This window comes from Xyrauchen texanus, chromosome 32 (genome assembly GCF_025860055.1).
Source record: "Xyrauchen texanus isolate HMW12.3.18 chromosome 32, RBS_HiC_50CHRs, whole genome shotgun sequence".
In the NCBI taxonomy this organism is placed as follows: domain Eukaryota; kingdom Metazoa; phylum Chordata; class Actinopteri; order Cypriniformes; family Catostomidae; genus Xyrauchen; species Xyrauchen texanus.
This window is the reverse complement of record NC_068307.1, coordinates 31,671,813-31,796,262: the sequence shown is the minus strand read 5'-3', so window position 1 is coordinate 31,796,262 and position 124,450 is coordinate 31,671,813. Positions and strand designations below refer to the sequence as shown.

General features: G+C 37.6%; 2 protein-coding genes across 7 annotated transcripts; one reads left to right on the top strand and one right to left on the bottom strand.

Annotated features, from left to right (window-relative positions):
• Nucleotides 1-3,244: 3,244 nt before the first annotated feature.
• On the bottom strand, nucleotides 3,245-93,653 carry slmapa (sarcolemma associated protein a). 6 transcript variants are annotated; one of them, XM_052101418.1, is made up of 24 exons: nucleotides 92,252-93,653; nucleotides 66,980-67,127; nucleotides 64,308-64,380; nucleotides 51,192-51,228; nucleotides 48,999-49,061; nucleotides 48,718-48,813; nucleotides 47,799-47,870; nucleotides 47,586-47,726; nucleotides 46,147-46,284; nucleotides 41,847-42,015; nucleotides 41,647-41,697; nucleotides 35,273-35,335; nucleotides 31,298-31,357; nucleotides 29,265-29,339; nucleotides 24,744-24,824; nucleotides 24,242-24,301; nucleotides 18,301-18,420; nucleotides 18,124-18,198; nucleotides 15,828-16,133; nucleotides 12,686-12,803; nucleotides 11,444-11,615; nucleotides 11,110-11,244; nucleotides 6,727-6,814; nucleotides 3,245-4,828 (listed from the first exon to the last, which is right to left on the bottom strand). In XM_052101418.1, the coding sequence occupies exons 1-23, from the start codon at nucleotides 92,447-92,449 to the stop codon at nucleotides 6,731-6,733; spliced, it is 2,535 nt and encodes an 844-aa protein (XP_051957378.1). In that variant the 5' UTR covers nucleotides 92,450-93,653; the 3' UTR covers nucleotides 3,245-4,828; nucleotides 6,727-6,730. The 6 variants fall into 6 exon arrangements, with proteins under 6 accessions (XP_051957378.1, XP_051957384.1, XP_051957379.1 ...); XM_052101424.1 differs by lacking the exon at nucleotides 6,727-6,814; XM_052101419.1 differs by lacking the exon at nucleotides 35,273-35,335.
• Nucleotides 93,654-95,687: 2,034 nt separating this feature from the next.
• dennd6aa (DENN/MADD domain containing 6Aa) lies at nucleotides 95,688-123,120 on the top strand. The gene is made up of 19 exons (XM_052101766.1): nucleotides 95,688-95,983; nucleotides 96,942-96,980; nucleotides 97,072-97,114; nucleotides 106,660-106,772; nucleotides 108,269-108,349; nucleotides 109,784-109,889; nucleotides 112,188-112,267; nucleotides 112,376-112,435; nucleotides 112,539-112,594; nucleotides 112,795-112,917; nucleotides 114,264-114,359; nucleotides 115,303-115,397; nucleotides 115,588-115,653; nucleotides 116,532-116,596; nucleotides 116,680-116,769; nucleotides 117,184-117,237; nucleotides 117,369-117,478; nucleotides 117,713-117,890; nucleotides 122,531-123,120. The coding sequence occupies exons 1-19, from the start codon at nucleotides 95,774-95,776 to the stop codon at nucleotides 122,660-122,662; spliced, it is 1,797 nt and encodes a 598-aa protein (XP_051957726.1). The 5' UTR covers nucleotides 95,688-95,773; the 3' UTR covers nucleotides 122,663-123,120.
• The last annotated feature ends 1,330 nt before the right edge of the window (nucleotides 123,121-124,450 follow it).

Here is a 124,450-nt window from a genome sequence, read left to right as displayed (position 1 = left end):
TCCTTGCCAGCGCTGAGAAGAGTAACAGGTACCACGTGACACCACCGTCTACGCTAGAAGGGGATTGTGCGACACCAATTGAGCGATACCAACTCCTACAATGGAGACATCCGTTTTGTCTGATTGTGAAAGACTCGGTCACGCAATAGCAAAGGTATCTCAAACAAAATTATTTTCAGCATTGATAAAAAATTATAATTATGGACAAATGCAGGATTGGGCGGTACAAATCACCCCTTCACAGCATTGGCGGGCAATTCTACACCAATGGTATCCACCACCTTTTGATCAGAGTGCATTTCCATGCACTGTCTATATTTAAGCAGCGAAACATTGGAAAAAAAGTTAAATCAATACATTAAATGAAAAAATATGACAACACTCAAACATACTGCAGAAAAATAATTATTTTTAATATGTAACTGGCAAAAATGTAAAAATCGGCATTGGTTGTTTTTCTTATAGGTTCATGATCTTAAATCCTGATAAAGGAAACCCGTTTAAGGAGCTTACATGATCACACACGTTGTCGGTTTATTAAGCATACTTGTGCAAACCAATCCAGAAATCCGACATGAGCGTAAATTAACAGATCATTTGTGCATATTGTCTATGTAGCTACACATTTAATTAATTAAATAATTTTATTTTGTTTTGTTTTTGTAGTGTTTTGAAACTGATGTTGCATATATGTACAAGTACATGACTTTTTATATAAGTGAAAACACCTTTATTGTCATATTTTTGTATCGGAAGATCGTGCATGTAAACATGCTCATTGAAACTCTGAATTACTTTTCAAGTTGCTTATGATTTTTGGATAACGCATTTTATAAATAATTGTATAGACATTGCACACCAAAGGAACATATTTTGTAATGAAATCGTTAACAGCAGACCACAATTACATCTTAAATTCCTGTTAATTTCCAGCCTGTGATGGTGATGGCGAATGATGGTAATTATATTTATGTAGCTAAAATACAGGCAACTCCAATCCAAATGTTTAAATGTCATGATTGTTACCATCTATTTGCATTAATTTATAGCCAGCTGCTCACGTATATGCATGCGTTAGCCAGCGAAGTTGAATATTTAAATGCTTTGTCAGGAAGTTTTGTAAATGGAAATGTGTCTCGAGATCCTCGTGTTCAGTTCCAGTCTGTTTGAACAGCCCCTGACCTGTGCTCATAGTCTGAGCCGCTTCACCACCAAGTTCAGCCAAATATCACTGCTATCTGTGAATATTGCAACTCTACATACAACTGTACTGAATAAAAACTATGTGGCATTTCACTGTTATTATGGATCTTGAGCCTGGAGTAGTAGTACACTGCGGCATTAGCTCAAGTGTAACACCATGTGAACTGTCTACACCCTTTTTATACACTATTTTACTTTGAGTGTTATTTTTTTTTTCATTCAGCATTAATCGATTATTGGTATTTAGACCAGAATCATCCGAATCTTTCTTGGCAGTCAGTTGAGACAGCTGGAATTCTCTCAGCATGCCACAAAGATTTCATGAGTATGTGACTCAATCCACCACAGGAACCTACAATTTACAGGTCTGTCCAGACTTGAACACAAAAGAACAATTCCAAGTGGAACTCAAGAGAATTTATCCACTCTTGAGAGAAAAAGAAAAATTTCCTTTGGACAGTGAACACTTTACAGTCTTGTCAACATAACAGAACAACAAGTTCCATAAGTTAAAGATATATAATGCATAACCAGAAACATGTTGTGCAAGAGCTGCCATCTTGTGTTCATGGCTACAAACATCATATCATAATTTAAAGGGATAGTTCACCCATAAATGCAACTACTCTCATCATTTACTCCCCCTCAATAAATCCCAGATGTGTATGACTTTATTTCTTCTGCACAACACAAATGCATGGTTCGACAAAAAAGACTTGACTGAAACATTAAGGAGCCAAATGGCCGTTTTTAGTCGCCAAATCATATTATTGCTCGATTTAGACAAGATAAAAAGTAGAAAAACAGGATGACAGCTGATAACCCAGTAATCGAAGGTTTAATATACAGTTGAGAAGTTTGCATTCCCTTTTGTCTCAGATAAAAATAACCTCTGATAAATGTTCACACCCCTTTCATAATCTGATCCAACTGGTCCCAGACTTGCTCAATGGGATTGAGATCGCTGGCCATGGCAGAACACAGACCTTCCTGTCTTGCAGGAAATCATGCACAGAACGAGCAGTATGGCTGGTGGCATTGTCTTGCTGGAGGGTCATGTCAGGATGAGCCTGCAGGAAGGGTACCAAATGGAGGAGGATGTCTTCCCTGTAATGCAGATTGTCTGCAATGACAACAATCTCCCAGACCATGATGGACCCTCCACCTCTGAATCGATCCTGCTCCAAAGTACACGCCTCGGTGTGTCACCGTGTAACGCTCATTCCTTCAATGATAAACACTAGTCCGACCATCACCCCTGGTGAGACAAAACCACGACTCGTAGGTGAAGAGCACTTTTTGCCAGTCCTGTGAAGGTGGGTTTGTGCACATAGGTGCCGTTGTTGCCAGTGATGTCTGGTAAGGACCTGCCTTACAACAGGCCTACAAGCCCTCAGTCCAGCCTCTCTCAGCCTATTGCGGACAGTCTGAGCACTGATGGAGGGATTGTGCGTTCCTGGTGTAACTCAGGCATCCTGTTCCGGTCCCGCAGGAGTGATATTTGGATGTACCGATCCTGTGCAGGTGTTGATACACATGGTCTGCCACTGCAAGACTTCCTGTCTCCCTCTATAAAACTATATATATATAGTTTTACAATATTCACCTTAAGACCTTATTCACGGTAACGCCATCCTTGAATGACAACAAGGCTGTGAGGGATAGACTTACCATCTCTTCAATAGGCTGTACTGCAGACAAAACATTGTATACTGAATAGTCTTGGACAGATATTTTATCAAAGAACACCAGACAACATGAGTTGTGGATAATCAGATGTGATTTAGGAGCTTTATACAACTTTACACTGTTGGTGCCATTGATGAGACTGTACGTCTATCCCTCACAGCCTCGATGTCACAGCCTAAGTGTTGAATAAAAAAAAGAAAACTGTATATTAATAAATTACAGGCCAAAGAAAAAAGTACATTCTCAGCAGGTTGTTAAAAATGCATAAATTTCAGCAAACTAGATTAGAAAATAAATAAATAGGACAACATATCTGATCCTTAAAATTGGCTCCAGTAGCAAACTAGATGTAAACAACTATTTATATCCAATTTTTATTTTGTGACTATAACATATTTACACACAAACATTAATTGATACATATTTACAAACAGCCGATGAGCATTTTTTCCAAATGTGCATTTTGTCCTGTAAAGAAAGATGTTGCAATTGTGTGTTAAGTTTAAAAAATAACCAAAATAAAGTCCATCATGCCATTTTTAAGAAAGTCTATGAACAATGTGGTCATATTTTAAAGCTCTCATTTCTGTGCTACAAGCTTTGCTTTTTTGCATTCATGGTAAAAATCCATTCTGGATTTTTGTTGGAGTACGTCTTTCCAGTAAAAGATGAAAAAGATGCAAAAAAAAAAAAACATAAAAAAAAAAAATTGTGAACAGCTGGACGACTGTTTATTTACAACACAGCAGACAAATGTGAAGCACACAGCAAACATATCATTGGTTAATAATTCTCGCACCAGTCTAAAAACAACCCACACATCCAAATGTAAACTCATCCACTTTTCATCACCAAAATAATTCACTCACACCCATTTCTGTGCTTCATAAGTGTTGATTTTTGACACTTCCACCCATTTTTTTATTATTATACTTTTTTCACTTGTTTTTTCACTTGTTTGAAGTGCCTTTGCATTCTATTTCATACTGTGAGGAGAGAAAACATGTAAGGCCGCAAAATCCCAGAGCCTTTTTCAGGAGGTACTGTAGAAGGTAATTTTAGCACACAAATGATGGGCCGTAGCCGTGAAATGAAAGTGCCCCGTCTGAAGTGTGTTGATAAAATGCTACAACGTTTGTTTTCAAGTCAATGTTCCATTCCGTTTGACATTGACCACAATCTTACATGTCAAGAAAATGTAATTTCAAAATCACCTAGATACTTGTAGTGTCTTTGACATGAACGTTTGCTTAGAATACACGATACAAGAGAAAACAGCCATAGAGTACAACGACATCACTGTGCAAGAAGCATGTTGGTTTGAACACACAATAACAGCACAGACAATCGTGAAATTGACATTTTTTGTTTCAAATTGAATGAATGAGATGCTGCAAGAGTGGCACTTCAATGTGAACTATTTAAAAGTAGGCACTTCACCCCCTGGAGTTGTGCCCTAGAGTTTCTCATTTGGCTTTACATCTATTTGGAATACCACATTAACATCTAAAATGGCAAACCACAAGAATAGTTAACAAAAAAAAAATACTTAATAACAGAAAACATGGTACCCCTATCCAAGAAAAAGTCAGGCCTAGTTTAGGCCATCTTAATAATCTGAAATTCCCAACCGAGTGTCAAAAATGCAGATAGAGTATTTATTCTAAAATATGCGATACAACTTTATCCCCTCAGTCTTTTTATAGTATTTACATTTGCATTTACATAGACATTGTTGAGACCCAGGGGGCTGTAAATATGGAGGTACTATGTTCAGATTTAGACCTCGTCCTACAGACATACAGGAAGTGGTGGACACAAGTGTTGCAATTGGTTTGTGCTCTCAGGACGAGCTCTTAGTTAGGTTGGGATAAAACACCACTGCTGTCACTGCAACCACGGCGGCGACCACCGGCATCCAGGGCATCCATCCACTCTGAAACAATGAGGAGATGCAGAGAAAAACAGTAATGCCATTAATACAGTTTGTAAGAAAAACAACAGCACCAGCGCCACCAGGACAGAAGCACTGGAGACTGGAGCTAAAGAAATAGAGGCCTGACCTTAAGAAAAACAGATATACATGAAAATACAGAGAGAAAGATGGAGAAGACAGATAAATATTTAAGTAAAACTGGGAGAACCAGTTACCTCACAGGAGTTATAAAGCAAATAAAAACAGACAACCGTCTTTCTTCAAACTCAAAGAAAGAAAAGCTGTTAAAAAAGCATACACAGAAAGGCAAATTCTGTCATCTTTTACTCATACCCTCATACTGTATCATTCCAAACCACTCTGACTTTCTTTTTCTTATGTGGAACACAAAAGGAGAAGTTTAATTGAATGTGGTTGTCAAGCTCCAAAGATGAAATCATTTTTTTCAAATGAATGTTTTTGCAAAAGTAGCCCAATCAACTCTTGCCACTGTCCCCAAATCTCATTTGCACATCCACATATTCAAACTTTCATCATGTTCGGTCACAAGAGGACCAATGGAATTCTGTGTCTAAGCTTCACTTTTTTTAAGGGATATTATTTGCACCAGGTTTTGATTTTCAGGGGCATTTTTACCTTGAGGACATTTTTTTTCCTAGCCATTAATCAATTCATTAATACGAATTCTCAAAATTGAGAATTTATACTCTACCTCTTACCCTACAAATGCAGACAACATCAACTCATATTTATGTCATAAGTATAACTAGGACTATAATAGAATATTGAGAACTATAACAGATGAATTCACTACAAGGGCACTTTTTTGCCCCCATATTTTGAATATCTGGGGATTTTTTGCCCTGAACCCCCGTTAAATTCTGGAGTCAAAGTCAAAACTTGGTGCCCCTCCTGCTTCAAGTTTGAATATGAGTATGCATGAAAAAGTGATTTGAGAACTGTTGAAAAATTCTTAGGTGAAAAATTAGTTAATTTCAAGATCGACGCTACCGTTTGGCTTCAGAAGACTTACAGCACACAATCTCATATGGACTACTCTGACAGTGCTTTTTTGTCGTTTTTGAAGCATCAGGCCCCATTCACTTTTATTGTGTGTAAAAGAGCAGTATCAGCATTCTTCAAAAGAGCTCCTTTTGTGTTCCAAATTCCAAACTTCTCCGTGTGACGGTGCGTCTCACGCACAGAGCATGTGACATTCATTTTGGCCACATTAACAAATCTGTTTTCGTTTGAAAACGACATTTTCAGTCTCCAAACATAATCGTTTTCAAAAGTATGCGTTAATGGAGAGCGTTTTTGAAACATCCATTTTTGGAGGAAAATGCTGTTCTAGTGTGGATGAAGGCATAAAGGAGTAAAAATAATCTGTTTTGAAAGGAAACGTATTGGTGTGGATGTAGCCTTTGCCATCTGCACAGTACTGATCGCGTGCAGTCCAGCTTTTATAGAGATGCGGACAAAGTATACTTTGGTTTTCCACATGCCAGTACAGAGTCTGAAACTTAATGAGGGTCAGTAAATGACAGAATTTTCATTTCTATGTGAATTGTTACTTTAATTTAATCAAATAATAAAAACCAGCAAAAGACATCATGATGACAAAAAAAATAAACCAAAAATAAGAGAAGCATCCAAAATCCCCAAATTCAGAGATTTACGTAAACATTAGTGATCAAAGCAAAGACAGACAGTTAATGTGTGTAGATGATTATTTGTTAGGTGATTCTGGGTGGACCACATGATGCCAAGCACAAAAAGAGGTATTTAGGGTGAAGCGAGTGCAAAGATTTTGCCATGCACAGGTCGTATATACATGATATATACAGGAGGACATCATACAGGAGTAACACAGACAGACTACACAGGAGTGCATGTACCTTTCTACCACAACTGGCTGAAGCACCAATACAGCAAAGCCAGGAACAGACCGATGAAAATGGCTTGGACAGGCTGCAATATGGATGGCTAGAGGAGGGAAGGGATATTACAAATAAAATAACAAAATCAACATTTAACCTATTCAATGGAAATCGGGGTGGGGGAGGGAGTTGTACAACTACAAACTGTAAGCAAATGAAAAAGGGTCTCAGGTGCAGTGGGGGAGGAATAGGTAGACTGACGGGAAATCAACAACAAACATGTCACAAAAAATATAATCAAATTCCCCAGAGCCAGAAACACATTTCAACACAGGGCTCAATGCTAAGGATTTTTCTACTGGCTAGGTCGGGCTAGAGCTTCAGATTTTTACTAGCCCTGACAAAAGTTTCACTGGCCCCAATACAAAAATGATAAATAGCTGTTTTTACCAACACGGCTTTAAAAAGGTGTCTGAAGATATTTTGTACATATATTATGTTTGTAAGACAATGTCACACCAAACTGAATCACATTTATAATTTGCAAGATATGATTTATTATTTGTGCAGATGATGGGTTTTCGGTAACCCGTTTAGTCATGATGTCATGTAACTTTTGGCAATGTGTAGTATATTCACACACAGGGTCAAAGACTTAATCACAGAGTTAAAGATGTGATTATTGGCTGAAAGTAATAAACATATGAATCCCTGAGAAGAGACTTCCAAATCTGTTGTGATGTGTAATATACATTAGGGGGATATTAGGCCTAATCTGCGAATTAAGAATGTGTATATAACATTAAATCAGACAACATAAAAGACCAGCACAGCCTGATTCACAAAGCACAAAAACAAAAATACCTGTATGGTCCAGAAATGAGACATTTAACAGGTGCTTTATGAGGATAATATGAAGTAGACTATTTTGAATATTTATCTTTACCCTGAAGCTGAACAGCTCTGATAATAATATCCTAATAACATATTGATCTTGCTTCTTTTCATATCAAACGCCATTATCATGACGAATTCATGTTTACGTTTTGAAACATTACATAATTAAATGTATACTTGCATATTGAGCAGCTCGTGGTTTATTACATCTCATTCGGCGCTTCATCTCTAAAGGCGAATTATTGAGAGAAAATGTGCTTTTCTTTTTACTGTGGGAATAAAACTAGAGCTCTGTCCCTTTATGAGGAAACATGCATGTTAAACAGACTACACTGCATGGAGATGATGATGAGACATATGCAAGGAGAGACATGGATTTTCAATCCTATAGAATTAAAATCTTGATTTGTTTGTGTTCCAATGTGTGGATTTACTCATTTTCACCAACATGTAAAAAGAAAAATGTGGGGATTTTGTGCACTGTGAACACTGAATGTGCGGGGATACTTAAAATGTTGCACAAGACGTTAAATTCTACAATGAAATTCATTAAGATATATCTAATATATATATATAAAAAAACACACAGTATCTCACAAAAGTGAGTTCACCCCTCACATTTTATATTTGATTATATCTTTTCATGTGACAACACTGAAGAAATGACACTTTGCTACAATGTAAAGTAGTGAGTGTACAGCTTGTATAACAGTGTAAATTTGCTGTCCCCTCAAAATAACTCAACACACAGCCATTAATGTCTAAACCGCTGGCAACAAAAGTGAGTACATCCCTAAGTGAAAATGTCCAAATTGGGCCCAAAGTGTCAATATTTTGTGTGGCCACCATTATTTTCCAGCACTGCTTTAACCCTAATGGGCATGGAGTTCACTAGAGCTTCACAGGTTGCCACTGGAGTCCTCTTCCACTCCTCCATGACGACATCACGCAGCTCGTGGATGTTAGAGACCTTGTGCTCCTCCACCTTCCATTTGAGGATGCCCCACAGATGCTCAATAGGGTTTAGGTCTGGAGACATGCTTGGCCAGTCCATCACCTTCACCCTCAGCTTCTTTAGCAAGGCAGTGGTCGTCTTGGAGGTGTGTTTGGGGTCATTATCATGCTGGAATACTGCCCTGCGGCCCAGTGTTCTGCTTCAGTATGTCACAGTACATGTTGGCATTCATGGTTCCCTCAATGAACTGTAGCTCCCCAGTGCCGGCAGCACTCATGCAGCCCCAGACCATGACACTCCCACCACCATGCTTGACTGTAGGCAAGACACACTTGTCTTTGTACTCCTCACCTGGTTTCCGCCACACACGCTTGACAACATCTGAACCAAATCTCATCAGACCACAGGACGTGGTTACAGTAATCCATGTCCTTAGTCTGCATGTCTTCAGTAAACTGTTTGCGGGCTTTCTTGTGCATCATCTTTAGAAGAGGCTTCCTTCTGGGACGACAGCCATGCAGACCAATTTGATGCAGTGTGCAGTGCATGGTCGGAGCACTGACAGGCTGACCCCCCCACCCCTCAACCTCTGCAGCAATGCTGGCAGCACTCATCCGTCTCTTTCCCAAAGACAACCTCTGGATATGACGCTGAGCACATGCACTCAACTTCTTTGGTCGACCATGGTGAGGCCTGTTCTGAGTGGAACCTGTCCTGTTAAACCGCTGTAAGGTCTTGGCCACCGTGCGGCAGCTCAGTGTCAGGGTCTTGGCAATCTTCTTATAGCCTAGGTCATCTTTATGTAGAGCAACAATTCTTTTTTTCAGATCCTCAGAGAGTTTTTTGCCATGAGGTGCCATGTTGAACTTCCAGTGACCAGTATGAGGGAGTGTGAGAGCGATGAAACCTAATTTAACACACCTGGTCCCCTTCACACCTGAGACCTTGTAACACTAATGAGTCACATGACACCGGGGAGGGAAAATGGCTAATTGGGCCCAATTTGGACATTTTCACTTAGGGATGTATTCACTTTTGTTGTCAGCGGTTTAGACATTAATGGCTGTGTGTTGAGTTATTTTGAGGGGACAGCAAATTTACACTGTTATACAAGCTGTACACTCACTACTTTACATTGTAGCAAAGTGTCATTTCTTCAGTGTTGTCACATGAAAAGATATAATCAAATATAAAATGTGAGGGGTGTACTCACTTTTGTGAGATACTGTGTGTGTGTGTGTGTGTATATATATATATATATACACAATTTAAATTGTTTTAAAATATTGCCTTAGTCTTTCTTTACTGTTACCGGATGGCTCAGACACAGAGACTACAAGAGTGCAAATTGAATGACATCCCAGATGCAGTTTGTTGTGCTACTCCGATCCCAATCAATAATTACCAGAACAAAACATTTTGTACACACTACAGGACTTCTAATTAAAAAGAAGCCCGAAATACACATGGGACTCTTATTTTGAAATGTCTGTGCTCCCAGTTGTGAGATCACTGATAGCTGATCAGTGATATATTGTAATATTTTTTTAAATAACTGTCGCAATCAATTATTTTTGGTTGCATTTGCGACAATTTTAGTTGCAGTCTGGAGCCCTGTTTTTGCTTCCATTTTTATCAAGTAGAGACGAGTTGAAATTGTCTTTTGTGGTAATCAACATTATGCTTCCAATACTGCCGATTGAGCTTTTTTACTGAACCCGGAACACTCCGTGATAAACCACATCAAACGAAATCTTGGTTATTTACATTCACTGATGAACATGGCTACAATCGGTGTTGTGTCCAAATCAAAAACATAAGAAATGATTGTGTAGACTTAAATCAGCAGTGCGAAAGGGACTGGATTGTGTAAATTTCTACCTCCCCCCAAAAAACTAAAAAAATTCATTGTAGAAAAGTCATATAATCTCAGCAACAAATGGCAAAAGATGACAAAAATAGCTGGAAATACTCTTTTCTGAGATTCTAAGCAAGATTAAAAAAAAACTGGAATTTGCCAATTCTTGAGTCTATGATAGGTATAAAAAATATATATAAAATAAATAAATAAATAGCAATCTGAGATAAAAAATCTTTCAGTTCTCATGGGACGTGTCTCAAGGCCTAGTAATCTTTCTACATATGCATCATTTTTGGCCATTGTAAGAATGTTCCAGCATTTCAATGTGTGCACAAATGCCATCTATTTAGACAGCTCCCTGGGATTAGACATACAGCCATGGTGTTAAAAATGTTGGTGTTAGAACAGACTATTTGCTAACACGAGTTACAAAACTGTACCGTAAGCGTGTTCTGCTCTATTTTCGTGACCTGTGCAAAACATTGAAGTAAGATCTATGAATGGCTCGCTGACGAATGCATTAAATGGTGTAGCGAAGGTGACAGCTAATTAATTGAGGTAAAAATATCTCAATGCATACAATCAAAGTGCTGAAATGCAATGTGTTGAACAGTTCAGCACTCAAGGTTTATTTTCTCCTTATCTAAATCAAAGTGAACGTTAGAAATGTGCAGTTTGTGTGACTCACATTGCTGCCTTTATCTTGCAGGAGCTTCAGATTGACCTTGCACTGCTCCAGCTCATCATTGATGGAGTGTTTCTCTTGTTCGGTCTGTTCATACCGCTGCCTGAGATCTGACAGCAGATTCTGAGTGTCATCATACTGGAAAGAGAGAGAAAGATAAATCAGTCATGGTTTTTTGCACCATAAAAGTCATAATAGTTTTTCACCTTTTTAAACTTTGTAAATGTGGCTGCTCAGATAAGATATCTTTGTGATGCTTAAAGTTCTGAAAGATCTACAAAATCTACATTAGTACAAACTCTTCTTTCAACAGTTGTTTCCCATGATGTGACCGTACCTCCTTCTGTAGATCTCTGGTGCGGTTCTCGGCATGGACCAATTGTATCTTCAGTTTGCTGGCGTCCTCTTGGTGCTGGTCTTGAATGGTGCCCAGTTTATTTTCCAGGTCACCCTGTGATTTCTCCAGAGCATTTAAACTGCTGCTGAGTGTCACACTCTGCTCTCTGGAGCTGTGGTTAAGAAAAACAACATCAATACTTTAAGTGTGCCGAGCGTGCTTGTACTAGACAAAGCAGCACCATTCAAATTTACAGGCTTATATATATATAAAATTTAGTGTAGTTGTTAACAAAGTTAACAAAAAAGTGTCAGTGAAGAGCATGCTTGAGATGAAATATGAGAAGTGATGTTTTAAGAAAACATCTGAAAAATAGAAAATATTATTTTTTTAGCTGAATATTTTTTAAGCGTCATATCCAATCAAGCTGCCATTTTGTCAAATTATGCAGAAAATAAAAATAAAATCTATTTATTGTGTTTTTAGAATTTATAAAATGGTAGCTTTAAATTAAGCCTCCGTAAGACAAGAGAGTCTGTGATTTTATTTCAAAACATAATTAATTTTATTTCCATCACCTTCATTTCCAAACACAATACTAAATTGTGTTGAATTAATCTCACGTTATGCATGTACACACACTGTTGGACATTGTTAGCAGAAAAATTAATAAACAAGTGTGTACATTTTTTTTTTTATCAAGTGTTTTTTTAATGGTGCTAAAAGTGCATGAAGTTGAAGAAACACCAAGTGTACTTGCATAAAATCCACTATAATTAACCTACTAGTCAAAGATTTTGACACACTTAACTGAATTTTTGTTTTTTAGATTGTGTGTGTGTGTGTGTGTGTGTGTGTGTGTGTGTACTAGCTTTAGCTCTATAGCTCACAGCTATGAGTTATCAGACAATAACACAGCGCAGTGACACACTGCCTAGGATGTTGTTCAAGCACAGGAAAAAGGTATTTTCCTCCATTACAATGTCAACAGAGCTATTTAAAAAAAAGTGGTTACATTATAAAAGTCACTAATGTCTTCTGTAAATGGAAACAAACACAGATGTTTTGCCATGCAGTTAATGATTTGAAACATTCTCCATGTATGACAGCAGATGGGACAAAAAAACAAACAAACTTGAACACATTTGAAAACACTGGTGACTCTTTCGAAGTTAAATGGTCTAAATCACACTAAAAGCCAAAGTGGATCAGTTGTGTATCATCTGTGTGTATGTGTCTCACCTGTTGAGCTCGTCCTCCAGTCTGTGCAGTTTCTGCATAAGTGTGGTTTTCTCAGCACGCAAACTGTCACATTCATTATGAAGTCCAGAGCACTCGGTCTGAAGCTTCTCCATCTCACCTGAAAAGAGAGAGAGAACCGTTACACACGACACAGATGAATGCCAATTATTTGTCAAGGTTCCACATAAAAGCTGTTCCAAAACAAGTACGTCTTCCATCCATCCATCCATCCATCGTCAACCGCTTATCCTGTGTACAGGGTCGCGGACAAGTACGTCTTAATGTTTTTAATTTATTAGGTTTCAGAATGATTCTATATTAAGCAAAACAATTCTGACACCTAATATTTCATGCAACAGAGTTAAGATCTGAGGGGCTTTCAGTTGTCAATTAAATGCTTTCAGATATTTCTTTGTGAAAAACAAAACAAGGATCCCGTTATAGTGTCATCTGAACCAGTGCCAAAAGCAAAACTAATTTCAGCAAATTAAACTTCAGCATTCAATTTGTTTTATATCTGTATATAGTGTTTAATATAAAACTGTTATTACCGGTCCTCAAATCTGATTGGACGAGAGATGTTCCATGAGCACCGATGGACTGAGACCATCAGCACTTGGACGCTTCACTGTGTGTATCACTCCGCTAGTGTTTGTGCCATTCTAAACTAAAGTGTAAGTGCAGTGCAGATGTGTTAACAGCCATCTTTCTCTTTATATAAAACTTTGGGACATTACATATTTTAGCCAGCAGGTGGAGGCAAAAGACCATTTTTGTGTGTAATATGACCCAGTTAGGTGATGTGAAGAGAGTTAGCGTTATTCAGTGTTTATATTCAACAGCACTCCACGATCGCTCGTATTACTACTACACTACAAAAGCAAGGATATAGCTTTAAGTGCAAAATCCCAGCAGATCAGCAGTTACAGAAATACTCAAATCAGCCCATCTGGCACCAACAATCATTCATGTGATTATCTAATCAGCCAATCGTTTGGCAGCGGTGCATAAAATCATGCAGATACGGGTCAGGAGCTTCAGTTAATACTCACATCAACAATCGGAATGGGGACAGAAATTCTCTGATTTGGACCGTGGCATGATTGTTGGTGCCAATTGGGCTGGTTTGAGAATTTCTATAACTGCTGATCTCCTGGGATTTTAACACACAACAGTCTCTAGAATTTACTCAGAATGGTGCCAAAAACAAATAACATCCAGTGAGCGACAGTTCTGTGGATGGAAATGTCTTGTTAATAAGAGAGACAGAGAATGGCCAGACTGGTTCGAACTGACAAAGTCTACGGCAAGTCTGATAACCGCTCTGTACATTCGTGGTGAGAATATCATCTCTGCATGCTATTCTGAGATACAGGTTGGCGCAGTTTAGGCAGCACGAGGGGGACCTACACAATATTAGGCAGGTGGTTTTAATGTTGCGGCTGATCGATGTATATTGTGTGTACAATGGATATAAAAGGATCCAGATCTGTCAAATTGCGAGGGCATTTCCTGTGTATGGCCTCTTCAGGGCTCTGGCTGGGCCATTCCAAAATGTTTTGCTGAAGCCAAACCTTTGTTGATTTGAATGTGTGCTTTGGATCTTTGGCATGCTGAAAGGTGAAAGACTGCTTCATTTTCAGCTTTCTAGCAGATGCCAAAAAGTTCTGTGCCAAAATTGACTGGTACTTGGAACTATTCATGATTCCCTTTGCCTTCACTAAAGCCCCAGTTCAAGCTGAAGAAAAGCAGTCCCAAAGCATGATGATGCCACCACCATGCTTCACCGTGGGTATGGTGTTCATTTGCTGATGTGCTGCGTTGTTTTTGCGCCAAACATTCCTTTTACAATTTTGGGCAAAAAGTTCAATCTTGGTCTCATCAGACCATAACACATTTTTCCACATGGTTCTGGGAGAATGGATTAAGGATTTGGCAAAGTTTAGCCGGGCTTGGATGTTTTTTTTTTCCCGTCAGAAAAGGCTTGCGTTTTGCCACTCTGCCCAGACAGATGAATTATACGGGATATAGCTGTCACATGAAGGGAGCAACCGGTACTTGCCAGAAAGAGCTGCAGCTCCTTTAATGTTGCTGTAGGCAACCTGTTCTGTAATGCAATACAATAATGCAATTTTACCATATACCACAATAAAAGTAGGTGGTGCCGATTTACATACTCCAGTTTATTCTGGAATTGCAGTATGATAGAAAGAAAAAATTATTAATTTGATTTGTTCATCTGCATTGATTGATATACAAATTCTCATCTTCACATTGAAGTAAATGTGTATGCAAATTCTCTGCATTATGAACGTGGAACTTGTGGGAATGATTAAAATTGTGTGCAGTACTGTCATCGAATTTCAGGCCCTGATTATAACAATATGAAAATTTGAGAGGCACATGCCAAACCTGAATAAAAGAAAATGATTATTCACATGCTTTAATGTGACATAAAACCCATAAAAACCAAAAATAATAACCCTTTGCAAAAAATAGGAAACTTTTACAGAGTCAATGATCTTGTCATGGCTAGTGATCTATGCAATCCCAAAAAGAGTGAAGTCAAACTATTTTAATGAGGAGATATAAATGCTTCTAAACAGAAATCAAAGGCTACATGTAGCTATGAGGAGTGAGATTACAGAGCACCAGATATGAGATGAGCTCAGTCATTGTGTCTCTGAAGTCAACTTGATTTATGACATACAGAGACACAGACAATATTACAGGCCAAACATCACAGTAGGGAACACATCAGGTTTACCGCAGGAGCGACAATGACGACATGCTAAGCTGGTCTGACCGCTAAACTCTGTCACCACAAAACGGTCTCTGGGTGAACTGCGATTCTAATGTCCTGCCAGCCCAAACACTGAATAAATCTATTTTGGCTGAAGTCAAGCAGAACAAGACCACAATAACTGTCTGTATCAACTGACACGGTTGGTTTCATTCAGAAAAGTGCAAATGTTTCTTTAAAAACCATCATGAGCTACAGAACAATGGCAATTTATTTAGATATACCGTATACTGACTTCACTGTCTGAACTAAATGGATCATAATTTCACTAGCAAAAAGTGCAAACAGTCAGTCCTAAGGAACAGTTGAAAAACAAATCCAATTAGTGAGGAGGTTTACCTTGTAGTTGAATGGCTCTCTCTTGGTGCTGGCTCTGCATCTGAAAACTGCCCTGTAGATTGCCAATTTCCACTTCATACTTGGCGGCCGTCTGTCTCCATTTTTCCAGTTCGGCAGTGACGATGCTAAGGTCTCCCTGTAGGGCGGAGATATCGCGCTCCCGCTCGGCGGTGGCGGCCTCCATGGCGTGACGGAGCACCAGGATTTCCTCCTGAGCACTGTAGAGCTCCTCTCTGGTGCTGGTAATAGTGTTCTCCCTCTGTTCATGCAGAGCTTCCATGTCAGACTGAAGCTTTGATAGCTGAGCTGAAGATGGAGAGAGATATTACAGCAATAAGCCACAAGATGCAATCAGTAACTGTGATTTTTACCACAGTTAAGAGGTGTTGTTAGGCTTAAAACTCTTTCAGTGTTAAAATCACTGTAACACGACTTAAGTGGCTTATTGCTTTTATAAAATGGCAACAAAAACAATATGATAAAAGACAGGCCTAGCAACTTGGCACTTTAACAGGGAATCCAAATGATGTGTGGTCACAGGGATGCATATTCCACGTGGTCAAAGATTAAGTGTTAGGACCTCTTTAGCGTAATGTTCTTGTAAAAAAAACAAACCCATATGGGACTTACAAGTCGCATTCACACAACCCACTGGTCACATTACAGACAATTTGTATAAAAAGTATCATTACATGTCCGTGCTAAAAGCAAAACAACATGTTCTCTGCAAGCACATTTCATGTGGAGTTCAAAGCGACAAATCTTGTAAATGCAGCTTCTTAATTGCTGTAGCAAAGTGGATAGCCACTATTAAAGTTGTGGAGGATAAGGGTTTAATAGATTTAATCTTGTACGACCCAGTGTACTTCTGCATGGACATTGTGTTTTGGCTTCGCTATTCGCAACACATACTTTAATTTAAAATGACTAATCTCAGTTCAAAAGATTCTGGGCTGTCAGTAAGTGTTAAACTTTAGAGTCATGTGACAAAACAACATGGCGTCAATCATAGCACAGTTTGTCTTTGGGAGAGACACCAACAGAGTCTGTAGCTTCATCCAATATGCCATTTTAAAAATTGAGCGATTTAGTGTGAAACCGCACAGTGTTAAACACAATGACAACTATAGTAGACAATAGTTTTTATATAGAAATCGTATTTTACAGTGTATTTTTACATTGAGAAAACAAATTTTGCTTTCAGAGGCTTTACATGGAGTTAGGATGACAATAAGGTGCATTTTTGAACTGTTCTGAGACCAGTGCAGACAAACAGCACACTGGAGGTTAATTAATTCACTTAATAGGGAGCAATGTATTGCTCTCTATGTTAGTTAATTTACTCCTAAAATCTGACCAAAAGTTCAGTTTCAGTCTGAAACTGATTGGATGATGCTTTGAATCAGGATTATGCTAACTTCTGATGTTTAATGTTACTTGAATTGGTGCTATTTTAGTGCATTTCTATCTTTATACTGTGGAATACTTTGTTTGGAAAATGTCAATACAATTTTGTTACATATTCTTTTCATTTATAAGAAGGAATTAAATGCATTTTGACAGGAATAGTATATACAGTCAAATTTCAGCACTGTCAAAATCTGATTAATTGCGATTAATCACGATTAAAAAAATAATCAACTGAGAGCACTAATAAATACGTAATAAATGTAATAATATATTTAAAAAATTTTAAAAATTGGTAGATGTGTAAAGCATTGAGTTGAGAACAATTGGCTCTTTTGAAGTAGAAATATTTGGTTTATTTTATTTTGATATCATTGGCCATAAGCCTATAACTGGCCTACAGACCACATCCATTTTGCAAATGAGTACATCAATCTGTTCAATGCAGACTTAAGAGATGTTCACACAGGATGCGTTATTGCGCTATTGGAGCTGAGGTTTTACTGTGGTTGCATCACATTTCACTGGTTTTCAGTAAATGCATTGTTTAGGACGCTATGTCAAGTTAAATGCAGTTTGAGATTTGCATCTTAAGTTCTGCTGTCAGAATATACTCATTTTGTGCTGGCAAGTGTGTTTTTCCCCTGTACAACTGGAGTTGCGCTGACTGCCCTCTGCTGCCTGCGTCTGGTCCTTCAAGCTTCAATTGCTAAGATTGTAGGAATTCCTTTTACGGATTATTCAGGGGGCATGACTAAATGAATTATTGTGTGAAATCAACCTTTTCACAAAATAGCACTACCTTATAGCTTAAATAACACATACCCAAAGGTAAACCATTGAAGCCATTTCTTGTGTATTCTTGTGAATGGCTCTTTGTTTGACTCACTCTGTAAGAAGCGGATCTGTTTAGCAGATTCTTCCATCTGCTGTCTGTTTGTTCTCCTCTCCTCCTCCAGCAGAGCTGACAGAGGAAAAACACTTATAATGATTCACACTAAACTCAGTGCATCACCCTTCATTGTTAATGTTGAATTGTTATTAAATGAGCAATTATCTAAAGTACCTTGAAGCTCGAGGCATTTCTGTTTGCCGGTGTTGGCGAGCTCCTGCGCCTCCTGCAGCTCTCTGTGGAGGTGTGGAATAACCTGCTCCGTGTCTCCAGATTCCAGGTTCCTGTCCATCTCTACAAACACACATGAAGCAGAGGATACAGTGATGAGAAATATTAGGAAACAATTTGGCTGACCTGCTCAAGTGAAGACAAGATATTATATGACCAATCAAGTGAAATCGGATGGCTGTGATTAACACCTCGTCCCAAATATGTGCAACTCAATTGTCCAGCGTCTTCACTGAAAGTGGAATATTGAGCTAGGTGACAAAATCACAAAACAATTCAAAACACAGATTTCATGTTTCAGTGGCATACCCAAAATTAAGGCTTATAACAAAAAACAAAACAACAAGGAGGGTCAAGTGTTCGGTATCATTTTAAAGAAAAAAAATGTAAGATATAGATTGATAAATCCTGAGACTTTCAGCCTAAGAAATCATGGTCACCTGTAACAGTAAAATTTTGTGTGGAAAAAACAAAGCAATCAAAAGTTATAGTATTACAAATATAATTTAAATATAATCCAAGTGTCCAAAAGCCTCTCCAAACAAATAAAACATAATTGTACATGAGAACTAATTTCACATGCAAACACAAAAATGACTAAAAGGTTTGCATAGCATGCATAAATGATTTTAGTAGTGAGATTACACAGAATGAGTTTAATTCTGTGCCATTTGCCTAATCATCAAGACATGTCATGTACTTAGTGCCATCTCTTGGTGACTATTTGTAATTAGAGTGATTGATCCTGTGATCTTATGACTCTCTGCCCAAACATGGAAGACTATCACCACTGATTTGAGAAATCAGTACCCAACCCGATTGGTTTAGCATTCCATAAAGCTAAAGCCTTTCCGATGATGTAATTTGATCCAGGAAAGCTAACGTGTTTGTAACCAGATGCTGTGTGCACGTGGTAATGTCGCATAATGGTATGTGATATTTTACGTTCGGTTTATTTTATGTGAAGTTTTAAGTGAAAACACAGTATATGCGCAACACCTGTTCACATGAAACATGTATGTCAAAGACATATACTTGGCTATGACTTGCTATATTTTTGTCAGAGTAAAACAAATAGGCTGGTTGTATTGTACTCTGAGAGCTTTCCAGCGACATTGGCTATTTGATGAGCTTGATGTTTTTACAGATTACAATAATATGTTCAGTGCAAAATCTTTAATAAATGATCAAAACTTCTGATCTGATCATTAACAGCTCCTGGGTGATTTTAAAGTGAGATGTCCACTACATGTTGTTTTAACTCCCAAAGCAATCCAAAGAGGAGAAATTAAAATAAAAGAAAAATGCTGACTCAATTTAAAACTGCAGACATATCAAATCACACTTCTGTGCTTTCAAAGCTGCTCAGAGTGTGAGATCAATCAATAACAATGAGTCAAAACAATAACTTTACAAGCCACAAGAGACACATTATGTTCCACAGCGTCAAGCATAGAAACTCAATTAATTCAAACTCTGAGGGAAACCAACATTATAATGCTTGTTAAGAATTAAGTAATTCGTTATGTGAGGGGTCTTTCAAGGACAAGTGCTGGCCAAGTCGAGCTCATTCAGACAGCTTTACTGGAAAATCTACAAATGAGCGGTTGAGATGACCTGTACCCAGCCAAGCAAAGTTCTTTTGTGCTCTCACACAACTTCATACCAAGCAAACAAGCATTTGCGCCCCACCAGCATCTCGGAGGAGCAGCTATTTGGCCTCTCATGTGGTCTACTAAAGACAGGCTTTTAGAAAACCTCCTCTGACCATAAACCGATGAATGTCTCGCTCTCAGTGCACTCGACAGATGTTGATGAAGTCATGCGCTAATTTAAAGGCTGGTAATCCGTCATGATGTCAGACAATGGCCAAAAAGGGTGTCTACTGGGAGTAAGAGAGCTGCTTAGAGCTGCTTTCAAGCAAATATGATGCAACAAACTCATCCACTTAGCTATGTTTCTGAAGCTCTGCCATATGTTTAATGACAGAGGGAATAAAGTGGTGTGTAATCACATTCTTGTGCTCCTACAATAATTCCAGCAAGAGCATCAGTTGCACAAGACTTTATGGCTGAGACTGTGTACCAAAGCCATGCATTTGTTCAGATTAGTTAACGCCCAAGTTTAGATGAAATTAGGAGTGAATGAGAACTGTTCTCTCACATAATTTTTCAAAATACTTAGTTAATACCAATTTCTACACAATTATCAGGAGTGTTTGCAAAGGCAAACATCACCACACAAATTTTAAAATGAAAAGTAAAGGCAATTGGTAATTATGAAACAAAAATAATAAACAATAAAGAAACAATTCAAAAGTCAGCATAAATAAATGGTATCATAGACCAATGCTGGGTGCAATTAACTAAGTATGATACTCTGCACTAGGGATTCCATAATAATTCAACAGCGCCCTCTTGTGGCACATTTTCCAGTGTCAAATATAAACAGCTCTTGACATCCTGTGTAATTAATCAGTAGTGGGTGGAAATGGTCATGAAACAAGCTAAAATATGATGTTTTTGCTACAAGAGACTTTGACATTATAAGTGGACAAAAAAATTTATAGTATATAGACAAGGACTAAAGAGGCTATATTCTACTTGTGTAAAATCTCCTCCACTTAAATACACTTAGAAATGTTAGCCAAGGCTTCTTACAACAACAACAAAAATTCATAATTAAATTCTACATGATCATTTCACCCTCAGAATTAAATGGGCATTGTTGTTGTTGTTTTTTTTTGTTATTTGTTACTGCACCTTTATGACTTTATGTAAATGAGACCTGTTTGGCTGATCTTTGCATTAAGGCATAGTTCACAGTCGTTCATCAGGGCAAGTCAGGTTGCTGAATAAAGTGGCCAGTCATATGCTAATGAGCTCATGGTAGCGATGTCAATACCTCATTCTGCAGAGCATGACTCTTACAATGCAAACGACATGAGTTCAAATCCCAGGGAATGCACAGTGTTTAAATGCATACCTTGAAAGCACTTTATATAATTTATTATAAATGCAAATGGAGTTATCATAAATGTATGGGCTGATGTTTACATAGAACATAAAACTCTTATTTTCAAAAGAGGAAAATATTGGGTTTCTATATTTCCCCTTGAAACAGCCCCTCTGCTCTTGCAGGATAAATGCTGAGAACATACATGTGCCGTAATGGAAATGGTTGTGTGGATGTACTGCTGTCTGGAGTGACTCAGCAGGGTGAGAGTAGATGAACAATCGACATTTTCAGCATGAGTGGGTGCGAGTCACAACTGAGCTCATGACATTTGAGACAGAGGGGCTAAATGGTCTGACCCTTTCTGACAACTAGAAAACTAACTTGCATTAAAAGAGATTAGAGGCAGTTCAAATAAATGTCTTTGTAATGTTTCTTTAACACCATTAATTGAAGTAACTGGTGCTTAAACCCTTTTATTATCCACTATATTAATCCTGTTTTAATTATGTTGGCTTGGCAGGTCTGATGAGGTCTAATGTGGTCTAAAGTGGACTCTTTGGTCTGATGAGGTTTGATGTGATCTGATGAGGTTTCCAAAGGGGTTGATGAGGTTTAATCTGGTCTGATGAGGTCTCTTGGGTGTCTCATGAGGTCTAATGTGGTCTGACGTGGACTCTTGGGGTCTGATGAGGTTTGCTGGGATCTGATGTGGCTTCCAAGGGGTCTGATGAGATTGAATGTGGTCTGATGAGGTCTCTTGGGAGTCTCATGAGGCATAATGTTGTCTGCTGTGGACTCTTGTGGGTCTGATGAAGTCTAATGGAATCTGATATGGTCTCTTGGGGGTCTGAACGGGTCTGATGAGGTCTTATGCGGATTCTTGTGGTTCAGATGAAGTCAGGTGTGGTTCTGATGAAGTCTCGTGATGGGGTCTAATGAAGTTTTATGTGGACTCTCGTTGTTCTGATGAAGACTCTTAAAATGTATTACAAATAAAAAACTAAACAAATCACATGTACATAAGTATTCACAGCCTTTGCTCAATACTTTGTTGAAGCATCTTTGGCACCAATTACAGCCTCAAGTCTTTTTGTGGATGTTGTGAAAAATAGCATGGCACACCTATTTTTGGGCAGTTTCTCCCATTCTTCTTTGCAGGACCTCTCAAGCTCCATCAGGTTGGATGGGGAGAGTCGATGAACAGCCATTTTCAGATCTCTCCGGAGATGTTCAATCGGTTTCAAGTCTGGGCTCTGGCTGGGCCACAAGGACATTCACAGAGTTGTCCCATAGCCACTCCTTTGTTATTTTGGCTGTGTGCTTAGGGTCGTTGTCCTGTTGGAAGATGAACCTTCACCCCAGTCTGAGGTCCAGAGCACTCTGGAGCAGATTTTCATCAAGGATATCTCTGTACATTGCTGCATTCATCTTTCCCTCGCTCCTGACTAGTCTCCCAGTCCTTGCCGCTGAAAAACATCCCTACAGCAAGATGCTGCCACCACCATGCTTCACTGTAGGGATGGTACTGGCCAGGTGATGAGTGGTGCCAGGTTTCCTCCAGACATGACGCTTGCCATTCAGGCCAAAGAGTTCGATCTTTGTTTCATCAGACCAGTTAATTTTGTTTCTCATGGTCTTAGAGTCCTACAGGTGGGCTGTCATGTGCCATTTACTGAGGAGTGGCTTCCATCTGGCCACTCTACCATGCAGGCCTGATTGGTGGAGTGCTGCAGAGATGGTTGTTCTTCTGGAAAGTTCTCCTCTCTCCACAGAGAAATGCTGGAGCTCTGTCAGAGTGACCATCGGGTTCTTGGGTCACCTCCCTGATTAAGGCCCTTCTCCCCCGATCGCTCAGTTTTGCCAGGCGGCCAGCTCAAGGAAGAGTCCTGGTGGTTCCAAACTTCTTCCATTTACGGATAATGGAGGGCACTGTGCTCATTGGTACCTTCAATGCGGCAGACATTTTTCTGTACCATTCCCCAGATCTGTGCCTCGATACAATCCTGTCTCGGTGGTCTACAGACAATTCCTTGGACTTCAGTTGTTGAACTGAAACAGTGCTCTGACATGCACTTTTAACTGTGAGACCTTATATAGACAGGTGTGTGCCTTTCTAAATCATGTCCACTCAACTAAATTTACCACAGGTGGACTCCAATCAAGTTGTAGAAACATCAAAGATGATCAGTGGAAACAGGATGCACCTGAGCTCAATTTTGAGTGTCATGGCAAAGGCTGTGAATACTTATGTACATGTGATTTTTTTTTATTTTATTATATTTTTATTTTCAAACAAACCTCTTTCACGTTGTCATTATGGGGAATTGTTTGTAGAATTTTGAGGACAATAATGAATTTAATCCATATTGGAATAAGGCTGTAACATAACAAAAAGTGGATAAAGTGAAGGGCTGTGAATACTTTCCGGATGCACTGTAAATAAATTTCAGCAGTTCAAACAAACCCGAATTCCATCAACAGCTTGTTCCTTCCGACTGATAGAAGTTTGCACGACAGCTCTACGTGACCCTTAAAGCACTCTGTGCACTTCCTGTCTAATTGAGCTGTAATTGGTTTACATTCCATTCTGTACTCCAGCAGACCATAAACGAGGCAGGGGCAAATATCTTCGGATACATGTGAACCGGGGTGACGCACTTGCACCTGTTCAACAACTCAAGCTCACTGGTAACACCTTATGAGCCCACCGCTGTTACCTCCAGCAGATTTACACCATATATAGACACAATGAGGAGGAACACACCCCGATTAGCGGTGCAGTTGTGCTGCATGCCAATGCACTGAGCTCTAATTAGTGTAGATAAAGAGCGTGACTAACACTATAGTCCAGCCAAATAACACACACATACACATCAACACTGGCATTTCCAACAGGGAAGTCAACACAAAAGAATGGAAAGATTACCTTTCAGAAGAGAAACCCTGTTTTGAGTCTCGTTCTGTTCTTGTTCATCCATCTGTCCGTCTGGATAGGAAGAAAAACAAAGAATTAACAAATAAAGAAACAAAAAATGAACACAGAAATAAAGTAAAAGCAAGACATAATAAAAAGAAAACAAATGAAAAATAAATAAATACAAAAAATTCAAGACTGAAAGAACAAAAACAAATTAAGTGCGAATAGAGAAAAGAACCAATGTAAAAATCGAAAGTCAGGCAAAAAAGACAGAAATCAAGAAAAAGAATAAACATGAAAAAGACAAGACAAAAAAAGGGTGAAAAGTCAGAAAGAATGAACAAATTAACTAAATAAAGCAGGACAGAAAGAATAAATAATCAAATGAAAAATGGACATATGAAAGAGACAAAAAGACAAAGAACGAAAAAGTCAGAAAAAATTCAAATGAACAGAAAAATTAACGAATAAGCGAATTAAAAATGAAAAAATGTGCCCCAGTTTTACGTACCTGACGTGTCGTCACTGCTTTTGTCTTTGCTGGGGCTCAGAGTATCTGACATGTCACACTCTTTCACATCTATTTGGTTTTCTGTGAGGGCAGAACGGAACACACCACTTAGAAGAGGGGGGCAAATCTATAACTCGAACAACATTACAGCAACAGTAGTCACACAGAAATCATACATTTCATCAAGTTCTATATATCAACACATGGGTCTAATAATAATATTTTTGATGGTTATAAACTTAAGATATGATCCGAATCTACATTCGCAGGCAGTGAATACGCCCCCCTGTAGTTCATACTCTCTGGCCAGTGGTAGATATTGCCCACACATGGTCATATGTGTGACCTGGACTTCCAAAGGGATACATAGTCACTGGCTAAAAGAGTTGCAGCTTTTGTTGTGTGTTGCTGGCCAGTCAACGTGGACTGAATAGAAGTTATAAATGGATTTTGGCCAGGAAAAAAAAACAGGGCAAACTATCTAAACCAAACTGGGGTCCTTATGAAAAACTTCAAACACTTAGAAATGTGCGGTCAGGTAAACAAAACTTAAAATGTTGACAACTTTTCATTTTTTAAGTGAAAAAAAAAACAAAGTGTCCATTGTGTCCAAAAAACAAAGTGTCCATCAGTATCCTGGTCAATGCAGTCTAGATTTATTCCATTAGACACAGGCATCAGACCAAACACTGACCCAATTTAATAAATATTTGGCATATAAAAAAAACACTATGCCATTAAATAACATGAGAGATCTTTTGAACTCCATGTTTCCTCAATAAGCACAGTATATTAAACCGTGACTGAATCTTAAACTATTCCATCTGATGGGATGAAAAGAAAGCAGTGATGTCATAAGAAATAGTTGAGCAGTGAATTCTGGTCTAATCTGGGTGGCTAAAATCGGTCTCTAACTTGCAGAAATTGAGAGGTCAAGGTCAGGTGCCACAGCAGCTGCAAAAAACAGTGGCCGGCTACACAGTTAATCAAGAGTAGAGCATATTGACGTGTAATGTTTACATCTTCTGGCTATACATAAGGCTGTCATGATAATCATGTTATCAACTTATCGCACAACATACGGACATGACCTCAATCATTTTTGCTGACCTCGATATTGCCCCATTGTGTTTACATGCGTGTTTGTTTACACAAGACTGAATGTAACCAACATTTTAGCCAGTCTGTTTGTTCTGTGTGTCAGAGGTGGGGCTCAGGCAGCTCCACACACACACACACACACACACACACACACACACACACACACACACACACACACACACACACACACACACGAAGAAAACATGTTACTCAATGCTAATAGGTGTTTTAATAGGTGTCATTCCCGACGACTCCATACTTCCAGCAAGAAAGTTTGGAAGAATAAGTCCAAATGGAAAGCCGTATTCAACAGCTCCAGTGTGCGAACATTTCAGCTTCAAATCAAATGAGAGAGGAGTCCATTAATGAGAACGACCCGGTATGTCGACTTTGTTTAAAAACAGTGGAAACGAAAAGTGACAATACAACTAACCTAAAAGCTCATCTAAAACATAACCATCCCATCCAGTTTTCTGAGCTGGGAACAAAAACCACAGTTGGAGAGGGACCTTTCCGACAGTTGGCTATAACGGAAGCCTTTGCCAGACAGTGCAAATATAAACGTGACAGCACGAAAATGGCACACGCTTGTAGATAGCGTTACTTAGTATATAGCCTATGAGATGCAGCCATTCAACACGGTCGAAAAAACAAGCATTTAAAAATATGCTGCAAACTTTTGACAGGCAGTACGAATTTCCAAAGAAAACGTACATCTCCCACATTGCCATTCCAGCCTTGTACAACAAAGTGAAAGATGCCATACTGAATTAGATAAAAGACATCTCCCTTTTACTCTGCCACTACAGATATATGGTCAAGCTCAAATATGACCTCATACATGAGCTTGACCATAAATTACATAACTGCTGCCTGGACTCTGAAGTCAAAGTGTTTAGAGACCAGATACACAGCCCAGAGCCATACTGCTGACGTACTTGCAGAAGCCCTTTAGTCTGCTTTAGCCGATTGGTGGGCATTGGATAAGTGCAAAATGGCCTGTATAACTACAGAAAATAGTGCTAACATGGGACTTTGTAGGAATATTGTCAACACCTTCAACCTGAGCTGGCTAAAGAGACCTGAGGAAGCCACAGACTGAAGCCAATCTCCCCCAACAAAGTCTAGTACTGCTGAGTGATGGATAAATTGTGTTAATATGCAACACAATATAAAGGATTAATTTAAAGTTAATTTAAAGGGTTGTTATTTTTAATTTGGGTCCTGTAATGTACCTACTTTCGTGAGCATGTATGCATGTATGTATTAGATCACTGGTTACATTACAATATAACCATGTACAATTTTTTGTGATAATGGAAAAATAAATAGTAGTATTTGTTGATTAATGGTGACATACACTAACTAATGAAAAATAACAGACGTTATCTTTCCCACAGGATGTCACCACATGATGGAGCACCAAGAGAAAAATGATAGAGAGGGTGCAGGAGAAACTCCCAGCCATAAGACATGTCCTGGTTGAAGATTGAAAGCATGGCCACCTCAATCCAACCTGGCAGGATGTTTCTGTGATGGAATCCATTAATGCAGCCAGTGGCTGATTTCACAATGTTCTCTCAGGGGTAAAATGTCACTGTGTCCTCGGTAAAGACTGTGTTGGAACTTCCTAAAGGTGAACTTTTATCACCAGACCCCAATGACACTGCACTGACAGCAAAGCTAAAGGAAAACATGCACAGGGTATTGATTGAGAAATACAGCCCACCTGAAATCCAAGACCACATGAGAAAGGCCACCATCTTGGATCCGAGGTATCGTGGTAGCATGGAGGATGCAGAGGTCTTGGATGACGTCAAAATTCAGCTCTTTCAAGAGCTACTAGACATGAAAGAGGAAGAAGGAAGTGACGAAAGTGCCAGTGGTGAGAGCTGCGAGAAGCTACAGGGGGAAATTATGGATCTGAACCTCCAGCACCCAAGAAGAGGCTGAGTGACCTTCTCCAGAACAGAAGAGCCCAACTCACAAGTGTCAGACCCAGGATGTGTTGGTACCAAAAAGAGCACAGGTTGATGAAGAGCTGACCAAGTTCCTCTAGGTAGTAGTACTTGACGCATCATCTGATCCCTTAATGTAGTAAAGACTTCCTCTAATAGCCAAGTTAGCACAAGGATACATGTGCACTTTTGCAACCACAAGCTCAGAGAGAATGTTCAGCACAGCTGGCTGGCTGCATTGCTTCCCCAGAGAGATCCTGCCTTAAGACCCACAAGGCAAACATGTTGGTGTTCCTTCCTTGGAACCTGCCTAACAATTATAACATAGATTTGGCAGCAGATATGGCCTGTTGAGGCATCTGTACCTTAGTTCATATGGACACCAGACTGTTGTTTTAAGGAGGGTTTGTTTTTGAGCAAATGTGTGCTTATTATAACTATATAATTGTATAGCATATATATTTGATAATTTTCACAATGCCTCATCACATTGGTCATATTTCCTTTTTTACTTGACTGTAGTATGTTGTATTTTTAGAAATGCAATTGTGTGATTTAGCCAAAAGTGACCTGTGTTGTCCTCTTGAGTTCAGTTATGATGTGTTTAGCCAAACCCAATAAGTTCACTTTCACCCTTGTGAGAAAACTTAACTGAGAAAAGGTCAGGGAAGAAACTGTGGAAGGAAAATCTCCACACAAGTGCCTTTGTGTTATGTCCAGAGACACTCTAAAAGGTTGAGACCTAAACTGTCTTTGTTATGTCAAACATGTTACGTTGTTCTACCCATTACTTATATTTAACTTACAGCTAATATGTTGTTACTTTGCAAGGTCCTTACTGCTGAGAAACTGCATTGGCAGTATATTGCCTCTTAAGGAATGCATGACTCTCTATACCCCTGTGCCAAATGTTTAATGTTTAGTGAAATTTTTGTTAACTGAGCCTGAGAGTCCATTTTATTTATCGTTTTGGTTGTGTGGTTGTATTTTATTTGTTTTATTTGTTTATTTAGGATTTCATTTTTTTGACATTCGAATTCCAATGTCTGAATATGTTTAAGAATTCAAAGTTCATTGCTCTTTGAAAGGGTGTACTTGCATTATTATGCTATTATATTATCATTATATCAGTACATACATTAGTCTTAAAATTACAATAATATAGTTTATTGCAATTATTTCTGGGACAATATATCATCCAACAAAAGTAGTTATGACAGGCCTAGCTACACATTTCAAACGGTGTGTATTTTAATGTTTGTTGGCCAGCACAATTCACTTCCATTGTAAGTGCATTAGTGCAACGGTCATCTTTGCTGCTTGTTTTTATGTAGTCTAAATTTTTTTGTGGCATTTTAACATTACGCCACAAATGCTGTCAAATCACCATAACTTGTTTTAAAACTGGAACAATTTTCAAAAGGACAAAACCTAATGCAATAAACAGACTCAAATGTGATACCTTTAAGTCTGGCAGGACTGGCCAGGCTGTTGTCAACGGTCGTCTGATTATTCTGAAGATGCGCATCAATGACCTCTGAAGAAAAACAAAAACAAAAACACATATTTAAATGATGGATCGGCTCATGTAAATGTCAGGCTGTTTTCACACTTGGTTCAATTGTTTTTTAATCTGGACTAAAGTTTGATAAAATAAAAAAAATATTAAAAACAAAAAACACTAAAAAGGGGTCATGACATGAGGAATAAAATTGTTCTTGTTCTTGATCTTTTGACATACAAGACATCATTCTACTACAAAAACACTAAGTTTAAGAAACCAAAACTCCCTCAATATAAAGAGAATTTAAATGACTCATTTGGAATTTGTGGATTTTGTGACATCACAAGGACCAATATGTCAGTGAAAGACATATGGCAAGACTCTACAGCAAGACATAAATGCCCACTTCTACAACGTTGCACACTTGGCCCCGACCACTGGCACTCAAGTCAGACAGGTAAAGAGAGATGGGCCTCTCTCATAGGAGTTTTATCTACACCAAAAGGGGAATTTATTCAGGACACCTGCCTAAATGATTGTCTACATAATCATGTATTAGATGAACTGCTTTACCAGAATCATGCATATCGTGCCGCTTTTAAAAGATGCAATGTTAAGTTATAACTCTTCTGTGACCCCCATTCAGTAGCTGTCTCGTTTTAAAGGCTGTGGGCTAGGTAGGACGAGTCCTTTGAAGGCTGCAGTATACAGAGCGTCCTCCTTTAAACAAGCCACGTTTAAACGAGACAGCCTTCTTAGGACAAACGGAACGTAACATGGTTGCTATGACAGCATGCCACTCTTTAACAAATGCGAGCACTTTGAGTGAGAAGGGAACAAAGTCCCTTTGGAAGGGAATGTATGAGGTACATTTTAGGAGTTATAATGATGTAAAGAGAAAAGAAAATAGACTTTTACAGGTGTACTTTTAGTCTAATACATTATTTTAATTATATATTAATGTAATTATACACTCTGCATCTATCTACTGAGGTACTTCAACTTGTGAATTAACATTACTTGTGTTTGAACATCATCATTTAAATTTCTGTCCAACCAAAGAATTGTGGGATGCAAGTGCCTACGAAGGATACACCTCTTTCATCCTCTAAATTCCCGTGAAAGGAGGTTGCATTCGAAGGCTGTATTCAAAGTGTCCTACTCGCTTCTCAAAAATGAATCCGTCTCGATGACGTATGCGGCCGACAAATGCAACCTCCGGAGAACGCAGTCTTCCAAACGAGTCACAGTATTGCTGTTTTGAGTATTGATGCATTTTTGTACAAGTCTGTGCTATTTTGAAGTTGATATCGGTCTGTTATTATATACATCAAGTTGTTACTGGTTGTTATTGGTATTAAGTTTGTTGGTCTATATAAACATGCACTAGATGGATGTCTTTGATCATTATGATCCATTTCCAACAATGTGCCCTGCATTTTAAGAGCGGTAGATAAAATAAACAAGTACGTTCTAGTCCATTCCACTTCTGCTTTCAGACTATATCAGCATGGACTGCTTGTGAACCAGTCATAATACGATTTAAGCTTTGCAAAGGAACTGTTATTAAATGGTGGGGCAGTTAAAAACACGATTGGACCCAACCGCAATAACCAATTCCATTCACAAAGGTTTCAAATGTCATGTCTGTTTGACAGTTTAGAGTGCTGTTGTGATTGAATGTACATTTTAATATATTCAGATGCAATGTGTTGGGTAAGCTTTGTGTGTAAACCCTGAAACTTTGTTTTATTATATTGTGGAGCTTGTTAACTTAAGTTTAAGGAGGCACTTAGGCCAAAACTGAGTGTTTTAGAGAGAGGCCAGAGACAGTGTGGAAAATGATTACTCATAACTAAATACTGACTGTTTTGGTGCAAAAAAAATAAACAAATTACTTGCATTATCAGTGCACCTCATGGAAGATAATAAAATTACCTATATAAAAAACCATGTCATGACCCCTTTAAGAAATTACTCCGTGTTCTTACCGTCAAAGTTGGACAGTTTGTTAATAGACGAGTCTACAGCCTCCTTCAACTGCCTAACCGCTGTTTAGAAAAGAAAAGTCAGGTTACTATAAGTCTCTTTAAAGTCACTCAAGCAAACCAGTTGCAACTACAAAACAAGATATTAATATAATATATCTTACTATAAAACAGTGAGGCAGATCAATGTCAACCAAATGTATATGTTGCAACAAAACTGTACATTTGTATTATTTTCCGTACATACAAAAAGCAAAAAAACACGGAAAGCAGTATGCTTATCATTAAAAGCTCATAGGTCTCAGAACACATGCTGGCAACAGTGAAAATCCCGAGAAGAGAGAAACTCCAATGTCAGTAGGTGATGAAGTGAGTATAGACGGCATGCTTTAAGTGTTTATCAAGAATACATGTAATGATCGGAAACGGGTACATGCTCGTGTACTGAGAAATTACATGAATGTCTGCAAGAGCAAAGCAACTGATGACTTGCATCTATACAGATGGCAAAATGTTACACTTAAGATAGTAACACTTACAAGTTTGCAAGTGAATGATTAACAGAATAAGAACTCAATTTAAAGAATAGTTTGAACTCGAAAATGAAAATTCTCATAATTTTCTCATCCTCATGCCATTCCAAACCCATATGACTTACTTGCATAATTTGAACATTCTGCATAACATCTCCTTTTATGTTCCACAGAAGAAAGTCAAATCGAGTTGAAACAATGACAGTTTTTATTTTTGGGTGAGTAATCCCTTTAAATCATTACTATGGCAATCGATTTAGATATACCTGCTATTGACTACACTGTCTGAACAAAATGGATCCTTTAAGGCTGTGGTACAAACAAAAGGCATATACCAAAATTTGATTTTACCCATTAAACGTTTTCACATTGGGAATTAATAGAAATCAGAACAAGAATTCAAAGAAACTCACTGAACTGCTTGTACAGAGTAGAAAAAGGACATTTCTTTCAAGGGCATTTCTGGTGAATTTAGTAGAAGCTCTAGTCTCCATTGTGTACCTGACATCAACAAAAGAGCAGTATCCTGGAGTACTCCACTTCCTCTGTTTTTTTTTTAAAACAGACTATTATACACTTTTTTGATTTTAGTTGTTTTTTAGCTCCATTACAGCACTAGATGTTTGAAATGTTAATCAAAGACTTGTTGTAAACCAAAAGACACAATGTATGTTTGTGTCAAATGATGAACAATTAAAACAATTACATCCAAATATTTTTCAAAGTTTTGATGATTTTTATAAATACTTCAATATTTATGCACTTACTCATGATATTCAATAAGAGGAACAATCATTCCTCAAAACAGCCCTTACCGATTGAAAATATTAAATGCAAGAGGAAAACTACATTAAAGATCAAGTTAAAAATCAAGTCATGTTCTCACAGTTTTTCACTGAAAGATGATGAAATTATTTATGCACCAATTCAGAATATTAAATAACAATATTTACTTGCTAAATTATTTCAAAATAAAAATACATTTTGAACAGATTCCTGGAAATGAATCAAGCCTACCAACTATAACACAATTTTCATTTTAGCTTTAACCATCATCAATTGTGTTTAGTTTACGGATTGTGACTAGTTTAACTGTACTTCACTGCACTAACTGCTCTTTAGCAGTAACTTCAAAATCATAGCAATATTCACAATGTTGCTTAAAGGAATAGTTCACCCAAAAAAGAAATCCCTCTAATTATTTACCCGGTTGCCATCCCAGATGTGCATGACTGTCTGTCTTCAGCAGAACACAAATGAAGATTTTTAGAGCTCTGTCAGCTCTTTATAATGGATGTACACGGGTGCCAGCACTTTGACAGTCCAAAAGTCACATTAAGGCAGCATAAAAGTAATCCATGCGACTCCAATAGATCAATGAATGAACCTGACAGAGCTCTATCTTCTAAATATCTTAATTTGTGTTCTGCTGAAGAAACACAAATTAAGTCATTTCAAACTCCCCTGAAAATATTTACAAACATTTTGATAGTAAATGTAAAGCGGTCCAGTTTCACTTTAATGTAACGTTTGTGTAATGTCAAATGTTCTTGATCATTGGGGTTCATACATGCAGTGTTAATGACAAACAGTGACACAGAGGAAATGCCCACCTACTCAACTTCTGTGGAGATGATAGAATGAAGAAATAAAAGAACCTCAAAAGGTCTTTCTTCGTGCAAAATAAAGATTTGTGCATTTAATCAGAAAGCCTTAAACTAACATGTGAAAGTAAAGAATTTAGGAGAGATAGATTTTTCTGATAGATTCATTTGTGCATGGAACTACTTTCTTACACCATAGATCAGGATCTGCCTTTGAGGTTTGTGCGCATCTTTGGAATGGCAGTTACAATTGAGCTTGTGGAATTACCTGCATCTGTTGCGACTCCCAAGCTGTAGTGTAATGTTAGTCAGTTTGCTGAAGATAATGGGAATTGTAGTCAAATACATCCTTTTGTAGTCAAATACATCCATTTTCTCACTGTAAAAATTGCCGTCTGTGCGGGGGTCCCCCTATATATTTCGCAGTAGCTGTTGTACAAAAATCATTCACTACAGAAACCACTGTAGATTACATCTCACAACATGAAACTCCGGCATCAGGTAAGCGCCTTGAGTATGTTTTTGGTTACTCCGTCTGTTGTCCTGCTCAGCTGTGATAAGCCTTATTGCTAAAGGTCTAAGTTTAATTGTATTTCCAAGCTGTAATGTTATAGTAGAATTCAGAGCGATCGTGGAGTGAGAAAATCCTGATGACTTAAAAGAAACTGACGCCCGCTGACTGACGTGTGCAGTCACGTCAAACTTTCTTGGCTTATAACAAATAACATGGTCTTGTCACCACCTGCTGGCTAAATTATTTAATGTCACAGGGAAAAATTTAAAGAATCTAGCACTTTTACACATCTGCGCTGCCTCTTACACTTTAGTTTAGAACGCCACAAACACAAGCGGAGTGATACACATACTGAAGCGTCCGAGTGCTGATGGTGTGATTTAGCAGTACTAATGGAACATCTCTCGTCCAATCAGATTTGAGGACCGGAAATAACTGTTGTATAGAATATCATATCATATATAATAGCTATTTAGGTTAAACGGACCAAAACTTAAGTTGACCAAAAAGAGACAGATATTATTAATATTTTGAAATTTCAAATATTATTTCTAATGTCATTCAAATGTTCTTTTTAAGTCTTAAAGGAAATTGTACATCCCCATTTTATTATACGATTCCCAGTTAAATGTGAATAAAAAGGCATACTTTATAAAACTGGATTTAAAGTTGATGATTTTAAGTATAGAATAACATAATATAGAATACAAAATATTCAGATTTCTAAAACCAGTTCAAGAGCGTGTGGAGATTTGGAAGTGGGTGGAGTTTTTGGTGAAGGTTGTTCCCAGCGTTTTTTCCTGATTGGTGGATTAAAAAAAAAAAAAAAAAACTCTCAGGATCATGGGTATTGTAGTCCTTCACCAGGAATTCCACAATTAAAAAAATATTGTTTTTTAAATTAAGTAGAATAAACATGGACTGGTGGCTTCAACAGAAACCTATACCATCGATTATCCTCCGAGCTCACTGTAGTTCAGTCTTTAAAAGTGTATAAGTTTCCGTTAATAATCTATTCTACCATGTAAAATATTAATGGGATTTTTACTTCCAGCACCACAGTTGAGCTCTATAGTACATCGCCACCAAATGGAATTAAATATTGAATATTCAATACATAGAAAATATTGATAAACAGGTATTTAAGGAATCCATAAAGCCCCACCAGATGTGGTTAGGAGGTTCTGAGAGTTGCCTGTCCCTCCCTGCCTGGCTTCCTTACAAACAAAATAAATAAAAAAACATCTGCTTCCTGGTCGCTCATTAATAAGGTCTTAATTGATTAGTGCAGCTGAGGAAGGCATTGGAAAAAAGGCTTTGTACTCACATTGACACTCAATGTACTGTTGGATTAAAGTGCAGTCTCCTCCACTCTTTAAAAGAAAGTGGTCTACCAAAGAAAGAAAAACCCTCCATTAAATGTGCAGCAAATGAAAGATATGTGAGGGGCATTAGATGATTTTAAAACATAAGCCAGATCTACATGATACAACATGAGACGCAACCAGACAGATATGCAGAGGGCAGGACAAGAACACAGATGGGAGACTGCATCTATTTATTGACCTGAAGGGATTGACTGACACCTGTCACTCACCTGTCACTTCAAACAAAAACAAACGTATACACAAAGAATCAAGGGTGATATATTCACGGATGCCTCGAGATATTATAAGACCAGCATTATTTAATTTTGCTAAAAAATCTTCCATATAGTTTCCATCTGGCAGCACTAATATAAAAGCTAAAGGCCAGTTTGCTGTACAACTATGCAATTTGATGTTAAAATGAAAGGTCTTGTGTGTAATGACACACACATAAACTTTAAAACCAAACACACTTATGACAAAATCAAAACCATGTTTGTATATTTTAATAATTTCCGGCTTTGCACTTGCTGCCATTCTCTACAAAGGTCTTACTGATGTGTACGATGGAAATCCATCTTTTCATAGACACCACTGAAATCCCATTTTGTTGAAAAGTACAACATGAGGACAGTTCTACGAGTGAATTGTCTCTGCCTTGAGGTTTGTGGTCTGTGGTACACCAAATTAGAATAAATAACTGCATCATGATGCATGCAGCACTAGTAGTTTCGATTCTAAGATTCTGTTCAGAATGAATTACCCCGACCCAATATACAATCCTTTTTTAGTAGGGGTGTAACGATATGTCGTGCCACAATATATCGCAATACAAATACGTAACGATACGTATCGTGCATTTGAAAAATTTTAAATCGCAATATAGCAGAGTTAGTTAAGTTGACCAACAAAAGATTTTAACAACAAAGGTGGTGATCAGCGTTTAGTCGAGATTAATGCAATTATAGTTAATTAAATATATAATTGACATTTTGCGATCAGAACTTTATGACAAACGATGATCATCTAATATTGCTGCGCCACATGCGCTTCATTCTAACAGAAGCACAGAAAGCACATTGCTTTCTGCCATAACGGACTTTAGTGTAATTGCAATTACTTGCATAGACGTCATGGACACCGAAGTCTTGGGCATCAAAGTCTGCATGTTTTAAAGCACTTCAGACGGTTACTGAAAGCAAGCACATGTAATAAAGGGAGCACTAGCAGTGAGAGAGAGACGCATCTTTTCTGCGCAAGGTATCCAATGTCCACTTCACAAGAGACTGCACAGCGCGACAGAAAATAAAAGTTTACAGAAATTTAACAACGGTGTTATATGAATCTACTGTATATAATGCAGATTATAATGTATAATAAGGCTATGGGGGAATATAGTCCAAATAATGACAAATATAATGACTGATTCGATTTCAACAGTAAATTTAGGGCCTACATTATAAGAATGTAAAAATGTGATACTATTTAAAAAATCCTAATATTAAAACTTTGTATATGCATGTAATCAGTGACTGTATGCAAGCATATGGTGTGACTGCAAATCAAATTCTGTATTTTCAACAAAGCAGAATTATGAATATTTCTATTCATGGTGTCACCATTGCCCTGTTTCCAGTACACTCCCCCGCATTTAAAAAAACAAGGCTTCGTTTAAAGTATTGTGAGAGTGTGTTAAATTGTGAATTCCTTTTGGTGAACTGAACCATGAGATGAGTGAATCGTTACTCCCCTACTTTTCAGTACTAATTTAATAAATAAAGTCCCTAAAATGTACAACTTTTGGTCCCAAATGAAATTCAATTCCCTAAATTAAATAACTTTTGGTCTTAAAATGTACTAAAGGCCCCAAACCTTTGGTGCTATATGTAATAAAGGCTCTAAATGCAAACAATTTCAGTCCTAAATACAAGACCCTAAATGTAAAAACTTTTGGTAATAAAATGTATTAAAGCCCTAAAATGTAATATTTTTTGGTGCAATATGTAATAAAGGCTCTAAAAGCAAAACATTTTGGTCCTAAATATATCAGTGATGTAAAGGCCTTAAATGTGTTAATAATTGGTCCTAAAATGTTAGAAAGGCCATAAACTGTTGGTGCTATATGTAATAAAGGCTCTAAATGCAAATACTCTTGGTCCTAAAGGCTCTAATAGTTAAAGGCCCTAAATGTAATAACAAATCTGGTCCTAAATGTAAAAAAGGCCATCCGTAAATAAACGCAAGTTACCTATGTAAATAAACAGTACCATTCATTTGATGTACCAATACCAATTCCTTAACAATAGTAATGTCATAACATTATTGATAGAAGTATAAATAATTCATAGTTTCTTTAACATATACACTCACCTAAAGGATTATTAGGAACACATACTAATACTGTGTTTGACCCCCTTTCGCCTTCAGAACTGCCTTAATTCTACGTGGCATTGATTCAACAAGGTGCTGAAAGCATTCTTTAGAAATGTTGGCCCATATTGATAGGATAGCATCTTGCAGTTGATGGAGATTTGTGGGATGCACATCCAGGGCACGAAGCTCCCGTTCCACCACATCCCAAAGATGCTCTATTGGGTTGAGATCTGGTGACTGTGGGGGCCATTTTAGTACAGTGAACTCATTGTCATGTTCAAGAAACCAATTTGAAATGATTCGAGCTTTGTGACATGGTGCATTATCCTGCTGGAAGTAGCCATCAGAGGATGGGTACATGGTGGCCATAAAGGGATGGACATGGTCAGAAACAATGCCCAGGTAGGCCGTGGCATTTAAACGATGCCCAATTGGCACTAAGGGGCCTAAAGTGTGCCAAGAAAACATCCCCCACACCATTACACCACCACCACCAGCCTGCACAGTGGTAACAAGGAATGATGGATCCATGTTCTCATTCTGTTTACGCCAAATTCTGACTCTACCATCTGAATGTCTCAACAGAAATCGAGACTCCTCAGACCACGCAACATTTTTCCAGTCTTCAACTGTCCAATTTTGGTGAGCTCTTGCAAATTGTAGCCTCTTTTTCCTATTTGTAGTGGAGATGAGTGGTACCCGGTCAGAGCATGTGAGCGAAGTGGAGCGGTGTGACGCTCAGCTCAATATTCCGCTCTATGCACGTGCGCTCCACTCAGTCGCTCGCGTCCCAAGCGAACGCTCCACTGATGAATCGCTCAAGCTCACCGGTAAAACAAATCCGCTCAGATCCGCTCAGACATGAAATGTCTCTGTAGGCTACTTGCTTTCTGTTTGTACTTTGTAATGAATATCTGGAATACATGTATAAATTACAGTAGCTAGGATTGTAAATAGAAGTTATTTCGGGGTGATTCTGAATAAAAGTCTGTTCTTTTTATTCATTTAAATGCATTAAATTAACTTAATTATAAAACATGTCTAGCCCTTTGGCAAACTTGCCTATTAAATGCAATAACTGAAAAGGTATATTTGATTTTCAGTTATTTTATTTCCGTGAACATAACTGCAGTTGCAAAACAGGCATATTAAAACGCGCACGCACACACAAACAAGATGAAATGCATGTAGAACTTCACAAAACACATCTGGACTATCATGCTCATAAAAGCACACACAGGTGAAATGCACTTAACAACATCTTATCAAAGCACACCTGGATGATTTACTGGCATTAGTAAAAGAAACGCGCGTTCTAAAGTTTAAATATAACTGCGGGTAATTGCGGTCTATTTAAAAACGTCTCAATCTTTACATCACTTTAGAATTTACTTTTAGAAACATTAGCTTGGACTAAGTATTAGGTTTCAGGCTCATGCGGTGTGCCCAGGACAGTAATCCAGCGGCGGAAAACACGCGCTCAGAACTGGGGAGTCTGGGGACACAGGAGAGGAAAAAAATGATTTATCTCCCTTTGATTGGTAGCAGTTTTTTCTGTACAAACTAATTTGCGTACATTATAATAGCGTACAGTACATTTTCTGTTGCCTAGGCCTACATCTAAATTATAGGCCTACCTAATTATTCGGGTCAGTTTTTTTTTTAATTTAAATTTAACAAGTGGTTCAGTAACTTCTGTCTAATTTCAACTTAAAAATAGGCTACATCAACTACAATTATGTAGGCTAATTCATATTGTGAGTTGGCTATAGGTTATTTTTAGTTGCACTGATATGATGATTGCATAACGAATTAACAATTCGTTCCAACCTGACTTCAGCATGTTTTAATAATTAATTTCCTAATTTTATTTAAATCGTACAAAATTAACAATATAATTTTCGATCCATGGTTTAGTAAATCGTGACCACGTTGTAATAATTTGTTTCCTTGTTTTAATAAAACGAGAGTAGCCTACGAATTAGTTCAACATGGCCATGATTTACTAAACCAGGGAACGATTTAAGAATTTGTAGAAACGAATTTAATTCATGGCCACCCTAAATGAGAGAACTAATTCTTAATTCATGGGAAGTTGGGAGCGAAATGTTAATTTGTATATTACAATATATTTTTGTCTGCATGTCATGAGAGGGGCTCAGTACAACAGCCTACCTTACCCATTTATCTATTAATTTATTTTCGAATGGTATAGGCTATAGCTCACCTTTTGCTGCACTACCATGTTTGCGTAGCACATCCTCCTGCTTTCTGGCAATGTGACGCTTTATATTCCAATATGAATCTTTGCTAACTCTCACAGTCTCTCCACACTCCCTTTCAATTTCTCCCTGCTCGTTCTTAACTGTGATTTTTACTGTGCATTCATGCATAAGGCTCGCAACTTCCTTAAAACAATATTTGAACTCCATAACCAACCCAATATTGCTTTAGCTAATTCACCGATTCTCGAACTAGCAAATCACAATAGGGCATTCCGGGTAGAGCGAGCGGCGCTGAGCGGACGGAGCGAGCGGAGCGGAATCTTCAGAAAGGAGCTCTGTACCCGGTGGGGTCTTCTGCTGTTGTAGCCCATCCGCCTCAAGGTTGTGCGTGTTGTGGCTTCACAAACGCTTTGCTGCATACCTCGGTTGTAACGAGTGGTTATTTCAGGCAAAGTTGCTCTTCTATCAGCTTGAATCAGTCGGCCCATTCTCCTCTGACCTCTAGCATCAACAAGGCATTTTCGCCCACAGGACTGCCGCATACTGGATGTTTTTCCCTTTTCACACCATTCTTTGTAAACCCTTGAAATGGTTGTGCGTGAAATGGTTGTACTTGCCCCAGTAACTGAGCAGATTGTGAAATACTCAGACCGGCCCGTCTGGCACCAACAACCATGCCACGCTCAAAATTGCTTAAATCACCTTTCTTTCCCATTCTGACATTCAGTTTGGAGTTCAGGAGATTGTCTTGACCAGGACCACACCCCTAAATGCATTGAAGCAACTGCCATGTGATTGGTTGATTAGATAATTGCATTAATGAGAAATTTAACAGGTGTTCCTAATAATCCTTTAGGTGAGTGTATATATATATATATATATATATATATATATATATATATATATATATATATATATATATATATATATATATATAGCATTTTAGTTCAAGTTGGTCACATTAATAATATTGGGCAAATATTGCATGAAAGTATGCCTTATTATGCCTCGTTATAACTGCATATTAGTGCTTTGCCATGCCTGTGGAAATTGAGTTTTAGTCATCAATAAACCAGTTTATAACACCTTAACAAAGGGATGTTTAAATGTTACAATGAAATTTAGGACCAAAAGTTATTACATTTACACAATGTTTATTACATTTTAAAGACCAAATCTTATTACATTTAGGACTATTTATAACATTTGTACCCTCTACAAACCCTGCTATTCTGATTCCATCAAGCTTGTTCTAATCCATTCAAGAATTTCCTTATCTGTGACAGATACATGCAGTGCTGAATTTGGCCAAAACAAGGCATGTCCTCACAGCACCTGTGATGCCTAAAATGCTGTCTAGGTAAGCAGCTCACTAGGCTTTGGAAAGAATCTAGTCGAAGTAGCTAAACAACATCTTTCTGGCACTAAAACTGCAAGGAAACTTAACATACAACACTTTCAACTACCCTTAACCTGATTCCCAAAGAACAAATGGCATGTTAAATAAGTTTGTTAGACTGTAAACAAAGGTGCAAATCTGAACGCACATGCTGAGAGAACAAGACGGCCTTTGAGACAGAAAAGGTAATAACAGAAGCAAAGCTAAACAGACAAAAATAAAGAGCAGAACAAAAAGTGAAAAACAGGCAACCAAAGGGGAGCTCCCTTGCTGAATAAGCCAGAGTTGATGCAAGGTAAGTAGAAGACACTAACAGACTCATGCGTCTTCAACTCACCTAGACTGTTGTTTTCTTTTATGCTTTTCTCCTGCAGCTGTTCTAACCGCACTGGAAAACGACAACGAGAACATGTGGGATGACCACAAATAAAAAAGATCTCTACATACTGATAGATGTTCCTCAACCTTTTTACCTTGAAATGATCTCCTTCAAAAGTGTCTCAAACACTGCAACAGAAAGACAGTTCAAAATGTTACCTTGCAGGGCTGTCAGTCTCTCGTTCGTGAAGTCGTTGTCCGCCTGTAGGGCTTCGATTCGGGCCTGAAGCTCTTGTTCCTTCTCTTCCATTTCTTCAATCCTCAACTGTAGTTCTTTCTTCTCATTCAGTCCTTTCTGAGTGAGCTCCTCGTGTGTGCCCTCTGCCAACTAAACAAGATTTAGAAAACTCATGTGTCAAGACAACTGTGTCAGAGAAAACAGTTTAACTGTTTACAAGGAACACGGCATGCTAACAACAATGTTAATATAGAAATCTTCAGCTTTCTGGAGAAGACAGAAATATGTGCTTGACTCTACATTGTGAGGGACTAGGGCTGCACAATTAGGACAAAAATCATAGTTTATTATGTTAAATTTGAAATTGTACTCACAGTTAATTATGATTAATAGTTTAAACTAAAATAAATTTAGTTTAGGGCAAATGCATGGCATTTATTTATTTAGGCTACACATCACAACAAGCCAAAAATGGTTCATGTGAGACATACAACATGCATTAGACTGCGCTAAACTCACTCTTACAGCCATTCGGAATCTGCACACGCCTAATCGGCACATAAATGCAAAAAAAAGTCTGACTGTGTCTGGGCCTAGTTTAATCTCTAAACACAGATTCCTCTTTGCAGTTCTCTGCACAAAGGACATGTTTCTGATTAATCACAATTAATTTAGTAACTGTAGTAGCCTATACATAAAGGGATTTTTGTAACTGATCCTTTTCACTATTAGTTAATTGTGAAAAACAAAATTCAAATCTTGATTTAGGCTGCAACAAACGATTATTTTCATTTTTCCAACGAGTAGTGGTGAAGCGCAAAGTGCAACGTTTTTCTATAGCCAAGTGCACTACATTCTATGGCAATAATTTCACGCCGTGGAAAGAAATGTCATCAAAATTAACAGATAAACATTATAACAACCTCAACCTTCGAGCACCAATATATTACACAAGCGTAACTACTGTATTTGCACAACAACAGGTTAAAAGGCAAATTCTGGGAAATGACAAAAAAGATTTAAAAGACTTTTGGTGGTAGTGTGTGAATGGTAGGGATGGGCAATTGTACTCGAGTACTCGAACGTGACAGCAACCATCGATCATAAAAACAATGATCGTGTGAGTTTAAAAAAGACATTTCTCTTTTTTCTGATTGGTTATAGCTAAATGTTGGGCGGCATCTTGAGCTCTGATTGGTTAGCGTTGCCAGAGCATGCGGTCCAAAGCCCAGACCGAAGAACAGAGAGGAACATGGCTTCAAAGTTGCGTAGCGATGTCTGGCTTCACTTCGACAAAATAGATGAAAATACAGTTCAATGCAAGATGTGCAGCGCCAAGCTGTCACACAAATCTACCACAAGTACAATGCGTTATCATCTAGTATTTGTACATAAAATGTCTTGCGATACCAGAGAGGCAACTCAGACGAGCATTTCATCTTTTACCGTCAGACAGAAATGCAACGCAGCCAGAGCTGAAAAGATTACACAACTAGTCACCGAAATGGTAGCGAAAGATTTGCTGCCCATTAGTTTCGTCGAAGGAGAAGGGTTTAAAGATTTGATGCATTACGTTGAGCCCCAGTATAACGTCCCATCGCGCAAAACAGTCACGGGAAGAATAGATGCTCTATATGAAAAGACTGCTTCTTCACTGAAAGACAGACTGTCAAAGATAGCGAAGATGGCTATCACAACGGACTCATGGACCTCGCTGACCACGGAATCCTATATAACACTAACTTGCCATTACATTGCTGAATGGGAAATACATAGTTCAGTGTTAGAGACGCGCAGTTTTGGCGAACGACACACCGCTGTGAACATAGCCAACTACCTTAAAGATGCAACAGAACAGTGGCTGTCAAGCTCGGAGAAGGTAATTGCGTGTGTTCATGATAACGCTAGTAACATGGTTTTGGCAAATCGAGATCTTTGGGAATCAGTACCCTGCTTCGCACACACCCTGCAGCTAGCCATAAACGAAGGATTCAGCGTTGCTTCTGTAAAAAGCATGATAGCTGCCAGCAGCCGGTTGGTGGCACATTTTCACCACAGCACAGTAGCTACAGCGGCACTTCGTCTGAAACAACAACAGCAGAAAGTACCCGAACACAAACTTATCCAGTACTGTCGCACGCGGTGGAATTCTGTCTGTGATATGTTCGAGCGTCTTTTGGAACAGAGATGGACTGTGTGCGCTGTTCTGTCAGATCGCAATATTACAAAACTTGCAGATGCGAAGACACTTGACTTGAACGATGAGCACTGGCAGATTGTAGAAGAACTGATACCTGTTCTTCAGTCTCTGAAGTGCGCCACAACAACAATGTGCAGTGAGACGCATGTTTGCGTTTCGATGGTCTATCCGATCACACATAGCCTCATCAATAAACACCTAAACACACAGACCGATGAGTCTCCAAGAGTGTCGGAGTTCAAGACAGCCGTGGCAGAATCTCTGAAACGGCGCATAGTCACTGTTGCCGAGGATGCTGAGAAAGTTGCTCTACCTCTGATTGCGGCAACATTGGATCCAAGACACAAACATCTGAGGTTTCTTGAGACAGAGCTTCGAGAGAGGGTAAAGGAGAATCTGAAACAGCTTTATGACACAGTTACAAATTCTGTCACACCCATTCAAAGTGACTCTCAGCCTGATCGAGCAGCAATTACGGCGCTCGACACACTTTTTGGTGAGGATTACGGCGTGAGTGATTTTTGTTCGCGTGACACCGAAATCGAAAGCTACTTCAGTGAGCCATGCATCTCTGTAAACCAGGATCCTTTACTTTGGTGGAAGGTAAATGGGAATCGGTTTACAAAGCTAAGCATCCTTGCCCAGTGGTACTTAGCTGTTCCTGCGACATCGGTTCCAGCGGAGCGCGTTTTTTCCACCGCCGGCCTAATTGTGAATAGACTCCGCACACGCCTCTCACCTGTGCACGTAGACCGACTTCTCTTTTTGAACAAAAATATGTAGGCTGTAGCCTATGTTTAAGTTTCATCAGTCGTGGTAAATATACAGGATGTTTTTGTTTTTTAGTTTTATAAATCATTCCATCTCTGTTTTATTTACCATTAGCAGTCGTTTGGTTAAATTGTTAAACCTTTTTTCTTTAGCTTTGAAAATAAAAACTAAGCTGTTCCTTTTTGTTGTTGTTTTAAAAGCACAGTTGAAATCTGCTAAAGTATTATTGAAGACAACGTTTTATTTAAAAATCACAGTTGAATAAAGTAGCCTAAAAGCATTCCTGTGTGTTCATTTTTAAATCACATTTGGTAATAAAAACACAGAGACAAGTAATATTAAATAAATTAGAAGCCATATATAAAACAATATATAATAAAACAAATGTATCGGCTCTACTTTAACTTACAATAACGGGCGCAGAATTAAGGTAGTATTACAGAAATACGATGAAAAACAACACTTGTCATAGTTTTTATCTTTTGATGAAAATATCCTTTAAATTTGATTCATAATTCATCAATAATCATCGTTTGTTGTTCAGTAATTTAAGTCAGTTTTACTCTGACTAAAATGTCGTAATTTTAGTCTATATATAGGCGATGTCAGCAATCACTTAATAAAGTAGATGAAAGTACTGTAATGTAATCAGCAATATACATAACATTGAGAACACCATAGAATGTTGTGAATTATTTTTGCTTTGCTTGCCCGTGTTTCAGCGCACTGTTAGAAGAGCGCATCCACAACGGATTTACACTCTCCGGCTATAGCACGTAACTGCATTTGCATCCTTTTGTGTAGATACAAGTTGTAATGTTACGTTTATGTTGTGTATCTAGTATGTCTGATTAATCTCATAGGATGTGTCATAGAAGGGGCTTCAGTTTACTAGTGTTCATTTATTCTTCAGCTTCACCTCATGCAGCTATTCTATTTCAGATGTTTCTTTTTCGATAACATTGATGCGGCATAAGCAGTGTTATTTTTTATAGTCATATGTTCATGTTTTCAAAGACATTTTTCATGTCAATATTTGTCAACATGAATTTTCGTAACAATCTTAAAATATTTTCATTATCTCCATGACGGACACGCCCCCCGCACACGCCCCGCCCCCAAGTACTCGAGTACTCGTTTTTTGAGACATATCAATGATCGAAATAAGAAATAGACAAAAATGCCCATCCCTAGTGAATGGTATCAATATATAAAATATTGACAGATGCAATGCATTTACTGAAAGTGAATCCAGCCATTTAATACAAATATGACAGGTTTCATGTGTGCAAGTGAATAAATAGACATGCCTTAATCTTTTCTGTAAGATCCTTGATTTCACTGACAGCTCCGTTGTATTTGTTGGAGAGTTCTCGGAGCTCCTCTTGTGTGTTCTCATTCATCTCTCTCAGGTGTGTGCACTCATCCTCTGTGTTACTCAAACTCCTCTGAAAAACAAAAACAGAGATGACTGGGGGGGGGAGAAAGGTTTCAAACAAACAAATGGGTCCCGCCCTAAAAATGTAATTGACACATTTTAAAATTCTGCTATATTGTAAAACAAAAACACCTGTCTATGCAAATCATGTGTTTGGATAGTTTGGGTTTGTATTATAATTGCTATAAACTCCGGGATCTCCATTTATGGTTAACCATGATTACAGTATATGTTGATTCTTGAGCAATAAACCTCTGAATTACATATTTCTATGCCCAATGTCACATTTTAAATGCAACATTTTTAGCATACTGGGAACCTGCTTGGCAACGATTATTAGAAATAAATGCACTGTTAGCCGACAGGTTTTATCATATCTGAAATAACTTTTGTTCCTCCATTTTTCTCAATGGCCGTCACGATTTTGATTCGATAATCAAGTCATCTCAATTGAAGTGAGGGCATGCAAGGAAAATACAACTATATGGAAACGTGCCCTATTAGCACATACATTGTGTCTGCAACTTCATATCTTGTGAATAACAATAAACCTTTTTCTACATCAACCTAAATAACTTAATTATAAAGCATTGTAACGGAGCCAAGTCTCATCATTTCAAAATAAGAGACACTTGTGTGTTTTGGGCTCATTCATCCTTGTGTAACCCTGCGTCCACATGCATGGACATTGTATTTTGTCTTCACTATAAGCAAAGCATAATTTAAATGAATTAAAAAAATTAAAAAAAATGAATAATGTTCACATGACTCCAGACCATAATTTATATGGTTAACTTCTGCTGTCACGTGACACAACAGCATGCCATCGATTTCCTTGAAGCACTCCTACAGACGCAGCTCCAACAAAAGTGCCTCTGGTTAGAAATATCTTTGTTTTTTGTTGGTTGTAAAGAGCAGCGGTCCTACTTTTGTTTGATATACTTCTTTATATGCTGTTCATATTTCACACATCAGCTCAGATTTTTCTTTTTGCCATTAATGGGATTTTGGTTGGGTTAGGCTTATTTTAAACAATAAAATAAATCTGGGATTTTATTCATTTTGGACACTTGTAGCCTCTATGTCTGTGCCCTTACAATAAATAAAGACTGGAATTTTTTTTTTTTTTTTACATTAAATCAAATTTAAAAACTATCGGCTGATGAATCTGTTATCGACCTTATCGACCTTTTCCACCACCCCAGTTATTGGTATTGGCAAAATCCACTATCAGTCAACATCTTCTTTCCCCAATTCCACAGCACTTTTATTTTGAGATCATTATTATATGCATGTTATGATGTATTTTACCTCCACTTCGGACAGCTTCCTGACCACCTCGATCTTCTCCTGAAGGACCCGCCTCAGGGACTCTTTGGCTGTTGTCTCATAATTGTGTTTGTCCTCTGTTAAGGCGACAAGCTCCTTGCGGATACTGTCTTCTGTTTGGTTCTGAGGAGACAGAATCCATGAAGCAACAGGAAGGATTTCTGTGTTCACATTCATACAAATCATGGGTCTTACTTTTGAATATGCTTGCAACTGATTCCCCATCACCTCCAATCTGGAGAGTAACCGGTCCTCATCGATTAAAGCCTGTAAAAAAAAGAAAGAGTGTGCACATTATTTACTCAAAACAATATGCCAAATATAACAAATTTAGGGCAATAGATTAAGTTGTCTTTTAAAAACAAACACTCAGCAGCAGCACTTCCGGGATCTTCTCACCACAGAGAACAAATGCTTTCAATGGCCGCTTCGTTCAAATTGAGACAAAAATTCCAAGAAGTTCTGTTTGTGGAGATGAAATACTTTGATGTTGTTGTAAGATTTCTACATCTATATCAACTATATCTTATATATTGTTTTATGGCCTGTAGATCAACTGGTAGAGCATGGTGCTTGCAACACCAAGATCATGGGTTCGATTCCCAGGGAACACAAAAAAAAAGGATAAAAATGTATTCCTTGAAAGCACTGTAAGTTGCTTTGGATAAAAGCATCTGCCAAATGCATAAATGTAAATTGATTTAGTTGGAATATTTATTTATTGTATGCGGACCAATAACTTGCACAGTTAAGACGCATACTATTTTATTTTTATATGCCATGTTTCTCAGGCTTTAGAAGTGTGTTAAACAGAAAGATGCCCATTCAGCAACTGTTACATGAACAGCAAAATCATACAGGCCAATTTAATCAAGTTAAAATAGTTTTGTAGATAGTTCAGAAGGAACCAACATACATTTCTTCAAAATATTCCACAAATATTTGACTAATTAAAAGACATTGCATATAATGCTTTAGACATTATTCAAATGTCAGATAATTTATAAAAAGCTGCTGCTCTGAGGAACCCAAAGGCACGGCTGCCTACGGTGTGTTGTCAGGGTAATTTTATCTACACTGAATAATTAATAATTGTCTCTTTAATGTGATGTACCTGCCAGCTGTTTTCTGATGCTTCCTGTGTGCTGGCCAGCAGCCTCTGAAGAGTGGCCAACTTCTGCTCCAACATCTGCTCTCTGTGTAAGGCCTCCTGAAGGACACAAATGGAGCATTATAATAAAGGGATAGCTCTCCCCAAAATGAACATTCGGTCACTTGATGTATTATTAACATTTTATACATCAAAGATATTTGCTTATAAGCATCTCAACATGCATTTTGTTTGGATCTGGACAAGACTCCTAATGGCCAGTAGAGGTCAGTGTTGCTACATACCTGCAGGTACTGGGAGAGCTGAAACAGTTCCTGAGAATACATAGTGGGTGTATTTGCAGACACCTGCACACAAGGACAAACACAATAGAAAAGAGACATCAGACAACCACATATCTGCATGATTCAATGAATTGCTTTTAATCAAGCATCTTTTCTTGTGTTGTCCTTGATATATTTGAATCAATACAATCAACTAATGTTAAAAGGAGAAATCAAAGACCTTCAAATGAAAGTAAACTTCTGAAATGGCAAGAATGAAAAGAAAACTGATAAATAATCTAATAAATGGGGCCTTTTTTGTGAAATTGAATTGCCTCATTCAAAGAAGTTGTAAACAAAACAGAACTGTCTAAATGGTGAAATTATGGCTAATATCATCTGAAATTTTGTTTCTTTTACTGAATCCATATGAGGTGGACTCTCTCACAGTAGAAAGAGAACTTTCCATATTGACAGCGTCAGATGATCGGTCAGATATAGACACAATGTAACCAAATGTTCACAGGCTAGATTACGTGTATGGACATGACATTAACAGGTCTGCATTTCTGGTGTCAAAGAGTCATGAAACCCCAAAACACATTTTTTAGATGTTATCTGATATGTACAGGTTGCACATCATTGAAAACAAGGACAGAAGTTACTGGGCCTCATTCATGAAACTTTAGTAAATTAGAAAATTTGCACATAAAATGGACCTTCGAAAACATAAACCTTTAAAGACAGATGTTCATCGATGGTATACGCTTCAGTTGAAGCCATCTATCTGCGTTATTTCAACGTCATTGTTTAAAAACGTGTTTGATGGCAGAATTCATGGTAAACGACTACATTACCCATGGTCCAGCAGAGAAAGATCCACCAATCAGAGAACTGTAGCCAATGAAACTCGCAAAACATGCCTAGGATCGACCCCCCACTCCCCTGATGCACTGTGAATGATGGAATCGAGTCGATGTCTCTTCACCCTTAAACTACTTACCTATTTGTACATATCAGAATATTTAGCAATAAATGTAAAATAAATAGTTTCTATACTTACAATCAACAACCTCAAATCAATAGTTTTATATATTACCATCATTTTTTATTCAATGACATCAGTCTGTGCCCTCATAAAAGATGGTAAGTACAGTCTTCTACCTTTTAAACACTTTTTTGCCTCAAATTTTTTAATGATTTTAATGTGGTTCACCTTGGAGCTGGATGGTTTGATTCATGCTTTACAACTTTTTAATGAAGGATTTTATGAAAAGTCTATGGGGAAAAATACTTCTGGGACAAGGCGACTGAAAAAGTGGGCAGCACTCTGAAAGCACTCATATCAGATGCGCACATATAGCGCACACACATAAGACACCTGTCAGGCAGTCAAACAGCATGCGGGAGCCGAAAGGAGGAAATAAAAAGTGATCTTAAAGATTCTAGTTATTTGTGTAATTTCTCATTTCTACTCTGAACTGCTTTTGGCCTGTTTAAATCATTACAGGTGATCATTACGTCTTGAGATCAACGTAATGATCACCCATGGCATAGAGTAAAAAAAATCGATTTTGTGAATTTAAGAATCGATATTGGAATTGTTCCAATATCGATTTGTTGGAATTGTTGGAATGAAGATTCACGATTAATCAGAAAAAAGCATTTCTTTTTTTTTAAGCCAAGCCATATAATTTCAATATAAAAATAAAAAGGGCAAGACAAGCCAGAAATTTCAAAGAATGATGTCAGATTATAGTATTAGCAATGCTTGCTTTGGTATCTTTGCCATTTTATTTGGGTATTTTTATTTTTTTAATAATGGTGGCTAATTTCAAGTTACCACAGTTTTAGTTTTACCTACGTAATTTGTTGAAAACTACAGCTACCATTGTAAATAATTGCAAGTGGTACAATTGTATGGTCCATGACAAGTTCACAGCAAAGAACAGAGCAAACACAGATGGCTGTCATGTGGATGATGTCATACAAATGCTGTATACATTAACTGAAAGGAAATAGTCATGCGATTGCCAAGTTAACAAAGCTGCTCTGAAACCCCACAGGAATTGTCAAATCTGATTTAATGTGCTGTTTTAAATTCAAAACAACTATATCTGAAGGAACAAAATGAAAATGATATTCATCCTTGATTGTGCACTCATTCAGTTATGAACATGTATGAAAACAAAACCAAGTTTGTTTCTTTTTTACCTTATCAATAGCTAGTGGTAGTGGTGCTGGAACAGAACTGTAAAGAAAGAGAGAGAGAGAGAGAGAGAGAGAGAGAGAGGAGAGAGAGAGAGAGAGAGAGAGATTGTTAATGATTTATAGAGAGTTTCACACAGATCTACTGATCCAGAGCGATTCACAGGCATGTGAGGAAAATATTTGCTAGTAGACACGCTCGATCAACAGATTCAACTTTGCACCATGTTAATCTTTTACAGTAGTGCAGATAAGTAAATAGTTAGATTCATTATTATTATTTAGATATTATGCATAATATTGAAATAAATTGCTCATCCATTAATAGCTTTATCTAATGTCTGCTGACTGATTTGCGCTACATCACTCAAGCCAGTTCTTCAGTTGGCAGACGTGCACTTAATCCCAGTTTCCTGTGTTTAAATGACATAACTAGGCTGTGGGTTTAAAAGAACAGAGGTGATACCTGCAGACTTTGAGCCCCTGAGAGAAACCAGGCAGAAATAGAATATGAAATACTTTGTCACTGGGAATTTGTGTAATAATAGGCATAACAGATAACTATAGAAATTGTAAACTGGAAGCGGAGAGATTTGGGACTTGAATTGTGGCTGTTGTTTGACTCTGAAATGGATGTCTTCCACTGCATGAAATTTAAAAACCAAATAAACTCAAGAACTACATTATACACAAGTGAAAAAGCTGACAGGGTTCAATGGGGGAGGGGACACCAACAAGCACCACAAAAGCATTGTTATCGGTATGTATATAAAAAAAAATACAAAATAATTTATGAACGCATGCTTTCAACCACTCTTAAGTCCTTTAAGTGTAATTTTCAAGTATCTTTCTTGCATCTTTCAGTTTGTTGGAGACAAAAGTAACATTTACTAAATTGTAATGTTTATTTTGATCATTGGAAAGCCATTGCACACTATTTCAAAAGATAAAAATAGTGTAGAAATAAATTGCACTGAAAGCAATTTAAATGATAGGTCTAAATTTGCATGACACTTAATACAGTATAATAACATTATATTGGCCTTCTTTTATAAGCATAACAACAGATATAATGATAATAGAAATATGATATGTTCTTATTAAACAGATTTCTTAAGACATCTGTGAGTAAGTGACCCTGCAGTTTAAAACTAAAATAGGCCTAAATAATTAAAATATGCTTAACAAAGGAGATTAGAGTCAGTGTGCAATAAGTGATTCTCTCTCTTCCTCCTCCTCTTCTTCCTTTCTTCAATGGCTGCTTCAAATCAGATTGCAGGCTACTGGAGCTTACATGGCAGTAACAAATTGCATGATGCATAATGGCAGTACATGGCTAAAAGTACACAGTGCCTAGAAGTCTAACCAGATGATTAATATTTAGATTGGTCTATGAGTAGTTTAATACGGATGCCAGAAATGTTAATAATGTTTTGTGCGCATCTGTTCATTTTCCAGCCAAAAAAACAAAACTTTAGGCTACTTGAGTCCCTTATTATTGACATCACCTGCATTCACATAGGGCTTACGATAATCTTTTTCATATTGTTCGATATCGATATTTATTTACATATTGCACTTTCTTTTATTATTTCAAAGTTGACGGAAGAAAAGAAAAAATATATTCTAAACAGTCAAAATAGTCTCTACAAAACTGCACAGGGGGTCCAGAGACGGCCAAAGCAGTGGGGTCTGCGGGATCTTTTACCAATTTTACCGTCTTTTACCATTTATCAATTGAAAATGAATGTTAAAAGATCATCTGTTCTGAAGCATATAGTGACAGCAGTCCAGTATTTGTTGGAATATTTTAACATTAAAATGAAATATTTTTTATATTTCTTTAGATTCAGATACCCAAGTATGTTGCATAGAAGCCCTTGTGACTGTGGAATGATGCTGAATGGGGGTTCAGGGGTGTCCCGAGAGAACATTTTGAAAACCTTTTTTAAATTTTTTATTTAAGAAACATTTGTATATTTTCATTAAAGTGAGAGACTAGTCTACCATCTAGTCATTTTAGTCTTTGCTTAACCATTCCAGGGATTAAGGTCTGGAGACTGGCTAGGCCACTCCAGGACCTTAATGTTCTTCTTCTTGAGCCACTCCTTTGTTGCCTTGGCCGTGTGTTTTGGGTCATTGTCATGCTGGAATACCCATTCACGATTTTCAATGCCCTGGCTGAGGGAAGGAGGTTCTCACCCAAGATTTGATGGTACATGGCCCCGTCCATCGTCCCTTTGATACGATGAAGTTGTCCTGTCGCCTTAGCAGAAAAACACCCCAAAGCATAATGTTTCCACCTCCATGTTTGACGGTGGGGATGCTGTTCTTGGGGTCATAGGCAGCATTCCTCCTCCTCAAAACAAGGCGAGTTGAGTTGATGCCAAAGAGCTTGATTTCGGTCTCATCTGACCACAATCCTTTCACCCAGTTCATTGGCAAACTTTAGATGGGCCTGTACATGTGCTTTCTTGAGCAGGGGGACCTTGCGGGCGCTAGCGGATTTCAGTCCTTCACGGCGTAGTGTGTTACCAATTGTTTTCTTGGTGACTATGGTTCCAGCTGCCTTGAGATCATTGACAAGATCCTCCAGTGGAGTTCTGGGCTGATTCCTCACTGTTCTCATGATCATTGCAACTCCACGTGGTGAGATCTTTTGCATGGAGCGCCAGACCGAGGGAGATTGACTGTACTTTTGCGTTTCTTCCATTTGCGAATAATCGCACCAACTGTTGTCACCTTCTCACCAAGCTGCTTGGCAATGGTCTTGTAGCCCATTCCAGCCTTGTGTAGATCTACAATCTTGTTCCTGACATCCTTGGACAGCTCTTTGGTCTTGGCCATGGTGGAGAGTTTGAAATCTGATTGATTGCTTCTGTGAACAGGTGTCTTTTATACAGGTAACAAGCGGAGATTAGGAGCACTCCCTTTAAGAGTGTGCTCCTAATCTCAGCTCGTTACCTGTATAAAAGACACCAGGGAGACAGAAATCTCTGATTGAGAGGGGATCAAATACTTATTTTACTCATTAGAATGCAATTCAATTTATAACATTTTTGACATGCGTTTTCTGGATTTTTTTGTTGTTATTCTGACTCACTGTTCAAATTAACCAACCATTACATTCATAGACTGATCATTTCTTTGTCAGTGGGCAAACATACAAAATCAGCAGGGAATCAAATACTTTTTTCCCTCACTGTATATACATTTGAAACGCTGTTTTGCTAAAGCTATCGTTATTTTTTCATTAAATTCAGTAAGTTAATAACTTTTGGCGACTCAACATTGCTACATACCATTTCCATTTATACATTATATTATTTTCATGCTGAGAGGACAAACTCCTGGACATACTGGGCAAAGTTTCAGCACCTTTGGACCAGACTGCTCACGTAACGAAGTACTTAAGTTACTTAATGTATGATTGACATAGCTGTTATAAATAGTCATTACTCTGTCGTAAAAATCTAAATGATAGCATCCAAAAGCTATCGTAAAAACTGATTCTAAACAATACCAACTGGGGCCTGTGAAGCTCAGCAAGATAAGATGCTGACTATCACACCTGGAGTCGCTCGTTTGAATCCAGGCCTTGCTGAGTGACTCGAGCTAGATCTCCTAAGCAACCAAATTGGCCCGGTTGCTAGGGAGGATAGAGTCACATGGGGTAACCTCCTCGTGGTCACTATTGTGGTTTTCGCTCTCGGTGAAGCGTGTGGTGAGTTGTGCGTGGATGCCACGGAGAATAGCATGAAGCCTCCACATGCGCTACGTCTCCGTGGTAACGCACTCAACAAGCCACTTGATAAGCTTGACAAGCACGGATTGAGGAATGTCACTACGCCACCACGAGGACCTAGAGCGCATTGGGAACTGGACATAACAAATTGGGGAGAAAAATCACAAAAAAAAAATAAAATCCTTATTCATATGCGGTGTATTTTTTTATGCTTTTTCCAGTACTGTCTATTTTCTGCTACAGTATAATTTTCTTAATGACTAAAGCATTTTGCCAACCTTTACATATAAATCATTATTTTTAGTAGTAGCCACATTAGGCCAACTGTTAAGGCACTCAAGCAGAAAAATGCATGAACAAACATTGTAACCTTGCATTAAACACTTAAATCCTTGAGTGAAAGCCTCAACAAAAATTTCACCTACCAAATGAATAATTACAAAAAAAAGTAAAACTATTTTATTTGGTGTTTTTTTTTAAACAGGGTCTATAATTTATCCTCTATACTGCATTTTCACATGGGAAAATGTTTGTGGAGATGGTGCTTCAGGTTTAAGCACCATCAAAATCATTCATTACCATGAATAGGTAAAAAGATAATACAGATCAAATAGTCATGAGTCAAAACATTTGAAAAGTCTAAACTTGTAAAAAAAACAACAAGCAAATTAGTTTAAATGACAAACTATTGATTTTATCTAGTCACTGAAAATTATTTCAAGATAAATGTGTTTGGACTTGTTTTAATAACAATCCTGTTGTGTAAGTAAAATGTGCCATTTCCCACATTCTGTTCGTGTTTCATGAAGTAATAAGCAAAAATGATCGCCCCCAAGTAACATACAAACTTTTGCTGCAGGCAGTCAGAGATTCTCAGCCTCAAGCAAATAAACCATAAATTATCAGCAAAAACATTGGAACTGTAATATTTTGATGTTACCGGTTATTGGGCAATATATCGTGCATCCCTAATTCTATGGATTCCTCTTCAGAACAAGTTCTTAGTTCACAACACTATCTTGCATTTAACATTGTGAATCTACTTTACAATGGATGTTTGGTTAAAAAGAAGATTCCTCTGAGGAACCCCCACCCTTTTAAGCCATTTCAGAGATAAAACATAAAAATCAAGATTAATATATTGAATATCATGAAAAGACTGAAAAACAGAGAAAGTGTGTTGGAGAGTTCAGGCCTCAACAAGGTTACAAAATTTGCTGCCGGCAATGGGTCCAATTCACATTTCAAACATTTTTCATGCGTCATGTTTTTCAAAAGCCTGGCGGTACCTTTTTTGTGAAGTCTTGTTGCTTAGGAAAAACACTTTACAATGAGAAATCCTTCAGCAAAGCAGATGTCTGACTGTCCTCACTTTCATATCTGTGGTCTTTAAAAGGCTCTAGGAAACTTAACTTAGCAATATTTGTCTTTGAAGCACATGATTTCATGCTTTCCTTAGCAGCTTGTAAACAAGAGTACATCCTCCTCACTTTTGCAAAATCAAAAGTACAGTTCTGTATTCTCTACACAATTCAACATCATCCACACCTCTCCCACAGGCAGCAGAGTTCAAGCGCTCATCATGTGATAGTTCCAGACTCTTCTGAAATAAAACACTCCAAAGTCCCACAGAGCTCAAAACGATCTGAAGAGCTTTCGACTTTTATTTGCAGTGAAACTTAGGCGGGACAATTGTGGCAGAACCTGATCCCCTGGCCGACTGCCCCGATGGCATCTGCTTGTAACTAGAGAAAGAAACAAAGCTGACAGGTTGGAGGGCATTCCTGGAGATGTAGGGGAAGTTAGTGCTTGTAGGTTGTACATAAGCCAAAACGGTTATGCAATAGTGATCCACAAACTCCTTTCTAACAGCAGCGTACCACAATGCAAACACAAAGACAATAAAACGATTCTTCATAATATTTCTGCACTGTCAACTACAGTATGTACCTTTGCAAAGTATGAGACTTTAAGCATGGAATCCCCAAGATGACCTATGACATTTGCCAAAATATGCAATATACAACAAGGCACACTGTGTGACATACTGTATATCACAATGCGCTCAACTTGAAACTTCATTTACAGCATGACTATTGAACAACGAGTAATTTCAACCACAAATTGAATCTAAAATTTTATGAATTTTGACCTCTATTCAAAACAAAATGTTTAAGTGCATAAAAAAATTCAAAGCATATCATCAAAATAAAGCTGGAAAAGCAAATTATCGCTAAAATTTCACAAGTGTCGACATAACAGTTTTCCGTTTAACTCGGTACTTCAAATGTCACGAAAAACTGGTTTGGAAATACTTTTTGACGATAAAATTGCCATTAAAGCAAAAATGCAGTTGTGATGGCGATGCTTTAGATTACATGATTGTTCAAAATAGCTTATTGAATATCAGGAATGTATCATAAATGTTAAATATATGTATATAAACATCGTTAAATTGTCCTTATACTGAGGCTGAAAGTTTTCTCCACTACTTGGTGCAGGTTGCCACCTTGGACAGGGCCATGAAGATTCACTTTTGGGTCAGAACCGGTCGGTGGCAACCTACGATAGGCGCAACATCAGGACCAATATTACAGTCCTATCAGAAGGGCAACAGCTCCATTTTGATTGCAATTCCCAGTCTTCTGATTACATTTATGTGTGAAATTAAAATGACAGTAAGCTGGCTAACTTCAATTAATTGTCTCAATACTCTCCCCATTTTACCAAAATTTAGGAGGAAAAGAAATTAGGGACATCTGGGAGGCGAATGAGTGATAAACACGCATTTCTGTATGGAAACGGCTTAAGGGAAGATTTATTTTGCGCCAAGCCAAAACTTATGCAACAAAGTGTTTTTTTTAGTCATGACGTCATTATGCACAAACTTTTTATTGATAAAAGGTAATTTGAATGGAAACAGGCAAAAGACGAAAAAAATGTATGCATTTTCATTTTGTCGATAAAAAAATTAGCATGAAAAGTGGATGGAAACAAGGCTAATGATGTTGTTTTAATAGTTATCGTTGCATAAGGCCAAGCATTTAAATAACTAAAATACAAATATAAGTATCAGCCAAGAAAAACAATATAAATTTAAGAATAATTTAAACTAAGAATGAGCAATCAAGTAAAATGGCTACCATACCATGGAAAAATAACGTTTTAAACAAAAGGCACAAATCCCCTTTAAACGGTTCATTTAGATCTATATTTTACTGTATTATAGTGCTATAATGGATTTTTTTTTAATAAATGGCATATTTTTCTCTCTCCTTTTCTACCCAATTTGGAATGCCCAATGCACTATAGGTCCTTGTGGTGGCGTATTGGCACGCCTCACTCCGTGTGGAAGAGGAAGAAGACACTCAGTTGCCTCCACGTCTGAGACCGTCAAACCACACATCTCATGGCTTGTTGAGCAAGTTACCGCAGAGACCTAGTGCTTGAGGAGGCTCCCGCTATTCTCAGGGGCATCCACACACAACTCACCTCATGCCCCACCAAGAGCGAGAACCACATTGTAGCGACCATGAGGAGGTTAACCCAACAAGACTCTACCCACCCTACAAACCTGGCCAATTGGTTGCATAGTAAGCCTGACTGGAGACACTCATCACGCCCTGGATTTGAACTTGTGACTCCAGGTGTGGTAGTTAGCATCTTTACTTGCTGAGCTACCCAGGCCCCCAATAAATGGCATAGCTAATCCACCTCACACGATGGTGCACCATCTCTAAAACAACATTTTCAAACAGCCATATTTTATAATTGAAAGAGGGATCGAAGGACTCTTTATTTTCACTTTGTTAAAAATCATTTCCCAGTGATAAAAGGAATTATCTGAAAAATATACACTTTATCATAACAGCCCTTTTTATAATTTATTTACATTATAAGAGCCACATTTATAATGTCGCTGCATTTCAGCGCCCATGTAACGTCCATAAAGTTTTATAGGTTAATCTTATTTATTCATTCAAATATGTTAACACTTTCTGAACAAAGCTTGAACTGTAATATGATAAACAATCTAATATTGCTGCAATACTCTGCATGTTCCGCTTATACATTACTCCTGCCAGGGCACTACTTCAATGCAGACTTTAATATGCAACCTTTGCAGCTTAGTATTCATGCAATATCGCAATTTCAGTCTTGTTTAAATTCCTTATGCAGCCTTGATGGATATCATACAGATGTCTCAGGAGGTCAAATCTACAAGTTTCAGCATTTTGGATGGTTTTCCTCCGGTCATACAAGTACTGATTTCACAACTGACACGTCCATTACGAAGAGATGTCACGCCCCAAACAAGTTTTTCCCCATTTATGTGAAAACAACGATTAATAAAAATGTAATATTAAATGTTCTTAGAAGTTGTAACCCTCCAACATTGTGGCTATTATTATTTCTGGATTGAGTTTTTATTTAGCGTGGTCTCCCAAAAACTGTCTATTTTAGTCACGTCCCTGACACAAGTTTATTTCCTGATTTAAAGTGAAGAAATCTTGTACATGACTAAACATTTTCTGATGTCTGGACTCTATCTGAAAGTATCTATGATTTATTCATAGAAATGGTTCCATATACTGGTCAAGAGTACTTTATATCTGATGTCACATTCGTAATGCTGGAATTGCCCATACATAATCTAAAATAAAAACTAAATATAACGGGAAAAACTAGAGAGAAAAAAAAAACTATAAACTTTGCGATATTTCTCTGAATGTGCAGACTTTTGGATTAAGAGTTCTATGGACCCTTTTCACAGACCTGTTATGAAGAATTTTTAACTATGTAAATGTAGCAAAAAATAAATAAAGATTATATTTCCAATTTAAAAAATATTTAGTGACAATTTATAACTTTGTATTATTTTAACCTGGAATAAGTTTGAAAAAAATCAGTTACCATAGCTGCGAGGATACTTCTATAATAGCTGCTGAGGGAGTGACAGAAAATCTTCTTACTGCTGTTATCCAGCACAGTATATTTTTATCTTTTTCATAAGCTGTGAATGCGTAATTGCTGATTTTTCTTTTGCTGTTGGAGCAAATGGGTAAGCAAAAATTTTAATTGCTGTGGTTCCCCATTCACTGCCATTCAAGTTTACCCTGCTATGCATCAACATCCACTCTCCAACCCAGATATGTGAACAGGGTCCATTGAATGTTGTTCACTGAAGCCTGCTAGAAACACGCAAATTGGAGCTCACACCATTGAAGAGGTATGTGCTTCTTAATAAATGCTTCATTTCTTAATTCTCATTTTGATGTATTTACATGTTGACAAATTAAGAAATTAATATTACTGTAAAATCATGAAACAGCTAAATATCAAAGCTGGAGTATATAACTTTAGTAATAATGTTAATAACAAGCAGTGAACACTACTAATACTTTAGTAACAGTATACCGTGCAACCCTACTAAGTTGTGTAACCATCCAGAGAAAGAACTGTTGCATAGGTAGTTTGGAATAATCTTTTAGAATTATTCTTTAAAATACACAAGAGACACAATGAGCAGTTAAACAACTTCAAAAAAAAAAAAAATTGTCCACCAAATCCAAGTCAGGTGGTGTAAACAACATACAGTTAGCTATTCTGTATTATGTGACCAAAAAAATTTTTTTTTAATTAAAGAGTAACCCAGAGAAACTATTATAGGATATAAACTATTATAGGATTAGTAAAAAAAAAAAAAACATTATTCATGATATTCTTAAAAAAAATCTTACAATTAATGATCACATCATGTACACTAAAATGTATTTAAGGTGCAAGTATTTTAATACCTTTTACTTGAGTTACGCCACTGATATTTGAAGTCAATAGATGCATTTGATTTGAAGAAAATGCTATAAATGTTTTTAAAAATTTATTAAAAACCAACATGGACACAAAGATTACATTTCTATTAACTTGACATGTGTTTTAAAAGTTATCCAATGGCCCTGGAACATCATCAAGTCTACCAAATGGAAAGAGTGAAGGCAATCTGATGAGAAACTCCATAAGGAGTTAACTTAAGCAGATGACTTTTGTCAACTTCCTTGAAAAGAATTTCAGCAGGCTAGTGGGATTTAATGCTTTCAGGAAAACGATTTCTCAGGCTATCTTTCTGACATCGTTCATTACACATAGAGAGAGCAAAAGCCCTAAACACATACACCGCAATCCCTCGAATGCATCTTGTAATAAACAGAAGCACACAGAGACACACAAAGCTAACCTCAAGCACACATCTCCACTACCCTGGCGAGGCTCCAGAGGCAACTGCTACACAACTTGCAGCATGTGGCTTCTATAAATGCCTCAAGTTGGATGTGAACACGCGACTGGGTCGAGAGCTCAGCCAAAGAGCTCCACTGCAGTCATAGGATGCCATCATCAATATAAATATAAATAAAACCTTTAGCACTTTTTTTCTCTATATTGTGAACTCGCAATGTGAAAAGGACAACCTTGTGTTCTGGTCACTTATATGTAATCAACAAATTCCCAATGAAGATCTCAAAATAAATGTGTCATTATTTACCCTCATGTCTTTCCAAAACAATATTATTGTTTCAGCGGAACACCAGAAGATAAATGTTAAAGTTTCCTAATGTCATAAAAATAGTCCATGTCCAAACGAATTCATCTCATTATACACCGAATTGCCACAACATTAAAACCATCTGCCTAATATTGTATAGGTCCCAATCGTGCCACCAAAACAGCATGAACCCACATCTCAGAATAGCATTGAGATTATATTCTTCTCACCACAATTGTACAGAGCAGTTATCTCAGTTGCTGTAGACTTTGCCCGTTCAAACCAGTCTGTCCATTCTCTGTTGACCTCTCTCATCAACAAGACATTTCTGTCCACAGAACTGCTGCTCACTGGATGATTTTTGGTTTTGGCACCATTCTGAGTAAATTCTAGAGACTGTTGTGTGTGAAAATCCCATTTTGCACCAGCAATCATTCATGCAATTACGTAATCAGCCAATCGTGTGGCAGCATTAAAGTGCATAAAATCATGCAGATACGGGTCATGAGTGTGATAATTTTAACATGTGAAGAAATTGTAACAGTGATTTGGAACGTGGCATGATTGTTGGTGCCAGATGGGCTGATTTGAATTTTTCTGTAACTGCTGATCTCCTGGGATTTTCACACACAACAGCCTCTAGAATTTACTCAGAATAGTGCCAAAAACATAAACATCCAGTGAGCGACAGTTCTGTGGATGGAAAGATGAGAGAGGTTAACAGAGAATGGCCAGATTAGTTCGAACTGACAAAGTCTACTAGGGATGTCAAATTCAAATTTGAATATTCATAGAATTTAAGGAAGAAAAAAAAATGCACATTCGAATGTTCAACTGTGCATTCAGATCGATCGCATTCTTGCGCTAAAGGCTAGACACAGCGCAGCAAACACAGTTTAATAGAAAGAAGGTGTCTCAAAATGCTTTTAAAGTTATTTTTATAAGACGCATCATCTAAATAACTGCACTCCTGCACTAGACACTGAAATGATTTTTTTTTAAAATTATAATAATTTGTACCACTGTCTCCTTAAGAAGATTCGATGACTCAAGGAAGACCTACAGAATATTAGGCAGGTGGCTTTAATGTTGTGGCTGATCTTTGTATTGTCTATTAGCTTTCAGTACACCAGTAAAAGCATTGAATCCACCGCTCAACACATGCCAGTAAGACACCCAGCGTTAAGACTATCGATGAGCAGCAGGACTACTAGCTAAGAGTCGTTCATTGTAAAACACCTAAGCACATAAATAAACAGCCAAGGTGTTGATGCCGGAGTTTCTGTTGTGTTCAGTTGATAGCTGTATTGCATTGTCATTGCTGGCTTGTTCGGTACACAATGACAGAAAGCATTTTGAAATTCGGTAAACGGTGGTACCACATTGCTGGCAATGCTAATGACGGCAGTATTCATGAAGCTCAGAAGAAAAGTCTCAGTGATTCCATTTATGACAGCTTCATTTTAGGACCACTTCAACATCTCGAGGTGTAAAACTCTCGTTTGATCCAAAATCAGCAGATGCCTACAGTACACACACCTTGTTTCCACATGAGTGGGTTTAACAGCTGCTGCCAGCACTGGAGGCCACAGGGAAGCCATCTGCTTCATGGATGATTTTTATAGCCCAGTGACATGCAGAGTCAAAAATAGCATTCATCCAGCATTAGGAAATCCCTTCCGTCAACAAGACCATCAATATATATAATAAACACTGGCAATTCCGAGCATCGAAGAAAACTGCTTGGCTCTGGACTCAGATGCAGCCTTTTATCTAAATTAAAAGGATACGTAACTCAGAGAATAAAATTCAATCATCATTTATTCACCCCGTATTTAGTCAAGTTGGTGCTCTTGTCTGATCTTGTACATCTCGTGGAGTTGAAATAGAATGGGTTGAGTAGATCGAGATAGATGTACTCTGGAATCGGACAACACTGGTCATGCTGTGTTTTTGGTTCACTAAAACAAACCAGCTAATAATGTAATCTCTTGGGGAATCAGACTAGACTTTTGCACACTGTAGAGTCAATAGGACCATCTTATAGGAGTAATTTCGGACTACACTTATGGTTTTGATTCACTAAAAAGAACCGGCTCATAAGAGTTATTCTTTCAGGAATCAGTCCAGCATGTTGCGTACTATTGATTCTAAAGAACCGTCTTATAGGAGTAATTAGTTTGTGAATCGGACTACATGGTTGCACACTGTTGATTTATAGTAATAAATTTGTTCGGACTACATTGGACATGCTGTATGTTTTTGATTCACTAAAAAGAACCGGCCCAGAAGAGACATTATTTGGGAATCAGACTACACTGGTCACACTATGTTTCTGATCACTAAAAAGAATGGACTCCTAAGAGTCATTCATTCAGGAATCAGACTACAATAGACTTGTTGTGTGTTTTATGCTGAAGATTAAAAAGAACAGACTCGTTCTCGGTTCTCATTTCCAACTCTTAACATTAGGCATTAAAAAAAAAAACCTATCTTTTATAATTAACTTTTACACACACTAAATCCTTTGTCCACTATCAACTAACAGTTAACCTATCTGCCCACATTTCATTTCCTCTGAAACAAGTATAGGCACATGTTGTTTTCGTTAGTTGAATCACTTGAATAAGTAACTGCACAAATACAATGTTTTATCACATTCTGTGCATGTTTTTATAAGCGATAATACAGAGAGCCATGAAGCATGACCACTTTAAAAGAACAACCACACAATGTCAGAAACAACACAGATACATAGAACACAAACAACAGTTGCTATCTGAAAAAGTTAAGGCAAAAATATTTTTTAAACAATCGTTAAAAAAAACAATCTTACTCCGATCGTTGCCGAGCTTCCATGCCATCTGGTAGGAAGAGCTTGATGGTCGACACTATGCAGCCATGAGTGACTAAATAGAGAGAAAAGAACATCAAATCAGAGGTGTTCAACAACTTTAGTTAAAACAGAAAAAACAGAAACCAGTTATACCAAACACACTGGTGTCAAAAACATTTATGACAATCACTAATGAGGCGTACATGTCTATCAGTTTTAAAAGAGATTTGTTTCACTAAATGTACATAAGAAATCTCAGCCAATGAGTTAAATTTTAGCATGGCAACAGAGAGACAAATTCATGATGTGTGCTAAGACTCAGCTAACTTGTGCTAACAACTTAGTGTTAAATACATAGTGTTAAACACCCAAAGATGACTAAGAAAAATGGAACCTGGTTTTAAATACCTTTTCCAAAAACTGTTTGAACAGAGTGTTAAACTAAAGCGCTCCAAACAGGTTTTCTTGCTCACTGAAGACATACGCACTCTCATTCTGCTATGAAGTAATGTTTGCCTTCATTTGCTCTAAAAGGGCAAGTTAGTTTGCATTTGTATCTGATTGTGAAAGTGTCCATTGCATGTACTTCTGTTATGACAACACCAGAGCAGCACTCAGCCGGCGATCCCTGTCTCTACATTACAGTATCTTCCAAAATTGCAGTACATGAACTCGGATAGAAACTAAGACAGAGAATCACTTTTACACATTCAAAGTATTACAAGAATGCCTCACGCTTCAGATCAAGGTTTATCAAGGATGCATTAGGTTCTTTTTCTTTCTCTCCAAAACATGTGGTGGTGCCTGTATGGAATATTCTTTAAATTAACTCACCAAAATGTATACCACAGTTTCCACACTTTTTGACCAATGAATTTCCATGATATGATGGAGGAGAGAGTGTCCGGGCTGTGAGGGTGCACAGCCGGCGCTGAATCAGATGATTAACAGCAGAGTTTGTTTACTGTTCAGCAGGTTTCTGTCCTCGGCACTGCCATCTGCCAGGGGATCAGCCGCAGTCATCTGCCTAGGGAGAGAGGGGCTGCTGCCGGGGATGGAGGAACCACTGCCGTCTGCCGGGGGAGGAGCAAACTGGCGTCCGCCAGAGGGCGGATGAGTGGTTGAGGACTGGGTGACAGGGTGTCCAGGAGCCGGTGAGCAAGTTGTTGTTGTTTCTCTCTCTCGGTCTGTCTGTCTCTGTGTCTCCGCTCTGCCTTTACCTCTCCACAAGCCTTCCCTCATCCCTCCAACAAGTTCACAGGAGACAGGGTGGACAACCGGATGATGGAAAGGCCAGAAGGGCAGCGTCTCCCCTCCAGATGTGGATGGGTAAGTCAGTACGGTAGAGGAGTGTGACAAGGAGGGGGGGGCATGGAAGGCCGTGAGGGTGCATTGCCAGAGCTGTATCAGATGATCAGCGGGAGAGCGAGATAAAGGGGGGCCGGAGGTGCCAGTTCGAGAGAGAGACTCAAGAGGCCGCACTGCATGCGTGTCGGTGTCCTTATGTTATATATATTATTTAAGTTATTTTATTTAGATTGCACTCACAAAGAGTAATTTCTAACCAATTTAACATTTGAGAGCTGAGCGTAACTACGTAAATCTATATTCACTCTAAACATTTCCCTAACTTTTACTTTTAAAATGTTATTATTTTCTATGAATTTTCCAGACCTGAAACTCACTATTTTGGAATTCCCTGATATTTCCATGTTTTCCAAAACTGTGGGAACCCTGGAATATATTTTGAACAAAATCACTTTTCTTGTTCATGTTTTCGACAGAGACTAGCTTGTATGTGCCATTTGTCATGGGGATAAGGGAAAAAAGAGAGAAAAAATCCTATTATTAGGGCTGGGAAATATGGCTCCAAATATTTTAATTAATTCTCAACATATTTTAGCCTATTGACGATATTCAATATGCATCTCGATAATTATCTATTTGCATTGAAATAATGTTTTTGCCCCAATCAGAGCAACCAAAACATTTCAACCAAGATAAGCAGATTTTAAATGTTTAATACAAGAAATAAAAAACTTGTTAAAAAAATTATTAACCATCACAATTTTCACTAAATGAACACAAGAAGAATTCTATTTAGTAATTTTTATTTATATGTACCAATACAACAGTATAGCAATAAAAAGCTATATTTACCTATATGTATTTTGAGAATGAACAGGGTGGGCAAAATCTACAAGTTCCACTTATTTACTGGAATCTTATTATCATTATATTAATATTAAAATGTTTACTTTTATACATTTTTAAAGATTAGATTTTGTTCAATACTGTTATTATATTGTCTTATATATTTCCAAATAAAAAGCCAATTAAAATGATTGCGATATTCAATAAATTGCTTAATTTTACATCGCCATCAAAATCATCACAATACTATTATATTCAATATTAACCATTTCAACTCATTGTCATAAATTCAAACATACATTTTAATAAGTTGAAATACATTTTCAATAGAGTCAAGAAATATTTATGACCAGTAGATTTTCCTTAATTCACTAACCTTTGGCACGTGTGGCAAAAGGTTATTTTTGTATAAAATAACTTTTATTTGCAAGGTACCTTCTAATAGACATCTACACCTGCATTATAGACTTAAAGCTGTACCACGTTTCATTCTAAATTCATAAAATGGCTTTGCTCACCTTTCCGGGTGTTCTCGGTCACGTCCACTCCAAACTGTATGATGTCACCAGAGAGCACCTCACATGGCGGGCTCTCCTCTGACCCACGGCTCAGACGCTGGCTGTTAATGAAGGTGCCATTGCTGCTTTTGGTGTCCTGGAGATAGAACTGTGAACAGATAAAAGATCACAAGATTACAGATGTGTCAAATTCAACCAAAAACTGAACTACACTGATGCACGCAGAATACATGTCTTAAACGAAAGGGATCGATGGTTGAAAAGAGAAGACATTGACTAAGAGGTGAAACAAAAACATACCACATTTACTACATAGTGTGCACATATTTACTACATAGTGTGCACATATTGACATATTTAGGTCAACAGGTTAAATCACATTTTAAAAGGCAGTAGTTCAGTGCTTCATAATACATGTCATTTAAATATGATGGTATAAAACTATAATTGCTTACAATCATTATTTGGACAAAGCAACCAATTGAATGTTAGTGGACCCAAAGGCACTAAAAATAAACTTCTATAAAATTAGCTTACGTTACTGAATATAAACCAGTTAGGTCCTTATCTGCTGATCAGGCACACGCTTGACTCATTTCCTCTGCTAAATGCACCATTTGCATCTGCTTAGTTTGATCTGCAGGCATTTGATTGATCATGATAAATATAAATAAATATATATATATATATATATATATATATATATATATATATATATATATATATATATATATATATATATTTCTCTCATCAAGGGAGTGGGAAGACATTTTAGTATTTTTAAAAACAAATAAAAAATTACAACTCCAAGCAAAAGTAATTTTACACCAGCATCAGCGTCATTATATTGAGCATCACTGTCGACAGGTTCATCAGCTTAAGCCACATGATGAATGTTGTCTCCTACAATAAGATTAAGGTTGGGTGGGATAAGACCTAAATGACCCATTTTCACAAGGGTGCAGCTCAGTCTAACAAAATGTTCATTTCACATTACAGTTCTGAGCGGCAGATCTGATCTGCCTCTCTTTTCATTGGTCCCCACAGTGACAGATCAAGATGTAGTAGTTCAACTCTCACCTATTCAGTCTTAAGAGTTTGTTTGGTTACTTAAACCTTTTTGTAGATTTTCTGGTGCTGCAAGTCATTCACAACTGTAAAATACGGCTGACAATTAATTGTAATGCATCAATTACTATGTATTATCAATTATTAGCGCTGTTGAATTAATGCATTAATTCAGTGTGTTTATATAAGAAATAACACGTTTAACACAATAAGGTTTGTGCAATTAATCATGTACCAGGACCGTAATTCAAGCTTTGAGTACCACCTGTTTTCTCTAGGGGGCAGTAAGCAAAACTCCCGATTTATAGGCAGCATGCAGCTTTTACAGAGAACAAACTGCACTTACCAACAGCAGACAGCACAATGGCAGCATCCAAAACCAATGGCAGCTGTCATGTTGCCTTGCTGCCCTATCAGTGACTCAACAGACAGCGTTTGCGTATGAAGGTACCTCCAGAAATTGCTTACAGGCTACTGATGAAGCATAATGTCACATTGTTACTAGAACCCCAGGAACTGATCATCGCCATCTGGTGTCCACTAATGGAAACGCGTCTGCATTATTCAGTCCAACTGAACCACAATGGTCAAATAATCTTGAACAAAATCAAGAGAGTTTAGGCGATAACAAGTGTATATTTAAAAACTACAATACTACTTTCTCGCTAGAAATGGAAAAGTTGGAAAAGTGTTACTAAAACAAATTTTCTATCAACTGCCTTTAGGCTGCCATTTTTTCTTCTTCAGCTCAACCGTTGTGGAACTGCGCACACAGGATTGTGGGATTTGATAGGCAGCAAAGGATATATCTATGCTACCTTAAAAAAATGAATCAGGTGAAGCTCAGTAGCCAGGAAGTAACACGAACATTGGATTCAGACATGCCTTGATCCATTCCTGCCTCCAGAGGCAGCATTTTCCTGGTTTCAGATGCAGCCAATATGAGAACACATTCTTGCTCTTAAACACAGCTTGGAGCGCAATTGCAAATGCAGGGATGTCAAGACTACATTAAACTTGACACAGCAACTAAAAAAACTGTATGTTTATGAATAGAGGACTGCCTCGATCCGCTCGGGGAGGCATGACTGTCATCCAGTAGTGGCACGAGGACCAGACTACGGCATAGAAATCTCTCTCTCTCTCTCTGCACTGTTACAGGGAGTACCTCCTATTTTTCATTATTGTTTCCCTCCCCCTGTCCCCTCCCAGATTCAGGAACACGGGGAAGACCTGCTGGCAGACGGGGCATAAGTCACACCCTCCCCCAGGGAAAGAGGGGGGTGTACATATAATGCCGGGAGCTTCCTGACCTGAGAGCAGATACTGAGATTTCTGATAACGGAAGAGAAAAAGTGGTATTGGTGCATCTCTAAGGGCAAGTGCTACAGGAAGTGTGGGGTGAACGGTCACCTGAGTATCTGGACAAACTGACCGCTAGAAGGTCAAGGATCTGCAAAGCTGTCATTGCTGCACATGGAGGATTTTTTGATGAGAACTCTTTGTAGTTTAAGTTTTTCAAATTGTAATAGTAATTTTTCTTCATGTTTTTAATGTCCCGATTATACATTGTGATCAGTTGAATTCCACTTTGGTGAATAAAAGTACCATAATAAAAGTTTCTTTCCATAAAAGAAAAATCTGTACATTATTCCAAAATTTTGGCCGTCAGTGTATTTTGTTAAAAAAAATTATTTACATGCATAATGTAAAATATGCAATATTATTGGTAACTGCACTTATCTGTGCAATGTAATAATAATATCACGTGCAGGTGCCACTACACATATGTTAGTTTGGAGCACTGCCAACAATCTGAATTAGCCCTTTTCCACTGACATGGTTCGGGTGCAGGTTCCTGGGTGGGTGCTCTATAACAGCAATAAAAAATAAAAAAACACTCAACTATAAAAGACAAAAGCATTCAGGTAACATGACCAAACGAGTGCTCTACTTGCGATATGGTATTTACGAAGAACCGAGATAAACTTGAGGGCTCGTGAAGGAAAAAAATTACTCTACGAGAATGAAGATACAGGGCGAAATGCACACCGCCTTCAATCGGACAATTGACCAAATCATTAACAAATTGAAAAACACTTAAGGGAGTGCAGGGACCAAAAGAGTACATAAGCAAAAGTGACAGTGGACAGAACAACAATATTTTGGACTCCGACTCCACCAGACTGCTAACAAAACAGGGCATTGAATTCAGCCAGTAACGCTAGTGAAAAACAGCGAATCACCGGTGTCCCAAGGAGCTGTTCTTAGAAAGTTAAATGTTATATTTGCTAACTTTGTTAGCCTTCTTACGCTGTTGTCATCTTATTTGGTGTATTGTTTTGTTCTGTATGGGGACTTTTGAACAGTTACTCACTAAGTTTGGAAGATCGCAGCTATCTGTCAAGTGAAAATCAATAACATTATAAAAAATAAAAATATAGCCATCTGCTAGACCAATGTTAATGATTCAACTGTAATAGTTTACAGAACATAGCAAGTTATGCCAAAGTTCATACAATATAATGTAATTACATTAACTGTTGTCTTTAGTTTAGATGTCATCCCTAACAATCATGTTGAGCAATGTAATAATGATGGATTGCATTAATTCGTTTGTTTAAATATGTCCTCAAAAACAAGAGTAAAAGCTGTATACAAACTCAATGTGACATGCCATGTTTATGTCTGAGGTAGTCAAGTGAAATTACCATGCAGACAGTAACACATTACATCACCATTTGGCTCTCAGGACAGTGGAAAAGCGTGATTGGTTTACTATAGGCTCCACATTGCCCCGACCATGAACCAGCAGACCACATGCTCGGCACGAGAACCATCGCAATTTCATTGGAAAAGGGCTATATGGTATTCTGGTTTCTTTATATGGCTCAGGTCTCTCCTTCAATACAAGTATATTCGATTTTTTGTCTGCCTGCTTTATCGTTGTTTAAGTAATATCACACCTCTCCTCAATAAGCCTCACAAATACAGGTGTCATTCACATCCGTATCACAGCATACACTATTGTGGCGAGTTATGTTTTAAAGTTTAATACTTCAAAAGGTTCCGAATTAAAATCTCTAACCCAAGTATGAGCAATAGTATCGGAGTTGCTTGTATTAAACACCACTAATGACAGCATTTTCCATTCAATTTCCTCTCACTGGTGGTTTCTCTGTGTATTCTGAGGTTTTTGTGGTGCAAAACACAATGTTTCTGTAAAAACTGTAATTACAAAGAATTTGTCTATGTATGTGAGAAAGTAAAGTTGTAGCAGTTCAGGGAGGTTACAGGTCCTCTTTATTGATCAACAGCCGGTACATTAAATATTCATGAAATACACTGGGACACCATTGCAAAAAGCACCTGCATCTGGGAGCATAAACAGGGTGTGTGTGTGAGAGAGAGAGAGAGAGCGAGGGTGCGAGAAAAATCTCTGACAGAGATAGAGGGCTCATTTTTATGTCAAGGACTCGCCCCCACATTCCTTCCACAAAGAGCACATTAGCATTCCAAAAGAGGACTGACATCACCACCAGCTCCTTTCTTCTCCAATAGTCTTGAGCTAAACCTCTACTCATACACACATCTGTCTTGGACTCATTCAGCAACACAACTTAAACTGGTGCCGTATTCCTGAGAACAGTGTGTAATCCATAATATACCCTAAAAGTAATCCATTTATAATCTACTTATAATAAATGCAACATACAGTGAACTGAAAAAGTATTTGCCCCATTCCGGATTTCTACTATTTTTGTTTTTTTTCCAAACTAAATTGTTTTAGATCTTTAAACAAGATGTAACAAAAAAAAGACAACCTGAATACACACAAATTCTGTTTTGCTTTTTACTGAAGCAAAAGTTATCCATTACCTATAATCACCCATGTGAAAAACGAATTGCCCCATTAAACTTGATAGCTGGTTGTGCCACTATTAGCAGCAACAACTGCAATCAAACACTTCTGATGACTGGAGATCAGTCTTTCACAATGCTGTGGGGGAATATTGGCCCACTCTTCTTTGCAGAACTGCTTTAGTTCAGCCACATTGGAGGGTTTTCGAACATGAACTGCCCTTTTAAGGTCCTGCCACAGCATCTCAATCGGGTTCAAGTCAGGACTTTGACTAGGCCACTCCAAAACTTTAATTTAGCTTCTTTGAGCCATTCAGAGTTCGACTTACTCCTTTGCTTTGGATCATTGTCTTGCTGCATAACGCAGTTGCTTCAAATCATGGACTGATGATCGGGCGTTCTCCTTTAGGATTTTTCTGGTAGAGAGCAGATTTCAGGTTTCCCTCAATTATTGCAAGTCGCCCTGAAGCACCAAAGCATCCCCACACCATCACACTACCTCCACCATGTATGACCGTAGGTATGATGTTCTTCTTGTGGAAATCAGTGTTTGATTTACACCAGATGTGATGTTCTTTTTGTGGAGTTCAGTCACAACAGATGTAACGGTGCCCCTATATTCCACAGAACATTCTCCCAAAAGTTTTGAGGATCATCAAGGTGTGTTTTAGCAACAATCAGACGAGCCATAATGTTCTTCTGGGTTGGCAGTTGTTTTCGCCACTCTTCCATGGATGACATTTTTGGCATCATGAACAGTGACCTTTACTGATGCGAGAGGCCTGCAGTTCCTTGGATGTTGTCCTTGGCTTTTTAGTGACTTGCTGGATGAGTCGTCACTGTGCTCTTGGAGGATTTTTGGAAGGTCGGCCACTTCTGGGAAGGGTAACTACTAGGGTTGGGCGATGTCCCCTAAATTGGCAGTTGACGATGTTGACAGTAAAACATCGCGATGGACGATGATATCGTTGGTGGGGGGGTTTAATATAATTTCATATAATTTTCAGAAATGATATGAAAAATTATAATTTCGTTATTTTACTAACCCAACTAATGACTCGGCGCTTTGTCAGTAGGTTGCACGACACATGAAGCATTTTTTTTTTTTTAGCTTTCACTTAAGAGTTGTGAACTTTTTATTTTAATATATCTCTTTACATAAATACTATTTTCCACTTAAAAACTATAATTTTGTTATTTTACTCACTGATGAGCAAAAGGTCGAGGCAGAAATGACCATGTACCTGCAGGAAATGGCCATTGATGGGGAAGAGGACCCGCTGACTTGGTGGAAAACGAACGACAAAAGGTTTCCGTTCATGGCAAGATTAGCACGGAAATATCTGTGCATATGTGCTACCAGTACTCCATCAGAGCGGGTCTTCAGCACAGCGGGTAGTGTAGTTACTCCAATCCGCAGCTTATTAAAACCAGATAAAGTGAATATGTTGGTATTTCTGGCCAGAAACATCTAAATTTAAACATGGTCTATGGTGAAAGATATTAGACTTCTTTACGCATTTTTCGCCATCCGTTGCTGGAGCTATTCGATTTTGCATATTATTTTTTAAACGTTCATTTGTGTAGTTCATATGACCACTTTACAATATTTCAATAACATAATTTATTTTGTAGCCTGTGCTGAAGTTAATTGTGCTGCTAATTATAAGTGAAATGTTAATGCCGAGTTTCGGTCTGAGTGTTGTACCCGTTTCATTTGTTGTTCTTCTATGTTTTAATAAATGTGTGTTATTCATATTCACCTTGTTTCTTTCATTTGATTTGACATTATGGATTTATGGCCAAGGACATTTTTCTTTAAAAGTATTAACCAGACAAAAGTGATTTGACGTTCGCTGGTCTGGGTTTATGCCGCTTCAGTGTATACAAGAGCTATGTGACAATAAGCAAGATTTTCTGAGACACCACAACTACTAATAATTAATTAATAAAGTCTATTTTCTAGTAGCCTACAACATAAAATATTTTAATCTAAATGTACAGTGTAAGACATGTAAAAAAAAAAAGACAAGAAGCTAACAATGTCAAGATCAATATTTGTGCAGCCTGCCTGACACGGTATTTTCACAGACTAACACGTCACGTCTCTGGCATATACTACAGTATTTAAAATAGCATATATGCATTAGTTATATTCTCAATTTAATTTACAGAGCAATCCCTGCAAAGTTTTTAGGTTAACTATAGAAGAGACTTGGATTAGTGAGTCACACTAGCAAGACTCGCAAAAGGGGGCGTGGCATCACGATGGTGGCTCGACATCGTGATGTTGGTCAGCCATCACGATGGATGATGATATCGTCCATCGGCACAACCCTAGTAACTACTGTGCCAATTTTTCTCCATTTGAAGATATTGGCTCTCACTGTGGTCCTTTGGAGTCCCTATGTCCTTGAAATAGCTTTGTAACCCTTCCCAGACTGATGTATTTCAAATCAACTTTTTCCTCATAATTTCTGGAATTTCTTTCGATCTTGTTATATTGTGCTACTTGGTGAGGACTTTTAGCCAACTTCATGCTGCTGCAATGAACAAATCCTAGACCAGGATTTCTCAATAGGCGGCCCGCGGCCTGAAGAGACAAATGTTTGGCCAGCACTAATGGCCTGTTCACACCAAATTAGTGACAATTTTGCGAGACAAACTTCAGACGAAAGGTCTATATACACACACACCATCAGTAAAATAAAAACAATATCACCCCTGTACAGTAGTTCATCGCTGTTGCTGTTCTACAAACATTTATACCAGTTACCTGCCCTGCTCAGGCTGTCAGGGCTAGAGATTAATATTCTGAATTCTGTTAAAGCATTCATTTAACTAATTTGGCAAAACCATTTCATATATATATATATATATATATATATATATATATATATATGTGTGTGTGTGTGTGTGTTGATGTATTCTAGCCGATCATGAAAAGGTCTCATGTATAAATCTTGCGTACGCACAAAAATGATGCATACACCATTTCAAGCACACAATTGCATTTATAAGAAGTAAACATGACGTGAAAATGTGCGCACCACCATGCAAGCTGTACCCCTTGCGTATGCACTTTTACTGCTGTGTGTTAATTGACGACTCCAGCTGGACAATAATGAACTGAACACACCGATTATATAACTCTTTATTCTAAATGCTGTGTATTTAATGAAAGCAAAGTATGTAGTCAAGCACTTGAATTAAAATGTATATTAACCAGCTGATATTAGGCTATATTAATTTTATGCAACTTTAATATTAGCTGTAACAAAGGAAATATTGGTAGTGGATGGTAAGCTTCCACATTTTATATTTAAAAAGCGCTTAGTTTAACACTGCACACATAATCTTTGTTTTGTTTCCATTATTAAATATTTAACTTCTCTATAAAACATGACTTATGCTTGCAACAATAATAAAAAAAAGTGTCCAGTTATAAGTTATATTCTCTGAAAACAAGTTAATATCTTAAAAAAAGAATGTTTCTCAGGTTCAAAGATCTCGTTTAAAAGATGTCTCGATTTTTACTCTAAAACAAGACAAAGATTAAGAAATAATTTTTAGCACCAGCATCTAACTTATGGGCACTTGAGGAATTAACAATCTCTATTATACCTGTGTTGATAGTTGGTTGGCGATATGCATATGGTAATTGTATGTCAAGGATGTTACGTATAATACGTACACGCCATATATGGTTATATCGGAAAGGTGAGGAATAAATCATGTGCATGTACGAACAATCTTCCGCTAGCCGAGATTTATAATGTGAACTTTGCACAGGTTCTGGCGTTTTATAAATCTGAAAACTTTTGAGACGAAGTCTAAGCAGAGGCTGTTCAAGTCACATATGTAATGTTTACCCCACCCAAACAGCACTTCATCAGCATAGGAAAAATGCTAAACATAACAGCGGTCACCGAATATTAGCATTGGGCTTGTGCAGTAAATAACAAAGAATGAGACAAATGCATGAAGAGACAGAACTTTTTTCCTCATTTATTTGATGCAGATCGCTGATGAAACAAACGAAACATTGACGCGAGTGCAGCTGACGTGCAAACGCATCTCATCTAAGACAAGCCCTGAGGGGAAAAATGGACAGCGTGCCCATACACAGACACATGCGCGCGCTGGGCAAATTCACTTTGAATTCAATAATAAAGCACATCTTTTAAATTCACAGCCCTGAATTAGTATAATCACAGAAGTGAACTCTGCTTTATTTGCATAAAACGTGGAAATTGACGATCGGATTTATATCCTTTGGTGGACACACATTGATGCGGCCAAGTGTAAATGGAATGCAATTTTTCAATCAGATTAATTTGATCAGTAAGAACACAAAGTGGCCAAGTGTAAACAGGACCTTTAATTGTTATGTTTTTTTTTTACACATTGACTATGTTTGTCAAGTTCCAAATAAAGAGAAAATAAGAGGAAGTAGTTTTCATTTACAACATATTTAATCACTGACTGGATCATTCAAAAATAAACATTACATTATGCTTATTATATAGAATATATATTTATATAAATTAATTCAAATATTTATTTCCAGACTTTTTTTTGATTATCACCATTTCATCATTTACAGTATAATGCTATTATGATAACAAATATATATATTTTAATCAATAAAAATTAAAGCAGCTCTTGGAGTCATGCAGACCGGATCTTTACAGACAATGTAATATTTTGACCAAATGAATTGTCTGAATGAGGAAAGCCTCACAGCCAGTTTCAGTCTGTGTACAGCAGGTCAGCTGTAGCACAGATAATAACCTGCACAGCAAATTCACCAGTGTTAAAATTCCAGTGTCAAGCCATTTCAGAGTAAATTGTTGAGATTCTAGAGTTAGATTTTGTGAGATTAACATTATTCGGTGTTAGAAGCTGGTAGCATTGGTGTCAAATCAGAGTTACAGGTATCGAAGACCTGCCGGTGTTATTTTCAACATCTGGGCATTTGGCCAGTGATGAGTAGCTAAAGAACTTTCCAGATGCCATTTTCCCTCGGCACGCAGAGAGAAGCAACTGGTGAGTAGAGCTACTTTAAAGTTTGCATTTCTTAAAATTTTTAATGGAAATGTGTTATTTTCTGTGTGTTAGTTTAATTACTTTAGATACGGCAACAAATTTACATTTATTTGTCGACACTGCCGTTGGCTACCTAGAATGCCTGAACTATATGAAAATGTCCTTGACCATTACTTTCGGTCATAAAATATAGATCTTTAAATGTCTCTGGGTATATTATTTAGCCGTTTTTCTCATCAAATAGTTATTTACTGTGTATGTCCGGTAGGACTGGGTACTGCAAAGGAGATGGCCTTCCATTCTAGCACCACGGCAATGCACCAGCATCTGAAGAGGCGCAACCCAAATCCATTATTCAAATTCAAATCCACCGACGTTAATCTTCCCTCTCCTGACTACTTTGTCGGACAAAAATGCCGTATTATGATTGATTGATCAGATCGCCAGTCAATCAAACTCCCGGCAAATGTTTTTTTTTTAAACATTTTATACACCCCCACCCCCGATGAAACCGGTATTACCGCTGTTGTCACAAGTCGATTAATCGAAATCGAATCGGACTGAAAAAAATGAACCGTTAGATTAATCGATGCATCGAAAAAATAAATCACTAGATTAATCATTTAAAAAATAATCGTTTATCCCAGCCCTAGTGTCAAGGTACAACATTATTGTCTAAATTTAAATGTATTTTTTAGTGAGTTTAATCAAGCTCAACATATAACACGTTACTTCTTAGATAGTAAGTAGTTCTGTTTTTCACAGGGTGATTACAAATCTTTTATGTAATTCATTGTACGGTATTTTGCTTTTTCCTGTCTTGCAGGAGTCTAGAGGAACACTGAGGGCTTATGCAGCATTCTTCAGAAATCAGCAAGCAGACAATCAGCAGTTTTTATGTTGTGATGGACAAGAAACGGTTGAATATCTTAACTGATTTTGTTAATAAGTTACCAGTGTTTGGTAAGACTGTTTGCCTATTTACTGAGAAACAAGATTAACTTTGTTTCACAAATGAAGATGCATTTGTAGAGCATCATTTACAATTCTGCCTGGTCCATTGCAATATAAGCCCTTTGAAATGAAGATATGTTGAACAAATCCACACTTATGTTGTACCAGACATTTGCTTTGTTTGAGTCATTTACTTGTTACCTCATACATTCATATACAGTGTTTTGAATGCTCTGTAAAATTGTACAGCGTGTAGAAGAAACAATAAATGTATATTTTCTTTCAGTTTTTGTATTATGGAGTGGTATGTGGAGTGGAGATGGGTGTGAAGAGCAAATTTAAACTATTATGGAATACCTACAATGGATAATCAACATTAACAAATGTTGAGCACGAACTGCTATTATTCAGATTAACTTAAACACTGGTTCGGAGTTAAATTAGAAGTTCTTATCAACTGATTCAGTGTCCTTATACTCCATGTGTTAAAATAATATACTTTAGGAGATACACTGTTGCAGTGTTCAAAAAGTCAACACTTCAGAAAGTGTTCATTTAACACTTACTCAGTGGTTTCTATATAAAAACAGGGAAAGCGTTGATTTTAAATCCGTGGGTGATACATTAAAGATTTCAAATTTGCAGTGCGGTAAGCCAAGTTACTAATCAGCAGTACAAGCAAAAAAGCAACCTTAACCCTAAATAGATCCGTTTCTGATTTTTTGGACAAAAGGTGAGTCAAAATAAAGCTGTTAGAGGTATACTGCATGGAAGCAAAGCCCATGCTGGAATGGTGATGTTTAACATAGTAATTTCCCCCAGTAAATTAATGGAAAATCGCTACTGAAATTAATGAAACCTTTTACAAACACACTTGCCCCTCCTTTAAGGCTGCACCTTAAAGGTATAAACAAAAGACAAACTTTCTCTGAATGCTCAGTCAGATCCTCCACAGATTCTTAATTCTCTGCAAGCAACAGAATGACTCCACCTCTGGTGTAGTCCAAGATTTCTAAAGCCTGTGGGTGTTTTCCCTGGAAAACCGCTCTGAATTTATTTAAATGTGAGAAGCCCACTTTCACTGCCCTTGGAAGACACCATCCATTGTAGAGTGATTACACAACATAAACTGAAAGCGAGTGACTGGGTTCATGCACAACAAAGAGCAAACAGTTCACAGTCCGTATTTCAACTTCCTCCAAATAATAATAATAATACAAATAATAATACAGACCTACAGTATTCAAACAACTTCACACTTGCAACTTCGTATTTACAACTGGTTAAATTTTTTTTGAAAGTTTTTCATGAATTTTGTTTCCGTTAACAGTTCTGGAATGTACATTCTTCAACCAAAGTGGACACCTTGCTAAAATACTCAGACAGCGTTTCATGCATTAATATTCAGCGGCACCGCAGTGTCATCTACAGAAACAAAATGCAACCAGTGTAGTCCGACTCGTAAGTGAACGACTATAATCAGTCAGTTCTTTTAAGTGAAACAAAAAAACTATAACAAAACCAGTAATTTAATTAGTCATGTCAGACTATAAATGACCCAAGAACAATCACTGTATGTGTGTGTTATAGCAAGTATTGCTCACAAATTGTAATCATTCCTACAAGTTCAACTTTCATAATATGTGGATTTCCTGCACATTTATTTGCATTAACATGTACAGTAGTTGATCATTTCTAAACTATACCACAAAGATGTAAAAATCAAAATCAATAACTTTGTCTATTGCAATTCCAGTATTAGCACGAGTACTCATTGGACACTTGGAGAGTTTAGTGCGAGCACACAGGCAACAAAGACATGTAAACCGGTTAATTCGACATACAAATGGCATCACACTGCATGTCTGCAAGCGAGGGATGCGATAAAACTAATCGCATCCGTTTATGACCAATGAAGCAGGCTACAGTGCAAGCATGTGACATAGGGAGAGATCTAGTTTTGCCTAATCACATCATGCTGCTAACTCATATTACAGCACCTTTGACAAGACAGAAATAGCAAAAATACTTTGTGAATAATGCTACCAGAACTACTCCGCTGAAGAGAAAAACAAATAAAACAGACTACTTCATCCCTATAAACAACTGTCCATCTGACATATACAGGTATTGTCTCTGCCATGTGAATCAGTCAATTTGAATAATATAAAGTAGGTCTGTATACCGATTTAAATACAAATAATATAAATTAATAATATACATCCATACTTAAAATCAGCCATCATCTTATCCATCTTTAACTCTTTCCCCGCCAAACACGGAATTTTCCGGGTTTTATGAAAAAACGCTTCCCCGCCAAACACGGAATTTTCCGGGTATCCGTGTTTTAGGCGGTATACGGTAAGGAAGACCCGCGCGCATGTTTTGAAAGAGTACGCAACTCTTTGATCAAAGAAACAGACTGCGATCGTCTCAAACGTGAAGAAGTGGAACACCATACTAATACTAAAGCACTTGTTTGATAAAAATGCCTTTTTCTCAGCTTTTTGTCCGAAATGTTGTTTTTGACAAAACCTACCACTGTTCAAGTGGCAATAAATAAAGAACAAATGAAGATAAAATAAAATCGGTTTTTTTTGCCTAAAAGCAGAGGCTCAGATCTTTATTTTGATATATAGCATCTTCATATATTCATGGAAGAAAATATTCTGCGGGCCATTAAAATTTAGCGAAAATCATCAAAAAACCTGGCGGTGGCTGGCAACTTTTTTTTTTAAAACGCTGGCGGGGAAAGAGTTAATAAATATTATCCATTTTCAATAGACAGTACATATAAAAAAGTGTGCCCTATTTCAGGATTTCATTCACTGTTAATTTCCAGTGCATTGGTGAGCAACAACTTGAACTCTTAAAGGGATAGTTTAATTTAAAGGGATGAAAATTCTCTCTTCTAGGGCTGCAACTAACGATTATATTGATAATAGGTTAACATTCTATTATGTCACGCCATGACAGAGATCCTGATAAAAGGTAAAATTATAGGTATCATCCGATCAGGTGGCAAGAAGATCGGTAGTAAAAATTCTTATCGGAACATCCCAACTACACAAGACAGAAAGTCATTTGGGTTTGAGATAGCATAAGCGTGAGTAAATGATGAGAGGATTATAATTTTTTGGGTGAACTATTCCTTTAAAACCGAGCAAGCATCCTGGTGCACTAACCACTCATTAATATTAATTTCACTTCTAAATGACTGGCCATTGTTTATGTTTCCTAAAGCTTGTTGTCTTTCATTCTGAAATACTTTGGAAACCTCTTCAGTAACTAAACAAAAACAAAAGGCCAAAATGTTTACACTGAAGTCTTCAATCAGCAGCTATTCAAAACAAGCACAGCAACAGGTGAAGGCATTGACCTAGAAAGCAGGGCGTTCAATAAACTACTAGGCTAACATTACAGGAAATAAAGCACACCTATCTTTCTGAAGACATAAACCTACACATTCAAAGTGTCTTAAATGGACAGAAATAAAGTACAATGGTAAGAAAAACTATGTGAACTCTTTGGAATTATCTGCATGTATAAATTTGTCTTAAAATCTGGTTTGATCTTCTTGTAAGTTACAATAATGAACAAACACAATCTGTGTTAACAAATAACACACACTATTGTATTGCTCTTGTACATATTAGGGATGCTCCGATCAGGATTTTTACAGCCAATAGCAATCACCAATGTTCTTGACACCTATTTGGCCAATACCGATCAATTCACCTTTTATCATGATCTCTGTTCTAACTGGCTAATACGTAAGCTTTCTGCTCACTGTCATTGTTAACCGAATTTTCCTCTTTTTTTAAAAAAAAAAAAGACTTTAAATCAAGGATGGGCTAACAAAATATTCTCTATATTAAGATGAAAAGAAATAATCTTCGTGTCAAACGGATCACCCATATGTCCAATTAAACTTAATGTGACATTTTTTGTTATTGATTCGTTGTCATCATTTCATATAATTCTCATTATTCCATTATTTTATTTCAATTTTGTTTTCCATTTTATATTGTGATCTCTTATAAAGTATTATTATATATACACTCATCATTTTGTTGGATTACTGAATTAATAGTTAATTCAAGTTGCTGCTTAAATTTTAAATGATGGGAACACACACACTCTCTCTCTCATTTGGGAAAGAAGCGTCTTGTGTGACATGAGTGAATGGTTTATGAGATTGTCCAAATTATCGATCACCGATCGAGTCATAGGACATAAATATCATCCGATACCGATCGGTGGCAGATCGATCGGAGCATCCGTAGTACATATTGAATACATCATTCATACAGAGTAGGTTGGGAAAAGTATGTGAATCCCTATGCTAATGATGTCAACAAAAGCTAATTAGAGTTTGAATTTGGCAAGCGTGATTGGAAGTGTGGGTTACGGATGGTATGATTCACTGATTCGCATCGGTGTATCGGCATAAAAGTTAACGATTCGATGCATCAATTTAAAAAGTGTGCATCGGATACAAGTTGGCATTTGTATCACGATGCATCATTTCTAACATATTTGCATTGGTAAAAAAATATTTATATATAATTATTAGTAGATCCGCTATACTTTTATTATTTGGAAAGTGACCAATAATTTGTGACCATATATTATGTAGATTGATTTCTCCACTCTAAACGGTTTCTCCAGCACATTCTCTCATCACCACTGCTGCTACGTGAACATTATGTATAACAACACTACGGAGACCGAGGCATGTCCTGACAGTCACATCTGTCAATCGCAAAGGCAATGCTGCAAAATTTAAATGTGTTTTCATAAAATTTTTATAAAAATAAATATAATGTCTTTCCTTCTTTTAGTTTCTGTCTGACTTGCACTTGACGAGTACATTTTGACCAAGCAAGATTTTTGTTTGTTCAGTTGTCATGACAACTAGGTTCGCGCCTTCCAAGGGCTTCTGAGAACAGAGCGCAAAATTGCGAAGCTAGCAGTGTTTGAGACTAGCTACCAGCAGCTGCTGCCCGGATTATGCAAAACTGTCTGATTCCAATCAGTGCAAGTCATCAGAATAAGGTAAATGCCCTGGCTATTGAAATCTATTGTGCTGTAGGTGTTTTGGGTTTAGTGTTAAAACTGAATTATATCAACATTGAACATTATAATATTTTTTTTTATTAATTAGAAGATGAATTCCATGTAGGGATACATGCAGTAGTCCCAAAAAGCATACATTTTCTTTGAAATGAAACAGTTTTTTTTAGTTGGTAGATCTTATCGAGTCAGTCATTTAAAAGTAGATAATCACGCAAAACCGTGTGGATGCCCCTGACATAGAATATACAGTAGATTAACATGGCAGAGGCAGAGCTGCATCTTCCACCAAATAATTACAAATCTAATGTTTGGAAACACTTTGGGTTTCATAAGGGAGATGGAGATTTTTATAAAACCATGCAGATATAAAATATATAGGCAGTACGACTAATTTAACAACACACTTGAAGGGCCGACACAAAAGCATATTCGTCTGCTTGCAAGTTACGGAACATTTCTTCACCGTTTATCCATGAGCATCCTTAAACTGTGTCACTGTAAAATGTGTGAAATGTTAAAAGTGCAACTGGAAACAGAACAGGAAAATAACGTCTGGTTTCATTTAATCTTTTTATTTATTTTTTTGCACTACAAAGGCCTTTTTGCAAAAGGTTCATGCATTAGAAGTCAGAAGGCACTTAAGTTAATTTATGATATACTGTCTATCTGAACCAAAGAAATAAAAGTGAACTCTCTGTATCCTACCATATTGAATATGCATCATTTCCCATTGCATCGTATCGCATTGTGTCGAATCGAAATCTGATCCCACTGCATCGTTATAGGGGTGAATCGTGTCGGTAGCTACTTCATATGTATCTTTAATGTATCATATCGTTGGCTCTGCATCGAGATGTGTATCGTATCGGCCTTAGTTATGGAGAAGCACATCCCTAGTGTCTGTGTGACAGAGCTCTGACTGGAGAGACCAAGACCTCAAGCACAACCTTAAGTAGGTGTGTAACACCCTCGGCCAAAATGAAGTTGTTCTGAACCGATTAGTGAGTTGCCTGCTTTAATATGTTGTTATAAGAAAGATTTTGGAACCATTTTTTGACTGGCCTGCCCGGCACAACATCGCAGAAATAGAAAATTCCAAAAATAGAGTGCCCTGTCACTTTTGGTTAGGAGAAAAACGTCTCGGTTAGTTACGCAACCTAGGTTCCCTGAGAGGAAGGGAACGAGACATTGCATATTAACTCGTATGGGAGTGCCTTCATACATGACCTATCTGAAACCTTTCTATAATAATGCCAATATTTTAATATTGGCTATGGTGTTTGAGCCCCACCTGTTTTTGGCGCAAAACTGACCGCTATAAAAACAGGTGTACAGACACCATTTCCTCAGAATCTCTGACTGAGAACAAGGGGCGCATCGCTCATGCCTCAAGAACTCAGAGTCTTGTAGTGCGGTTAACGTCTGCAATGTCTCGTTCCCTTCGTCTCAGGGAACCAAGGTTACGTACGTAACAGAGACGTTCCCTTACGGCTTCACTTGACATTGCGCATTAACGCACATGGGGAACAGAATCTCATCACGCCGCACTACACAACATAACTTCCCCGAGAGGAAACATGGCAGCGTAGTCTTATGGGACGACGACTGACACAATCGTGTTGGCGTATATGCGATAAGATCCTTTTCTAAGTAATCATTTTGAATAGCCGTTTTATAAGTGTCTGCCCTTGTAAGAATATGGAGCATCTCTCTGTCAGTGGACTGTGTACCCGTTAATACACAATGTCAAGTGAACTGAGTCGTAAGGGAACTCTTGATTAACATGGAAAACATACCTTTTAATCGCGTTTTGCAGCATCTGGGTAGGTTTTTTTTCCACAAAAAAAGTTGGCTATTTCTGCTTTTCTTGTCAAAGTTGCTGATGTATTATGAAGGAGTGCAACTATGACATGACACACTTGCAATATACACAGCTTTGTTGATTATAAAATGGAGCGATAGTTTTATCAAGTTGGTCGCTTGAGACACAATATTACGCCATTTGTATGTTGAATTAACAGGTTTCTAAAGGTTTATATATCTTCATACATTTTCATAGTATCAATTTCTCTTTACATATAGCAGGCTACAGGCAGCATTCTGTATGTCTGGTACAGCTGCTCATAATGTAGTGTTCAGGTCACCCCACGGGGCACTGGGTGACTTCATATGGGGAAGTAGAATGGAAAATGGGGGGGTTGGTGCTAGTCAGTGCTAGTTGTTAGGCTTAAGTCAGCTGCAAGCCAGTTGTCCCTGACATGGAGCCTCTGATAATTAACTATAAAAATGGGGTACAAATTCCACCACATTATTTTAAGACTTGACAACAGAGAGTGGAGCACGGAGATGGGGAGGGTGGCAGCATATGAGGAGATGATATTTAGTAGACTGGGTAATTTGGATTTGTTTGTTGGGAAATGGGGCAAGGTAGTAGGGTTCTTGGGGAGAGGTAGCGAAGACAAAGGATTAGCTGTGGATGTGTGTGATTACAACATATATATTTTTATATTTCTTTAAAATAAATACTTATGTGTGTTGGGGGTTGGGATTAAATGTCGATTCCATGTGTGCGTGTGTATGTTTTGTGTCTTCTGTGAAATCAATAAAATGTTAAATCAAAAAAGACTTGACAACGGATCTCACACTTTGACAAAACATATCCAAAAGCCCATGGACAACTATGGGGAAGATGACAAAGAAGCCCATAAACATTATACAAAACTTTTAGACATGCCATTTCAGTACACCTCTGACAAGATTATAAACAGCCATCTCCCCTTTTCTTGAAAGAGTAAATTGTAGAGACTGTTGTAAGTGAATATCCCAGGAAATCAGCAGTTACAGAAATACTTAAACCAGCCCATCTGGCACCAATTTAATACATTTTTATGTGTGGTGGTGGGTAGGGCTGGGCGATTGATAAAATTTTATTTTCAATGACGACTTTGGCTTACAAAGCTGCATTCCATTTTGCAATAAAACACCCAGCATTATAGCTTTAAACCATCCTTTATTAGGTAGGTGAAATTGGGTTTTCTAAATGTGGCTATGTGAGTGCTACATAGGCTGTGTGTGCAATCTTCACTAAAATCTCTTATTCCAATTTCCCAAGTTAGCCTCTTGGATGACATGGTGATTGTGTGTGGTGCTCTTACCAATTTATGTAAATCTGTGGTGCCCAGAAAAGAAAGAGTATGTTGTGTATGAAATAATGTCTGTCTGTGTGTAAAACAATGAACTGAAAATGTTTATGCTTTTCACTTTGAGAATTGAATTTTTTCTTCTAAACTATTGTGATTAATTGTGAATCATCTGTGATTGATTGTGACTAGTCTTTTGAAGAACCTGTTAAGAAACAATAATCAAATACAGAAAGTTCAAAAATTAATTTGCAGTGTCTGGAATTCACATCTTTAAAATTGTACTGTCATTCTAAATTTACATCATTTACAGGAGGCATATACCGGTACTTTAAAATAACTATTCGGCCATTACATACATCTTCAAATAATACATTAGCCATCACATTGAATGTTTAACCTTTTTTGTATTTTGGCCCAGCTCACACATCTAAAGATTTATACGCCCTCAGTTTCTCTTTACTATATACGCTAGGTTTCTCTATCAGGTAGGTGTAGATGTCAGGCCACTCAAACGAAGATAAACCTGTCAGATCGTCCATCCATTAAATGAGCATGTACGGGTCGGCCAATCTGGTTCCGTCTGTTAAAGTTAACTTATTCAAATAACAAATCGCAGTCCCGGACAGTGAGTGACCTTACATAGTCAGATAAAATCGGATTTTATCCAGTCATTGTTAAAAAACAAGCCAACAAAACTTGCCATCTAGCGTTAGTGAAGTGGTCAGGGGAATCATTCTGCCTCCACCCACGAAAAAAACGTCACAATGTTTACTAACTGAAAAGGGGTCTATTAAGATGGATCGAAGTAAACAAAGATGAGAGAGTGTAGTCTTAGCCCATTATACACTTGAACAAAATATGTTTTTGATCTGTCTTGTTACGGCTTGTTTTCCAAAATAATATCTAAAATGCATACATTTACTTTAGGAGCTATACTGCAGAATATTATTTTTTTTATTATTAAATTAAGTTGAATACAATATTTAATCAGTGCTCAACATTAACGTTTGTCCGTGAAAAGTGGATTAAGGCGCAAGTGAAAGAGAATTTTACTTGGCCGACCGGACAAGCAGACTGATTAAAACACCAATAATGAAAAAGTAACCAGCTATATTTGTGATAGCCTAGGCCTGTCACTTATTAGAAATTTAATATTTTTATTCTGCTGTTGAAAATACTCCAGTCGAATTTTATAATTCACTAGTGATCTAGTAACAGCTACACCCTGTTTGATTGACAGGTGGCACGATTGTGTGCCGAACATGCACGTGTTCCGAAAATGCTCATGCTAATGTGCACCTGAACAGTCAAATACATTTTAAAATTCAACTTCAAGTTCATGGAACTACACTGTTAAACAGACAAGTTTTTTAAAAGTTCAATAAATGCATGTTTCCAAAGTCAATGAGTAATTGTGTTAAATAACCGTGATCTCAATATTGACCAAAATAATTGCAATTATGATATGTCACAATCGAGAAGCCCTAGTGGTAGGTTATTAAAGCTTACTCGCACATCCACTAGAAATCCGAAAATGGTCTTCCCTTCACCCCGATGGCATGAACGCTCCTGAACATTGCCATTATATTGCTTCTAGATTTACAACTAACTGGGAATATCGATGAGCAGTGGTAGTTGCTAATGAGAGCAGTTCTATACAAACGCAAGAAATATGTTGTAGGCCTACAGAGCCCCCTTGAGGACAAAACTGGAACATGTTACATTATTTTACAAGCACCAGCTAAAATATCGCACAACACTATGAAATTGACAGGCCAAATTGAAAATTAACCACATTTGGCACTGAAGGGTGTTAATTTTGGACCCTGACTGCATGTTAGGTCCTAAAAAACAATTTGGTTGAGAGATGGATTGATCAGGTTAAAACTAAAACCAATACTTGGCATTAACCTTTTTTTTTTATCAAAACCTGGTTTAACTACAGAATGTGCATCTGAAATGTCAGCCCTTCATGGAAACACATTGTTTCCACTTCCATGGGTCTCATTTATCTAAATCTATTGAAAATAGCAGTGTCAGACCTCAATGCAGTCATCCAGACACTCTGTTAGTGGCTTTGCTGCTTTGATTGATGGCTAAAAATACAGGCTGCATTTTCAGGCACACAGTTGCATTTGACACCTTTTTAGCAATGGCCACATTTGCAGTACACAGCCACACAAAGCCAGTGGGCAAGTGGTAACATTGGAACCATTTCACATGACAGCTGGCCCAGTTTAGATAGTTTCGTCTTGGCACCTCTTTCCAACAGAGATCTTGCCAATGAGAGTGGAGACTGTTGGGAGACCACAAGAGAGTGATTTAACTTTTACTGAAGCAGGTCGCAGGTAGGACAAGGCACAGTCTACAATAAGGGTGCTTTCCATTGAGAAATTATCATCCCTATACCTTATTCCATTAAAGACTTCACCATCCACTGCAAGAGCTTTGGAGGGCTAAAAGGTGTGTGGGCTCAAAAACCAAGTTCAATCTCAACTCCACTTTAAAGTAATTTCATTGAATATTCCATTTGAAACTATCTTCTGGATGTCATGATTGTTTTTGCAAAAACACTCCAAGAAGTCTCAATTAATTAGTTGAGACTGGGAGTATTACATCTCCCATTAAAACCACCACCTCTAAAAAAAAAAAAATGTTATTAGTCAACCATACTAATTGACCAGTCAGTTGATGGATGACTAGTCATCCGCCGCAGAACATAACTAATCGGTATCAGCTGATCAGATGACAAGACAATCTGTAATCAGTCTTGGCAACAAAAAAAACTCTGATTGGACAGTAACTAAAATAATTCAATAAAAATGTATCCGCATTACCACAAATCTGTGAGCACACTAGCAGAACATAAAGCCGTAAATACTGAAAACACAATGACTACGTTTATATGGATCCAGAAAGCGGCTTATTGCGATAAATCAGCATTACAGTTTACAATGCACTGTTTAACGGTGTACTCTTTACTCCCGTATACATGCAGCTCGGTCAGTAAGCAGCTTTCTCTACATCAACATAAGTTTACCAGAGATGCTAGTGTAAATGACAAACATGGTATCAGAGGAAGACTTTGCAATTTTATTTTCCAATGCTTCGCTTCTTCTCCAGATATTCCAGAGATGTTGCTGTTTTTTTTCTTAACTTTCTATTACGACCTGCAGTGGAATTGAGCTTACTAAATCTCCTGGATTCCCCCAATGCACCAGTGCATATACTCAAACGTGAAGGACAGTTGATATTTTAAATAGGTGTGTATTAATGTATATAGCTTATAGTACGTTTTCCATCTGTACTCAGAGAGGTTTTGTTGACTTGTGCTCCATCATATGATGTTTGTCATTAAGGAAATCTGCGTTCTTGTTTACATTGTTTTCTGAACGTTGCTTTCTGCAGACACCCTGGAATAAACAGTTTCTTAAGTGCATGTAAACATGATCAATGGCAGAAATGAGGAAATAGTTATCCTTAAGATTTGCATTATTTCTCGTTATTTGTGTCATTTAACGCTTTTCTCACTATCCTTCTTGGTCTGTTATGAGATCAACCATTGGTTATAAATAGTGTAAAAGATCAATCTTGTGATTTTAAGAATCAATATCAGAATAATTTAAATGAAGGTTGCGATAAATCTGAAAATTGCACCGTTTTATAAAAGCAATAAGTCACTTGAGGTTGTGTGTTAGTAATTTTACCACTGTTACAAGGGGTTTTAAACCCTCAACCTCATGTGGCTTTCAACAGTGCCACTGCATTTAAATAATATTTCAGATTTCAAAAAATATTTCAAAATGTTTAGCATAGCTCAAGATGGTAAAGGACTCTTACATTTGATGCTGTATTTTAAACCACAATGTCGGTGTAATTTCCAATACTCATTCTTCGTTAATACTAGCAGAATTATATTTTTTCCTTTTCTGAAACAGCCACAACTGCTTTAGAAGGGTTAAATTGCCTCACCTCTTTATGCATCATGCATCACTCAATTAAAAAAAAACACACCTTTATCTACATGACAGCAGTTAGAAACCATAGCTGCAATTATTTCACAACCGCTGTGAAATTATGCCCAAGCTTGATGGCAAAACTTCCATGCATTAAAGACTTCCCCTTTTTAAAGGCAAAACTTGATCTGCACTCCGCCAGAAATAAAGAGTAGCTATGTAAACTGAACTATCAACAAATCTAGATATGCTTCCACTACTCCTATACACAGACACTTTAATCCTCTTTCTTAAACAGAGCAATGAGAGAAGCTGCAGTGTGCAGGAGCTATTTTGAAAGCATGGATAAGCTTGCCCAAATAAGAAAACAAGTTATGGCATAATACAATGTTCACTTGCACTGTCAACATGTGTCATGTAGAAAAATGAATATCCAGCACACACTAAAATGTGCACTCTTGATATTATAGGTACTGACAGTGTAATGTGTTCTACTGCTGTGAACAGGATTATTTTGCACTTACATTCACAAATGACATTGTAAGGGTCACACTGATTAATGTGACATGTGGCAGACAGCTAAAACCTGCATATTGAAAACCAGACACCCAATTATCCCATGCACTGGACAAGCTAGACATCCAGTCAACGTTGTCAAAATAATTTTAGATTTAGGCTAACATCCACTGCGTCCACACTGACAACATGGCGCAGACAAGTAACACTGTAATGTTTTTATACAGTTTATTAGACGCAGTCCTGATGGTGTCAAATAGTTCATCTGGAGTGGTGGTGGCGTAGTGGGCTAAAGCACATAACTGGTAATCAGAAGGACGCTGGTTCGATCCCCACGGCCACCACCATTGTGTCGTTAACTCCAGGTTGCTCCGGGAGGATTGTCCCTGTAATAAGTGTACTGTAACCCGCTTTGGATAAAATGCATAAATGTAAATGTCATCTGTTGCTGTAAAAATTATCATTCACCTTTATATGTGGTGTTATGGGCGAACATGACAAAAGACAAATTCTGGCAACCAATCATGCATTACTTGACTATTGTACCATAAACATGTCTTGATCATAAAATGTGATCACAAGTATAGACAAACACAATGTGCTTAATTGGGGTGGGAATCACAAAGTAACTGGGGATAAGATTTTATATTGATATTTAGGTCACTAAATATCATTGCGATTATTTTTGATGTATTGCGATTTCAAAACTACAATATATTGCAATATTTCACTCAATGTTTCTCATTGCCCAAACATTGCCTACGGTGAAGTACGGTGGAGGGAACATGATGATTTGGGGCTGCTTTGCTTCTTCGGGGCATGGACCGCTTGCCAACATTGAAGGGACAATTAATTCCCAAGTTCATAAGTAGAAGTTGGGTGTTACAGCAGAACAATTACCCCAAGCATTGAATAAATGGAATGGCCCAGTCAGAGCCCAGACCTTAACCCAATAGTGATGCTGTGGAATGACCTCAAGAGAGCCGTTCACACCAGATATCCTAAGAATATAGCTGAGATGAAGCAGTTCTGTAAGGAAGAATAGTCTCTGTTCCTTCTGAACAATGCACAGATCTAAACCGCAACTACCGGAAACACTTGGTTGAGGTTATTGCTGCCAAAGGAGGATCGACCAGTTATTAAACCCAAGGGTTCACTTACTTTTTCCCAAGCACTGTGAATGTTTAATGGAATGTGTTCAATACAGACATAAAAAGATAATAGTTTGTGGGGTGTTAGCTTTAGCACATTGTGCTTTGTCTGTAATTGTGACTATGATGAAGATGGGATTACATTTTAGGACCAAGTTATGTGCTTTTTGGAGCTTCAAAGCTTTGGAAACCCTTCACTTGCATTGTATGGACTTAAAGAGCTTAGATGTTCTTCAAAAAAATCTTAATTTGTGTTCTGCAGAAGAAAGTATGTCATACACATCTGGGAAGGCATGAGGGCATGTAAACGATAAAATATTTTTTTCTCTCTCTCTCTGGAGTGAACTATCACTGGAGAGTTCAAATAGAAAATCTTATTTAAATCAATACATGTTCAGGCGCCACTTAAAGTCTTCTTGAGGTGCAATTATTTCAACTACATGTCAAACAATCAGCTGACATATGATCCAATCGGACCGGTTCTACCTGACTCACCTTTCCTGTCTTGTGATCGAACCACACCAGAGCGTGATTCCTGGATAACACCTTGCAGTCGAAGGTGGCGTTGTTTTGGGCAGGGCGACATCGGGCCACCGAGCGCCCGATCTTGACAGGCTCATCCAGGTAGACATGTCGTTCCTGAAACTGGTGTGAATTCGGTCGGCAGGTAAACACGGCCAGCGCTGAAGGCATTGAGGATGGCTTGGGAGTGTGACTCCAACCAGACACAAATGACAGGGCTTCTTTATCCAGACTGACCAGTTGTTCCAATTCAATATTGTTTTTAATAAAATATCAGGTGTCGGTCGTGGAACGAATACCAATACACATTGTTATAAGAAAAACATCAGCTACAAGAAAAGACAACATAACGTGAAAAATACTAATTAAATACTACGTAGATGACATTTTGCCCCCTTGAACGACCCCCATGACCCAAGACTCTGTCAATTCAAAGCTGCCCACTTCCATACAAATAGAGGTTTGCAGGTGACAATCCGCAATTTGGTTAAAAATGTAATTAAACCACGTTTCCAACACGACTCATTTCCAGTTATAATCATATGCCTGTTCAGGAAACAAACCAGTAACACACTTACAGAGGCGTATTTGGACTAATAACCTGTTGGTTATTGAACCTGCCCTCTTAACTAAATAAAACTGTCCATTTGAGGTGCGATTATTCCCGAATATTTACCAAATGTGTGCGGCTATAACTGATCGATAAGCCACAAAACGCACTAATATGCACTTATGCAACTGATGAACACACTAATGAAGATTAATAATGTGAGTGGGTTCAGCTGAACTATGCAAGCACAGACCACCACTCCCAAAGACAGGTCAGACATTTAACATGTCAACAAAAACGTCAAATACATCCTTAACCCAATCGTTACAGTTAAACGCAAACTCTAATGAGCTGATCGTCACTAAAAAGGTTAATAAACTGCTCGCGCAGAGGGTGTATTCTTACGCACGAGAGCGTTAGCTCCTTAGCTCGTTAGCTTCGCTGAGGTAATGTTGGCCCTTCTTCCTTTCAACCGTCCGACCCGGGAGTGTCTTAATAAATAATCCCAAGTTGATCTATCAGTGGAAACCAGTCATTTGTGTGGTATTTGCCGCGTACGGAACTTTTAGAAACGAAGAATTTGCGCAAATCCAGTTTTAGCTCGAGAGCTCGATAACTTAGCTTAGCTCGTGAGGGGCGCGAAAAATAGCGCAAAAATCCAACTCAGAAACGAATACCGTCCGTGACACGGTCCCGAGTTAAGCCATGCAGGTCTCCGCTCTCTGGAAAGGATGGAATATACGGTGTTTGTGTGTGTGAGGAGTAATTGACTGTTAAGTCATCCTTCTGAAGACATACACACACCGGCCGCAAACAGCCGCGGGGTTCGCGCACCACCGAACAAATGGGGCGGGAACTTGGTCGTGACGTACAGCTGTGTGAACCAATGACGTTCCAGATAATACGATGACGTTTCATTTACGTTTATTCATCGCTTTGATCCAAGGGGAATAAAGAAATTATAAGCGATTCATCTTTAGCTCACAATGGTACGAAAAGTGCTGCATTACATTAAGTTTCACTAGCATCAGAATAGCAGTATTCAAGACAGACTGCAACAAGAGTATATACACACTGACGGCCAAAAGTTTGGAATAATGTACAGATTTTGCTCTTATGGAAAGAAATTGCTATATTGAAAGTGGCGTTCAACTGATCACAATGTATAGTCAGGACATTGATAACATGAAAAATTACAATTACAGTTTGAAAAAAAAAAAACTACTTCAAAGAGTTCTCATAAAAAAAATCCTCCACGTGCAGCAATGACAGCTTTGCAGATCCTTGGCATTCTAGCTGTCAGTTTGTCCAGATACCCCACACTTCCTGTAGCACTTGCCATAGATAGTCTTGTCGAGTGCTTCTCACACACCTTACAGTCTAACTGATCCCACAATAGCTCAATGAAGTTAAGATCCATAACACTCTTTTCCAATTATCTGTTGTCTGTGTATCTTTGCCCACTCTAACCTTTTCTTTTTGTTTTTCTGTTTTTAAAGTGGCTTTTTCTTTGCAATTCTTCCCATAAGGCCTGCATCCCTGAATCTTCTCTTTACTGTTGTACATTAAACTGGTGTTGAGCAGGTAGACTTCAATGAAGCTGTCAGCTGAGGACATGTGCTTATCCTCTTGTTTAGTTGTACATCTGGCCTTCCACATCTCTTTCTGTCCTTGTTCAAGCCAGATGTTCTTTGTCTTTGAAGACTGTAGTGCACTGTGTATATATATATATATATATATATATATATATATATATATATATATATATATATATATACTGTATATATAATCAAACACATTTAAAACTATACATCTCTCTCCAATGCCCCTCCCCAAGAGCCCTCCAAGAACATAAAAGAACATGACACTTCCTCGAAAACTGCCACCCTCCTCATCTCCGTGCACCACTCTTGAAATGAGGGTGCTCCAGCCGACTTCCATCTCCTTAAAACAATCTGTCTGCTGATCACAACACCGGTCAGGACCCAATTTTTTATGTGTTTATCCCCTATATTGTTGACCACCCTATTGCCTAAAATACAGAGTCTGGGGCAAAATGTAATTTGAGTGCCCAGTACGTCACACAAAACTCTGAACCTTCAACCAAAATTCTTGGATCTTAACACACCACCAAAAACATGGGTTGTGTCTCCATCTTCACCACTTTAAAGTATCTGCTGCTTTAGGGGTGTGTATGCTACTCCCAAACATAGTACAGAGCAGGTGGCACAGCTGTAAATATCAAAAGAACTGAGACCTGGGAATCCCAAAATGTTGAACCAAATTTTCAAAGGATCTCAACACTCATATATAGGTCACTGAGTGTATTAACCTCCCTCACAATCCACTCTGACCAGCAGAAAGGGGACTTATTAATACATCATTTTGGGTTCATCCATATGCTTGAGGCAACATTTAAATAAATGTCAGAATTAAACAATCTTGACACTTTGTCCATAATGAAATGCGAGATAGCGGGGTGTAACTTCACTTCTCTGGTTAGTTTGATTGAAAGGCTTTGCACTAGCGAAATAGGGGCAAGGACTTCCTGTTTAATACATACCAGTGAAGCATCCAATCAGCCAAATGTCTGAGACAGAATGCATAATAATAAAACAAAATCTTGGGTAGGCCTAGCCCACCTTTGTCAATCGGCCTATGCAGCTTACTGAAATGTAATCTGGGTCTTTAACCATTTGTTCTTGGTTTTTCAAAAATGTTCAATATAAAAAAGCAGCAAAGCATTTCGTCTGAAAGTAAACGCCACTCAACAATCCTGCGTGCGCGCTCCCGCAAAACTCTTCAAGTAAATTGTGACGCAAGCACGTCCTCCACGCAAGCTCCGCCCCTTCATACTGGCCGTGTTTGTATTTCCAGCTCAAGTTATTTCAGCTTTTATCAGTAAACATAGTCCAACTCAACGGGACTGAACCACGGGCATCAACATGGCCTTTCAAGGGTCTGAGGGATTGGAAGAGGAGATCGAGGAGCCCGAGGACACGCTGAGAGTTTCCCCGGCTGAGGAAATGCCCGCCGATGGGCCTCCGATAGCAGAGGAGCCGGAGCCGCTACTATTGCCATGGGATCGCTTCTCCACATGGCTGCACTGCATGTGCGTGGTCGGCTTCGATCTGGAGCTCGGGCAAGCCGTGGAGGTACAGGACAGTGTGTTATTTGTCCTGTTTTGTTGTCAGTTAACATATTAGCCGGCGAACTAGCTGCAAGTCAAAGGGAAACCTGGTAGCATCAGTGGCTAACACAAATAGTTGAGTCATCAAAAATAACCCGGCGTTTCTTTGTTTATTGGTTTATTTATTTATCAGACTTTCTGCATTGAATACTTGGGAAACACTTATGTGGGTTTTTACTGTTTCATATTATAATTTACTGTTTATGTATTTTATTAATGTGATAGATCGCAGAACCATTGCAAACCGCTCATTAGCGATATGTTATTGTACATTAACATAGTGCTAGTGAGCGGTTTGCAATGGTTCTACGATCTATCACATTAATAAAATACATAAACAGTATATATATATATATATATATATATATATATATATATATATATATATATATATATATATATATATATCTCTCAGTACGTTTTAACCCTTGTGCGACTTTCGGGACACCCCCTTTATAAAGCTGGTTTGCGTTTTAATATATGAATGGGATCACCAAATAATGCATAATTATGCTGTCTTTATCTCTGTGTCTGTGAACTGTAATATTTGTCTCTGTTTATATTTTTATGTCTGGCCGCTGACCATCTATGGCGGGCATTAATTGGCTGCTTTTCTTTATTATTTGGTCCAAGTCATCAATTTCAAATGTATTTATTTTTTTAATACAATTTTTGTTTTGTAATTAAATAAATTAATATGGTGGCACAATTATATTTTTGACTACAAAACTAATTTCAAACATTTAAGCATATGTCTTCAGATCAAAAGATTAAGATTGTGAGAAACTTTTAATTAAACTGTTTCAAAACCTTTGACCGGTAGTGTATATAATATCTAATATGGGACATGTTTGCATTTGACTTTGAAACAACACAGTCACACATTCTGCATTCTAATGGAATCCTGTTCTTTTCTACTCTAGGTGATTTACCCTCACCATTCAAAACTGACTGAAAAAGAGGTGAGTGAAGATTCTAGCTGTCAGTTATTCTGTTACATCATCCTGTTGGGATATGAAGATAAGAATGTTCTTTGTTCTTTTTTTTCTTCAGAAAACAAGTATATGCTACCTGTCATTCCCTGACTCCAATTCAGGTAAATTGCATTTCTTGATTTTAATTTTTATACTTGTGCATTGTTAATCTAATGTTTAAAAAAAAAAATGCAAAGATAAAGATACAGCAATGTGATAACAAATATGTTTGTTGTCAGTAGTCTCAGAAGATGAAAGTACCCCTAACATTTGTTTTTACAAATTTTTACTGTATTTGCATATTAGTTAAGCCCAAAGTGTCTGTTGTAATCAGTTGGGACTTGTGTTTTCCTGTGGTTAAGGTTTAAATTAGAGAAATGGAAATGATGTATTGTGACTTGTGTGACTTGTGCTAATGTGTGTGTGTGTGTGTGTGTGTGTGTGTGTGTGTGTGTGTGTGTGTGGGATGAGAACTTTTAACATCCTCGCTGCAACTGAAATACCACAGACACATTCAGAGACACTGCGTGGGCTGTGAAATTCAATCTGACCATATTCAATATCTGTGATGGCACATTTGTAAATGAGTCTTTTGGAATTAACTTGCTCCCTACTTGCATTTTATTCTAGGTTGTTTTTTGAAGTATGAATTGAATTATTCATTCTGAAATATTGGTCACTGATAAATAAGGTTCTCAGAGATTATGAAAATTATAATTTATTTTTGTTTCAATTTACCAGTAATTTCTTTGTGTCCATTGTTTCATAAAAAAAACATTGATAGCGTTTTGTACATTTATTTTTAGTGTGTTATTGTTTCCCTGATCTATTAATTACTCAGCAATACATAACGCAAAGAAATGCAATTCACTCAAAACAACTAGAATATGTCTCCGTTAAACATGTTTTCATTTTCTGGGATCAAAGTCATTTTAATATGTTTTCTAAGTTGTGTAATCATCAGGAAAACGGTAAAAAATTTAAGTTTCATTAAAAGCTGAAATTCTTGATGGAAATGGTGGCATTAGAAGTTTGTCACCATCTTTTTATATTATTTCTTAACAAATATAAGTTGTAGAACCATTTTGTTTAAAAATATTATTTTGAAAAACATTTGTCAACCAAATTAAAGTCAGGTGGTGTAACCAACATGCAAGTAGCCATTTTCTTGTCATGTGAAGAGAAAAATAAAAACATAAAACAGAGAGGACCCCTTTAGACCCTCATATCTGAAATATCTGATATTTTATTAAAACCCTATGAAAAGGCACTTTTTGTTCAGGTCAAATTGAGTAACCTGTAGAAAATATAAATTAAAAATTCTAAATATATTTATTTATAAAAAAATATATATATATATATATATATATATATATATATATATATATATATATATATATATAAAACAATATATATACTGTGTGTGAGTGTGTGTGTGAATTTCACACATTTTAATCTTAGTTTTAAATCAAAGAAAACTTTACCTGTCTTAGGTCAGTTAGGATCTCATTCCTCCAGACAGAACTGTGTAACCGAGACACATTAGTCGTTATCCCCATGTAGAGTGGGCATAACCATCATAATCTTTAATAATCAACAGTAAAAATACAACACCAGCGTGTATTAATACCCCTTTTTAAAGCAAAGTTATCCATCTGCAGATTGTTACAGGATGCAAAGTTTCTCTGCCTTCATAGTTTAAATCTGTTGATGCTCATTGTTCATAATGTTGACAAATTATACATCTGCATAATTTGCCAACATTAACAATTTTTGACTACATTATATAGTAAATGTGAACTAATTTAGGGGGGGCATGCACATCAACACATTTTAAAGTTGTTAATAAAAACGACTAGCTTTGTGTTTTTATTGTAACTACACAGTACCTCTTCAGATTAAATCCAGAAGAATCAAATATAGAAACGTAGTATACACACAAGTTCATACACAGTATGTGTGTGTATATATATATATATATATATATATATACACACACACACACACACACATAAATTCATTTACCTTTACTTAATGTTATTATCCATTTGCATTCATTTCTGGAATATGTACATACCAGCTTGTGAGCATTTAATTATTTCAACAATCCCCTGATCTTTTAAATCATAATTAGAAATAAGTTTATTGACATATGCACACTCAAGGAAATCATACATATTTATTTGTTCAATAACAAAAGCTTCCAAGTACATAAAAAATGGACTTAAACTGAACAATACAATAAAAATTTGCAGATATGTGGGAACAAATCTGCTAATGGATTTAACAACAATCCCACATTATTCAGCTTTCAAAAGAATGGTAGCAAGACATGCCATCAGAGCTAGTGGCAACAGTTCTCCACCGGATATCACAGTGACACTGGAGGCAGCATCTTCTGATATGCATTTCAGGCAGTGACGTTCAGCCTGAAACAGAAGACACAGAGAAAAACATCACTGTATTTCTTCCCAGCTTGTCCATGTTCAAAGAGGCTGTGGTAGGGTACATAGCATACAGTTAAAACAACTATGAAGATGATTCTGTGCACTACCTGTTTATCAGCACTCAGTGTCGAGAGCTCTTCCCAAGATGAACACACTGATCGACATGAAGTCCTGGGGTGGATTTATAAGACCGTCAGACAGCGTCCTGAAAGTCTGCAAGACAGCTGAGAGATTTCTTCAACAGCACACACTCACAAGGCCCATCTCTGTCCCCACAAAGGTTCTGGATCTCCATGGTGGTTCTGCATTCAAGGAACTTGAGGCAAATGTGTTCAACCTAGAACCATACAACAATCACATCTTCATATTCAAAGTGCATTGCAGAAAGCTGCACAAACATCAGCCTCCACTTCATTGCCAAGGAAACATGTGCTGCATCACACTCCAAACGGCTTAAGAAAACTCTGGGCAAGCTTGTACTGCAAAATAGAAGAAAAATTAAAAGTTTGATATAAAGATCAGGGGCCGGTTGCACCAGCTATACAAAAGTTTAAACTTAGCCTAGTTGTGGCGTAAATGAGCACGAAGTCACAATTTACGCACTACTAAATATTAAACTTCAGTACGACGTAACCCTACGTATAAACTAAATATTTACAGAAGACTCCGAGCAGGTGTAACTGATGGAATAAAAAAAGCAGACTGATATTTTATGACATCAATAAGCTCATGTTTTGCGTAATAGGCATCAATCAAATAATTGTGATTTTGACAATTAATTGACTGTTTAGGTGTTTCATAAATATGATGATTTATTACCATACAAACTCACTAATTCATTTATACAGATTTTTACAAGCTTGAGTCATACAATAAAATAAGGGTATGATTTCCTTTTCAGGCTTCAAAATCATATGAATGACAGTCAAATATAAAAGTATAAAATGTTAAATAATTAAAATAATATCTTAATTATCAAAATATGTTTCTCAAGAGAGCTGCTCTTGTGACGTCCGCAGTGAAGGTTTGTACATCAACCGTAACAAAATCAAATTGAAGTTCATGGATTTTTAATACTTCTGTGTACAAATATGAACGCTGCTTAATAGATCAATGCAGGTAAACGTCATAGTATGCGACTACTCGTCACTTTATGGAGAGTTTACAACTTACTAGTTAAGACTTGCCTTAAGAACAGGTGGAGCAACCAAATTAAGCACCGACTTAGTTACAAACTAACTAGTAGTTACGATGCCTTGAACTTTATACCCCAACTTAAGACCTTACGCACAGCTATTTACTCAACCTCATGTCCTTCCAAACCTGTATGACTTTTTCTGTGAAACACAAAAGATGACATTTAAAAAAATGTTTTTGTCCATATAATGAATGCCATTGGTGACCAAAACAAGCTATTTTGCTCACCATTTACTTTCCTTATATGGAATACAAAATACAATTTTTGGGGGTTCTGCAAAAGAAAGTCACATGGATTTGGAAGGACATGAGGTTGAGTATATGATGACAGAATTTACATATTTAGGTCAACTTTTCTATTAATATTAAATGTTATATATATGTTATACTATCTGAAACACAGTAATTTTATGAGACTTATACTGCATGTTGCAAAAGTATCTTCATTGCAAATAAAAAATATTTTTTACTCTGTTAAAACAGCTCTTCAGTGAAGCCAGGCTGTCTCCTCATACAGCTTTTCCTCCTGTTGCAAACCAATTCCAGTTTTATCTAACATTCAGTGGGATGTTTATTGAAATCCAAACGGCAAACTTACCATGTTTAACTTCAACAATATCCATGTGCTCCTTGTCAGGGCTGGACTGGAAAGAGAAATCGGCCCGGGATTTGACATAACTGGCCCAAAAGTTGTTGGGGGAGAGTATTCGCTAACGCGGCGGCTCGTTTAGCTTATCGCGGCCGACACAGCGGCCCGCACGGTTCTCCCGATGGCCAGTCCACACTGATCGGCCCCTAAATGCGTCGGTCCACCGGAAAAATGTCCGGTAGGCCAGATTACCAGTCCAGCCCTGCTCCTCGTCTATTCCAATTGATCACTTTATAAATGATGCCCGTGAGCTGGACCGTATTCAGGCCTGCACTGCAAAAAGTACAAATCACACTCAGAGAATTAATGAAAGCCCACATTATATTTATCATATGTAACCGATGTTGATCTGCAATTAGATATTCAACTTGACCAAAAAAGCTAACTTGGTGAGTTATACTGTTATTCATTGTGGTTATTTTCCTAAGTTAACGTTAGCTGCATAGCTAATATTCATTTATCCTAAGAAAATAACCACAATGCACGTTCAACGTAAACAAAAGCTACAAAACATAATTATGTATTCAGAATAAAAACTTTAAAGCCTGCAAAAAATATGTTTGAAAATGTCTACTGATATCTTACCTCAGTTTCTTAAACTTGTTTCTATTGAAGTAACACGTGCGCCGCTGAACGTAATGCTGCTGCAATAAAGAGTAACATAACACGCTCACATTTAGAATAAGCAGGGGAAAAAATGAAAGTCAAAATAAATAATGAATTACATATTTAGGAAGATTGCATTGTGATGCAGTGTATGCAGACATAAAACATTTTTTTTTATGTGACTGGATAGGTAAAAATTACTCACCAAAACAGACGATTTCCCATTGAGACCCATAGGAATACAGAATGTTAGGGAATACCAAGATGGCGGCGCAGTAGCTTCACTGTTGTGACGTCATGAGCTATCCAGTTATATATATAGATCAGTGAGTTCTACCCACAAATTTGGAAGACCCATTTTCAATGAGCTTTAACTTCCTGGCTGATTAGTCTTGAGATGTTGCTTCAAAATATCCTCATAATTTCCCTTTCTCATGATTCCATCTATTTTGTGAAGTGCACCAGTCCCTCCTTCAAAGCACACCCAGTGGCTTCTTCCTTGCTGAGCAGCCTTTTAGTTTATGTCGATGTAGGACTCGTTTTACTGTGGATATAGATACTTGTAAACCTGTTTCCTCCAGCATCTTCACAAGGTCCTTTGCTGTTGTTCTGGGATTAATTAGCACTTTTCACACCAAACTACATTCATCTCTAGGAGACAGAATGTGTCTCTGTAACACAGTTGAAGGATGGGCAAGGAGGAGGCGAGAACCGGCTTGTCAACATAAATTATATTTTAATGAGAAACCTAAACTCAAAAACACATAAACAAACACACATGACGGACATGTCCGTAATTCTCTCTCTCTCGAACCATCGTCACCGGCTGCCTTTATCCCTCGCGCGCCTCATCAGGCTGATTGGGGACCGGGCGCGCGATATTCCGACCGGCCCCGCCCCCCTCCGCTCCACAGTCTCCTTCCTGAGAAGTATGATTGCTGCATTGTCCAATGGTGTTTATACTTGGGTACCATTGTTTGTTCAGATGAACGTGGTACCTTCAGGTGTTTGTAAATTGCTCCCAAGGATGAACTGGACTTGTGGAGGTCCACATTTATTTCATGTGACAACACTGAAGAAATGACACTTTGCTACAAAAAGTAGTAAGCTTATATAACAGTGTAAAATCACCCCTAAGTGAAAATGTCCAAATTGGGCCCAAACTGGCATATTTGCGGACACACTATCCCATCAGTCTACACACTTCAGTAAAAGAGTGAGACAAGAACCATACATCACTTTACAATAAAGGATGTACTTAGATTCACCTGCGATATCTCTGTGATGTGTCTGTCTGAAAGCTGAAAAAGCTGCCCTTGCAGTTATTACACAACATCTACACATCTAAATTCATCTTATCTCTGTGAAAGAAGCTTCCTTGAGTCGTTCAGATGCCAGTGTCTGGCTGTACATACGGACATTTCTTGTGTGTTTATTAGCGTCTTCTCTCGCATGCTGTGAGTGAGGCGACCCACTGATGGTGTGGGAAAGGCAAGCGGGTTGCTGTGGTAACTAAGCTTCTGCCACCCATCAGACTGTGCGTCTGTTGTGACATATTACACACTATTCCCTCTCAGCTGCAATGAAGCTAACAGCAAATTTGTCTAACTTTTTTCACTAAGTGTGACTCAGGCTGCGATGATTCTCTCATTCTGATACATGACACTTGAATTGTTCTAGAAAGGGGCTGAATCCTATAGCTTTGTAGCATTACATTTTTTCAATCCTGAAATCCATTTATAATGTCCGTCAAGGTTTAAGCATCAAAAACAGTCGTAATTTTAGTTTTTTTTTTTACCATTCCGTCTCGCCACATTGATTGCAATTTTTTGAATCTTAAAGGGATATTTCACCCAAAAATGAAAATACAGTCATTGTTTACTGACCCCTGTGTTGTTATAACCCTATGACTGACTTTTTCTTAAGGCAGAAATTGTGAAAAGAAATTTGTGCTCAGCGATGGAGAACACCTCTTCAAGCTTCAAAAGAATGCTAAATATAATTATATATAAATGATAAATTATACCATGAGACTCATGCTTGTTGTGAGAAACAAACCCAAATTGAATGTTTTATTTAGCGAAAATCTAAAAACAGGTCCTCTTCAGTGATGGTGACAACAGAACACAACACAACTGCACACAAAACGGAAAACAGAACTAACTAAACATGTCTGAAGAGTTTGTAGTTGAGGAATTGATGCATTTCTTTGCCCAGCCTTATTTTTTTAAGCAAAGTATTTGGAAATACTACCGGCTACTGGCAGCCACATTCACACCTTGTCCTAACCTGACGGCAAACGACATGCGATAAAAGGTATATTTACATTTATTTTAGAAATGCATCACTTCTTCGACAAACTCTTCAGACATGTTTAGTAAGTTCAGATGTGTGCACCTGTGTTGTGTTCTGTTGTCACTATCACTGTGGAGGACATGTTTTTAGATAAATGGCCCAATGTCACGAGGGCCCTGCGTGAACTTGCTCTCGTGTCCTATCATAAACGCGCACCGGAGATCAATGGTCAGTGAACATTTTATCACTAAATAAAACATCAGATTTTGGTTTTGTTTCTCACCAAACCTTATTGCTTGCTTTCATAACAATCATGAGTCTCATGGAATAATTTATTAGACTTCTGATATGTACTTTTGTGTCATTTTGAAGCTTGAAGAGGTTGTCACATCCACTGTCATTGTATGACATCACGGAGCACAATTTCTCCCTTTTTGTTAAGAAAAAAAAAAGCTATATAGAGTTATAACAACACCGGGGTGAGTAAAAAATGACTGAATTTCCATTTTTGGGTGAACTATCCCTTTTAACTGAGTCCACATTGTCTGATATTGGCCATGACTTTGTTTGTTTTTCAACAGAAATTACTTTTTCAGGCAAAAGATTGGCAAATCTAGCACTTTTTCAGCACTTATTGTTGGTTATACATTCACAGAGGGCCAAATAATTGCCTTTGGCAGAACTTCATCATAAGTCCTGCAGTCCTGCTTCTGCAACAGCCAGATGAGATCAAACACCCAGTCAATGCTGTTAATTGGGACGCTTGGGACCAAAGTTTTGGCTACATTGTGTATCGTCCAGTCGGACATAATGTCAAACAATGTACCAACCAGGGCTTTTACCCAAGATCTAACTGTGATCATATCGGACAGTCTAACAAGTAACAATTGTACAGGACTGTCAAAATTGTACATTGTGCTCCAGACTTAATCTTGATAAAAGCATAATTTATTATCACACTGGTTATCTTGCATTTGATTGGTGTAACCAAGAGTATCCAAAGCAATGATGTAAGCACTTTTGATGGTCGTTTAGTTTGTCAGAGCTCCATTGAGTAGGATTATGTTGTGTAAACGCTCCTTTCATGGACCCCTGATCTGTTTATGAAGGTGTTAACTAGGAGGATGAGGTAATCAATCAGTCACTGTCTAAAGAGAGTCCAGTAATCCTGTTACACACACACACTGTATGCTGAAAAGCCAGAGATAGAGGGAAACACTCAAACAATGGCTGACCTAATCAGAACCTGAGTGGTCATGTCGATCCTATAGATATCAAAACAGCCATGAGGGGACCTGTGATATAGGAGTGCCTTTATTCAATATAACGGCTCTTCATCAGGTCCTGTTGTTCATTGTGGAATATTGTCCATAGTGTTTATCTAATCCTATTTACTGTTTACTATTTCAGTTATGTGTACAATTCATCAGCACATTATTCCAAAGTTTATCTTAGTAATATTTCAGGTATAGTTTACCCAAAACATTCTCTCACAATGCAAGTGGATGTTGGCCAGAATTGTAAATGTCCAAAAAGCACATAAAGGCAGCATAAATGTAATCCATATGACTCCAGTGGTTTAATCCATGTTGCAAAAGAACGCAAAAGAACTTTGCAGGGACCGTCCACTCACATGAATGAAGCGAGTCGCTCTCCAGACACACTCAAACTACTAATATATTTGTTTATATCAGAATATTTTGAAGTTATATTGCTTCTATACTTATCAATGACTTTAATATCAATAATTTTAGATTATTTCATAATTTTTTAATTTGGTTACATCATTCACAATCCTTCATGGCATTGAAGCTCTTTACGTTAAGTACACAGTCTTGTACCTTTTGTCTTTTTGTTCAGTGTTCAATTACTTTTTTGCTTCAAATACAATTTTTAATGTTGTGATTCACCTCGGAGTTGGTTGGTTTGATTCATGACTTGGAACTCTTTAATGAAGGATTTTATTAAATCCCTGTTGGGAAAAATACTTTTGGAACAAAGATGGCTTAAAAAGTAGGTGGACTATTGTTTAAAGTATTTAATATTTCTTCAGATTTCTTGATGCATGCTGTTATCAGGTTTATGTTTTGTCTTATGATCAGTGAAGTTAGTTTAAACTGAAATGCCTTTATTTTGGAGTGTGTCGCCAATGCTCCAGAGTCATGATATCAGAGTCATGGTATTCCAGTGAATAAGTGGGATTGTTTTTTGGAATAATACAACTCAAAACAAATGTTGTTTTAATCAGATTTTATTTTGCTGCTGTGACAAACATTCTAGTGGGGGTGGTTGCCAGGGCATTGCTTTCCAGTTGCTAAGGTACTTTGAGATTGTTTGTGTTTTACTGTGCAGTGTTTTATCATTTGCCAGGTGAAAATCATAACTCTGCTCATTTAGAAAAGTAGTAGCATACTTCTGCTTAACACATGCGTAATGTATGAGTTTTGATGGAATGTGTTTCCCCCGGTCACAGGTTGTCTTGGCGACACACAGTTCTGCTTCCGTTTCCGACAGGCGACCGGGAGGAAGTCATCACTTGGATGTTTCCTTGAACACTTTGAACGGGATGCGCCAGTCTGTCTCAAGGTCAGTAGTGAGAGATCGTAAACAAACTACTCACAAACCTGTTTAACCTTTTTTGTGATTAACACTTTTTATTGATTCTCAAAATTGACAAAGAAAAGATTCACAGAATCAATGTTTAACCCCCATTATTCCCTTTCTCCATCTCAATTCCCAACCCACCCTAACCCTTAACAAAAATCAATGTGGTCACACTTGAGTATGCACACAAAAGGGCTTTTCCACTGCAAGGTACAACTCGACTCTGCTTGCTTTTTGGGGGTTTTCCACTGTGGATAGTACCTGGTACCTGATTTTTTTAGTACCACCTCATTCGAGGTTCCAATCAACCCGAGCTGATACTAAATGTAACGTCAAAATCCTGCAGATCTATGATTGGTCAGGGAGAATCGTCAATACCAGCATCACTGGATTTCCGACACGTGACATCATCTACCTGCTAGTTTTAATGTTAGTAACAGCGATAACAGTATAATTTGTTCACGCGACTTTCGAATTGTGAACAAAGAAATGGTTGTGCGCAAAACCACGCCATGGTCAATAAACGAGGTGCAGATGGTCCACTCATTAGCGACGAATGAAAAAAATCTCTCAGGAAGTGTCTCAGCTGTTGGCCGCATACAGCTACCACCGGACCTACCAACAGTGTAGGGAAAAGTAAAAAAAAAACTTAAAGTGACCTACAGCGTCATCAAGGAAAAGTGGAATTGGTTTGACCAAATGGACACTATCTAAACCAGCGAGCAATGGGAGGGAGAGTGCCCTGGTCTGCGTTGATCCATGATGGAGGATGGTACGTTTTGTTACGTTAACTCTATAATCTGCTTGAAAGCTTGACTTTATTTAGTTGACCAGCTACTGGAAGCTTCTAAAACAACCAGGCCAATTTAACTGTTACACTTGTGTAAAATCACCATGCAACAACTGCTTTATGCAGCACAATGAGCTGGTAGCTAACAGCTAGCGGTCGTGTTATTGATTTGGTGAGATTGTGTCATGTTTAAGATGATGTCACGGCAGTAGAGGCAGCGCTACTATGACCATCAGCCTATAATCCCACCCATGTTGAGGGGCACTAAACTGCAATGGAAATGCAAGCTCAGAAAAGTATAGCGAGTAGAATTGAGGCGAGTCGAACCGTAACGTGCAGTGGAGAGTGCCAAAAGAGTCCATCAAAAGATTAAAGTCTCCTTCCAATATTGTATCATGAGGGGTGCCAGTGGCTTGCAACATCCCTTCAAGATCTGTAAAAAAAAAGCCCTGATCATTGACATAAGGTGCATAATTATTAGCTAAAATAAGACTTTGTTCCTGAATTTCAGCTAAAATAAAAATGACTCTTCCCAATTTATTTATCTTCTTTGAGCCAGCACTATAAAAATTGTGTTCGGCAGGCCATGATTCTGATTACATTTGAATCCTCATGTTGTTCCAAATCATAAGTGAGATTTTCACATATTGCTTTGACTAATGGAAAATGTGTTTGTTGGTCTTTTCAGAGAGATCAGGGCTATTACTATGGCTATGTATACTTCAGACAGGTGAGGGACAAATCGCTGAAGAGGGGCTACTTTCAGAAGGTATGTTTAATGGAACGTTTTGGCAGGTGTTGTAACACGCAGGTCGCTTCTGGCAGTACAACAATCAGCAGTTACGCACGTTTTCTTTCGCTCATATATTTTCAAACTTGATACCAAAAGCTAATTTCTGCACCTTTCACAGTTTTAACCAATGGCACATTTTATCTTAAAACGTCATACAACCCCGCCAAAAAAATTGACTTTTAAAATGTGTGATTGGACGAGCCACGTTCAAAAACACTGTAAAATACCCGACATATGCACACTTGTGACCGCATATCAGTTAAATGATATGTTAGGTGTCTAAGGATTCAAAGAATTATATTTGATTAAGTTACCTGGCAGACATAAATGGCTTACAGATTGTGTAAAGAACAACTTGGTGGAAGAATTGTTTAACGTGATTACCATTATTATTAATGTCATTTTCAAACGGATATTTCCATCACTAAAGTCTGATTGGATAAGATGTGTTCTTTGTAAAATGTTGATAAAACGCACACCTATTACTCCACATGTTATATTTATTATATCAGATATATTATGTTAATTGGCAGAAATACCACAAATTATATTATGTTCAGTGAATTGGCAGAAATATTGTTTGTTTTAATTATATAGTTTTTTTAATTTAGCTATATATTTAACATTGGTGTCTTATCATATTGCTGCTAACACTATCTGTTTGTGTTGTGCATAGCAACACCTCTTAATCATGATAAAACTATTTGTTTTTTTATATGTATATATATTAGCCCAAAGCTTGTTTCCCATGCTTCAGAGTTCTTCCATATAAATAAAATTGTTCCCCCAGCAAAAATCAAATATAGTACTGAACATGTCCAGACACTGTTCGTGCATATCTGAATTTCTGCTTGGAACAGAAGTGTAATTTTGGTAAACTGTCAGCAAAGTTATTCACACTTTAAAAATAGAAGCAGAGATTATTCTAGAACCTCTAATTCTTGTTAACTTTGATAGTGAATATTCAACACTTAAACTTGGAGACAGGACCTTCTCTTTATCCCAGTTGTTGGGTTTTGCATCTTGTGCAGCTCCTCGTGTGATAAGCTGCTTTGCACTTCAATAGAACTTTGCGGTTTTTGACATGAACAGACAAAACACACTTTGTTTTCTTTACTAATGGGACTCTTTTGGTAACGCTAGTTTTCTAACTGCTGTCACTGAGCTGCATCGTTAAATCTTCAAGTCAACATGAATCAGCATGCGCAACCCAGTTTACTTTATTAATGCAACATATTTCTGAGTGAAAAAATTATGTAAGGTGCATTGATGAATCATACACAATAAGACCAGTAATGTGTAGTAAAATAAAAATGGTCCATTTTGATTTCATATTGACTTCTTTTGATGTCTGTTGTGGAGTGTTTTGGACTGTTTTTGAAAATGTATCTTTGTGTGTCTCTCCCGCAGTCTCTGGTCCTTATCAGTAAACTTCCATATGTGACATTTTTCCACTCGTTACTGAAGCTCATCGCCCCAGAATACTTTGAGAAGCAGGAACCGTGTTTAGAGGCTGGTGAGTCTTTAAAACATAGACAATAAACTGTAAAAAGTACCAATAAATTGTCTTAACTGTCTATCAGACTCCCCATCAGACAATTACGGAGTCACTTTTAATATAGTTCAGATTTAGATTTGGGACATACTTTATGCAAGTACACAAATGCAAAGCTGTTGCGTTACTGTTGTGCATACAAACCTCTTTGTGCTTAGTTAGGGTAACTAGCTATGAAAATATTGACTTCAATTTACTTGCTCAGCAAGATTCTCTACAAACTGTTGCTTTGTCATTACAGTAGTTGACTTGAAGGAGAACTATAGTAGAAGTGGACAGTTCACACTAATGTCTGCTTTAGCGCCTCTTGTGGCAACATTGAGAATGTGATGTGTACTTGCATTGTGTTATGATTTGTGGTCTGACACACATCGGACTGCAACAAAGCATGAAATGGAGCTTGTGTAGCTAGAAGTATCTAAGTTCACATTTTTCCGTAGAGTATGTTTTGGCCTTAAATATTTAACTTCGGAATGTAACTCTTCCCGCACCTTTTATACTTATCCGACTTATGATTTTCATATATATATATATATATATATATATATATATATATATATATATATATATATATATATACATACATACATACATACACCATAGCAACCACCCAGAACAGCCTATCAACTGCATAACATGGTGACAAAAACCACATAGCAATGCACAAACAACCACTTGGAACATCTTAGCAACCACATGGGAACACAAACGACCACTCAGAACCCCTTAGCAACCACGTTGCAGTCCCTTGGCAACCACCCAGAATACCATAGCAATGTGAAAACAGCCACACTGCAGCAGTCTTATAGCAATGCACAAACAACCACTCGAAACATTTTAGCAACACATGGTTACACAAACAACCACTCGGAACACCTTAGCAACCACATATCAATCCCTTGGTAACCACCCAGAACATCCCAGCAACCGCATGGCAACATGCCAGCAACCACTCACTGCAGCAAACTCACAGCAATGCACAAAGAACAACTCGGAACATCTTGGCAACCACACAAAGAACCATTTAGAACAGGGATTCTCAACCACTGGGTCACGCCGACCCAAAAGTGGGTGGCGGATAATTGTCTGCTGGGTCGCGAGATCTTTCTCTCATGAGAACAAATGATCAATTAGAAAGATAGAACTGAACATTTGCAATGTTTGGGGCAACAGTGACCACTTATTGTCGTCTCTTGTTAATATCTCCAGGTTTGCGTAAAAGACCTGATGTTTATTATTAGCTCTCTAATCACAATAATCCATTGCCCATCAGTGCAAGCGTTCATAGAAACAGTCTGTGCGCACAAGCCCGGTCTGTCAATCAAGAATGCATGCTCTCAGTCTCACCTGAGTCACTCATCAGCGTGAATCTAACACTTTTGAATACCTTAACAGAGATATTTGCTTGTCATGAAAACAGTCATATCAGGAAACAATTTGAGTTTATCCTGCAGTTACGGATTGAGACACCTTCACACAAATAATTTGTGTTATTTGTTGTTTCATCTCAAAACACTAAAGAGGGTGAACAAATCTTTGATTTCTCACTAGAGCAGTCTCTTGTTTTGAAACTTAGTATCTCAGGTGAGTGTGATGTTGAACACTCATGGAGTTATAGGTTGTGTCTTTAACAGTGACAACAGAACCGATCATACAGTATCTGTTTTTTGTATTGCAATGAATGTGGTAGAAAGTGGCTCTTTCAAAAATTCAAACCAAACCATGAGAAAATGTTACGTGTCCCTAATTTATAGACTTTTATATAGGCATCTCCTGTGTGGGAGGTGGGCGCACTAACAAGAGAGCTACAGCCTTTAGCGTCACTCACTATTGCGCCTATTGAGGCCAGGGGAGTGAGGTTTACACACTGCACAGCTACCTACCAGCTGGCTTACCATTACACTCACCTGCCTAAACCTCACTCCCATCCGGATCACGGTACCACTACAACCGTCCCTGCTCGATCCACTGTAAGCGGGATTCGAACCGTCATCTCCTGTGTTGGAGGTGTGTGCGCCAACAAGGGGCTAAAGGCTACAGCCTCTAGCGTCAGTCTCTAGTGTGCCTCCGAAAGGGGTTTTAACCAGTGTCTCAGGTTTGGGAGGCATGCGCCCTAACAAGGAGGCTAAATGGCTACAGTTACACAAACACCACTCACATTTACTTTCAAGTAAAAATATAGTTTGTCACATTATCTAATCTTGATTCCCTGCTTACCTCGAATCGGCCTTTAATATCTATTTTGTTTTTATATAAAAGCTTGCAATGACATCGACCGCTGGCCCACGCCGTGCCCCGGAAAGATTCTTACGCTCCCCATCATGGGTGTTGTCATGAAGGTAACTATATTTCTTGTTTTGGTCTTTTGTTTAAATACGAAGCCTTTGAAAGCACATTCACTTCACCTCAATTTATTAACCGAACGCTGCCTATTCTGTTCATTCCAGCTCCGCATCCCCACGTGTTACGACAAGCCTGGAACCTCACAGCTCGTTCAGTCCGCACTGGTATGAAACTCACTGCCAGGCCTGTAGGCGATGGTGATGATGTGTCATAATCAACAAGGTTTACGTCAGTTTACTTTCATGAAATCTTATCTTTCGTTTACAGAGTGACAGTCTGGTGTCCATTGTTCTACCGACGGTTCATGAAGTCGATCTCTTCAGGTAAAACACATTTATTGTGTAGTTTTATGTTTATGGAACATTCTGTACTCTTTCTCATTACAGGACTAATTGTTATTTATTACTTTCCTTTTGCTGCACCCTTGTGGTAGCTGCTAAAAGTGCAATTCATCTTTGATAAAGCATTGGAAAATTTAGCCAGTTACATGCTATTACTTATCTCGTTCTCTCTCATGTTGCAGGTGTTTCTATCCAGTTTTCTTTCATATTCAGATGTTATGGGAGCTTGTGTTGCTAGGTGAAGCGTTGATTGTCATGGCGCCATCACCAGCAGAATCTTCAGACACTGTGCTGGCATTGGTCAGGTAAGACAAAAATCCTTTAAAGGGATAGTTCACCCAAACATGAAAATTCTCACACCCGTAAGACTTTTATTTTTTCTTGGAACATAAGATGAGATGTTTTAAACAATGTAGGCCAGGGGTTGGCAACCTGTGGCATGCGTGCCAATAGCGGTAATCATTGGCACGCCAGCACCGGTGAGAGAGAGGAGTAGACCATTTTATTCATATGATATTCTGCACCTTCATTCCAGTCTTACACCTTGATGTAATCCTCATCTCACAGCGTGTTTTCATGAGCTAAATGGGTGACTAAACATAAAGTTAAAATGTGACGAGACTGCAGTATACCCAACAGACTCGTGCAGCTTGTGCAAGCCATTCGTACATCACGAGCCGGCAGCGCTTCACTTTCTGTTAATCACGCCCACTTTAATTCGGTCAGGCTGCACGGATGACAGCCTACATTCAGGGTTTCATTTGATTCTTTTTGCTCTCAGAACAACCCGTGATGTAATAAGAAAACACCACTATTAATCCTTTTTCTAACCCAGCATACAGGTACACCCACTTTTAACCATAATCACACTCAAAATGACATTAAATGATTAAAAGAGAAAACATAAACCCACATCATGGGGTTCAAAAAAATCGACACAGCTGTTGACCAGGAAAATAAAAAATCACATTTTACGAGAGTCCCAGAGTTATGGCGTTATTTCCACCTCACCAAACAAGCCCTTAATAAAGTTTTCAAATGTTTGTGTAGTTTTTAACCAAGCAACCGATTAGTGTCAGTGAAGAACATTCTTGAGATTAAATATGAGAAACAAGTCATGTTTAAAGAAAAATCAGGGGAAATATTACTTGTGAGCAGGATATTATTATTGGGCAAAATTATGCAAAATATTATTTCATTGTGTGTATTTACAATACATAAAATGTTAGCTATGAAATTAGCCTTTGCAAGACAAAGGAATTGGCTGTTTAATTTGGAAAAGGTTCCAAAGGAAATTTCCATCGGTGTCATTTCCAGCACAGAATTCTATTAAACACGATACAGAATTTGAAATGACGCTGTGGTGGGAATTTTCCTGACAAAAATGGCACTCCTGTGATGCATGTGTGTACATGCACTGTTTGACAAATTAAATAAACTACTGATCCTGTAAAACATTTTTAAACGAGACTTTAGACATCCATAGTGCTAAAAGTGTAAGACACACACTTCTGTGTGGAATTGCTTCATAAAAGTTTTACCAAAAATTTTGATCAAATCAAAAAAGTGCTAATTTAAGAGTTTTGGATCACTATCCAATATTAATTAAGTGTGAAAATAAACCATAAACAATCTCTCTCTCTTTCTGCAGTTGTATTTCTCCTCTGCGTTACTGCAGTGACTTTCGGCCATATTTCACCATTCACGACAGTGAGTTTAAGGAATATACCACTCGAACACAAGCACCGTAAGTGTCATCTCTTCATTTCTCTGTGCATAAACAAACTACATACACATCTAGATTGTGTGTGTCTGTCTCTCTCTGTGTGTGTCTGTCTCTGTATTTATGTATATGTGTGTGTGAGTCTCTCTCTGTGTGTGTGTGTCTGTGTGTCTGTGTGTCTGTCTGTCTGTCTGTCTGTCTGTCTGTCTGTCTGTCTCTCTCTGTGTGTTTGTGTGCGTGTGTCTGTCTGTCTCTATATACGTGTGTGTGTCTGGTCTGTGTGTCTGTCTGTGTGTGTGTGTCTCTCTCTGTGTGTGTGTGTGTCTGTCTGTCTGTGTGTGTGTGTGTGTGTGTGTGTCTGTCTGTCTCCATGTGTTTGTGTCTGTCTCTGTGTGTCTGTGTTTGTGTCTGTGTGTGTGTGTGTGTGTGTGTGTGTGTCTGTCTGTCTGTCTGTCTGTGTGTGTGTGTGTGTGTCTGTCTGTGTCTGTCTCCATGTGTCTGTGTTTGTGTCTGTGTCTGTCTCTGTGTGTCTGTGTTTGTGTCTGTCACTGCGTGTGTCTGTCTCTCTGTGTGTGTGTGTGTGTGTCTGTCTGTGTGTGTGTGTGTGTGTGTGTGTGTCTGTCTGTGTCTGTCTCCATGTGTCTGTGTTTGTGTCTGTCTCTGTGTGTCTGTGTTTGTGTCTGTCACTGTGTGTGTGTGTGTGTGTGTGTGTGTGTGTGTGTGTGTGTAGAGTTTCTCTTTATTTTGACCTACAAAGGCAGGTGTAATTGAATCAGTGTGATGATTCTACAATAGATTAAATGTTTTTCTCCTATCAGATCAATGGATAAGGATGTTTCTGAAGCTCAAACAGGAAGTGATTGTGTTTTGAGATACTGTTACTCTGTGTCTCCTGTGAAATGTCGGGCGTGTTCGTGTGTGTGTGTGTGTGTGTGCGTGCGTGTGTGTGTGTGCGTGCACACTCTAGGCCCTCAGTCATTTTAGGAGTGACAAACCCGTTTTTCGCCAAAACTCTTCAGCACTGGCCACACATCATCCGGATAGGAGACATGAAGCAAACAGGTTTTCACTTTAAATAATAATAAATTGCATTTTAAATCTAATTAGACAGTTTTGAAACAGATTTTATACGTAATTTATATTATAAAACAAACTGTCTCTACAAGTAATGTTAACCACAGACCTTAATTTACTCAATTTATTATAAATGGAACCACTATTCTGAAAATATTATATAAAAAATGTTTTTAAGGCGAAATGGCCAAACAGATGAAGGTGAAAAAACTGAAGAATCTCAAGACTTTGGATTCAAAACCTGGTGAGACAAATTACTATGACGTTTTCGTTTTAGAATGGACATTTTTCACCCTTCCAAAAATTTAAATTGCCAAATCTGTTATAAATAGTTAAACTCTGAACTGTAATTTTTCAAATTGTATCATGTTCAAGAAACAACCAAAGTACATTAAATGGATAGTTCACCCAAAAATTAAACTTCTCTCATTATTTACTCACCCTCATGCCATCCCAGATGTGTATGACGTCCTTCCATCTACTGCACACAAATGAAGATTTTTAGAAAAATATCTCAGCTCTGTAGGTCCTTACAATGTAAATCAACAGGGTCCAAAACTTTAAAGCTCACTAAAGCAAACAAAGGCAGCATAAATGTAATCCATAGTGGATGACTCCTGGTTTAATCCATGTCTTTAGAAGAAATATGATATATGTGGGTGAGAACAGATCAATATTCAAGTCCTTTTTTACTATAATTCTCCACTTTCACATTGACTTTCTTCTTTTGTTTATGGCTATTCACATTATTCGTGCATTTCGAATAATATAAAAAATATTCTCACCCACACCTATCATATTGTTTCTGAAGGGATAGATTTAGCCACTGGAGTTTTATGGATTACTTTTATGCTGCCTTTTATGTAATTTTTTTTTTTGGACCTTCAAAGTTCTGGCCAACATTCACTTGCATTGTATGGACCTCCAGAGCTGAAATATACTTCTAAAAATCTTCATGTGTGTTCTGCAAAAGAAAGGAAGTCATACACATCTGGGATGACATGAGAGTGAGTAAATGATAAGAGAATTTACATTTTTGGGTTAGGTTTAAGATTACTTACTAAGTGTGATATGCAAAACATTTTCACCCAGTAACTGAAAAAGTCTTCCTTTTTGCCTCAGGTGTGTACAGTGCATATAAACCGTTCCTGAACAAAGATGAGGACATAATCAAACAACTTCAGAAGGTAACTGTCTCTCTGGTGTAGTAGATCATTACTAAAGTTTTCGTTTTAAAGGATTAATGTGGTATATTTGTGGTTAACATTAGGGAATACAGCAGAAGCGTCCTTCTGCTGCCCAAAATGCAATTCTGCGGCGGTATTTCCTGGAGCTGACACAGAGTTTCATCATACCACTGGTAAGAACGTTTCTTTGCATGTGCAACTGATTTTATCCTAATTAAATATATAAAAAGGTTACCAAGGCAAAACAAATGCTAAAATGATTCCCTATGCTTTTAATAAACTGGCCTGGCCGATTAATTGGATGATATTTAGCCATATTCAAATTTTTCCAAAAATGGCTAATTAATGTTAAGGGGAAAGAATTATAAAATTAGTAAACATTAAAAACTTTTGTTTGTTTTTCACAGTGAATTAAAGTAAATATTGTGTAAAATCAATAGGGATGAGAATCATTTGGAATTCAATTGAGGAAGAAATATTTGAAAATAAGAAACACATGGCCTTCAGAAGCCTGTTAACAAATGATGAGGTCAGATTGCAAAAGGTGTGTTTACAAAATGTAAATGTGAGTTATGGTTCATTTTCAGGAGCGGTATGTGGCCAGTCTAATGCCTCTTCAGAAGAGCATCTGTCCTTGGAAAGTAAGAAGACTTTTTAAAACCTATTTGATCCTTTCGTACTCTATACTGAACATCTCAGTAGTTGAGTAGTGCTTAAGTAGTTTACTTGAATTGATTGTTCCTTTTCCTTTTGATCTCTGGTCTTCTCTCAGAGTCCTCCTCAGCTGAGGCCATTCATTCAGGAGGACTTTATGAAGACTCTAGAGAAAGCCGGACCTCAGCTGACCTCTCGACTCAAAGGAGACTGGATCGGCCTGTACAGGTGCTGCATCTCCCAAGAGTTAAAAAACAAAGACGCCTTTTGTAACGTATTCTGCTTTTCGAGGCATGGATGAGTCGTGAAAATATAATCATTTTAATTATGCTCCACTCTAAAGTATTACAAAACCTCAAATTATGCAAACCACTCAAAATCCATTGGTTAAATGTGTAGGGATCTAGGAGCTTCCTCATTAAGAATAATCACTGACTTTTTTCTTAACACCGGCTTCCACAGACAGTTCCTGAGGTCTCCAAACTTCGACGGCTGGTTCAGAAACCGCAGGAAGGAGATGACACAGAAGCTGGAAGCTCTTCATCTGGAAGCTCTCTGTGAGGAAGATCTACAGCTGAGGATCCAGAAGCACAGTGAGGTGGAGAATGTTGATCTGGTGCTCAAACTGAAGGAGAAACTGGTTAGTGCTTCACTCTTTCTGTTAAACTGCCATATATACAGTATATATATATCGGAGTAACATAACAGATCCGGACAAACAAAAAAAAATGGCTTTTGTTTGTCCGGATCTGTTAAGTTACTCCGAAATACATTCAAAATGTCTGAGTGGTGTAACAATGTGGAGACACGAAAAAATTTATCTCTTGAAAAGCTGAAATTCTTACAAATGAAATGTCTGCATAAGTGGTTCGGAATAATATATTATTATTATTTCTTGAAAATAATTAGCAGTGAAACAATTTAGTTTATAAATGTGATTAATATTTGAAAAACTTTGTTATAACAAATCAAAAATCAAGCGGTGTTACACAAAACAGAGAGGACCCCTTTAGATCCTCGTCGTAGATCCACAGTCGTGTGTGAAGTTTTTTAATAAACATAAAAGTTATTTTGAATTTTAGACATTAGAGATAATTCGCTGAGCCAGTAAAAACTGCACATCGCTTTGTTTCATACAGATTACATTGCAGGAGAATATTTGTTTTAAATTTTAATTGTTTTATTTAAAAAAAATTGACATTTTAAGCTTTCTTTAGACATATGTTCATGTTTGTGTGATAAGTATTCGTGGAGTTTCAGTTCATTTTTGTGACGTGTTTCTGAAATATGCTCGTGAACACAGAGACTGCTGAAAGCTCACCCTTTTTATTTTCTTTATTTGACAAAAGCACAAGGTTTTGTTGTTATTGTGAGTGTACACAAATAAAAGTAGACCCTTTATAGTCTCTAATGATGTCTTACACTTATCTGTATGCCCCAAAATGACGGAGTATTTTAAGTTGTTTCCACTGTAATGACGAAAATATCCAGCAGGATGCGCCGGCGCGTCCGTCGACCCCAGAGGGCAACACCTTTCCTGGAGTATCATTTGCAACTTTTAATAAAGCTGATTCTGTACTATATTTTCAATCAAAATGTCAACAAGTTGATTATGGACAACTTTCTCAAAGATCTTAATCATAAAAGGTAATTTTGAGATTTGTAGTTCATTTTCTTTACGACTGGTTCAATAATAGCATGTTTAAACCCTGATGGGACAGTGCCATATAATAATCTACTGTTAATAATCGATAGAATAGTGTAGTACGTGTAAGTGTACACATAACGTTTAGTAGTCGGCTCTAAATGCAATATCATTTCTTTCAACTGAGCTAAAGAAATCAATTCAAATTTACTGATTTACAAACCATGAGAGATTCATTATGTTGAATACAACATTCCCTACAAACAATATATTAGACCGAATATGGTCAACTATTAATAAAAAGCTTAAAAAAATTCACAACATGAATGGATGAAAGTCAATACCTCATCGATGGTTGAAAACAATACCCTTGGATTATTTTCATTATGCGATATAATTCATGAAAAATATGAGGATCTAGCAGCTTTAACAGCATATTGATAGTTAGATATAAAAATATCATAAGATACTTGCAGTTTATCTTTGAGCCACTTGCGCTCTGCATGCCGACAGACTCTGCTAAGATAATTTAACCACGGTAGTTTTCTCCTTTTAAAAGGCGCAACATTGTTCAAGATCTCTGAACAAACACGATTAAAGAGTTTACCAATTCATCGGGTTCTATGGAGGGCAACATTATAGACTTAATAGAAAGAGAAGATAACTCAGTAGTACTAAAAGCAGTTGAGAACGCTCTTAAGTGTAGAAGTAGTGATAAGACAAGAGTGATGGAAGATGATAGCGTAGTACATTTGTTACAGAAGTCAGATTAAAACTAATGGGCATATGGCTATTTCTGACACAAATATTTTCATCATTATCCCCAAAGAAAATATCAAGTCAAGCATATGCCCATGATCGTGTGTAAGTCCAATGTCACTTTGAGATAAATTAAAAGAATCAACCAAATTCAAGGACAACAGACATGGATATTAAAATCATGATGGAAAGACCACAGATAAAAATTCCTCAAAATTCTCATAACCAGGAGGCCTAAATATCAAGGCACAAAGCACTGTTTAGGGCAAGTCAATCTTCATTAATTGAACTTCAAAAGTCTTGAAACTTTCAGCAGGCAGTAACCAAGCCACCACCCCGACAAGTAATCCTCAAGGTACTTAAATACTTGCATCCCAATGGTATAGGCTCAGCAAGAGGGCTTGTACCAGCATCATTTAACCAAGCTTCAGTAATAAAGAGATAGTCCAGCCCATGTGTTACATAAAATGAATTCAGAATGAATGTTTTGTTGACAACTGAGCGCGCATTTATCAAAAACATATGCACTGTGGTTGACTCGACCGACTGATTAGAAGAAACAGTACTTGGCTTCATTGACCCAACTCGTCTCACAGGACACAAATTTGAGTGAACCACTCCTCCACATTTTGTCCCTTTCTGTGTAATCCAAAGCAATGGTGTTGATGTAACTGAAAAAACATGTATCATAAAGGAGGGCCGCAACTCCACCGTTGATCTAACTCCACTGTTTAGGATCTCTAGTTTCTTAAGTTTCACTAAAACTCCAGCCCATTTGCCTCGTCTCCTACAACGTCTCTTCTTCCAGCACGCACAGCCAAATACATGACAGACTTTCATCGGTGCCTGGAACCTGCATGACTGTTCAGCAAACAATTTCGTATTGAAATCGTGGCTACACATATCCAAAGCCATAGATCAAAGGCTTAACAACATTAGTCAGTCATAAATCAACTGTGAGCAATCCAAGCGATTTATAAAACATAAAAGTAAAACAAACGAAGGACAAACATCCTAAACATGGAGCGACGGCAAACCAACATGCTGCCTGGCTCCATTTTGGAAAAAAACGTATTACCTAGTTTTTTTATTATTTTTATATATATATTAGGGCTGTTAATCGATTACGAATTTTAATCAAATTAATTACATGGTGTCCCGATTAATAAATCACGATTAATCGCATATACAAATATTTGCTGAGAAAGCCCCTCATATAACAATAACTCAATATATAATGATTATACATATTTATATCAATATATAATTATACATAGTTATCATTAAATATTTAAAAATGTTATATATATATATATATATATATATATATATATTCAGATAATTAAAATGCATTACATTCTTGCAGAAGAGTTAATCATTGATGAGACAATACAAAAAGTGTCTTTAGAATACAATGTATTGTTTACTACCATATTATTGATCATAAGACAATCATTGTCACAAGTCAAGACAAGTGAATTTGTCAATCAGTTGGAGATTAATTATGAGGGCTTGTTTAAGAGCCCATCAATTTACACCTACATCAGACGTCTCTGGTGTGTTGCGTCATAAACATAAAACGTGTAAAGCATGTTTGTGTTGTTGCTACTGAAGTGTTTTCTTCACTTCACATAAACTGTGCGTTGCTCATACAGCTGAAATTTCACTTACATCCCTCTGGAGTAAACAGGTGGTACTACAAGCTTGCATTTCTCAGGAATCTTCCTTATTACGGTCCGTGGGCATGCGATTAATTGCATACATTTTTTTAACGGGTTATTTTTTGTAAAATTAATCGCACTGAATTAACACGTTAAATCCACAGCCCTAATATATATATATATATATATATATATATATATATATATATATATATATATATATACACACACACACTCACCGGCCACTTTATTAGGAACACCTGCACATCTACATATTCATGTGATTTATCTAATAAGCCAATCGTGCGGCAGCAGTGCAGTGTATAAAATCATGCAGATACGGGTCAGGAGCTTCAGTTGATATTCATAACGATCAAAATAGAGATAAAATTTGATCTCGGTGATTTGGACCGTGACATGATTGTTGATGTCAGACGGGCTGGTTTGAATATTTCTGGGATTTTCACACACAACAGTCTCTTCAATTTGCTCAGAATGGTGCCAAAAGCAAAAAACATCCAGTGAGCGGCAGTTCTGTGGACAGAAATGTCTTGTTGATAAGAGAGGTCAACAGAGAATGGCCAGACTGGTTCAAACTGATAAAGTCTACAGTAACTCAGATAACCGCTCTGTACAATTGTGATGAGAAGAATATAATGTTAGAATGATATTCTGAGATGCGAGTTGGCACAGTTTTGGCAGCATGAGGGGAACCTACACAATATTAGGCCGGTGGTTTTAATGTTGTGGCTGATCGGTGTGTGTGTGTGTGTGTGTGTGTGTGTGTGTGTGTGTGTGTATATATAAACAATTATAAGTAAACCATTCCATCAAAAGTTAAATTCCTGAACACTGTAAACTCTGTTTCTGTGACACTTTCAATATTCCTCTGATGGGTTGAGCAGCCTGACACACAAATGTTGGCTTAGCTAATGGTGTGACTTTGAGGCGGGGCTATCTGGTAGTACAACTAATTGCAGATGACTGGTATATTCATCATTGCCTCTTTTTGGTGTTTAGTTTGGTTGCACTGGTTGTGTAGTGATTGCACACATTAGCTGTCAGCATTAGTCTGTATGCTGTTGCTTAGTGTATATATTTCATTGACCACACAATTGTATCTGTGTTTTGATTGTCTTACTCATCTTTCACTCTCATTTGAATATCTAGTGTTTGTTCATGTTGTTTTTTCATTCTTGTCATGTTGCGTTATAGACACAGGCAGAAAGAGATCAACTTCCTGTCAAAACAGGAACTATGGCCAAACTACAGACCCATATTGAGGCGATAATCCTGTCGCTTCCAGAAGACCTGCAGGGCATCTTACACAAACCGCCGAGTCCCTGACCCTCACACAACACTGAGACTGACCAGACTGAGGCATATACAGGGTCAAAAGACACAAACACCCTCCAGTTCCACACATGAGGGACAGACTGCGTCAAGTGCACTTGATTCTGGAAATCTGAATGACAATGCTGGCATTGCCAAACAACAGAAATGGCATACACGACGCACACTCATTGTGGACATTTTTGATGTGTTTATACTGTAAGTCTCACTGTGTGAGACTGACATTCCCATTTATTTTAAACATGATGATGCTTTAATGTTCTAAACATGGAATCAAGATTTTGAATGTCCGGCGTTTATATTCACGCTTACAGTGGATAAGGAAACGGGAAGTTTATTTAAACGGCTGATGAACTGATGAAACCCTGTAGTCTGAACATTTATCCATTGAATCTATTTGGGTGAGTCTCATGAAACCTGTCAAGAACATGTCTGGGTGATATTCACCCCAAAACCATCTATATATATATATATATATATATATATATATATATATATATATATATATATATATATATATATATATATATATATATATATATATATATATATAATTTGCATAAAGAAGCCTTTTTTTTTTTTTTTTTTTTTTTAGACGTTTAATTTTTTCATTTTTATATTATTTGAGATAGAATTAATCACAATTTCCCCCAAATTTCTAATTAGAGAAACTTGGAAAAATCTCATTCTCATTACTATAATGCAGAACATTTTAAAAGTGAAGTATTTATACATCATATTTAATTTAGGCTGATTTAAGTTTAAGAAATCATTGCATTTCAAGTTATTATATTTTTTTTACTTTAACACAGTAATACACAAATTTATCACAACTGACGTGTAAAAAAAAAAAAAAAAAACGTAAAGCATCCAAATTTGGTGGGGAAATGTGCATAGTTTTTAAAAATAATGACCAAACAGTCTTCATTTTCTTTATTCAATATATGTATTGATTGATAGATGTTTTGATACATTTTCTGTTCTGTGTGTGTGTGTATATACAGCGATCAGCCACAACATTAAATCCACCTGCCTAATATTGTGTAGGTCCCCCAGTGCCAACCCACATCTCAGAATATCATTCTGACATTATATTCTTCTTATCACAATTGTACAGAGTGGTTATCTGAGTTACTGTAGACTTTATCAGGTCGAACCAGTCTGGCTATTCTCTGTTGACCTCTCTCATCAACAAGACATCCACAGAACTGCCCCTCACTGGATGTTTATTGTTTTTGGCACCATTCTGAGTAAATTCTAGGGGCTGTTGTGTGTGAAAATCCCAGGAGATCAGCAGTTACAGAAATACTAGAATTTAGAATTTACTCTTATTTCAGAATGGTGCCAAAAACAAAAAACATCCAGTGAGCGGCAGTTCTGTGGATGTATTGTTGATGAGAGAGGTCAACAGAGAATGGCCAGACTGGTTCGACCTGATAAAGTCTACAGTAACTCAGATAACCACTCTGTACAATTGTGATGAGAAGAATATAATGTCAGAATGATATTCTGAGATGCGGGTTGGCGCAGTTTTGGCAGCATGAGGGGGACCTACAGAATATTAGGCAGGTGGTTTTAATGTTGTGGCTGATCTGTGTATATATAAAATGCATTTATGTGACCTGGACATGGTTTTGTGAGATTTGCCCAGTGAAATGCATTGTGAATCATGATAATGGACATGAAATTGCAATAAGTGATTCATTTCTATGAGTTACCCTGAAGTAGACACAAACACTACTAACCCATTAGATGTGGATGTGCATTAACCATAATTATGGC

Excerpts from the sequence above, each read along its gene's own strand:
- slmapa (XM_052101424.1), bottom strand. The coding sequence starts at position 92,449 with ATGCCTTCAGCGCTGGCCGTGTTTACCTGCCGACCGAATTCACACCAG. Across the intron at positions 49,062-51,191 it reads TACCACTAGCTATTGATAAG|GTGTCTGCAAATACACCCAC; the intron begins GTAAAAAAGAAA and ends CCTTGTGTGCAG. Across the intron at positions 4,829-11,109 it reads TGCAAGATAAAGGCAGCAAT|AGTGGATGGATGCCCTGGAT; the intron begins GTGAGTCACACA and ends TCATTGTTTCAG.
- dennd6aa (XM_052101766.1), top strand. The coding sequence starts at position 95,774 with ATGGCCTTTCAAGGGTCTGAGGGATTGGAAGAGGAGATCGAGGAGCCC. Across the intron at positions 106,773-108,268 it reads ATGCGCCAGTCTGTCTCAAG|AGAGATCAGGGCTATTACTA; the intron begins GTCAGTAGTGAG and ends TGGTCTTTTCAG. Across the intron at positions 112,268-112,375 it reads TCATGGGTGTTGTCATGAAG|CTCCGCATCCCCACGTGTTA; the intron begins GTAACTATATTT and ends TGTTCATTCCAG.